The 121,998-nt window shown below is 31.7% G+C and overlaps 1 protein-coding gene across 4 annotated transcripts; it reads right to left on the minus strand.

Annotated features, from left to right (window-relative positions):
• Positions 1-5,075: 5,075 nt before the first annotated feature.
• Positions 5,076-86,623, minus strand: LOC145328869 (sodium- and chloride-dependent glycine transporter 1-like). 4 transcript variants are annotated; one of them, XR_013882665.1, is made up of 29 exons: positions 86,518-86,623; positions 74,179-74,281; positions 59,479-59,527; positions 53,357-53,409; positions 52,827-52,858; positions 51,491-51,552; positions 48,514-48,597; positions 47,747-47,811; positions 44,875-44,972; positions 44,241-44,305; positions 32,412-32,466; positions 31,866-31,957; positions 30,866-30,987; positions 30,268-30,402; positions 29,506-29,588; positions 29,145-29,216; positions 27,767-27,825; positions 27,287-27,366; positions 26,051-26,197; positions 24,832-24,898; positions 23,041-23,111; positions 17,816-17,860; positions 17,608-17,652; positions 17,148-17,240; positions 13,261-13,323; positions 12,131-12,232; positions 11,015-11,069; positions 6,455-7,893; positions 5,076-5,452 (listed from the first exon to the last, which is right to left on the minus strand). XR_013882665.1 is itself a non-coding variant. In XM_080172790.1 (28 exons), the coding sequence occupies exons 2-28, from the start codon at positions 74,218-74,220 to the stop codon at positions 7,835-7,837; spliced, it is 1,995 nt and encodes a 664-aa protein (XP_080028916.1). In that variant the 5' UTR covers positions 74,221-74,281; positions 86,518-86,623; the 3' UTR covers positions 5,076-7,834. The 4 variants fall into 4 exon arrangements, 2 of the variants coding, with proteins under 2 accessions (XP_080028916.1, XP_080028917.1); XR_013882666.1 differs by having other exon boundaries at positions 5,076-7,893; positions 12,111-12,232; XM_080172790.1 differs by having other exon boundaries at positions 5,076-7,893.
• Positions 86,624-121,998: the final 35,375 nt, after the last annotated feature.

The following is a 121,998-nucleotide window of genomic DNA, read 5'->3' on the forward strand; positions in this document are numbered from 1 at the left end:
CATACAATCTTCCACTAACATCAAAATAAAATTCAAAATTAATACCAGTTTCAATCTTGTAATTTTTCATTTTAATATCCGTAAAAGCTGTATATAATACAATGCAATAAATAACTACTAATATCTCAGCATAAGATGTACATTCTAGATAGGAACATCATGTCAATAAAATGTCAGCAAGGACCACTTAATATTTAATTTTCACATAAACTTTTTGGATTGTACGTTGATCCAATGTGAATGAACTCAAATACCTACTCTAATATACATGTCAGCTGTTTATTAGGTAAGTGAAATCACATTTGGGTGGAATTATATGTACACCACATTGGTAGTAGAAAAAAACACTATGGTTTCTACACACTAAAGCTGAGTAATGTAAAAAACTAGTTACCAAGAAGATATTATAGCCGAAAGTACAACCATCTCTGTTAGGGATTTTGTACTCTAACTTAAACATTTAGCCTTATTTAAAGCTGTAGATTGGGTATTATTTGTAGAAGAAATTTTTTTTATTAATACTAATTCAAATTATTGTTCTAAATAAAATAAAGTAATCATATAAAAAAAGTTTAAACCCGTTTTTGTAAAAAAAAAATGCTGAATCAAGAAAGTCTAATTTTTAGGGCAAATGGGGTTGGAAAGGGGTAATTCAACTTTGGTGGTGTAAAATTCACATAAGTTTTTACCTGCTTAGCACTGTGTGAACCACCCCCCCCCCCGCAACCCTAAAGGGTCCGACTTTTAAAGGTCAATCCCAGGTACCACCATACCCCCTTTAACGCTTTTTATTGAAATGATCAAATATATTATTCTTTTTAATTACTTAGTACACTCGAACAGACAAAAAGAGTAACTAATAATAGTTTTAAGTCCCATTCTTTGCATTATTACTCCTAATTAACCCTTCCTATGCGTGCGCAAAGATTTAAGAAGGAAAGGGGAGGAGACGGGACCGGAGGGCCAGGATATGACTTTTAGGGCTTGGGGGATATCATTTCTGGGGAAAGGGTTAAATAATATAATAACACCATCAACTCTCCTTAGTTATAAGCTTTCATAAAACAAAAATAATCATTGTTTTTTAATTCTTTTATTGATAAGTCAACGACCGAAATATATTTAATTAGTTACATTAATTGTTGAACAATCAGCAACTCATTTTTTTTAAGTACATCATAATTGTGCAATTCTTAAGAAATTGATTAGATAAACGCTATAAATTTTGCACGTATGGGTGTGGAGTTAGTTTTGAGGAAAGCTATGCTATTGCTCAACTAACAGAGTTCTGCCTTTATCTGTAAAGAAAAGAAACAGGATGTCATTGTCTATATGTCTATATGTTTGCGAAGGGTCTCGCTAACCGCTGAACTGATACTGTTCTCATTAAGAATGAGGTTTCACAAATGTCCAGGGAAAGTTGATGCATATTTTTGGGGAAGGGTAAATCCCTCCTTCCCTCAAGTGTAATTAGAGACCTCAAGAGGTGTCGTGGCTAGTTAAATATAATAATTAATATAATATATCAAATTGAACGTTTAGAACACGGCTGCTTAGTTTAAGCTTGTTTGAAGCTTCAGCATCGCTGAATGGTGGCTGTAGAATGACATTAGAAATTATAAGCATATACTATGAGTGCAAACGGTAGACTGTATGTCTGTCTGTCTGTCGGTCTGTCTATACTGGGAGATAAGGCTAAACGACGGACCGAAGGAAAAGTCAACCCCACCATCCCTAAGGAAGGTGCTCCGGATCCCCCCCCCCTTAAAAAAAGTTTATTCTAAACAATACGGGAAAGGCTAGAGGAAACTCTATCGCGATTTTGTAATGGGTCTTTTACATCTGCTTATAGCGTCGGAAAAAACACAGCCGAGTCCCTACAAAAGAACAGAAAGTAATTTACAGGCAGACGAAAAGGGTCTCTACCCCTTGGGGCAGTAAGTTGTCTGGAATATACTTATATATTTATTAGTATAGTTATAATTCATTAACGCATATAAAGATAATTCTGTATGCAAAAAAACACAAATTTACATAGTACATGTTTTTAATTTAAATTTATAATATGGGCCACAGATGTAAAATTTAAGTTTTTCATCTGTGTAATTAAGTTGTTTTCCTCCCAAATAAATTATACAAAAGAGAAAAGCTTTTCTATCTCTAGTATATGTTTAAAGTGGCGGTTCGCCCCTTCAGGCTTCTGGAGGCAACTTATGTTGCCATCCTTCTTTTACCCAACCTAAAATTTCTAAAAGTGTTTTTAGAAAAGCGGCTTCTGTAATAGCTGGCGTCATCCTTGTTTTTTTTATCAAACAAGGATAACAACATCCATAAAAGCGAAGCACTGAAACGGTAGGACAAACGGACATTAACACTTATATAGTGTCAGAACTGAATAATCAGAATATAAATGTATAAGAGTTGATGCAAAGTCTTAAGTAAATTTGTAGAAAAACTGCTATATACAGGATAATGTTTAAGGGCATACTTACATTTTTAGGACTTGATTATAGAGTTGTTTTGATTATAACATCATACTTTGTTGTCCCAGGAATCAATATACTAAAAATCAGATCAATCGGATGATTAGATCACATAAAAATTTGTTGTTAAAAAAGTAAAAAATCTACATGTTTAAAATGGACGTACGGACATTTTGGTAATTATTATAGAGTTCCTACGCTTTCTAAATCTTACCTAACTACTTTAGGAATCACCATGCAAAATTTGAAATCGATAGGACAATTCCAACATGCCCAAATTAACGAAAAAAGCTATCCGTTACGGACGGACGGACCGACCCTAATTATAGAAAAGCTTCGCTTTTAAAAATCTCTGAAATAATCCCAACATACTTCTATCTATAGAAAAACCTTATGAGAAATTGAGTTTAATTTAACAAAACTATGACTATCTTTTTATCAAACTTGTATAAAAATGCAAGTTTAATGTTTGAGATTAATCAATAACCTTTTTAAAGCACAAATTTTAGCACGCACAAAAAAACGCGCATATTAACAACTACAAAGACAAACATCAACTGAAGCCTAAAAACAACTATTTCTGCAAGGTTTTTCCTCAATATTTTCTGCTTTAACAATAATCTGCCCTTACGTAAAAATTCTCCTCCCCGTGTTGAAAGACGGTGGAAAATTTTGGAGCTTTATCATGTTCTATGTACGTGACTACTGGGCGAAAAAAAGTGGGCCGGGTAAGAAAAGATCAACGCGAGTGTCTTTTTTAGTGTTCGATAACTGTGCCTGAAAAAATCTAGTTATTTTAGTAATATAAACATCTTGTATTTCTTTCTATGAAAGCACTACATTTCAAACAACGATAACTAAAATTACAAAATAAACGTTAGTTATAGGTATACCCATATTTTAACCGAATAATTGAAAATAATTCATTTATTTAAATTAAAAATTTTAATGGATTTTTTTCTATTAATGTACATTTTTAATAGCTCTTCGCCCTAATAGGCAAAACTAAATTCATCGACGGAAATAAACCATTAATTTGTTACTGTTGTACTTTGCAAAAAAATGGCATTAAATTATATTAAGTTTAAACAAAAATGCCTTTATTTTCAAGAGGGGGGGGGGGGCAATGGATTGTTTATTACACTAGTCCCCATGAAGTTTTCTTATTAGTTGGCTTTACAACTTTGGTGACTTTTATATATTGTATTTTGATTGGTAAGTTTATTAAGTTGAGTGTTCATACGTTTCAACCACGAATTTCAATCTAATTGTCATTGTAATTTTAATGTGTCATTATTAATCCATCGGCCATTGTCGTATCACTTTAGATCCCTGTATATTTTCCCTATCACAATTCAAAAAAAATTTCATAATCTGTTTATACAAATGATTAAAAAAAGACATATTGAGCAGGAATAAAGTATATCCAACAAGCGAAATAAAACTAGAATAATACTAGGGGGAAGGGGGGGGGGGGCTAATCGAGGCCTCCAAAATCAATAAAAAATAAACTAAAATTACTAAATAAAATTCAGATTAATTCAGTTTTTTGTTTGAAAATCAAAGAAAAAATACTTGGCAAGGTTTCGTTGTAAAAAAGATGTAATTTATGTGAGACTATATTCTATAAAATTATACTTTAATGTATGGATTTAATAATACTTGGATCTTGCACCAGATTTTCAAGTACTGTAATAAAATGAAACTTGTAGCTGGCGATTCCCTAATCCAATCCCCTCCTACTTGATGAACGAACTGGCCAATAAATGATTTTCATGTTAGCAACCTAAATCGATGACAATTTTCCCCTGTCTTAATATCCACGTATATTATATTTCCATTAATGTTACATAAAATTGAGATATTATTAGGGGGTGTGTCAGAAAGTACACTTTATATTCGTAGATTTATTTTACAAAGCCAGACAATTCTGTACGTTTATCAATCAACAGGAGTTACGGAAAATTTTACTGGCTAAAAATGAATTCCAGTTTACTGTATATATGTGTGTCTGTATAAAGTGAGTCTACTACTTGTCTCGAGTTATTTTTTTGTTTTGCTAGCATAGCATCTATATAATAGGGTGACTAAAGATTCAAGAAAATCTTTAAATTTTATGGGATACAAAATAGCTGATAATTGATTTACATTCCCAATTATTATATTAAAAATTATTCCATTAAAAATTACGTTTCGATACTCATTTTTATGAAACACCCTATCAAAATCAAGTCCTCAAAGTTGTAGAGCCAACGAATAAGAAAACTTCTTTAAAAACTTTGGGGACTAGTGTATTATACATGAACCAATGCTTTCTTCATCACTGTGAATTTAAAAAAAAATAGTTCCATTAGGATACCTCATAAATGCTGTCCAGTGTCCATGGCACTCAAACGCCAGATCCAACAACCTAAGATGATTAAGTGGAGCAAAATGTCTTCTTTTCCTTCCAAAAAAAACCGGGGTATGATAATTCCTAACTGTGCGTGGTATGGAGTTGCGCCTGTGTTGGGCCAAGGCATTCCCCCTACTATGAATGTAGTGCATCTGATAATGTAGCAGTACGAACCCTTTTCAACGTTTTTAGTTTAGCCTGTCATAAAATCCACGTATATTCTACATCCAATATCATACAGAACAACTGTACACTTAGCAAGTATTTTATGAACCCTGCAATAAAACTACTTCATTTTAAAGTACATAATATTATATCCAGCTTTTGAAATTAATCAATTAAAACCTTATACGTGAATATTTACAAATTTATATTTATTTTACAAAATTGTTGTAATATTTATAGAAAACATTTTCATTAATTAGTCAAGGTACAAATATCAAATATTAATCATTACAACTACAAAGTTTTTATTTCAAAATTAAAATTTTGATCTGATAATTCTTTAAAAAGAATACAGTGCTTCATTTATCATTTATTTCTGATTATCACCATTAAATTTATTATAGTAATACTGTTAAATTTTTTAAGAAGTTGTATTAACTTTTATTTTTATAGCTAGCCGGTGCTTTTAATAAGTAGTAGATGTAAAATTTTACATAGAATTCAGATATGCAATCGTTTTTTTTTGTAGACCTCTTATTTTTTAAGTAATTTAAGTTTTTTTAAAAATTAAGTCGATTTTAAGGTACTAAAACGCAACAAAAAAGGAAGAAAATGGCCATTATGAACAAAAATAGTAAGATCTTTAATTTGACACCTTACTTTTAGAATTCTGTCAGGTAATTATTGAAAAAATCGATTTTTAAAACCCACGAGAATAAAAACTTTGAACCTAATTATATCATTACACAGGCATAAAAATATGGGTTCATATATACCTTTAGAATCAGAAAAATAATACGAATCCATTGCATTGTAAGCAAAATTGAAAAAATTTAAAAATAAGAAAATGGCCTAACATATTATTTTGTACAGGCAACATTTTCTTCATCCCCTCTTTACCCCCTCATTACCACCTTAAATTTTTATTCTCAAAACAAGAAATAAGATGGTTGCCTGTATAATATAATATAATATTTTCATATAATTCCTTTTAATGTAGTTTATTTACTATTTTGTAAACTTTTTATTTCAATTTTGCTTAGAATGGATTTGTAATATTTTTCTCATTCTAAAAGTATATATAACGCCTATTTCTTATGCCTGGGTAATACAAAGTTTTTATTCTAGTGGGTTTAAAAAAATCGATTTTTACAATAATTACCTGACAGAATTCTAAAAATAAGGTGTCAAATTATAGATCTTACTAATTTTGTTCATAATGTCCATTTTATTTCTTTTTTTGTTGCATTTTAGTACCTTAAAATCAACTTAATTTTTTTTAAAACTTAGAATACTTCAAAAATAAGAGGTCTACAAAAAAAACCAATTGCATATCTGAATTCCATGGAAAAATTTACATCTAAAACTTACTAAAAGCACCGGCTAGCTATAAAATTAAAAGTTAATACACCTTCTTTTCAATCATTATGAAATAAAAATTGAAAAGAATTGAAATCATTATAATTAATTTTTCAGTATGGCTTTGAAACCGATGAATATCCAGTGGATAAGAACCGGTTCTCAGTCAAAATGAAAAATCATGTATCGTATTATATTCAGTTTTCTATAAATATAAAAATGTACAATCATAATATTAAAACCAGTTTTGTTAAATTGTGCTTAAAGCCCTTGGGCACTAACAAAACTGGTTTTAATTTTTTAATATCTTCGGTAAGCTGTCTATAATACGATGCAATAAATAACTATTCATTAACTGGAGATCCTCTTAAAGAACAGTGGTTTTTACAAGGTGGGTTTTATATGTCAAAACATAAAATAACAAATTTATTAACATAGAATAAAAGTCTTTTAAGCATTATATTAGTATGAACTTTACACAATAATTTTGTCAAATATGATAAAAAGAGGGTAATAATAAGAAGCAGAAAATAGTGCCTATTTAAATTGACGTCGAACAATACAAATGACCAATGATAGGCCAGTATACATTGTAATTGGCCAATGGTAGAATATATATTGGCCTGTCATATGTCATTTGTATTTTACCATTTTATATTAGGCTCTATTTGCTGCTTCTAATAATAACATAAAGGTAGATATGCTCATTGATTAACCAAAGTGGTTTATAAGTTTAAGAATTTAGGAAAAAGATTCACATTTTTAGGTCATTTCAGGCAAAAAAATCTATTTGGTAATGAAGAATATTTTTTAAAAAAATATTAATGTTGGGATCAGTGAAGTAAACTTGTTTTATTTAAGATTTAGTTTGCCCAATACATTTTACAATAAAACAGTAAAAAAAATTTATGAGATAAAAAAAGATTTAAGTATTTTAAGTAATGCCACTATGAAAGCTCCTTAACTAAACATAAAGAATAATAATAACAAATGGTTTTGAAAAAACAGGATATCAATTTGGACATGTCATATTTGATACAGAAAAATTCTATATTACCATACATTGACTTCTACCTGTATATACTCCTTAGCTAAAAATATATTATAATTGCAAAACAGATATAAAATTACAAAATATTTGTATCAAATATTTTTCCATATTTTCGTGTGGGTATTTTATTTTGTAAATAAATGAATTAAAAATTTTATAACAATGTTGAAATATTTTATTTTTCTTATTATTTGTATTGCAAATTTGATAATAATGATTAATGTACTATTAATTAAATGATCTCTTTTTTCTATTAAGCAATATGATTATTAATGAGTTTTTAATCACAATTTTTAAATCACTTTTATACTTATATTTTTATTTGCTTGTTTAATAACTTTTTTTTGATAGAATTTTGTACTAAATTTGTCCTCATTTTTTCTAATCATTTTCATCATAAGCATTAATAGTTTGCGGCTCTTGATATGCCTCTCTGTAACCTGAAATAATTAGTTAATTCAGCATGTTATTAATTTATCTACAGTATGATCAAATATTTTTTCTTGTTTGAGAATACCTTTGAAAAATGATTAACTATAGTTGGTTTAGTATAGAATTCAGTGCTTTCACAGAAAGATACTTTTAAGCATTGATCCCCTCCCACCATAATTTTAAAATAAATTGAAAATAAGAGTAGGGCACTAACATTATCCAGCAACTAAAATAACCCAGGGAATAAGGGAGGGGACAATTGGCAATTAATTCAATATAAGAGTTTTCGATGAAAAGCAATGAAAACCAGATTTATCCAGAAAATTTGACCAAAATTGTAAAGGGATCATGGTAATATAATTTAGAACAAAATTAGTTCTAAGAAAAAAATCATTTACTTGAAAATTAAATTACCAGTACCTCACAATGTATTAATATTCTGTAATTTATCGCTAGAAAAATCGTGTTTAGAACTTTGTCAACCCTTCTTTTATATTTTTAAATGCCACCTAAATTCAAGGGGTTTTTAGATTGTTTAACACATAAATATCACAGTAGAGTTTCTATACATGAAGTGACATTTTCTTGGGAAAAATATTTGTTAAAACCAGCCATTTAATAATAAATGTCTGCTATATTCAAAACTAACTCAGCTTGTTAACGGGGCATTGATGCGCTAGTACCCAAAGTCAGGCATAATCTGCTGAATTCTTGCACATTCCCTTTAAGCCAGTACCCAAAGTCTGAGACTCTTAAAAATTGAATATTTGATCCATTGTCCCTTCCCTTACTCCCTGAAAATAACCTAACCTACAGTAAAAACAAGAAACTAACCCACATTGTTTTCTATTTATTTTAAATATACGGTTGGGAGGGGGTTTAGGGAGGTTATCAAGACACAATAATCCAAATCATAATAATTATCAAAAATTCATTAATATAAAAGTATGGAATTTTCAAAGTTTTTTTTACATGCTTACCTTTTTATGATAAATATGAGGGGGGGGGGGGAAGGGAGAGGGATGGATGGATTTCTAAATATCACACAAAAGAACTGTTTAAATGTATCTTTTTTTAAAATTTGATCATACTGTAGTTTGTTTTTCCCGATTTGCTTCTAGATATCCTATAATAATCAAAATTAAAACTATTACAAAAAACTGTAATTCATAAATTTTTAGTTTAATTTAGAATGCAAATGCTCTGTAAAAAAATTGTTAGGCTGTCCAAGATAGACATTTTTTATTTGTTTTATATTTGTTTTTAACAAATAATGTTTTTTATTATTTCCCATATTTAAAGAAAAATTAAGATCCTAAAATACAATAAATTTTAACAAATAATGAATTGTTGGCGGATTTTTTGCTAACAAATATTTTACTATTTCTTATTTCTGTTTTGTGATGAAAAAGCATTTTATATTGAACATAGGGTTAGCATTATTTTCTATTTTAGTATTTTTTAAAAAATGATATGTGAAATAAAACTTATTAATAAAATTTGGAACATTTATTGAAGGTTGGATGGGTAAAAGCCTCAATAAGAAACCTCATGCACACTTCCAAATTTTAAAAATGATATAATGATCCTAGTTTTTAAAAATCAGGTAAATGTTTAACGCCATTCCCCAAGAGTGAATTAAACCCTTCCAAAAAATAAAAAGCTTGAACGTCCTTGAAACCAATTTAGGATATAATATTCTGACAAACAATTTTAAAAGAAAATTTCCCCACAACCCCCTTCCCTTTTCCTCCTCTTTTTACCCACCACTCTTCAGTCATATGAAAAAACAAGATATTCCCCCAGCTAACTTCCAAAGGTTTCGTGATTTTTTGTAGAATTGATTGTTACAATAGCTAGGCCTGACTTATAATATTTGTTTGAAGAGCAAAGGAATAAAGATACTTTCTACAAGTAGAAAATTATTGCTAGAAAATGCCTATTTCAATTAAATGCTATATTCTATCCACTATGGAACTCAAACTTAAAATCCAGACGATGTAGCCATTTGAGAATAATATTAAAAAAATATTTTCCAGTATGGCTTCGAAACCGATTAATATCCGCTGAATTAGAACTGGTTCTCAGCCATACTGAATAGTACGTATAGCATTGTATTACAATTTTCCACGAATATTAATATATAAAACTTGTTAATAATGTTAATGTCGTGTGGGTGAGTTGCACCTGGACTGAACAGTCAACTTGTCAACTCGAGGCCAGACTCTTGGTCCTTCACCTCATACCCGTAGTACAGTACATTACAGACAACCAACCCTTTGATTGCACGATCTTTGTCTGGAGATCCTAACTGTGCATGGTAATGAGTTGCGCCTGTTTGGGGCCAAGGCATTCCCCCTACTCTGCATTTTTTATGTTCTGTGCCGAACAATGCAGGTAGGTACCATTATTAACGTCTTTGGTATGACGCGGATTCGAGTTGCATCCTTCCCAACAGTTTCCTTGACACTTTAATTAGAACCTGTGGGTAATTTACACGTCAAACTTAAGGGTGGAGAGTTAAGGTTTCGTGATTTTTTGGTCACGGTGTTATTGCGACAATTAATGCAACCAAAGCATGAACATGACGCTGTATCAGCAATGACTGAAGCCACATCAAATCCTAAGGACTTTTCAATGCAACCTAGGATCTAACATGACTCCTAGTCGTTGAACTAACAAACGCCACTAATACACTAGTGAGCTACTACACAATGCTAGTCCACAAGGACTTTTCAATCAACCTATGACCTTACAGCGTTTTTTGATCATTAGTGCACCATGCCAAGGACCACCCATGCATACCTGATTTAGGGCTAAGGCTTCCCCCCTACTCTTACTCCAATCTCTAACGCCTGAAAGAGCAGCAGTAGGTACTAATTTTACATCTTTAGTATTGATGCGGTCTGGGGACTCGAACCCAACACCTCCCCAACAGATAGGCGGACGTTAAACCACTGAGCCATATCTGCGGGTTAATATATAAAACTTAAGATTAATACCAATTTTTAGGCCTAATAAAACTGGTTCTAATCTAAGCTGTCTAAACTATTATAATTAAGTTTCTCTAAACGCAAGTACTTTTCCAGTGATCAAATTCATTATCCGTGATTGAGTGTGAACTGATACCTGAATGAGGTCGGGTGTGGATTCCAGCCTCTTCTTCCAAAACTGATCTACGGACCTGCCAATAAATCCATGTTAAAATTGATTTTTTTCTTTTTAATTTCTAAACAAAAGTATAATGATGTCTGCTTGTCCATCCTGTTAGAAGAAATCAAATTTTCAAAGAAATAAAACAAACTTATTGCTGTAATAATGGTTATTTCTCGCATCGTTTTATAAACAGCTTTCCGCGGATATAGAATGTACAATTATAAGATTAAAACCAGTTTTTTAGCCCGTGCCTTCGGCATGATTGTCCATTTTTATATTCGTAGAAAGCTGGATATAATATGATGCTAGACAAAGTTTTTTCGTATGGGTGAGAACCGGTTCTTATCCACCGGATTCGAATGAATACGAGAAAATAACTTTATTGGTATCAATTTCTGCAATGACCTAAATCATGTTTTTAGGTAGGGAGAAGGAGGGATACAATTTTCAAAAGTATATTTCTGGGAGGTAAAACCCGCATTAAAATAAAATTTTCACCTGGCATATATATACTATGTTTTTTGAACTATGGTGTTTTTTGTGAGTAATCCCTCCCCAAAAAATTCTTGGAGAAAACAATTTATATATTTTTTTCTCAGCGTTATGGAGCCGTAGCCGGGAGCCGTGGAGCCGCCATATTTTGCTGGAGCCGGAGCTGGAGCCGTAATTTTCGTTAAAAAAATGGTTCCGGCTCCGGGTTAGCTAAATAAAGTGATTTTTTATTAATTATAATTTGGTAACTCTGTTTTGTCATGTGCAAATGCCCCTTTTAAGTTTTTCAAGTCCATTTTTATAAAAAATTTAACTTTTAAAACCTTTAAAAGTCAAAAATAGACCTGAAGAAAAAATATGTTGAGTTTTTCTTGATTTTAGATCTGAGCCGGAGCCAAATCAGGAGCCAGGGCCGCACCAAAATCAAACGGCTCCGCAACGCTGATTTTTTTGATGTTGGAAAGAATAATATTACTCCCAATAATCTCCTCCCCCTTCGCATTGGACATCTTGAAATTAGATTAACATCCAACAATGCTATACTTAAAATGAAAGAAAAAATAGGATCTTAAACTACCTTTAATATTAATAGGGTACCTTAGGATCTCCAGGTCCCCAGGATGTTGTGGGGTGCACTGCTCCCAACATTTTACGCTTACAACAGTAGGCCAGTATCATTATAACAGCCCACAGGGGTACCTAAAATATTTTCCACAATCAAACATTGTTAATAACAAAAAAATTCTATTATCAGGGTAGGTCCGTCTGTATGTATTACGAAGCCCAATCTTTACCACTTTTGCATTACTTTTGATTCATGTGACGTCATATTCTACATATCTTTTTTAAGGGGTTTTCTTTCCCACTTTTCCCCCTTTTCATGACGTCACAGGAATTAAAAGTGGTGCAAAAGTTGTACAGATTGAGCTTCGTCGTATGCATCGTATAGATGTTATCGTTAATTTGTGATGTTATCCTATGACATAATCATTTCTAGAATGTTTGTACGTCCTCTTAAAACATGCTTATTTTTAACTATTTGACTACAATTGCTAGTAAGATATAATATTATATTCATTTGAGCGATTGGGCACTGAAAACGGATTTCTTTCAGTTGGGCAAGAATTATTTGGGTACTGGTGGATAGCCACGCAGGGCTAAGGCCTAGCAGATATAGGTCCCACAGGGTTAATGTATAGAATGGAAAATCTAACCCCTCCCCCTTATTTTCAATAATCTCAAAAATAATATTTACTAGTTCTGATTTTCCTTCATATCTAAAGAAGCTAATGTTGTAAACCAGGGATCTAAAGGAATAAGACAATGGCCGATAAATTGATGTACAACCTAATTGATGATACACAAAATTACTCCTTCTGTAGATAGGAATTAGTTGTTGAAACGTTTGAACCCTCAACTTATTATACCAACCAATAAAATTATTTCCCAAAATTGTTAATTCAACAAATAACAAAACATTATTACAAAACTTTTGAGGGGCGTCGTAGCTCAGTGGTAACGCACTGAGTTTCTGGTAAGAGAGTTCGAGCTCTAGTCCCCATTTGGCAACTCGATTTTCTCAGTGTCTCGTCTTCCTCCATGACTACTTAGGTCCAGACACTAAGAAACAATGGCTACACAAACAAACAAATAAAACTTTAGGGGCTAGTGTAATCAAAAGGCCATTGTCCCTCTCTTTCTGGTTGTAAACAGCTGTAAAACATTACCTGAGCAGCTGATATTGCAGCCAGAACGTAGCCAATCCAATGTCCCCACTCTTCATATTCAACCTAAGCAAACATAAACATTAAGATGGTTCAATGTATTTATTTTTACTTGGACCTTACACCAGTTGATCGCGAACTCTAATAATGTTAAATTTGTAGCTGGCTAAAATAACAAATCCCCCATTCCACCCGCTTTAACCCACCATTTTTCCTCCTGTTTGATAAACAAACTGACCAATAAAAAATGTCCATGTTAGCTACCCAATGATGGTAAATTGCTGTTTTTTTTATACATACCTTAATATTTTTTGTAGTTTTGTAAAAGTAGTTTATCTATAACTATAATAGATTAATTTTTATTCAAGCCACGGCCCGGGTAGGTTTTTAACTATTTTATTTTCAAAACTTAAACCTCAGAGGCTACAGTCACAGTCTTTAATGGATTAGAAAACAGAGAAATTAACAGTGTGAATGATTTTCGGATACAATATTTGTAGACACTAAGTGGGTGTAGAATATCTACTCAGAGATGGGTTCTCTAAAAAGAATGCCGCGTTTTTTAGACATTGATTGATTGAACAAAAACGATATCGTTATGCAGAGTATACAACTTAAGAATTCAAAATTTTAAAATTATTATTTTAGCCATTTGTATAATGTCTAATACAGCTCTAAAAAGATGGATTAATTAATATGCAGCAAAAATGGATTGAAGATAATTTTTTTTTCTATGAAGGCCGTACCAACAAAAGCGAATTATACAAATGGCTAAAATAATAATTTTAAAATTTTGAATTCTTAAGTTGTTACTCTGTATAACGATATCGTCTTCGTTCAATAAATCAATGTCGAAAAAACGTGGCATTCTTTTTTGAGAACCCATCTCTGAAACAAATAATTCGTTTAAAGTGTACAATTACTTTGTCAGCGAAGCCACTCTAAAAGTTACAAGTGTCGTACTGTATATAAGTCAGTCTGTTCGTCTGTAAGGACCTTACGTTTTAAGGAGTTTTTTTTCGCCTTTTTTTTAAAATTCATTATTGTATACCTCATTACTTATTACCCTTCCAATATCCGACCAAATAGTATAAAAATTAAAAGGCTAGCCTAACAATTATGGCTTACATAGATATAAAGAAAATATCTTTTTAAAAGCGAAGCTTTTCTATAATTAGGGTCGGTCCGTCCGTCCGTCCGTACGTCCGTCCGTCCGTCCGTCCGTCCGAGATAGTTAGCTTTTATTCGTTAATTTAGGCATGTTAGAATTGTCCTATCGATTTCAAACTTTGCATGGTGATTCCTGTAGTAGTTAGGTACGACTTAGAAAGCGTAGCAACTCTATAATCGTTACCAGAATGTCCGTACGTCCATTTTAAACATGTTCATTTTTGTACTTTTTTAATAACAATTTTTATGTGATAAAATCATCCGATCGATCTGATTTTTTGATTACTGATTCATATTATAATAAGGTACAATATTATGAGCGAAGCATCTCTATAATCAAGTATTAAAAATGTCAGTATGTCCTTAAACAGAATTCTGTATTTAAGAAGTTTTGCAACAAAATTTACGTATAATTTTGTCAAATCTTTTAATTTCATATTTTGTATATTCAGTTCTGACACTCAACAAAAGTTAATGTTCGTCTGTCATATCGTTTCAGAGCTTCGCTTTTATGGATGTTGTCATCCTTGTTTCTATAACTTTATTTTAAAACTTTTTAAAAAAATTTTTATGTTATTTCTATATTTTAACCCTTAGACTTATAAAAGGTCGGAAATTCATTATCAAATAAGGGACTTGCACAAAAAAATTTAGCCCTCTAGCTCTAATAGGAACTGAGATAATAAGGGGGGGGGGGGCGTTGAACCCCCACCCCGACCAATTAAGGTGCGGCAAGGGGCCCGACTGTAAAGGGTTAATATGTTAAGAATAAGATGGTTTATTATTAATTCTAAATGCTTTAACATAAAGTTTGGAATATTTTATATTTGTAAAATACGTACTTTTTTACACAGAGTGTTTCCAGGATATATACATTGTATTTTTGTTATGGAATCACAATTAAACTCATTTAGTAATTAAGCCGGTTCAATTACAAATTTCTATCTAATCAATTAGTAGATAACAGTATGTACAAAATGCATGCGTAATTTTTTACCCGAATTGCGTATAAATGTTTAAATTTTTATGCAAACAAAATAAAATTTCTTTTCTTCCTTTTAGTTCATTATGTAAATAATAATAGTAAAAGTATTGTATATGTATTACGTAGTCATAACTAAACACAATAATGATAAAATATAACTTATGATAGAGTCGTGCTGAAGGGGGAAGTATCCCCAGGAAAAATCAAAAGGATTGGATACATTCATTTAGATGTCAACTCCCCAGGTGTCCACCACCCACACCCCTATACCCCTACCCTTTGACAAGGTAAACACCCCAAAAACCAGTTAATGTAGGTGTCCAACCTATTACAATTTAATATCAACCCTCGTGGTGTTTGAATTACACCCCTGCAAACGATTTTGATCCAAGGAGGGTGTTCAAAATCGTAAGGGGAGTGTCGAAATTCCGGTTGCACTTAGCACACCCCTGGCCAAACCTTGTGCACGCAACTGATTAATTTTATTTAAAAAATTATATCTTATTAATAAGTACATTAGAACGGACAATAAACATCTTAATATATGTTCAATTTGAATTAATGCGAAGTTTTTCTAAACTTCTAACCTTTTAGTATAAACATTAATGTAGGCCACTTTCAAACAGTAGAAACTAAGGAAGATATCAAGATAGTCAGTAGGGTGGCAGGAGCTATGAAGATAGATAGATACCTGATTATATTTAGGCCACTTCCAAACAGTAGGAACTAAGGAAGATATCAAGATAGTCAGTAGGATAGCTAGAGCTATAAAGATAGATAGATACCTGATTATATGTAGGCCACTTCCAAACAGTAGGAACTAAGGAAGATATCAAGATAGTCAGTAGGATAGCTAGAGCTATGAAGATAGAGATAGATACCTGATTATATGTAGGCCACTTCCAAACAGTAGAAACTAAGGAAGATATCAAGATAGTCAGTAGGGTGGCAGGAGCTATGAAGATAGATAGATACCTGATTATATTTAGGCCACTTCCAAACAGTAGGAACTAAGGAAGATATCAAGATAGTCAGTAGGATAGCTAGAGCTATAAAGATAGATAGATACCTGATTATATGTAGGCCACTTCCAAACAGTAGGAACTAAGGAAGATATCAAGATAGTCAGTAGGATAGCTAGAGCTATGAAGATAGAGATAGATACCTGATTATATGTAGGCCACTTCCAAACAGTAGGAACTAAGGAAGATATCAAGATAGTCAGTAGGATAGCTAGAGCTATGAAGATAGAGATAGATACCTGATTATATGTAGGCCACTTCCAAACAGTAGAAACTAAGGAAGATATCAAGATAGTCAGTAGGATAGCTAGAGCTATGAAGATAGAGATAGATACCTGATTATATGTAGGCCACTTCCAAACAGTAGAAACTAAGGAAGATATCAAGATAGTCAGTAGGATAGCTAGAGCTATGAAGATAGAGATAGATACCTGATTATATGTAGGCCACTTCCAAACAGTAGGAACTAAGGAAGATATCAAGATAGTCAGTAGGGTGGCAGGAGCTATGAAGATAGATAGATACCTGATTATATGTAGGCCACTTCCAAACAGTAGGAACTAAGGAAGATATCAAGATAGTCAGTAGGATAGCTAGAGCTATAAAGATAGATAGATACCTGATTATATGTAGGCCACTTCCAAACAGTAGGAACTAAGGAAGATATCAAGATAGTCAGTAGGATAGCTAGAGCTATAAAGATAGATAGATACCTGATTATATGTAGGCCACTTCCAAACAGTAGGAACTAAGGAAGATATCAAGATAGTCAGTAGGGTGGCAGGAGCTATGAAGATCCAACAAATCTAAAAATAAAAACATTTTAAGATTCAATTATTTAAAAATGTTTCAAAAAATTATAATTAAAAATATACTTATTTTTAAATAGAATTAGGTATCCCCCACAAAAAAAATATCTTTAATGGGAGGTAGTTGTTTATTCCCTCGTCTTGAGAAGCAGCAGACACGCAACTGCAAAGATAAGTCAAGAAAGTTACCCTCCAGCATAAAGTTATTGAACTTCTCTAGACCAATAAGATGCTTTACTGCAAAGGACAACCATTAAGATCCAGCGGTTAGCAAGATTCTTCGAAACAGACGAGTAGACAGACAATCATCCTGTTAATTTTACATAAAAGGATTGGATTAACCAAATGAACAATTAATGTTTACCTTCCAAAACCAATTGGGTTCAGAGCCAACCATAAGTGAGATATCCTTAAAAATATTAGGATAAGAATCATAAAATTTATACCAGTTTTGTTAGACCAGGTTTTGACCCCTCGGGGCTAAAACGGTTTTGATCTTATGATTTTTATTTTAATAAAGCTTATATAAACTGTCTATAATACGATGCTATAAATAACATTTAAAAAATAACCTCTGAGAAGTTTCTATAACCATAAATCCACATGACAGAAACAACCTAAATAGAAATCATGATGAAAATTGTGAATTTTTTTTTTACTTTTTTTGCAGATTTATGAAATGATAATCCTGGCTAAGCTTGTTTTTATCACATTGAAAATAAGCAAATTTATTTAATTAGAAAATATAATTATTTGGATTGGCTCGAATTCAGCTACTCAACATTTTCATTACAGAAAAAATCCCATAAATCTTAATGGATCAGACAAATTGACAATGAATAATATGTTTATGTATAATGTATATCCCCAATTATGATAAACAAAATTACCCCTTCAATAAGTTAAATTTGTTGGAAAAACTTGAACACTGATAGTTTGTAAATCAATGAGAAGATTTAATGAAAGTTTTTTGATCCAATCATTAAGACACTGTGTTTTACAACTTTAAGCACTAATTTATAGTGCATTAAGAAACCTAAATAAGACGTATAAACAATGGTAAAATTGTAAACATTGAAATAATAGTTATTTCTCGTATCGTATTACACAGCTATCCTCAACAGTTTAGCGGATTTATAAACAACACGCTCCAAGCGGTCAATGGATCCTAAAAATAGACATACTTGCTGAATCATACCTGGTTTTACCTAAATTATACCTGCTCCTTCTTCGGGACTATAGGCTTTTAAAGATTTTCACTTAAATTACCCTATTATTTGACTTAAAATAGCATTCGACAAGACATCCTGTCGCTGTTTAATAATAATAATAATAATGTTTATTTGGTGCTGCCAGGTACCCCCCAGCTTAGGAGATAGCACATACAATACTCTAAATTGCTGCTATCTATCGTCAATTTAGAGTTTACATTATGATGTTTAATCTCATACAAAAAAATAAAATAATATTAACTAAGAGTTTAATTATTAACGTAGTAAAAATTGGTGGAAAAGAAGGAAAATTTTCAGGATATGCACCAGGAGCTACAGGAGTACTATCTTGACCAAAATGGGGATAGTGTATTTGATTCCTGAAGCCCCTTTTTAGGAAATATGAAAAGAAATAAAAAGAATATGAAACATATTAAATGTGAAAGGGAAAATTGAAACTTTAATTTAGTTAAATTGAGTTGTAAGGATGGTAAAAAAAAAGAGAAAAAAAAACACAAATAAACATTTATATTATGTAAGAGAAATCAGTAAATAATAAGAAAGATGAAAAAAAAACAGATAAAGGAATTTAGAGAAAAACAAAATAAATCAAGTATGAAAGCAAAGAGAATAAAAAAGGAAAAATAATAAGATAGATCATTGTTGTATATAATTTTAATACCATATTTTAAATTTTAAAATATCATTGAAGATTAATAAGTAAAGGTTTTATTTAAAAAAGAAAGAAGAAAGAAAAAATAACATGAAAAGGATAAAAAAGCAATAATTCTAGTAATTGTCATTATGTTATTTTAAAAAAATAATAGATGTTTCTCATTTCAAAATAATATCTTTTTATAGAATGCAACTTTGATCTTTGCCCTATATTCAACCCTACAAAAAAGATGTTATTATTTTCTTTTAAGGCCATCCAAATGTTTTTTATTAGATTTAAATTTAACCGATATAATTGTTATTGGTTCCCTCTGCCGTTTCTATCCATATTTCATGAAATTAAAACCATGAGAAAGAGTTGACGAGAAAATAAGAAAAGTGTTGAGAGGATAAGTAAAAGCTAAGTTAATGATAGAGGTATAGTATCAAGACTAAAGTAATTTTATCTAATATAAGGTTTAACAAGGTTAACCTCAAGAAAAACGTAAATATAATGGTGGGACAAAGTTAATGATCAGTTAAGTTGTCATAATAAATAGGAAATAGAGGAATAGAAATAAAAGAAAAGAATGATAGGAGAATATATAAGAAAACCGAGAAACCCTTAAATATCAATATAAAAATGTAGCATGACCAACAGACTGACAGACAAAGTAAGTTGTATGCTGTTACTTTTTGTTAAGGGATATCTTCACAAAAATTGACTTATCTATCTGAAATAGTATTGGTTAAAATTAAATTTTACCATATTGTTATGGACTGACAGACAAGATGAATTATAAAGTAGTTCTGCTACTAACCCGCAACTATGGCTCGTCATGTAGCGCATCCGCTCTTCGTTGGGGATGTGATAGGTTCGTGGTACAATTAAAGAAGTTAAAAATTGTTCCTACTGTTACTATATTAGGTGCGCGGCATATATAGTTAGAGTAGGGAGACAGGGATCTAAAGGGACCAGACAATGACTTATAAAGTGATGTAAATCCCCAATGATGAAACACAAATTTACCCCTTATTTAGCTTATACTTAGTGGTTGAAAAGCTTGGAAACTCAACTTAAATACCAATCAATCAAAACTTAATAAAAGTCTCCAAAGTTGTAAGCCAACAAATAAGAAAACACTATTATAAAACTTTTGCTACAGCCCAATGACCCCTTTCCCTTCTCAGACAAAGTGTTGGTTGTCTGTTGAATGTTACTTAACTGAATATCCATCAGTGGGCGGTAGAGCTCCCATGACAAGCGCGCGGATTTTGAAATCGAAGGGTAAACCCACCCTAATTAGGTAATATTTTCGCTATTAAAAACTTAAAACACATAGATGTATTTATGTTAAGTATACTCAGCTAACTTAATTTGAAGTCAAATAAGCTGATCATATTTCTACCATCCACTTTCTTATATTATGCCCGGAGTAAAACTTCAATTATATAGGTTAGTACTCTAGCCTATAACTTTTCCTCAAGATAAAAATACAGTTAATCTTTTAGATGATTGTAAATTTCTTTGCTATTAATTATAGCATACTACTGAAAATCGGTATGCAAAAGATAAATTTCTTGTCAAGTTTCAAAATTATCATTTTTATCTTTTGATATGATAAAAAGTAATGCATAATTTAATTTTCTATTTTTATCATTGGTGTTGGGCGTTATATACCAAAAATATTTGATGCAGTTATCAGTAAGTATATAAACAGCAGGTCAACAGTCTTTAGATTTGTGAAATAATATTAAATATGTATTAGAAGGTAGTTCACAGCACAAAAAACGCGCGAACAGAGGTTAGTGGGTTAAACTAAGCACTACTTTTGTTCCTCAAAAAAATAAAAATCACCCTGTGATAAACATGCTGCTACTTTTGTTTTCCATAAATTGTTACATGTCTTTTATTACTATAAATAAACATATGGTTGCCCTTTAACATCCAGGGGATTTCTATTCAAAATGGAAGGAAAAGGCAGAAAAATAGCCTAAAACCATTCTGAGACCGATTTTAATTTTCCATTATTTCGAGAATTCGATCAATTCATTAGTTGTTGAAATCTTAAGCTAGCCACAAACAAAAAACCTCTTAAAACTTTAAAAAATAGAATAAGTATAAAATACATTTTACATTTGTGCCAATAAAAAAATTTGATCCTAAATTCATGTTAGTATATCATACTGTAATCTTAGGCAATATAATTATTTTTTAGGAACCGCTATTGTTGACTAGCTGGAGATTTAAACGCACACTAGATCATTTTCTGATAATATTTTTTTCTTACTGCCCTGTAATTTACTAATTACATTTCATATTTTGTTTTGATATCTATTTCAGCTTAAAACTGTAGTCATAATGTCACCAATCCTACTTTATAAAGTAATAAGTTTTTTTAGTTCATGTGAAGGAAACGAAGTTGCGGGTTTCGTCGTATTTTAACAGTAGCTTTTGAAAGATTATATTAGGTTAGGTTAGGCGATTGCCCCGTAAGGTTAGGCAATTGGCCCCGCGGGGTTAGAGCACCAGCAGGAGCTAGAAATAAGATAAAAGCTAATGTGAAAATATAACGAAAACCGCAACTTTGTTTCCTTCCTATTAGCCAGTTTTTTGTATAAAGCTTAAGATCTGAAAAGTTGTTAGGTTGTACTTTTCAAGAAAGCACAATAGATTTTTATTTTTTTTAGTTATTTTAGGCTATTTTCCTCCTCCCCCGCCTTCCCTAGAGGATCAGGTTGACCAATTAGCAATCTTATAATGTTAAGTAATTAACATTCTGATATTTGAATGGTAATTTTGTATAAAAACAAACACTGTAAATAATGGTAGAAGCAAACGCTGTTAACAATTTTATCAATATATTAAATACAAATGACTCCTTTTTTGTATTAAAACTTATAAACAGCGACAGGATGTCTTGTCGAATGCTATTTTTAAGTCAAATAATAGGGTAATTTAAGTGAAAATCTTTAAAAGCCTATAGTCCCGAAGAAGGAGCAGGTATAATTTAGGTAAAAACAGGTATGATTCAGCAAGTATGTCTATTTTTAGGATCCATTGACCGCTTGGAGCGTGTTGTTTATAAATCCGCTAAACTGTTGAGGATAGCTGTGATTATAAACGGCTTTTTTCGGATATAGAATGTACAATTATAAGATTAAAACTAGTTTTTTTACCCCCGAGGTGCCGGAGGCACCGGCTAAAAAGACTGGTTTTAATCTTATGATTGTACATTGATGAACTGAAATTAGTTTCCGAATGTGAACACATTTTCTTAGGTGTTTCCCAATCCTATCTTAATATTTGCTACTAGCTAAAAAACCTTCAAACTTAAAAAAAAAAATCAAAATTTGAATGTTTATAACGATTTATACATTATACATTCAAAGTTTTAATTTTTCAAATTTTGATTTTTTTTTTGAAAGTTTGAAGGTTTTTTAGCTAGTAGCAAATATTGAGATAGGATTGGGAAACACCTAGGAAAATGTGTTCACATTCGGAAACTAATTTCAGTTCACATGTACATTTCTATATTCGTAGAAAACTGGATATAATACGATGCTAGACATAGTTTTTTTCGTAAGGATGAGAACCGGTTCCTATCCACCGGATTCGAATGAATACGAGAATAGTTATTTCTCGCATCGTATTATAAACGGCTTTCCGCGGATATAGAAAGTACAAATATGAGATTAAAATGAGAGGTTTTTTTAGCCCCGAGGTGCCGAAGGCAAAAGCTAAAAAAACTAGTTTTAATCTTATGATTGTACATTTCTATATTCGTAGAAAACTGGATATAATACGATGCTAGACATAGTTTTTTCGTATGGATGAGAACCGGTTCCTATCCACCGGATTCGAATGAATACGAGAAAATAAATTCTCGCTTTTATAAATGTCTTCATCCTTGTTTTTAAATTGATCTAACCTGCCAAAGTCCGACCCAAATAATAGGCAACTTGATGCCGTATTCGTCCATTAAATGATGAATATATGCCCCTAAAATAAATAATTTTAAAATAGTTGGGTTGCTATATAATGTGGATGTTACCGTACATCATTCTGAGTATAGGATACATAGCCTAAAACTATTATGAGACCTATGTGAAGATTCCATAAAGTGGAAAACTCAATCGGTTCAATAGTAAACGAAAGCTCAAGGTACAATACAGACTTGTATAGTAGGATAGCTAGCGGTTACAATAATACTATATAGGGAATTAGGGACAGAAAAATAGCCTAAAACCACACCTACAATAGTCTAAAACATCCTAGCAACTATATAAATTTTGCCTTAACAAATTAAGATCCGCTCAATTAAAATTTTGTTCCTTTTGCAAATATGAATCACTATACTAATGTAAAAATATTCGGATATGACAATAAGCTAAACCAATGGTGTGCTGTAGAGTGCATAGGGGGTTGTCAACAACCCTCTTAAAATTAAAAATAAGAGAACATTTTATCTCTTTTCAACCCCCCCTCCCCATAAATTAAATTACTATGCACGCCACAGATCTAAGCTAAATAGATGTATGGCAAGTTGTGAAAGAATTGATAGACTATAATAACCTATTTATAGATTCTGTATATCTTTTTATTGAGTTAAAATATCGAAATTTTGTGTGAAATCTAATTTTTGATTCTATCAAAAAGTTTCAAACTATCTTTTTATTCTTTTATTGTTGTTGAAACTTTCTCAATATTTTAATAAATAAAATTTATTATTTGTTGTATAAATCAATACATTCCAAGAGATAGTAAAATGAATATAAAAGAAATGAGGGCTTAGATAATAATTAATTTAGCTTTATTATGCATCTTTCTAGACCTTGTAGGGATCTTTAAAACTACGAGGTACTATTCCAGCGGGGCTCTTCTAATACTTACTTAACCTAACCTAAACATCTTTTTTTTTTACTATGTGCGATATGATGGAGAGCACATACAATTTCGGTACTTTAATAAGAAAATTGTATCAGCAATATAAGTAACAGAATGATTATGATTTTTTCTATCTATCTGACTCTGTGTCTGTTTATACAGAATGATCTCTCTAACCGCTGAACTGATATGTTTCTCCTTTACAATGTAGCTTAGGTCATAAGTCCTGGAAAGTTTTTTTTACTATGTTAGGGGGGGGGGGGGAGCGGTACCACCATCCTCCCAAGAGAAATAGCCATAAGACAATAATACCACCTTCCCTATTTTGTGCTTATTTTTTAAAACTAAAGCAAAATGCAGACAGGATCGAATTCATCCTTCCCACCACCTTATAGACTAAGCTATAAAAATTGGAAAGAATTTTAATGAATATAATAGATTTGAAATCTGCATAAAATTTTAAGGATTTTTTTTATAAAATTCGTTTTTTTATATAATTCATTATTTAAAAGCGCAAATCCAATTTAAGTTAAAAAATTTTGACCAATAGGATAGGTGGATTGGAAACTACCTGCGCTCTAATTGGTTGAATGATGTACGTCACTTAAGCTTCTCCAATCAGGGCGCAGATAGTTTTCAATCCACCAATCACAGATGTCATAATTATTTAACTTAATTTGTATTTGCGCTTATAGATAAAGAATTATACAAAAAACGAATTTTATAAAGATTCCTTAAAATTTTATGCAGATTTCAAATCTATTATATTCATTACAATTCTTTCCAATTTTTATAGCTTATTATAGACGCTAGTTATAAATATTATAGTACTTACCATTAGCAGAAACCATAGGCAGGGCTAGCAGATAGATTGATATACACACACACAGACTCAGCTTACTCTAAAATAGATCAATGTGATTTACCAGGAAGTTAGACAGTTTATAACAGAAGGGTTTAGTTGCAAAAAGAGCATTTAACAAGTTAGATTGCAAGCATAAGCAACAGGAATACCATCTAACATGTATAATTTTGTATTACAATAAATAGCAATCAATTTGGCACCAACAAAATAGTCATAATGCTGTTTTTGTGAAAACACGACAGCCATTTATGTTGTATATATCCAAAAAATATTATTTTAAAGTCTTGGTATTTTTAAAACTTCCTGATAGAAAATTTAAATTCTTTGAAATATATGTCATATAAATGTAGTTTAAACTATTCAACTGACAAAAATATGCAGTTCACTAAATTTAAGTTTAAATGCACTTCGTGCAACTACCTATTTAGTAAAATTCAAGCAATGAAAAAAAGTATTTAAGTATTATATCAGATTAAAGAAAATTTTCTACAAAAAAACAAAAGAAAACTAATAATAGAATTAGTCCCTGTTTTATTTCCTACGAGGGGCCGCAGGTTTGGGTGAAAAAATAGTAACAAAAAAAGATATATATTACAATTTAAGATTAGTATATACTTTATATTCTAAGATTGCATATTTGTGGTTGTAAGACATATTTGTTGAACTTCGTTTTATGAATATTGTCATTATTGTTTTTATTATTTTTTTATGAATGTAAAAATTTTTTAATTATGAAAAAAAACCTTTTTATATATTATATATTGTTTTATTATTTGTATACAAATTGTAAAGATATTTGTCTGAATGAATAAAATCTAAAAAATTTCCAAATTAAGATTTTTATACTGCATATAAAATTTATGAAAAATCTTTAGTTCTTATTTTTCAAATTGAAAGTACGCTTTTTTATTCTAAATTATTTTTCAAATAATTGATATAGCTTATGGTCATTATAATGAATCATTACAGGGCAAGCATAAATAGCATATAACAATCTTAGGACCTAAGTGAAGCTTCCAAAACTTTGAAAACTTAATCGGTTCAGTATTGATATATTAAGCTAAAGACAAAAAACTTACTGTTTTTTTTTATAGTTGATAAAGAATTTGTAAAACTAAGTTCATAATTTTTTATAATATTTTTTTCAATGCTACAAAATAATAACAAAATATGAAAAAAAAATCTTTACCTTATGAATTCTAAGTTTAGGTAGAGAATCATATAGGGCAGTACAGATGGTCTCCACAAGGGCACTCGAAGCATTCATGGTGAGGATAAACACCATGAAGAAGTACAGGGCACACCAGATCCAAGCACGGGGTAACAGAGATAGAGACTAAAAAAAAATAATTACATTCATACAAAAAATTAATATTTAGGATGAAATCAGAGCTTAACAACCCAGGGAAATAAAGGAATAAGACAATGACCGATAAATTTATGTGCATACACGATACACAAATTATCCCACTGTAGATTACTATTAGTGGTTGAAAAATTTGAACACTCAATTTAATGAAACAACAAATAGGACTATAAATGGGCGTCTGCTAAGCCATGGTTGAAGTTTTTATATAAAAAATTTAACTAATATTTTAATAAGGATTGTAAATTTTTCATAAATAAATTTTTTAAATTTAGGAATAGGATGTAATTTTGGATATTCAATAAATCTAATAATCATATTTAAATTTCAAATACCTTGACGCTGATTAAAATTCCAATGAAAATTTGATATTAAAGGGGGGAGGCGGATGTGCCACTTTTTGAAACCAAAACTAAAAGTCAAAGGAACTCAACTAAAAAAAGAGTTACAGGTCTGAGATTTTGCATGGCAGTTGCTTTATAGGGTTACAATATGGAACAGTGAAGAAACGGCGGCGCATCCGCCGAAAACCGCCGAGAAATTGCAAAAAAAATTCGGCGGGAAACGGCGGTTTTCGGCGGTTGAGCCGCCGTTTCTTCACAGTTCCATATTGTACCTCTATAAAGCAACTGCCATGCAAAATCTCAGACCTGTAACTCTCTTTTTTAGTTGAGTTCCTTTGTTGACTTTTAGTTTTGGTTTCAAAAAGTGGCACATCCGCCTCCCCCCTTAGTATGCAGATTTTTCTGGACATTTCAGAGGCCCATGGTCCCGCGTTAATTGAGATATATTTTGTCGTCATAAATTTATTATTGAGGTAATGATATGACGTAAGCACACACAAATGCACAAAAATTTATAAATAAAATTTAGATAAAATTGAATTTAAAGGGGGGGGGGTGTAGTTTGTTTATAATTTTAGATAAGATTAGGTTTGGGTAGCCCCGCAGGGGTTTTGTAATGTAAACCCTCCCCCCTCATTTTTAATTTATTTTAAAAATAATGCGGGGAATGCAATGCTCGAAAGGCTCTAGGGAAAGCACCATTTTTGTGACTTACCTCCGCAAAAGCAATGAAGATAGAGGGAGTACTGTAGTGATAGTATTCTCCTTCATATGATAAAGAAGTCAAAGTCAAACCTAAATATAAAAACATTATAGAAAAAGCTTTACTTCAAGTAACAGGACGCCTGACAAAAGGATCTCGCTAGGATATGGTTCTCCCTTACAATTTAGCTTCTCATTGAGAGGGTTTATAATTGTTTTAGCGGAGAATACATACACCTTCTCAAAAGAAATCGCCCCTAGAAAAAAAAATTCTAGCCCGATTTTTAAAACTTTTTTTAACTAAAAGTAAAAATGAGCAAGGGTCAAATTGTACTGAACTGATTGAGTTCTCTATTTAAGGGAAGCTTCACATAGATTCTGGAATTGTTTATGGCAAATATATATTTAGTTTCAAGCATAAACTTCTTCAGAGGAAGCAAAATGTAAAAAAAATTAATCGTTTTTTTCATTATGGTTAAACGATTTATTTTACCTTCTTCCACAGAGCTTGCTTGTTCATTGATAACGCCAAGAACAGTGAAAACAACACAACTAAAAAAATAGATAAAAAAAAACTATTTTATGTTTTATTAATGGATATATTTTATAAGTGGATATTATGACAGGAGAAAAATTGTCTGCAATTTTGGCTGCTGACATGGACATAATTTATTGGCCAGTTGGTTTATCCAGCGATGGAATGGGGTGAAGGGGGTGGGTGGGGAGATTGTCATTATAGCCAGTTACAAGTTTCACTTTAAAGCGTACTTGATCATATTGTGTAATATCCAAGTAATAATAAATCTATTATTTTATGGCGTTTTCCAGATTGTCCGTCCAATCATTAGAAAATCCACCAATCCAAAAACCTGTAGAGTAGATTTTCACTGGATAATAGAATAGTACGTGATATTTTATTAATCAAATATCTATTAGCTGTAAAATATCAAATATTATAAATTGTAATTAAAGGAAAAGAATATTAAGTTAAAAAGTTTCCTTAGAAAGAACGTTTAAAAAAATAATCCTTTTCAAAAGTTAAGGATTTGAAAATTATTTTTTAAAACACAATTTTAAATTGAAGTGTACTTAATTATAAAAAACTTTAAATATCCCTACAAACATTATAAGAAACAAAAACGTTCAGATTTTCCCTGTTTTTACCTTTTTCTCTCCCAAAATAGCATAAAATCAAGGCATTATTCCTGGATATTTTTGTTAATAGGACGTTTTTGGTTGATCAGTGTAGTGAAATGTGCTTAGAAAATGTTAAGATTTGATAATCAGATGATAAATTTTTACGTTCACACTCCCTTCAATATTTTTTGCAGTATTTAAGTTACACAGGTAGAAACTAGATTGTTTTTTTCAACAATGTTTTATTTAAAAGCAAAAAATGTAAATTGTGAATAATTTTAGATAACTAAATTTCAATTTTAATTTAACAAAGAAATTCTTTACATTTTTACACCGGGATTTAATTTGATTTTAACAGTCCTATATGTCAAAAAGAACATAACTTTTTAGAGAGATTTAATAGATTGACCTACTTTTGACTTTTAATAAAATAATAATAATGATATATTTTATTAAAAATCAAAAGTAGGTCAAATATATAAAAAATAACCTGTTTTTGTTTTAAATATAATTGAAAAATAAGGTTAAAATATTTTTTTTAATTTTAAGGTATTTAACTCAGTTTTTATTAAAAAACACCCCGATCTCTCTCAAAAAGACATACTCTCCATCCTTCCGTATTAAGGATTTTAAGGACCCCCTCCTTCCGTATCAAGGATTTTAAGGACCCCCTCCTTCCGTATTAAGGATTTTAAGGATCCCCTCCCTCCGTAAATAGGGTTAAGTATACTAACCAATACAGAACTGTGGTTGCTAGATGAACAATGCTAAAAGCTACTGTATCCATGTGTACTTTGTTACCAAATCTGAAAAAAAATAATAATAATATTTTCACAGTCCTTTAGAACCCTATTAACGTTATACATTAGTTTTAAAAAGAAAAAGAAATTTTTTTGTAGTGTGTTTCTCCCAAAACAGTTTCAAACCTTCCCTGGACCTACACGAAAAGAAGAACCATGTCAGATCAGTAGTTAGCGGGCTCCATGGCTAAACACACAAACAAGTATTCTTTTACTTTTATGATAAAATCATATTTATGTATGCTTTATTTGAAAATATATGAAAATAAATATTCTGAATATAATAAAACTATACCTGTTATATGAGCCGAGAGCAATATAAGCTCCCCATGAAATACCAAGATTGTATAGCAGCTCCTCAACACTTACTTTCCAAACCTAAACAAAATTGTTTTCATTATTTGTATGTTTGATTTCAACAAAGCATTTGCTAATGGATACACAATAATTCTTGTACATATGGGAACAAAATTTCATTAATACCTTTAAAGTCAACTAATTTTAAGAAACTAGCGGCTGCACACCTAGCATCTAAAGGCTCTTTATTGTGGAGTATTAACCACCCCCAAGCCTTTAATTTGATTATAAATTAGCATAAAACCATCCCGGGACCCTTTGGAGAATTTGATTGGTTTGTTGGTTAGCGGGATACTATCAAACAAGAAAAATCTTTCTACTTTATATAATAGGATACATATCAGTTTTAAGTTATAAGATTATGAATGAAAACTTTTTCTTCTAATTTCAAACTTATAATGAAAATATGCACACAATCTTCTTACAGTGCAGTGCTCTAAAATTGACTCAAACTTTTTGAACTTAATCTCCAAATAAGAGATATCTTTTTTAAAAATATTTTGAGAGAATCCATTTTATGAAGAGGTAGACAATTTAAATACAGGTTTAATCAGAGAGAGAGAGAGAGGACAATGGGCTGTTTATTACACTAGTCCCCAAAGTCCTATCGTTGGTAAAGTTTGATTATTTGGATCATAAATTTACATCAATTTATCGGCAATTGTCTTATCCCTTTAGATTCCTGAGGTTTAATACTTACAAATGGATCCAGAAGTTTTTCCCAGTCAGGTAGGAAATAATGGTTGAGTCCCTGGATGGCACCTGGCAACGTGGCAGCTCTCACCAGGATGGCTGTCAGAACGCAGTACGGTAACAGCGTACTCACATACGCAACCTGCAAATATTGTCAAAAGTAATTTTTTTTGGTTATTATCCTTTTTAAAAGCTTAATAGCTCCTATCGTAAATTAAGGTAAGTTGAAATTATCCTATGGATTTCAAACTTGACATGGTAATTCCTGTAGTAGTTAGGTACTATTCAGAAAGCGTAGCAACTCTATAATTGTTTCCAGAAATTGCATAAGCGCATTTAAAACGTGTTTACTTTACACTTTTTATGTGATATAAAATCTCTTATTTGGGACGGTAATTCCTATTACAACAAGGTACAATATTAGTATATCTAATATCAAGTCCTAAAAATGTAAGTATGCCCTTTGAACAGTATTCTGTATTTGACAGTTATGTAACCAATTTACGTAGAATTTTGGCATCCTTGTCAAAGTATGAGCTTCCAATCCCATTGATACAAAGTAACAAAATAACCCCCCTCCCCCACTATTCATTTTAAACTTTTACCTTTCCCATAGATCTAACTCCTTTGCATATAAACAAGAATATGCAAGTCCATGCTCCAAGTAGGGCGAGGGGCAGGTAGTAGCTCCAATCTCCAACATAACCGAAGGTATCAAGACCTTTACCTAAACAAATTAAGGGAATAAAAATAGAATTAGGATTTATAATATTTATTGTCAATTAAACAAGGATTCAATATTGATCCAAAAAATCATTAAACCTCCCTCCCTCCCTGATAATTTTGTAATTCATATATACAATTGTACAATACATATAAAATAAGTATCAAATTTCTGATTTTAACATATTTAGTGTTAAATGAGAAGCTATTATTAATTATCAAATATAAAATATTCCATTACCAATTAGTGAATTAAAATATAAAGACGTCAATACATTATTTGAGTTTTGTATAACTTGTTAATTTTGATTAATTTGGACATTTATTGGAAATTCAACGCCTTAGATAATAGTTAATAACAAACAATCTTAATCAAAAATATGCAAAACTTGTTCTATAAAAACTGTGTTTCCCTTGTTCTGATAGAATGTAATCTAACACTTTATTATTGCTTGTTCCCATTGATTTCAATGGTATACTTTTTTAAAGATGTAGTTTTTAACTAATAAACCATAAATTCATAATTCACTTCGCTTTCATTTAGTTCATTTTTAGTTCAATGTTTGTATATAATGTTAAATTAACGACTTAAATTATTTAGATAAAACAAAGACAATAATATGATTATGAATTCAAACTCTCTCTGAAAATACAAAAACTGAAAATTAAGCTACATGTTCGATTATCTATCCTATTACATAAAGTAATAAGGTTAAGTTTTCTATAAATACAGAACTGATAAGGTTCTCAATAATAAAAAGGCTTCATAGAGGTCCTGTGATGGGTTTAGGATATTTTATTATCAGATTTAAGACTTGTTACCACTTTTAAGACAGAGTCCCTATATGATAGGGGCGCAATCTTAAGTAATTAATAATTTACCTAAAGTAAGTACATAAGATTTCCAGAACATATCTGTGCTGTAGGTGGATACATCTGAACAGTTTGTCCAACCCAGGCTATCTTGCGGGCATCTAATAAAAAGTTATTATAGTCTTTATCCAAAGAAAATAGGTTGTATGTCTGTCTGTGTGTATCGAAGTATCTTGCTATTTTGTGATCATCTAAAATAAAATCAATTTTAATCCTTATAGAAAAGGAATAGGTTGTCTGTATTTCTGTACCTAAGAATCTCGCTAACCGCTGAACCAATATGGTTTTCCTCTACAATGTAACTTCCCGTGGGTCCTGGGAAGTTTTATATATATTTTGAGAGAGGTTACCACAATCGCACCTAGTAATATTGACAGCTGTTATCTGAATGAAAACCCAATTTGAAGCTTTGACACAAAAGCATAAAAAATGTTAAGTTAAGTTACTCCCCAATGACAAGCGGATGAACTGTGTGATACCCAACTGTCGCGGTTTATGGATACCAGTATATTTTATAGTCCATTGACCCCTCCCTTCCGGAGGAAACTTAATTACCTTGGCAGAGAGAAATTTCTGTCTGTACACTCCTTTCCCTCCGACCACCAGGGGGCTAAAAAAATATAAATAATAATTTATTAAAGGTTTGATTATTTTTACACATCTTTTTCAATGTATATGTACCATATTTCATATTGCTTCAAAAAGTATTAGATTACTTAGAAAAAACCAAGAGGTTGTGATTCAGCAATTAAATTAAAATTGCTGAAAATTCGCATGTACTTTCGGGAAAAATAGGAAAGTAGTTATCAATTTGGAGAAAAGTATATATCGAAATAAATTTTCCCGCTTTAATTCCAAATTGTTTGATTATTTAAATTTTTTAATTAATGACAAAAAATAAAAGAGTAACAAGAATAGTTTTAATGGAAACTTAAGCATTTTAAAATCTAAAAATGCTTTCTTGTACAGCCATATAAAACGTAAAGAATGGCTGTAAAATATTTTGTATTACTTTTTGCCCCCAATAATAATGATATATATAACAGCCAACATGAGCGACATATCATACAGAAAGACAAACAGATATCCTACTTCCTCTCTTTAATTATGAAGACTATAATTAAATTCTCAGAAATATAAAGTTGCCTCTTCACAGACACACGTTTGGAGAATATTGATTTAGCTAGAGGTGCTAACATTATGCTTTTAATAGGTTGGAAAGGCTGAAAACAATATGACTGCTTTCTTCTAAAGGCATAATTATGAATAGTTTATTTCTATTTTTTTTATGAACTAATTAAGTGTCTCATGAAAAGCCACGTGGAACTACGAACCAGACTTTTTTATATTTCAGGGGAAAAAAATATTTTTTGGTTTCTTTTACCTCTAATTCAATTTTGTTTTCGATTGATAGCAGGAACCAAACAATAAAATTTAAAAGAATTCTATCTCTTAGGTTATTAAATAACATTATCACAACATCCATTATCACAACATCCGTATATCGAAGTACAAAAACACTGAAAGATGTCTAGAAAACAAACAGTATAACAAAGTGGCATTTTAAAAAAAAACCAAAAATACCAAATATATGGAGGAATATGTGAAAATATGACATCAGCTAAAAAGCCATGGATGTTTGATAGTTAACTATACTCCATAATGATAATGATAATAATATTGTGGTATGCGGCAGCTCTGGACCATGCAGAAACCAAGACATTATAGTGATGCTACGCACCTAGCTAAATCCTGTTATTCTACAATTATAAAGCCACCTGAAAATATGTCAGATAACGGTACTGATTTCATCTCTCAGTTGTCCTGCAAATGGAGGGAGGGGTGTTACCCCTCCCTCTCCCATCTTAAGCACCGGAACCTTCCCCTTCAACCACCAAGTTATCAGCACCACCTCAACCCTGAGGATAAAGGATCTAAACCTGCCCTCACCTGATAGAATCACCCCCACACAGACTGTTGTTGTCACAAGTAATCATCAAACCTTCCCTCTTTAGTACCCAGACCTACCACTCAACCCCTCTATGCTTATCTACCTATTGTGCTGCTCCATGGGCTATCCTGCCTGCCCCAGACAGGGATAGCCATCTACCTAACCATTGCAATTATCTATGTTTTACTGTATGATTTATCTTTAACTATCTTTATTCCTAACCCATATGTATTTATATTATGGTTAACTGTATTCTTAATTCCCCCCACCCTTTCCAGGGATGGGGAATCATGATTGCCCAAACTGACTATTGTATATGCATTATAATGCTTTTATGTTATGATCATTTATTCCTATCCATGTAGTTATTGTTTGTTGTATATAGCTTTAGTATCCTTTAAACCTTCAATAAAGTGACAACTGAAATAGATGTTGATTCTTGTCTAGTGAATGCTAGAGAAGCGTAGCTTCTCTATAGTAAGGTGTCCACGTCTGTTCACACTGCCGTAGTCTTTATTCGAACTCTGGTGTCTGCCATTTACCCTAAGCGGATACCACAACTTTTGGTGTCAGCTGTGAGATTACGGCGAACCACAAGTGTAGAGCAGACGCGCAGCTGAGGCTAAGGTACTCCCAGCAGTGAAACTGGCAAAACTGACACAAGCAACCTGAATTACCCACCCTGGACAGCAAGTCTAACTCTGCATCCGGCAGTTGTGGAAGTGAAACTTGACGAAGAACCGCGAGAAGCGCCGACATCTAACGGAGAATTGAGCGCTCAAAAGGCTGAAACAGGCCTGCGGACCGGCTGAAACAAGCCAAATAAGTGTAAACGGCTGAAAATAGGCCAATTTTACTGCAAGAGATAGCAGGATCCGAACCAGTGGCGCTAGCAGGACGGGACATTCCCTGCCGCCATCAGCTGGATTTGGATAAGCGGCGCTAGCAGGACGGGACATTCCCTGCCGCCGATAGGCTGAAACACGCCACATAGCTGCAAGCGGCGCTAGCAGGACGGGACATTCCCTGCCGCCAATAGGCTGAAACACGCCACATAGCTGCGAGCTGCGAGCCAACATACCAGTGTAGTGCACCAAAGCAGAGAAAACTACGTCAACTCCAAGTATCCTGAGAGGCTACAACGCAGCCACCCATCTAGAAAAAACAGATATTATATCACATTTGCAGGGATCACCACCCTGGTGTGATGGTTAAACAATAGATTTATAAGCAAAGATTGGCAAACAATTTGTTGTGTTGTGATAAAACTAAAAATAGAACAGGCTTGGATTTACTGTGTATTGTGATAACAACTAAAAATAGAACAGGGTTGGTAAACAAATCTGTTATGTAATTGTGATAAGGACAAAAATAGAAGCTAGATGTAATATAACAAATGCCCTGACACACAATCTAATTACCTCAAGCTTACAGCACAACAACAATACACCCCTTATTTCAGAGGAAAGGGAGGGGCTCACTCTCCATTGAAGAGAATACAATCAAGGTGATATAAAAATAAACCTAGGATTAAGGAGAGAGGGCAACATTACCTCATTACACAGTTGCCTCAAACCCACGGCATTCCCCCCCCTCCTCACAGGGGGAACGGACGGATTTACCCCGTCCCCTCACGCGCTTCCCCCCTCCTACCCACACTTGACTAAGTCCGCCCATGGTGTGGAGCTAGTGACCGGGATCACAGAGCGCTATTTACGGGTAGCGCAACGGAGTGCGGAATATCATAAAATTCAACGGACAGAGCGGACCAACGAGAGAGCAAGTTGAGGGATAAGTGCGCGTTTTACCTGCGTGCGCGGATTGACGGTGCGTAAGCGCGCTGCACGGAAAGGAGATTTCACGCACACACACACACACACACACACAGGAGAGGGGCCACTCTATAGCATACAACAGAGATATTTTTTTAGGAGAAAAACTTGCAAGTTCCTCCCTCCCTATCTACAGTGTGATAAGGAAAATTAAACCAGTTCCTTAAACCCGCTCAGACCCTCAACATCTTCCTAGCCCTGCCAACTCTACTTCAAAACTGAGTGGTTGGTGAAACAAATATATGCATATATATAAATACCCAAGTGACAAATAGTGTTGTTTTTTTTGTATCATGGGTGCAAGTAAGTGAATACTAACCCCACCATACAACACTGGAAACTGATATGGTAACTGAACGAAAGTACGCCCACCCTGTGGACATAGCCTGACTTGATGCCCCACACTGGGCAGTGGTGGTGTGTACCTGGACCATCGACCTCATAGTTGTGAACTTTATACAGAGGAAGTGTGATTTTTTTGGAGCAAGGAGGAAAGCTAGCTAGCTCTGGGGATATTCTTATACACGTATATATATATATGGGAGTGTAGCCATATATATATATATATAGTTAGCCTACCTATCCATATATCTACCAGCGGATACGCTCCTAGAGACATCTGTGGATACCTAACATATTCCTTTTACCTTTAAGCTAAGATCCGCTGGTTACCACAGAAATCAAGAGCTATACTGGAAAGGAGAACAACTCAGGCTCAACAGTTAAACAAGACGCTGGCACCAACAGACCAACCCCCTGCTACTTATCATGGGGACGCGCCAGCCACAGAAACTCTTGAGCCAGGAGGACCGAGCCTACGGCTACGTGGACTACCACCCTAATTACACAGCTCTAGTATTTATATTAGGGGTGAGCCGGCTCGAACCTCCTTGCGGCGCGGCTACTCTACTCTGCTCCTACATCTACAAGATAAGAACTTGGCAGCCCCTAGCCCGACGTGCGGAAATAGAAGACATTCATGATTGGGCATTAACTGTGTGCCTAGGCCTGCTGCTGACACTGTGGTGGACAGAAGTCTTCATTTGGACCAGAACCACCAACATCTGTACCCCACCACTCTCTGCTTCTCCATACACGATACTGCTTCTGTTATTACTCTGGCCTACTGTGTTGAGTACAGTGAACATCAAACACATGCCAGGTCACAGACCCCTGGTCCCTGAGATGCCCTTGCCTGGAAGGGTGACTGAATGTCCGCTGCACCGCTCCTGTTCAGTTGGTGCTCAACGCACGAGAAATAGCAATACTGGACTGGGGATTGCTGAACCTGTAGGTGTCCTCCTGGGGGTGTTGAACGATGCAACTGAGCCTAATGAGAAGGTGACAAGTTTCAGAGACTTAGTGGCCAGCCCCAAGATGGACACTACTACCAGAACTGAGACTTCAAAGGGGCCCAGCCCTAGGGCCAGTACCACCTGTTTCTGGGGTGGAAAGGTCCTCCCTGGCACTGGCCTCACCAATCTGGAGGATGGGGAGCTGTCCCAGGGAAATAGGCTCTTCACCCAGATGCCCGACGCGTACCTGGGGGTGGGGGAGCCGCCACCCAAGCCTCCCTGGGAGCCCCCAGGCATGGAACGACTGGGGACCGGCCTAAGGATGGGGACTGGTGACCTGCTGCAGTGGAAGACTTTACCCAGCACGGAGGGAGCAGGGTTGACCAGCAGCGGTGAGGCTGTTCCCCCACACTCCAAGACCAGATGCCGCTACTCTGTTGAACCACTGCACATGTCCCAGCCACGTTCCCCCATGCTGCTGAAGATGGAGGCCCACCAGGATGCAGAGCTCCAACTAGGGAAGTCAATAAGAAGGCCACCCCTTGCCAAAACCAGAACCACCGCAGGGGCTCCCCACCAGCAGCTGACGGGGCCTGGCCGGGACGCAATACCAGCTGGCAACTCTGGCCCAACTCAGGTGGCTACCAACAGTCTGCTGACAGTCCGGAATACAGTTCAGGCTACCATCAGTATGGCATCTTCTGGGCCTTGCTGGTCCACCTGTGGGTACCTGTCCACACACTGGCCACAGGTACCCCCCAGAGATCATAGCCCCCTTTCCGACTGGCACCATCAACGGCCTTTGCTACCAACCACCTGGCATACCCAGAGGCAGGATCCCTCATGTGGAGAAGCACCTGCAGAAGCTAAGGCCGAGGCTGGCCTCGCCACCCAGGGGAGGAGAGCCGCTGTTGGATGGAAGGAACCTGTGTGTATGGAGAGGAGGCTGAATGTAACCAAGGAGCCACCACAAGCAGCCCAGCACCGCCTGACCCCTAGTAGGGGAGACCCTGTTAGTCAGCTGGTGCCCCAACTGGAGGAGGAGAGACCTGGCAGGTTGATACACCCTGGGGAAGCCGGCCTGATGGGACCCAGCTGGACGAAGGGGCGCTGCCGCTTCAACGGCCACACAGCCGCCAAGTGTAGAACCGGTTGGGACCGGGCAATGAAGAAACACCAGGCCGCCCAACAACCTGCATGCAACCAGTCTGCCACCCAGGTCCACCTGGAGGGAGATGCCCAGCCGTCACCCCAACTAGCTGCCGCCGCTGGGGCCGCGGCTACCCAGGAGTCTGTGTCTCAGATTGGGACCATGGTGGCCAGGATCAACGTGCTGGGAGGAGCGGCTGAACCCAACCGGGTTGGCCTGGACCTCAGCTGCAACCACAGGGGACCGGTGTCCGTAACCCCTGTCACCCCCAGCAAGAGCCGAGGGGCGCTACCCAGCGCCACCGGGACGGTGTACGGGGAGGCCCTGGCGGCCGCCGAGTGGGAGAGGCAAGAGGCGCTAGCCAGCGAGTCTGAGTCGATGTATGGGACGCCAACCGGCGTCGCCACCTGGAAGGAACGAGAGGTGCTTCCCTGCACCACCAAGCTGATGTCTGGGGCGACAACCGTCGCCGCCACCTGTGAAGACTGGGGGGTGCTATCCAGCGCCCCACGCTGGTGCCTGGGGCGACAACCGTCGCCGCCACCGAGAGACCTGGACCCCTGTGAAGACTGGGGGGTGCTATCCAGCGCCCCCACACTGGTGCCTGGGGCGACAACCGTCGCCGCCACCGAGATACCTGGACCCCGGAATGAGCCCGCAGCCCCAGAGGAAGGGGTGACACCCGTCACCCCCAGCCAGCCAGAGCCCCCAGCCAGCAGGGAGAGTCCAGCTGTCCCTCACCCTCAACTGCATCCAGCTGTCTACCTCCCTCAACCAAGCCAGGGTAATTGTATTGCACTGGTGTACCAGGAAGTTTGGGCTGGGCCAAACTTGCCTGCGCCCCCTGCATCTGCCCCAGGAGCCAGGGTATCAGCCATTACCAGCCAAACTGAAGAAGCTTTGACCGCTGCCTGGGGAGTAACACAACTAGATGCGCCAAGTGCCGAGCCTGAAGGAGGCAACGCTCCTACAGTATGGCAACCACCACCTGCCCGCGTTGACAGAGACCCTGGAAGCCGAATGAACCTGACCAGCCCCGAGGGCGAAGAAACTGCGCCTGCATCCAGTAGCCAGCCTGCCAGCAGCAAGGTGACCAACACGATGGAGACCACCAGCCCAGTGGAGAAGCCTGAAGAGGTGTATACCAGGCGGCTGTTGGTCCAAGCCCCCTCATGTGCTGTGCCACCCCTGGAGGTTGCCAGGGTGGCCTCAGAGGTACACATCCAACGGCCAGAATATCCAACAGGACCAGCTACTCCAGCAGATATAGCCGATTCCGTTAGACCTGGGGAGGGCTGGAGTCCACCACCGTCCAGCAACTGGTATCCTGGCGGACCCATTCCACAAGGACAACAAACTGAAGGCCGCAACCACTGTCGGAAGTCTGGCGGTGCAGACAACCCCTCCAGCCTTCCAAGGGGAGAGTTGTGGTATGCGGCAGCTCTGGACCATGCAGAAACCAAGACATTATAGTGATGCTACGCACCTAGCTAAATCCTGTTATTCTACAATTATAAAGCCACCTGAAAATATGTCAGATAACGGTACTGATTTCATCTCTCAGTTGTCCTGCAAATGGAGGGAGGGGTGTTACCCCTCCCTCTCCCATCTTAAGCACCGGAACCTTCCCCTTCAACCACCAAGTTATCAGCACCACCTCAACCCTGAGGATAAAGGATCTAAACCTGCCCTCACCTGATAGAATCACCCCCACACAGACTGTTGTTGTCACAAGTAATCATCAAACCTTCCCTCTTTAGTACCCAGACCTACCACTCAACCCCTCTATGCTTATCTACCTATTGTGCTGCTCCATGGGCTATCCTGCCTGCCCCAGACAGGGATAGCCATCTACCTAACCATTGCAATTATCTATGTTTTACTGTATGATTTATCTTTAACTATCTTTATTCCTAACCCATATGTATTTATATTATGGTTAACTGTATTCTTAATTCCCCCCACCCTTTCCAGGGATGGGGAATCATGATTGCCCAAACTGACTATTGTATATGCATTATAATGCTTTTATGTTATGATCATTTATTCCTATCCATGTAGTTATTGTTTGTTGTATATAGCTTTAGTATCCTTTAAACCTTCAATAAAGTGACAACTGAAATAGATGTTGATTCTTGTCTAGTGAATGCTAGAGAAGCGTAGCTTCTCTATAGTAAGGTGTCCACGTCTGTTCACACTGCCGTAGTCTTTATTCGAACTCTGGTGTCTGCCATTTACCCTAGGCGGATACCACAATATTATTAACAAGAAGTTTTAGCCTTCTATCTTAAATAGGGGCCTAGAAAAAATCACGATTCCCCATAAACGTGTCTTTCGGACAGAAGGACGGACATTTCTAACTATAAAGTAGCTCCACTTCTACTAATGTCCATTTTAAACAATTATTTGACCTTTATTAAGAATGTCATATTTTCAAGTTTTAAATAAATAAATGTCCCGTTAGGTTTATTCAATTTAAGGCTTATTCTATTTTGATTTAATAATGAATTTAATAAAACGGATAATGCTTTTAATTTCATATTATTGATTTTATCGTGTCTTGATAGTTAATGAAAACAATACAAAGTCTCGGTGTTAAATTTAATTGTTGTAAAAAATAAAAATCTGCTAATTTAAACTAATTTCAATGTTATTTATATATTGTTTTATCTGTGCTTATAATCAGGGATATAAAGGGATAGGCCAATGATCGATAAATTTATGTACATCAAAAACTAATCAAAATTCATTGTAATACCCCAGAGTTGTTAAGCCAACGAATAAGAAAACAATATAATAAAACTTTAGTTACTAGAGTAATAAACAGTCCAATGTCTAATAACAGTGGCCAGCAAAAAAAACTTTCATCGACCTATCCACGACAAATAATGTTTCCATAATTTATACATCCATTAGTTGAGTACAATTACTAATGAAATAAGATTATATACGCAAAGATCTTAATCCCAAATCTTGAAATCAAAGTAACAGATTAAGTGGAATTAATTTGGTTAGCTGCTTCAATAGGCAACAATAAAACCTTATACAATAAAAATTGCATTAAAACTCTTTTGTAAAATGTATTTTTAGTATAATAATATAATTCATTTAACAGGCGTAATACGTATCTAAAGGCCTTAATAATAATGTAAAAAAGCAAATAAAAATAAAATCTGTAAGAAGTTATCCTATGATATAAAGTAGTAAGATTTTTAGTTTTTTGTTAACTGTCTTCTCCTTTTTAGAGAAGCGTCACATTAGCCGTGGAATGGTTTTAGGCTATTTTTACTTTTCCTTTACCCTTCGAATACAACACCCCTAGATGCTAGAGGCGAATCCGCTATTGTCAAATAAACAATTATATTTTTAATCTGCAAAATTTTAAACGTTATCTTAGATACAACTATTTAAGAGACTATGTTTGATTGGTCCATTTTTCTAGTTACATTATAACCAAATTTGTAGTATGGCTTCCAAACCGATTAATATCCGCTGGAATAGAACCAGCCATACTGAAAAATTATATATAGCATCGTATTGCGGACAATTTTCCACAAATTTTATAATAAAATAGAAATTAATACCAGTTTTGTTAGGCCGGACCTTTGGGCTAACAAAGCTGGTTTAATATTGCTTTTTTTCATTTGAATATCCGCAGAAAGATTTCTGTAATACGACGCGATAAATAACTATTATGCTTTATTTTCTAAATCTTCTTTATTTTTCAGTGCAGCAAAACTAGTCCTAATAAACTAGGAATCATAATTGTTGTTGAAAGGTGGATGCGCTCAGGGAGGGAGGGGACATTGGTCTGCGTATTGCAGTAGTCCCCAAAGTTATATAATACCGTTTTCTTATTTATAAGCTTAATAACTTCGGGTACTTTTATAGAATTTTCATTGGTTGGTTTGTTAAGTTAAGTGTCGAAACGTTTCAACCCCTAATTGTAATCTACAGATAAAATAATTTTGGATATCATAATTGGATATGAACACCAATTTATTGGCCATTGTCTTATCCCTTTAGATCCCTTGGACACTTCTGAGAAAAGGGAAAGGTAATATGGGGAAGTTGAATTTAATACAGGTATTAACCAAGACGTTCAAACATTAAAAAAATATAAAAAATAGTTTTGATTCTAAAAAATAGAGATAGTATTAAACTTTAAGATAAATAAAAGTGAAAATAAAGTTAAAACATAAAATACAGATTTCTTAGTAACTTCATCTTGATAAAATATTTCTTAGGGTTGGGTAGGAGATAGACTTCCCTTTGCTCTTACATAGATAAAGGAGATTATTTAAAATTTTTGAAACCCCTTAGCAAGCCTAACAAATTTTTTAGAATTTGGCTCATTTTCTTTTTGAAAAAGAAAATTATAGTACTGGACAATACATTACACCAAAAAATAGTATTTCATCTCGAAAGTTAATAAATTTTTTAACTGGTTTGTATCATTTAACTATTGCCAATATCTCAAAGCTTACATGGAGAAAATTTGAAGCAGCTTACAGAGACTATATAATAATGACGTCATACAGAAGAAATGACCAAAGATAGGCCAGTAGACATTTTACGATAAGTCATAACAATGTATACTGGCCTATCATAGGTCATTTGTAGTATGACGTCATTTTTTTTACAGGAACAATAAGCTGTTTCACAAAATTGATATTTAAAATATATCTAACAGTAAGGTGCGCACACCCAGTACAAACCACAAACAACTAGTATCTTGATAATTAACAGCTCTGTAATATTAAATTATTAGATATTAAACAATAATCAAATCTCCGAAGTAATAGTTTAGCAATCAAATTTGTAAAATTAATTTCCGGGATTGCGCAAAAAAAAGTATGGTATTATCCTCTCAGAATTTTTTTTTCAATATTGAAAATTTGAGTACCTCCCCCCCCCCCGCCAGCGAACTATGAACTCTGGCCGCAGCGCTCGGCTCCCTAGCCTGCCTAGCCGTAGCGCTCGGCCCCCTTGCCTGCCTAGCCGCAGCGCTCGGCTCTCTAGCCTAAAACCTAACCTACCCTAAAATAGTTGTTCGTCGGTAGTCGGGGGGGGGGGAGGGGGGGGGGCGGTTACAAAATTGAAAAAAAATTCTAAGAGGATAACGCCAAAAGTATTTGATGGAATTGATAGAAGATGCTAATTTCTGTAATTTAGGTCAGTATGTCCGTACGTAATTATACTTCAAGCACAACACTTTAATGTCGACGCTAATAGACAAAACCGATTAATGTCCGCTGAATTATTAAACTTAAAAATGGGATTCTTACATTAGATATTTTTTACACAATGAAAAACAAAAAATGGTCAAAATAAGAAGACAAGCAAGGAGCTTTACATGCTATTCTAAATAAAATGCAAGCAAATGTGTATGTGTATGTGTGTGTGTGTGTGTGTGTGTATACGTGTGTGAGTGTGCAATTCTGCATGTGCAGTAAGCATAAAGTGTGAAAATTACTTGTTGCTTATTATAAGATCATCTTATATAAACATTAACAACATAATTAAAGAATTAAATTATCTTTAATTGATTATGATATATTTAGATATTGGAAGACTAATATTTAGTATTTATTCACTTTTCATTTTTTTTAGATAATATAATCCTATGATTAACATTCAAAGCGTAATCATCTTTTTTGTTACATTGATTTAAATAAATGATAGATTTTTTTTCAAATTAACTATGTTAGCCTGTTAGGCATAGACGTCAAGGGGGTGGGGTAAAGTTGTGTATACCCCAATAAAATTTTTAAAACTCTCATTTCCTCCTCTTAAAACTTTTTAAAAATGCATTAGGATAACCCTTAAACATTTGAAACCTCTCATCTCATCACGCTCAAAAAGACTTGGACGTCCTTGGTTAAGTATCATAATAAAAATTTCTAGGACTATTAGGATTTATGTAATAAGCGTAGCGTGAATATTTCTAAGTCTTGAAATGTATTCTTATTAACCATCCTATGTGATCTTTTATTTTGGGGGATATAGTTACACTGAAATTTTGTTCAGATAGACTTATAATTTGTTTAATATAGGATGTGTAGTTATTTGATATTTGTTCATATTTGTTTGCCTGTCTGTTTTGTTGAGCTTGGATGTTGGCGTACTTGTTTAAAATAGAAATAAACTTCTTACCACAAGTCATCCAGGGCATCTTAGGTTCTGAGACTCCATAGAAACTCGTGGAAAAATATATAATACTGAAAAACAAAAATAATATTAACAATTAAAATGTATTGGGTCTTTGAACTAAACTAATAGCGTCGGAAAGTTAAGCAAAGTCTCTACAAAAGAGCAGAAACCTATTTGCTATCAGATGAAAAGGTCCTCAACCACTTGGGTCAGGTAGTTGTCTGGATTATACATCTTTATTTCTTGATTTATTATATATACTAATTACTACATTTTTTGCTAAAGGTTCACAGTACTCAATTTGCCAACATTGAATTTTGAAAAATAACGATACAAACACTGTAGTGGATTATCATATTTAAAAGTAAGTCCCATTGATTAAAGATAGTCTCTAAAAATAAAAAGTATACACTTTTCTACAAAAGGAGGGAGGGGATATTGGAATGGAAAGAACACTAGTTCCCACAGTTTAAACCAAGTTGTCTTATTCATTGGCTTTAGGTTCTTTTAATTGGTTGGTTTGTAACTAATCTAATCAAAACTAATCTGAAGAAGTGTTAATTTTGTTTATCTTCATTTGGGATGTACATTAATTATATCGTTCACAGTCTTATCCCTTAAGATCCCAGGGTCATACCTGTAGGTCATTGTCAATGACAAACTGATTGACTTCATAATTGTGACAATTATAACAGCTAACCCCACTCCACTAGACACTGGGGCACATCTCCATACCTAATTATATTATAATATTAGTTACAAATATATCCACTAGATGTCATGATAATAATAATTATATCTAACCCCACTCCACTAGACACTGGGGCACATCTCCATACCTAATTATATTATAATATTAGTTACAAATATATCCACTAGATGTCATGATAATAATAATTATATCTAACCCCACTCCACTAGATACTGGTGCACATCTCCATACCGTATCATATTATAATACTAGTTACAAATATATTCACTAGATGTCATGATAATAATAATTATATCTAACCCCACTCCAATAGATACTAGGGCACATTTCCATACCTTATCATATTATAATATTAGTTACAAATATATTCACTAGATGTCATGATAATAATAATTATATTTAACCCCACTCCAATAGATACTAGGGCACATCTCCATACCTAATTATATTATAATATTAGTTACAAATATATCCACTAGATGTCATGATAATAATAATTATATCTAACCCCACTCCACTAGATACTGGGGCACATCTCCATACCTAATTATATTATAATATTAGTTACAAATATATCCACTAGATGTCATGATAATAATAATTATATCTAATCCTACTCCACTAGATACTGGGGCACATCTCCATACCTAATTATATTATAATATTAGTTACAAATATATCCACTAGATGTCATGATAATAATAATTATATCTAATCCTACTCCACTAGATACTGGGGCACATCTCCATACCTAATTATATTATAATATTAGTTACAAATATATCCACTAGATGTCATGATAATAATAATTATATCTAACCCCATTCCACTAGACACTGGTGCACATCTCCATACCTAATTATATTATAATATTAGTTACAAATATATCCACTAGATGTCATGATAATAATAATTATATCTAACTTACTCCACTAGATACTGGAGCACATCTCCATACCTAATCATATTATAATATTAGTTACAAATATATCCACTAGATGTCATGATAATAGTTATTATATCTAACCCCACTCCACTAGAAACTGGTGCACATCTCCATACCTAATTATATTATAATATTAGTTACAAATATATCCACTAGATGTCATGATAATAATAATTATATCTAACCCCATTCCACTAGATACTGGGGCACATCTCCATACCTAATCATATTATAATATTAGTTACAAATATATCCACTAGATGTCATGATAATAATAATTATATCTAACCCCACTCCACTAGATACTGGTGCACATCTCCATACCTTATCATATTATAATACTAGTTACAAATATATTCACTAGATGTCATGATAATAATAATTATATCTAACCCCACTCCAATAGATACTAGGGCACATTTCCATACCTTATCATATTATAATATTAGTTACAAATATATTCACTAGATGTCATGATAATAATAATTATATTTAACCCCACTCCAATAGATACTAGGGCACATCTCCATACCTAATTATATTATAATATTAGTTACAAATATATCCACTAGATGTCATGATAATAATAATTATATCTAACCCCACTCAACTAGATACTGGGGCACATCTCCATACCTAATTATATTATAATATTAGTTACAAATATATCCACTAGATGTCATGATAATAATAATTATATCTAATCCTACTCCACTAGATACTGGGGCACATCTCCATACCTAATTATATTATAATATTAGTTACAAATATATCCACTAGATGTCATGATAATAATAATTATATCTAATCCTACTCCACTAGATACTGGGGCACATCTCCATACCTAATTATATTATAATATTAGTTACAAATATATCCACTAGATGTCATGATAATAATAATTATATCTAACCCCATTCCACTAGACACTGGTGCACATCTCCATACCTAATTATATTATAATATTAGTTACAAATATATCCACTAGATGTCATGATAATAATAATTATATCTAACTTACTCCACTAGATACTGGAGCACATCTCCATACCTAATCATATTATAATATTAGTTACAAATATATCCACTAGATGTCATGATAATAGTTATTATATCTAACCCCACTCCACTAGAAACTGGTGCACATCTCCATACCTAATTATATTATAATATTAGTTACAAATATATCCACTAGATGTCATGATAATAATAATTATATCTAACCCCATTCCACTAGATACTGGGGCACATCTCCATACCTAATCATATTATAATATTAGTTACAAATATATCCACTAGATGTCATGATAATAATAATTATATCTAACCCCACTCCACTTGACTCTGAGGCACATCTCCATACCTAATTATATTATAATATTAGTTACAAATATATCCACTAGATGTCATGATAATAATAATTGTATCTAACCCCACTCAACTAGATACTGGAGCACATCTCCATACCTAATTATATTATAATATTAGTTACAAATATATCCACTATATGTCATGATAATAATAATTGTATCTAACCCCACTCAACTAGATACTGGAGCACATCTCCATACCTAATTATATTATAATATTAGTTACAAATATATCCACTATATGTAATGATAATAATAATTGTATCTAACCCCACTCAACTAGATACTGGAGCACATCTCCATACCTAATCATATTATAATATTAGTTACAAATATATCCACTAGATGTCATGATAATAATAATTATATCTAACCTACTCCACTAGATACTGGGGCACATCTCCATACCTAATCATATTAGAGTATTAGTACAAATATATCCACTAGATGTCATTATAATAACTATTCTAAAATAACTTACCTTTGGATGTGAAAGTCTTGAAAACTGGCCAAGACTGGACTCCATGTAAAGTAAAGGCATTCCAACTAAAAATAAATATTTATAATTAAATAATTCTTTAGGAATTTTTAAGATTCCTAAAACCCTCTAAAAATATCACAGAGGAGAAAACAGTTTACCCAATAGGACGATTTCCTTAGAAGAGTTATAAGGGTATTTATGCAAAAAAAATCACATCCCTTGATTTTTTTACTCTCTCTAAAAATGGTAGGAGGGGAGGGGTAGAGTGTATGATTATAATCTTTATAAGAAATAAAAAAAAATAACGGATTATGTTACTTGTAGATGCAGCGCTGCACAAGTAACATGTTTAATTTTGCTAAACCTACAAGTAACATGTTAAAGGAGATAAAAATAAGGAGATAGGCAGTCAATGTTAGTTATATTCTTATTGAAAAAAAGCTTTTTAGTCATTTCTAAAGAACTTCAAAACAGAAGACTCATATCAAAGCAATGAGAGGTTGTCACAGAACATTTAATAATATTTTTGCATATATTCAAAACCATTACTAATAAATTAATCTTAATTGTTTCTATTTATAATTATATTAGTATCTCTATAGGGAATGGAGGGGGGTATTGCTGCATCTACAACTAACATGTATGAGTTTGCTGCACCTACAAGTAACATGTGTTGAGCGCTGTATCTACAAGTAACATGATCCAAAATAACTTTAAAAATTCAAAAGAACATTTTGACAAAATACTTCTAAAATGAATAAACCTACCAAACAGGAATGTAATACAGTATGGTACGAAAAAAGCGGCTCCTCCATTTTGTGCAACAAGATAGGGTATTCTTACGAGGTTTCCTGAAAAGATTATAGTGTAATTTTTTAAAATAAGAAATATTTTATTTTGGAGAGTTTTTTATCTGTTATCTGTTTGGCAAGAGGTGCTTCAAGTTCGCCAAAACTAAAATTTGTCAAATTACTTTTTTTCTTAAAATTGTTATGTTTCATAAGTCTTTTATTTTTTACAGTCTTTAAATTAAAATTTTCTCTAACATTAAGTGTAACGTCAACATATAACAAGAAAAGAATATTTTAACATTAATTAAACTTAAAACAAAAGTTTTGATATTAGTTTTTATTATTGTACGAGGCCAAGTTTTTAATGTAAAATTTATTGTTAATTTTTTAGATAAAAAAACTTATTGTTTTTTTTAAATAAAAAAACTTATTTTTTTGTTACAATTCATGATAAAATATACTAAATCTATGAATTTTAAGAAAAACTAGCTGCCAATCGGCGAAACTAAAATCTGAGCTCGCAAATCATTATGACCGGCCAAAATAATGAATATAAAAAAGCCACGGCTGTTTATTACATTAGTTTCCAAAGTTACATAAAAAAAACATTTCTTATTCGTTGGCTCAGCTACTTTGGGGGCCTTAATATTAGTTGGTTCATTAAGTTAAATGCCCAGATGTATTAATTTAAAGGGTTAGGGAAGAAATAAACTACCCCTTACATTATTTATCATTTGATTTGAAAAATACGAGGGGGGGGGGGGGCTGTGCTCACTACAAAAGAGATGAAACCAAGATTTTTGTTTTCATTTTTAAATATATGTAGAAAGTTCTAGCATTAAAAGTACTGAAATAGTTAAAGTAATAAGATACAAACTCATTCTACCAAAAAAACTCTTTTTCCTTAATTATTTTCATTAAAAAGTTTGTTAATGTATGCTACTTATTAATAGAGAAAAATATTAAAAATAAAAATAATACAAATTCAAAACATTTTAGAGCTATAGAATTTGTATTTCAATACTGCATTTTTAAAATTTTGTTGTTATATTTCTCATAGTTAATATATTTGCCTTGTATTAATTATGACCTTAAGTAATTTTTTGCATGTTTCTTATGCAAAGATAGAAAAAAAGTTTAATAAAGTGAAGTATATAAGTATTTGTGTACCTCTTGTGTTGTAGCTTTACTAAAAATATTAAGTCTATAAGATTTATTGCACTTAAAACCTAACACAATTTCTTTAGCTAAAACTTTTTCCAAGGTACAAATACAAAAAGGAGAGGGAGAGATATTACTGATTTTCATTAAATGATATTTGTCAGGGTTAGCTATTCTAACCAACAATACTACAAAAAATCACGAAACCTTATAAAGTTTCTAGTGGTATATTTTGTTTTTGTCATGTAACTGAAGATTGGTGGGAAAGAAGGGGAAGAAAAGGGGAAGGGGGTTGTGGGGAAATTTTTCATTAGAATTGTTTGTCAGAATATCATTCCCTTAGCCCTAGATATTTGTTAATTCAAGAAAGCACAAGGACGAACATGTTTAATAGAAGCTAACATATGGCTATAGAATATGTGGAATTTGTGACAAGGAAAGTATTTAGGTTGCTAATTTAGTACTAAGATATTGGTCAATACGTTACTCCATGGTCAGTGGAGGGGCTGGGGTAAAGTCATAAGGGGGTGAATGGGGGTATGGTTATATTAGCCAGCTGGGAGAAACATTTTCTTAGGGTATGCAAGAATCTCGCAAAATATCCGCGTATTCTGACACAAACGCCTAGAGAGTAGCTTTGCTAATGAATCTAGCTTAACCAATAGGGTTTAGATAACTGTATGTCCCCACCCCGTGGACCCCATGCTTACTTTCAATTAGGTCTTTAAATATCAGCCAATGGCGTCGGACATATTAACATAGCCAAGTCGTTACAAATATGCAAAAAGCAATTTGCTAGCAGAAGAAAAGGTCCCCAACACTAGATTCAGGGGATTTTATATCTATACATTTATTGCTATAAAAAACGACAACATTATATGGTTAATATCTATCCGTATATCTTAGACTTTGAGTACAACAAATATTAGTAGTCTATACCAGTACATGTTAGTAAGTTTATTTATTTATCTAAAACTTTGGAGGATTCTTATTTAGAGACATAGTACATTACATAGTATTATAGTACATTTTATTTTAATAAATAAGTAGATTAGGCAGAGCACCATAACGTTATAATTAATAGAGTATTATCCTTAAACGTCGTTGAAGGGGGAGGGGGGCTTTAAATTTAAGAAAATTGCAGTCGTTTAGAATTTCTACGCAAAAAGGTACTGAAAAACAAGGGTTGTTAATCAAAAGGTGAAGGAAGCGAAATATGACGTCGGATTACTTAAATTCTTTATCAAAAAAGGGACATGCAAAAATTGTTTTATCCCTTTAGCTCTAACAGGAGCTGAGATAATATGGGGGTGGGGGGGGGGGGAGGGCTGAGTTCAACGTGTACGAATTTTTTAATTTTTAAGTTGTATATTGTTTTTTTTGTATAGAATTTAATTAGAACCAAAAACAATCTTATTAATTATCCGGAGATAGTCCATTAAGTGGAGATAGTCTGCAGCATATTAGATGCAAAATGACATAAAATAAATGAGTTGAAATTCTTAGCTTACTTTAAAAGAAGAGCGTACGGACTTCCAATAAATATAAAGAAGATATCATAATAAACTTCAGAGAGGGATGAGAAATTGGACCATGAATTACACTGGTACCCAAAGTTTTATAGCCATGTTATCTTATTTATTGTCTCAAAAATCTTTAATACATCTGTGAAATTTTTAACCATTAATTTCAATCTGCTTGAAGGGTATTTTGTAAATCATAATTGGGGATGTATAAATAATTCATAGTCCATTGTCTTATCCCTTGAGATCCCTGTTAAAATGATAATTACCTATTCCAACAGAGAAGCCAATGATTGTGAAAATATACTCCGCTTTGTTACTCCACTTCACTCTAAATAAATAATATTTATTTCTCGTATTCATTCGAATCCGCTGGATAGGAACCGGTTTTCATCTGTACGAAAAAACTATGTCTAGCATCGTATTATATCCAGCTTTAATTCTACGAATATAAAAATGTACAATCATAAGAATAAAACCAGTTTTTTTAGCCGGTGCCTTCGGAACCTCGGGGCTAAAAAACTGGTATTAATCTCATAATTATACATTCTTTATCCGCAGAAAGCTGTTTATGATACGATGCGAGAAATACTATTATCGCATCGTATCATGAACAGTTTTCCGCGGATATAAAAATGTACAATTATAAGATTAAAACTGGTCTTAATCTTATTATTATACATTTTGATGTTTGTAGAAATCTGGATAGAATGGGATGCTATGTACATATAATTTTTTAGTATGGATAAGAACCGGTTCTAATCCACCGGATATTATTCGGTTTCGAAACGTAACTGGAAACATAAAGTTAATACCAGTTTTATTAGCCCAGGCCGGATATTAAAATTATAATTGTTTTTACAACTTTTACTTTAGCTATCCACGGAAAACAACTGACTGAACAAGAATTTGATGGTAAACAAGGATGTAATATCCATAAAAGCGAAGCGATGAAACGGTAGGACAAACGGACATTAACACTTGAATAGTGTCAAAACTGAATAATCAGAATATAAATGTATGAGAGTTGATGCAAAATTGTAAGTAAATTTGTTGAAAAACTGCTTGAAACAAAATAATGTTTATGGACATACTTACATTTTTAGGACTTAATTATAGAAATGCTTCGCTTATAATATTTTACTTTGTTGTCCCAGAAATCAGTATACAAAAAATCAGATCAATCGGATAATTAGATCATATAAAAATTTGTTGTTAAAAAAGGAAAAAAAATCAACATGTTTAAAATGGACGTACGGACATTTTGGTAATGATTATAGAGTTGCTACGCTTTCTAAATCGTACCTAACTACTGCAGGAATCACAATGCAATGTTTGAAATCGATAGGACAATTATAACATGCCTAAATTAGCGAAAAAAGCTATCCGTTACGGACGTACGGACCGACCCTAATTATAGAAAAGCTTTGCTTTTAAAAATAAGAATTAAAGAAAAGACAACATATAGTACAACACAATTGAATAATGGATTTCCTGGTTCAATATTTTTATTCGAGTTTTGTAAAAATATCATATCAAACAAAAATTCTGTGAAAATATATTTTCGGCGGCCTTCCTCTAATAAATGAATGTTAATTATTTTACCTGTCTATGTAATCTTCATCTGATAGATGTAACTGAAACAAATAAAAGCCATTCAATATGTAGGTCAGACTAAAAAATTTTACCTAATTGCATTTGTCATGTAATTGTACTATAGTCTTTAACAAAAATATACACTCTCAATGAATAACTCTTCAACTAAATACAATGAACATTAGAGTAAAACAATAGAGGGGGGGGGGTTAAATAACTGGATGTTTCCACCCCGAGGACCCTGTGGCGTCTTTTTATTGGTTCTTTGAAAAGCAACCAATTGCGTCAGGAAAATTAACACAGCCAAGTCGCTACAAAAGAGCAGAAATCAATTTATCAGCAGACGAAAAAGTAACCCAATAGAGGATCCAAGTAGTTCTCTGGTTATATCTATATTTATAGATTAGTCCAATTATAGCGTTACATTTAGGGCTAATAGGCATGATGACGTTACTTACAAATTTGGCTTTATAGCTGTCAGAATAATTTTAATAAAGATGTATCTAAGAATAGCTTATTAAATATAAATGCTTTACTACCTGTGAAATACTTTGTTGTCTTTTATGGGTCCTCGTTCTTCCATTCCTGTGACCTAAACACATTTTTGATGAGGTTAATTAGATATTCCCGCAGGGTTAGATGCTAATTAGAGTAGTTTTAATCATTACTGCATAACTACTAACTAGACCACAAATGAGTATAACACTTACAGATGAAATAAAAAATCTATAATACAAAGTAGAATGATGTCTGTCCGTCTGCCCGTCCGTCTGTAGCTTAAGATCTCGGTAACCACTAAACCTATTGGATTATACTCTTCAGGGTATTTACCTACTGGTATTGTGGTGGATTTGGCTATTTTCTTGGGGGGTGGAACTTCCTTAACCCCTGCAAAAACAAAAATTCCCCACCCCATTTTTTTTGCAGAAGATTTCCTTGGTCCTTTTTTTTAGGTTGTTGAAGATCTCCCTGGTCCTTTAACGAATTTCACCTTAATTTTTTTTATTACCTCTGGGGGCAAAGCCATTAGAGGCTAGGGGCGAAGCCGCTAGTTTATACATAAAATAATAATTAAAAGTATTGAAATAACACATGATAAAGTAATAGGATCTGTGTGTGTCTGTCTGTATGAGTGTGTTTACCAGAGGATCTCGCTAACCACTGAACCGATATGGTTCTCATTTACAATGTAGCTTCTCATGGTTCCTGGGAAGCATTGTAAGCATTTTGAGGGAGGATACCACCACCTCTCTAGAGAAATCGACACAAGAAAAATATTACCCCTCCCCTCAAAAATAGATTCTTCTTTTAGAGACTAAAATTATGAATTTGGTGGGGGGAGGAGGGATTGAGTTCTCCCACCTAAACTAAGGAGCCCCCTAGAGGCCTCTAGTGGATACAAATTGAATATTAAACAATAACTAAAAGTAGGTAAAGAATTTATTTGTACAGAATATTCTGAAATCATGATGGTCACAAATAAATAGTTTTAAAAAGATGGCATGTTGCGTGGTTTTAGGAAAAAAAAGGCTAATCTTAAAAGAACAAGATTTGCGTGTGTTAAATACATAATTATATTTACTTAAATTAAATTATTCTTTTTAAAAGTAATTACAATTTAATAAAAATAATAAAATTGAAATTTTCTAGGGAAACGATTTTATTACATTTAAATTTGCCAAATTGAAAAAATCTAATTGTTTATTAATTGATATTAATTAAAATATTTTTTTCTTTTCCCTCTTACATTATACTTGATTAATAACTTCCTACAGTGCTTTCACAAAAAGTGCCATTTGAGCAATGATGCCCCTCCCTATTTAAAAAAAAGTTGGCTGGTTTTTTTCTGATGTTGGAGTTCTTAAACCTTTAGGTGGCCATACCTGAAGTGGCCTAGTACTACGGGGCTTCCTATGGGACCCAATATGAATTAACCTGAAGTAATAAATAAAACGAAACATTACCTCACACATTTTTTTTTCAGATTTTTTAAAAATCACGGGGTTGGGGTGTTAATAGTGTAATCAACAAGGTACTGTGTTTAAAGGCCCCACATAAACTTCCACTTACAATATTCTACCTTAACTTTGGGAACTGAGACAATTTACAGCAATTTTGGAATAAAATCAATTTCCATATGCAACATAGTGGGTGTCCCATAGTGTAGTGGTTAGCGCACTACGCTGTGGTTGGGAGAAATAAAGTTCAAGTCCTCACATAGACTTTGCACTTGGTTGACCAATGCTGTCGCAATTTGTCAGATTATAATCAAGCAACCTTCCCTGAGATGCCCTAGGGTTGTAAGGAGGGAGATTTGTAGGGAGTTAGGATTCTACAAATCATGCAGCTCTAACCATGCTTTCCCTCGTCCATGCTCCTCGTATGAGAGTGCCATTAATTAGAGTGGCTTAATATGAAACACCTGCCAAAACTCTAGGCCAGGGTGGTGTAATAATTGAGTAGCTTCCACGAGAATTGCGGGTCAGCTTGTAATGTAACATATGTAGAATACAATCAGCTGTGCGCGAAGCTTACCAATCCCAAAAATATGCTATGCCTCCACTCGATCCTATTTCTTGACCACCAAAACCCTCCCACTCTTTTCCCTGTTTGGAGAAAAGCCTTATTTTTATCCCATGGGCTCTAATTTCTACGGGGTCCTAGCCCTGCATTTACTTCACCCAACCTCACCAAAAATAGGCACCATAACGTTTGAAAAGCCTGCCCCTATCCAAACTAAAACGTAATAAAATTTGATCTTACTGTACGTCCATATATAAAATTTTGCATATAGATAGCATCATCATAACATAACCTTTTTGATGTTCAACTTTTTAATAAATAATTCAAGAGGGGAATAAATGAGTTTAATTTACAGCTCATGCATACAAACACGAGTTTTCTTTTATAGAAAAAAATGAAAAGATATGCATGTTACAAATACTATTCATAACATTTACTAAGTATATTTGCGATTACTTTTATTTAATAGATTTTTCCAATTTTTAACATTTACAAAAGGGCCTGCTTTATTGCTTCAAGATCCATGTCAGATCTATATAGGAAATAAATGTCTATAAACGAGCTCAAGTTTTCCAAGGAATAAATGTTTAAAACTCATAGTGCTCCAATAATCCATAATAAACTCTCATTGCCCAGAATAATAAAACCCAATATTTTTCTTTATTAAGAATAAATTAATTTTTTTTATTTCATCTTGCTATTTACATAATATTGAAGTATTTTATTACTATTCTTAAAAAAGAAAATTTAGATTCATAATATAGTAAATTTAAGAAAACTTAGTTTTAAAATGAGTTGATTCTAGCGCCCCTCCCTAATGTGTCCAAAATTTGAAACAAAAATTAAAAACATTTTAACCCTTTCCTGACGGTTATAAAAAAATATATATTGGAAAATAAATTCCGTAATTTAAATTGCATTTTTGAAAGAATGAAAATGGCTTTATTATAAATACGTATTTGAAGATTAAATTAAGAACCAAAGAAAATGGAAGAAAAAGCAAGTTAGAGAGTTTTTTAAAAAAAAAACAAGAAAACGCTAAGGCAGAATGTTAATACGTTCATAGTATCAAAGGTTTTTATTATATAATAAATAACTAAAATCAGCCTTAGTAGTTACTTGAAGTAATCTTTATGTGTAAGTTAATATATTAATCTCTTTCTATTCTAAATGCATAAGAATATTTTAAGCTAGCGGATGTGTACCTAGCATCCAGGGGCTCTCAATTAAAAGGGGCAGAAACAGGCTAGAAAAAATAGCTCAAAACCATCTGAAAATGAAATAGCCTAATACCATCATGGGACCTATTTAAAGCCTGCCTAAAATAGAGAACCCAATTGCTTCAGTAGTTATTGAGATCTTAACCTTCATAAAAAAAGTGGAAAAACATAATTTTGCAGACAGACTGACGGGCCAATTGAGATGCAGAGTAGATGCTCATCACCCTGTAAAATTTTACCAGGGAAAATTCATCTTTCTATCAATTAAATGACAATCAGAGCATTACGGATAGACTGACAGACCAGGTAAATTATATAATGGATGCTTATTTGTAAAGGAGAACCATATCGATTCTGCGTTTATAGAGATCTTTTAGTACAGACAGACACACACACACAGAGATCCTTTTACTTTTTTTAAGGACTATAGGCTAGACTTCTATTTTCAATAGAAGAAAAGGCACATTTCCCTACAGAAATTGATGTCATCTGGAGGGTTACAGACAGACTAACCGACTAAATAAGGTAGAGAGTAGATATTCATCTATCAGGAAAATCTTCTCTAGAAAAAATCAGTCGTGATCATCTATCTAATTTAGAATTTAATAAATAAAATTTTTACATTTTAAATTAAATGCCTTGCAGGGTATTTCCGACAGGCTGATGGAATAAGTAAATCACATATTGGATGCTTAAAGGTATAGGGTATATTCTCAAAAATTAAAACCGTCTATCTTTAATAGCAGATGGTGAATTATGTTTTACCCTCAGACGGACATTTCTAATAAAAGAGGGGCTTCGCGTAAAAAATATTATATTTAATAAAAAAGCAAGGTCAGCCAAAGTGAGGATTAGGGTGCTTTCCCATATCGAGTGCATATTGAGCATTGAAAATACACTTCCATATTTTAGAAATAAATTGTAAATTAGAAGGGATAGTTTTTTTGCATAAGCCTAACTCCTGCAGGGGGCCCTAACCCACCAAGGTTTACCCTTGATGTGCCCTTACTCTTGATAAGATATTAATTATAGAACATATAGAATTTCTTAGAAATTTTAAAGCTAAACAAGGATGACATCATTTATAAGTCCTTAGTAAAGCTAATAAACATGGAAATCTTTACAATAGAATTAATATAATATCTTTGGTAATAGATGCATATCAAAGAATTCCAACAGACGGACGGACAAAGTAAGTTCATCAGTATGGGGATGTTTTTAATTCCAGCCATTGATCTTTTATAACTGAAGAGAAATTCACGTTTACTTCTTTACGGTTTCTTTCAGACAGACAGACAGACATTTCAATTAGAGTACCAAGAAACATATGATAACATCCATATACTTTGTGAAGTTAATAAAAATCTAATAAAACAGATTGACAATATGGTTAAAACATTTAGATGTCAATAGAAATATATACAGTAAACTTAAAACATAAAATACCATAAAATCTAATTACTAAAACTTTAGCATAATAATTTTTCCCAATAACTCGGACCCTAAGGTGGCCTGAGGCCGCTTCGTCATATCTTAATAATTGCATTAGTCTTCTACCTTTCCAGTACGGATATTTAATATTCTCAAGAGCATTACAGACCAGCGAACAACGTGAGCTGTAGGCTAGTACTAATATATAGTTATGTTATGTTTGTATGTCCTTACATTCAAGGTCATGCTGTTAAGTAACGATTGACTATATCAACGGATATAGAATACGTGAATATATTACCAGGTAAATTTTCTTTTATCAATTTAGGTTGCTACAATGGTCCTCATTTATTGGTCAGTTTGTTTATCCAGTAGGAAGTGAGAAGATATAGTAAAGGAGGTGGATGTGGGGTATCGTTATTTTTGCCAGTTTCGAGTATCACTTTATTAGATTACATGAAAATCTGAACATAAACATCCAATTAATAATATATCAATTTTTATATCATTGTATATGCAATGGCATTTTTAAAAGATTCTGTACACAAGGACGCAATAGATACGCATTCTAGACTCCGTAGCATATAAAATACGCATCCTAGAGCATTGCCTGTGCTAACTAGGCAAAATATTGTTCTTTTTTTGTACCTTCATGCGAAAAATGAATAATATTATTTACTTATTTTTAAGAACACTAGTGAAGCTTTATGCAACCTTTTTAAATCAAATAGTTATAAAATAATTAGATGATTAGAAAGATCTCAAAAACAGCTGAGCCAAAAGGTTATCAAAGTAAAACGTGAAAATTAACAGTTGATGAAAACAAGATTATTAAAATTACAAATTGAGGTAAAGTAAGTTATAGAGCAGCTGAACATTTTAAATCATTATTAAAATATTTATTTATCGCATCATATCATAAACAGCTGTCCGTGGATATTAAAATGAAAAATTAATAGATTTCAACCAGTTTTTTTTAAGCTCCAAGGGTCCAAAGGCCAAGGCTAAGTACTGGTATCAATCTTATGATATTTATTTTAATATTTGTGAAAAAGGGAGGGGGCGGTTGTGACACTTTTTGAAACCAAAACTAAAGTAATTCAACTTAAAAGAAGAGTTCCAGCACTGAAATTTGGAATGATAGTCGCTTTGAAGAGGTACAATATGAAACTGTGAAGAAAAGTGGGTAAAACCGCCGTTACGGCCGTTTTCTGCCAAAAACAATTCGGCGATAGTGGCGGTTCCGCCGCCGTTTCTTCACAGTTCCACATTGTACCTATTTAAAGCAACTGCCATTACAAATTTCAGCGGTGTAACACTTTTATTTAGTTGAGTTCCTTTGACTTTCAGTTTTGGTTTCAAAAAGTGTCACAACCGCCTCCCACCTTTATAATACGATGCTATACAGGTTTTTACTTTGACCGAGAACCGGCTATAATCCAGCGGATATTAATCGGTTTCAAAGCTATTCTTTAAAATATGCTTACCGTCATATGTCGGCGGTCTATCGTCTCTGTTATCCATTGTGCTGTTATACTGAAAAATAAATTTATAACTAATCAAAAATTACACATACAATATATAGACAACCAACTTTCAATATGATTTTGTATAAAACAAGGATGACAAGTTGGCAACATCCATTTAAGCGAAACTTTGAAATCGAAAATCAACATTTGTAGAGTGTCAGAACTAGTAAAGCGGATTAAAAATGTATAACGTATTAACAAAATTGTATATAAATTTGTTGAATACTTGTTGAAATAAGTGTTAATAAGGACCTTCGTTTAGAACTCTATTCTAGAGTTCTCTCGCTTATAATAATCATTTTGTTGTTCTAGGAACCATACTTTCAAAAATCAGATGAATAAAACAATTATATCTAAAAAAGTTAAAAACCAAAATGTTTTAAATGGAAGCAGTGACTTTCTGGTTAACCGGTTAGTCCTATTTTGATAAGTATATTCATGTGTATAAAAATATTTAAGAAACCACTGGTGCCAATACTTTGTCGTCAATATGGCTCCTTAATATGAACCTCATTTATTGGTCAGTTTGTTCATCCACTATGAGGAGAAATGGAAGGATAGGGATTGTCGTTATTTTAGCTATCTGTGTGCATCACTTCATCAGAGAGAAAGAAAATATGGTGCAACATCCATATAATTATATATCCATTATTACATTACCCATAACATAACCTCAAATATAAATCACATATTTAAAATGCTCCAAGCCAACGTATATATTACTCACTAAAACTTGTTTTCAAAAACTAAATTAAAACTCATGAAACAAAAAGAGGTAGAAAAAAGAATGAAAAACATTTTTATGCAATCTCCACAACATAAAATACACCTTAGTCAGCATCTTACTTAGGAAGGACTAACAATCAAAAAAATGTAAAACTTGTCATGAAATGACGTCCAAGCTTTTTTGGACAGTGATGAAATTAGAGGTTTCAATGGTTTGAGGGGGGGGGGGGGGAGGTATGTATTTTTTTAAAATTTTGAAGGAGGTAAATTTGTAAAATGAGGGGTTTTAAACTGTTTTTAACCTATTTTTAAAACGTATATAAAAAATATACTATGACACCAGTAGAATGAGACTGCAGAGCCTAAATTTGAATTAAGTCCCCAATAAACTTTTTTTGGGGGATTTAAATATTAATTTTTACATTTGCCGTGATCATTTTGATTGAAGCAAAAGGTCTTTTTTTTATTTGGGTAAAATTCGTAGCTTTTAGAGTGTTTTGCTTCATAAATATTGCATTCTGGTATAGAGTAAAATTAGGCCTTATGATTTTACTATAAAAATTCACTAAAAAGTTAATTCTTTATAATATATCAATGAATTAACATTAACATGTTTGTGTTCTCTCACTTATTTTAAAAACTATTACATTTTTACGTACTTAGTTAACTAAGATATTTTATCAACAAGGTATATTTCACTAATTTGACATTTCAAATAGAGTATATATATGGTTAAACTTTGAGTGTGTTAAAAAGACTGGCTTCTTCTACAGGTAGTTTGTGCTTCCTTCTTGTCTGGTTGTCCGCACGCGCAGTATGCATGGTTGTGGTTTATATTTTTCGGAGGTGTTACAAAAGTTGTAACATGCTCCCCCCTCTTTATGAGGCCAACGAGGCAGGAACTTACAATCATTCAGTAACCTGGATTATCTTTTGTAGATTTAGAAGTTATTTTCAAAAGTCGTCTTCAACATAGTAAATGTTTTTGTTTTCAGGTTTCGATGACAATATGATGATTCAACCAAAATTGCAAGGTAGAAGCTCGCGGAAAATATGAATAATTTGAAGGAGAACTACAACGAACAATTGTGAAGAAGTGGCGCTGCTTCGTATCATTATGATTAGTTTATTACATAGTAAGCAATATTATATATTACAAAATATTAAAAAATGTTAATCAATATCATTTTCTTAATCAAAGGGAAATATTTACTATTTGTATTTAATTGGTAATTGTCACTAAGCATAAAAAATATCAAAATTAAATCTCTTTTTAACTTTAGTTTTGTTGCAAAAAATTTGATTCAATTTTTTCATTTTAAGTTTTTCATTAAATTTCATTTATATTTAACATATATAAATATATAGTTCACATATTAATAAATGTTTAAAATTACATAAATTTTGTATCACAAATTGGCGAATTAAATTAATTTTGTATCACAATTACTGGCGAAAATGTTTGAACGATGAAAAGAAAATTAATTAATTTTGCTGTACACATGTAACATAATTAAAAAATAAGAAATTAAAGAATAAAGATAAATAAATGTCGCCAAAATTATAGCATATACTAATTGTTGATTATAATTATAATAAGAATTGAATATCATAATTATTGTTTCTTTGTTTTGCTGTTTTTTATTTGTTTTATTATAACCAAATAAAGTATGACAACTTGGTTATTAGATTGATTCGTACAAGTATTTAATTATAAATAATGGTTTATTTGTCGGTTTATAACAAATTTCCTCAATCGAATAAAGAATGGATTATTGATTGATTTACATTTCGATTATATTAGCCAATTAAAGAATGAATTAACGGCTGATATATTTTACATCAACTAGATAAAGTTTGAATTATCTTGTTGTGATTACGCAATTTTTATAAAAAGTAAATTACATTTCGATTCTATGAGCCAATTAAAGAATGAATTAACGGCAGATATACTTTACATAAACTAGATAAAGTTTGAATTATCTTGTTGTGATTACGCAATTTTTATAAAGAGTGAATTATAAAATGCTTAATTTAGGGACGCAGGTTTATAAAGAGTGAATTATAAAATGCTTAGTTTAGGGACATGTCAATAAATACCAGCTTTAATATTTTATTCCTGATTAGGATTGACTTAAGGAGATATAAACACTGGTTCTTGTGTATTAGCTGGTGTATACATTGCACTCCTTCTTGTATAACTTAGGGACATTAACCCTATAACTTTATAATTTGAGCAAACACATTTGTAAAAAATGTAATAATATGGCGCTGATAAATGTTTGAGTAGAATCACCCCCCAGAGTGAGATGGTTTAACAGAAACCAGGTTATGTCTAGGTAAAAACCTCGAGAAAGGGCAAGGTTTGTAGATATTAATCATGCAGGCTTTGTCTAAAATTTTCGTCGTCAAAGGTTGTCTTGGATACCTTAATAGGAAACAAAAATAATTTAAAACTAGAAACTTGAAAAGCAAGATCTTATTATAAAATCTTATCTGGTATCTTTAAGCCATTTTTTAAAAAAGAAAATCAAGACCATTAAAGAAGATAGGAACAGGGAAACTTAACTCCACTACTCATTTGATCTTTGAAATGAATTTAAAAATTACGTTTACTTTTATGTAATTGAAATGAAATATGTCTAATATTTATATACATGTGTATATTATGTGTATATACATGTATATATAATACATGTGTATATTATATATATGTATGTATATATGTATGTATATTTTGCGTCTCGAAAAGGGGTTGTTGTATTTCATAATGTACCTTGATATTTGGCGCTCCAATAAACGTAGTGCGCACTCGAAAAACCGGTAATTTTATACCTAAAGGGTTGGAACTTTTTGGGGTTTTTATTTCAAAAATATTATTTATGTACATTAATGTGCAATTTCTATTACTTTTTCGCGATTTTTTGGTATGTTTTTAAGCGTAAAAACGCTATTTACTTGAAAAATCAGGAAGATAGTATTTTATGAGCGCACACTGTATTGTTTGTGTGAGTATTGTAAAAACATTGACCACTTTTGAGATTTGAATTTTCTGATATTCACGAAACCCAACTAAAAACCGTTACAAATTGTTTACAAATATAAGACCATATCGATCGTTATGGTAATGTGTAGACAAATACTTTCTGAAATATTTATTCCATATCTGTGTATTGTGCAGACATAAGAAAATAAAATAATATATCTTAATGCAGATTGGTTATGTAATATATATATTTACATCTGTATTTATATAGATATATTTTTTAGATACATATTATAAATTTACGTATTTTTTAAGGGAAAAAGAAACCGGTGATGAGATCAAGTACAACAAGATGAATCTGACCTCGGATACTAGACAAGCGGTCTTCAATGCTTTATTGGGATTCAAGGTGAGTTTTACCTTATATAATTCTTCAATATTAGGTACAATCTGAGATGTTTTATAGAGGATGGTCGATCCTGAAAAATAAGAATATTTTTAGGGAGTTTTATATCCAATATATAACTTGTTATGAAAAAGTTTTTAATAGTTAATTTTTTAGGAAACTTATGGACTCGATGGACTTGCAAGAGATTTTTATATCCAATATACAACTTGTTATGAAAAAGTTTTTAATAGTTAATTTTTTAGGAAACCTATGGACTCGAAGGACGTCAGGCTTGCAAGAATGAAGTTAACGGATGGTTACTTCTGGTTGTTTTTGTACTTTCATGTTTCTTGGTAAGATAATTTACAAAACACTTTTACTGGCTTCAAAAGCAAATACTTATAATTATTATTTTACTTCATAATAAATAATTAATAAGTATTTTGTTGTGTAAATATAAAAGATGCGGTATAAGCAAATAAAAACGTTTATTTATGTATCATAAAGAATAGTAATTTGATTTAGTTTAATTGCGTAGATAAGAATCAATTCCGCAAGCAAAAAAAGAACCTTGTGAACGAAAGGGGAGAAAAATTTTTCATTCAACGGCTAGGCAAAACTGTAAGACTCAATTATCTTGCCGCAATCGCGGACGTGATTAGTTACCCTTTTTTTTATAATGTTGGTAACATAATTTCCTAACTAAATTTTATATATTATTTATGGTACATAACAAAGAATAATTTTCAAGCCTTTATTTTCTTACACACACAAAGAAGTTTGGGAACTAGTTGTTTAACAACAAAAGATAATATACTAACAATTGTTTGTAGGAAAAATAACTATTAAATGTTAATTTGATGTAAAGTTAATAATAAAATAATTGTTTTGTAATTGACGTTTTTCTTGTATGTCAATCATTAATTGTTATCTATTATAAAAATGTACAACCTATTGATATGTTATTAAAATTCATTGCACGTAATAAAATTTAAAAATAAAATAATATTGCAAATTTGTTTTTAACTTGCGGAAATAATATGTAATAATGTAATATAATATTATTTTTAAATAATATACGGCGGGCCCGCATAGCTTGCCCTGGCACAGAAACGCCTTTTTAGAAAGTGCGTACCGTACCGGATAGGTTTACCACTAAACCATTAGGCTAGCTATGGATGTACTACAAATTTTTACACATTATGTTTGATAAATATCGTTTTAGCGTATTTTAAATATATTTTAATAATTACCTTTTTATGTTTTTGTAGTTTTTTGCCTTTATACAAGATAGGTAGGACACGGGGGTATTCAGGGTTCCTATAATATTAAAAGATTAACATTAAAGATATAATTGTTCTTTTTTAAAAAGACATTTTTCAGTATGGAGAAAAGATTTTATTACAAACATGAAGATGGCTGTCTTTTAAAATATAACAATATAAAAATTGAGCGAAAATAATTTCTGTCAAATATTCACCTTTAAGTCTTTTAATAGTATAGGATGTGTGTTATTTTGATGATATAACTCGATGAGTGCGTTATCCTTCCGTCTGAAAGAAAAAGGCAATTTTATAAAAAATGTTTATGAGGTTTGATAATCTCTACAATTATTTTTTTATTAACATTCAGAATATATAAACCATAAGTCACAATTTTTGGGGAAATGGTTTAATAGATAATTCAAATTACATGCCATAATAGTCACAATTATAATCAGGGAAATGGTTTAATGAGTATGATGTATAACTGTCTATCTATATATTTATAACTTAGGATGAAAAGTTATAAGAAATAGAGACAGACATTAAATTATTATACAAAAGATAGAGTGAAGGGGAAAATAGGTAAGGCTATATTATAGCCATATTTTAGGGGACAATTTATTAAAAAGGATTTAAATTTACATTTTAAACTTTTATAACGTCTACCTATTTTTAATTTTCTGTACTTGTTTGGTATACCAAATTTAATGTTATTAAAGGGAAATAAACTCGTTACATTAAAGCTTAACACAAATAGATATAACGCAAAATTAACGTCAATTAAACTAAAGTATGTTAGCAATATGAGAAAGAATGTTGTATTAAAAATGAATTTAGTAAAACTATGTAAAGACTGATAGTTATTACTGCTATTAATTTGTTGTGTATTATTTGCAAAATTAGTACTCAAATCATTTTTTTCAAAAAGATGATGTCGATAAATTTTCTTTTCAAGATTGATTACATTAACCTTATTTGATAAAGATATATCAACAGAAAGATTTAAAAAAGGGACTGACTTACTGAACTTACTATCTGTAATGTTGATAGGGTTCTCCAAAGATACATCAACAGAATGATTTAAAACAGGGACTGACTTACTGAACTTACTATCTGTAATGTTGATAGGGTTCTCCAAAGATATATCAACAGAATGATTTAAAACAGGGACTGACTTACTGAACTTACTATCTGTAATGTTGATAGGGTTCTCCAAAGATACATCAACAGAATGATTTAAAACAGGGACTGACTTACTGAACTTACTATCTGTAATGTTGATAGGGTTCTCCAAAGATATATCAACAGAATGATTTAAAACAGGGACTGACTTACTGAACTTACTATCTGTAATGTTGATAGGGTTTTCCAACATAGTATCATTATTTACAACAGGGACTGTGTAGTATGGCACACTATTTGTACAATTAAAAGAGTAATTTTGTGCATTTTTAGGACGACGCTTTCTTACGTGTCTTTTTCTGACCTTTTTAACTTTTCTAAAAAATTGTTCTTTAGACATGCATCTACAGGGTGATCATATAAGTCTTCAGCATAAATGTCAAATTGCTCCCAGTCAACATCTACCCTTTTTATCATGTTTTTCTGTATCCTAGATTCTTTGGATATAAAACTGTCAATGGAAGCTTCGTGGGTACGCAAAAAATTTTCAAAGCCGAAAAGCGTAAGCTGGCCATTTTGCATGGCAGCGGTCGAATTAAGCAGGTGCCGAAGGTCATAGGGAATATATTTATATACCGCACTAATAATTTTTCTCTGCTTTTCCCGCTCAGAAATAATAGTGTCAGATATATTTTCAAGGTATTTTTTGTATTCCCATAAAATGGACATAACGGATTTAGAGGAAGGTTTAAATTTATAAAATTTTTCCTCTACTTCAAACATGTTTGTAATTGACCCATTAAGGACACGATTTACTTTATTTAAATATTCGCTAGTAGGGAGATCTAACGGGTTACCCCCAGCCATTTCCAATTTTTCTTTGATTTCCTTAGATATGGACATGTGAATTAACATATTATATTCACATGGGCTAAAGTCCGAAAGATCAAAACTATCCAACTGATTTAAAAAAGCTTTTAGCCCTACTGTTTCTATGGACATCAATTGACGATGGATAACTCTTTGTTTTTGGAAAAGTTTATCTGCATTGTACGTGTTTTTTCTATTTGCTAAGAAAGGGGGCTCAAGGTTGTTAAAGGTGTTACACTTTAAATGAGGGGCGTTGTAAGTATTCTCTGAGTTTTGTGCTTTAAAGATTTGTTTTATTTGTTGGCTAGTTTGATCTAATAGCAATTCTTTGTTTATTCTATCCAACCCTTTAGCCTTATTTATATGGTCCTCTATTGAAGAGAGAAGTTCCCTAGCATGAATTGTGGATAATCCCGTAGGAGATAAATCTCGTTGGTTTGACCTGTAGACGGGAATATCAGTTGTAGCGTAGCGATAATTCTGAGGGCCAAAACTAAGTATAGGGTTTAGGCTAGGAGGGGGTTGGCTGAAATCATTCCTTATTGCATTACTAGAACCAACCTGCAGGTTGGATATGTCACTTGCCATTTTGTTAAGACTACTTACAATTTCTCCCATATTATTTTTTAAAGCATTTAATTGATCTTCATTATTAGAATTGGAGTTGTGGGAATTAACTGGTGGAGTAGGGGCCGAAGGGACTAATAAAGGTGCTCTAGGTGTGTTTCTTACAAATCTTCGTCCGAAAGTTCTCCATCTATCCCTCATACCTATAGAACCTTCGTCATCGCTGACGTCATAATCTCCTCTATCCATGACTTATTAAAAGCAGTATGTAGCCTTAAATATTTATATGGATTTAGGGACGAATTCAAAACGGATATTTTTTGTTAAAAATATATATTATAATAACTGACAAAATTTAACATACAATTATAGCAGTATGACGCTATGTGTAATATGTAAAAAATCGTACAGAATTATATAAATTGAATTAGTTTAATAATAACTTTTACAAACAATTATAGCAGTGTGATGCTATAGTACAATATATAGGTTAGGTTATAAAAGGGATTTGTGACTTTAGATATGGTATATAAATTGAATTAGTTTAACAATAACTTTTACAAACAATTATAGCAGTGTGATGCTATATTATAATGTGTAAAGGTTAGGTTATAAAAGGGATTTGTGACTTTAGATATTATATATATACTAAAATGAGTCTTTTTATGAGGGACTGAGTAAGGACAGTACCCCGCGGGAAAAAAAATAAATTTTTATATAAAATGAATATATAAAAATTGAATAAAACTTACCGGTTCGAAAAAGTCGACGGTGGCTAAGCCTCCATATTACATTTAATGTACGGACAAACTTTGTGGCGGCATGGCTGGTGATGTTTCCTATTTCCTATCCTGTATTTGACTGTGAGTGGTTGTTTAGAATTGCCAATATTTATATGTTGCGATAGTTTGCCTTTCCCCTAACTTTGCCCTTTCAACTTTCCCCTAGCCTTTTAATAAAGTGCTTACCCTTTTGTAATAACCGTGATTACCCATTTTTAAAAGCGAAGCTTTTCTATAATTAGGTGAGTCTGTCCATACGTACGTCTGTCCAGAACGAATGGCTTTCGTTGATTTAGGCATGTAGTTAGGTACCACCGTCATTACTAGAATCTCCGTACGTCCATTTTAAACAAGTTTTTTAACTTTTTTAAACAGCAAGTTTTTATTATCCGATTAATCTAATTTTTTTAATACTGATTCCTATGACAACTAAGTACAATGTTATAAGCGAAACATCTTTATAATCAAGTCCTAAAAAAGTAAGTATGCCCTTAAACATTATCTTGTATTTAATCAGCTTTCAAGAAATTACTGACAATTTTGTATCGTCTTTTATACATTTATATTTTGATTATTCAGTTCTGACACTCTAGAGCTTCGCTTTTATGGATGTGGTCATACTTGTTAAATTGCAACTACGTTTTTTTAGATAAGGGTGAGAAATAGAGACGTATATATTATCATGGACTTCCTAGCAACCTTCATTTCCAAGATGGAACTTACATACATTCTCCTAAATCAAATATCTACCAATTAAAATCTCTTTCTTATTAGACGATAATAAAATTCCATTTGCAAATACGATTAAAATAAAGACTATCTTTTTAATTTATTATAAAAATAAAGAGGCGGTATTGATTGTTAGGTCATTGGGCACTTTTGATTGATGCCATTCAAATTTTGGCACGAAAGCGAAATTTAAAATAAAAGCAGTTAAATTTGTAGGTGAAGATCCCCAACCCCTTTCTCCTACCTCTTTTAAGTATGTATATAAAGTAATTACAGCTAGTTTCACAGCATTGAAGCCACTGTCCCTTTTTAAGCATTGCTTTACCCCCTAAGAAATTGTGAAAAAGGGTATGGGGTAAAAACTCCTGTAAGCCAGTAATCTTCTGTCATTGCTGGTAACCTGGAAAATGTGCAGATTGCCAGCTAACAGGATCCTGGGATTTAGGGAAATATGCGTGCTGCTGGACCCAGGATTCTTGTAATATTGCCAGTAACCAGGAAGCATTCGTTACCAGCAATATTTTACCATGAACTGCAGTAGATCCGAATGTTCTGTAAGCCACAATATTACCCGAAGTAAAAAAAGAGCTTTTGCTTCGGTCAAAATGATTACAGCAACACTAAAAATTAATTTTTAAATCCCCCAAAAAAAGTTTATTGGGGATTTAATTCAAATTTGGGCTCTGCAGTCTGATTCTATAGGTGTCCTAGTATATTTTTGACCCCCTATTCAAAAATAGGTTAAAAACAGTTTAAAGTATCAAGGAGGTAAACACCCCTCATCCCCCCATCCCCCTTTGGACGTCTATGCTTGTCATTATTCTTCCTTTCAATAGTTTTAAGATTCAAAAGTAGAATAATATTTTATCCTCCATTGCCCTAACCCATGAAAAAGGAATATGGCTCTCAATGAAAAAGAAAAAAAAACTGGTTTTCATCTTATGATTGTGCAGTTTTATATTCGTAAAAAAACTGGATATAATACGATGCTAGACATAGTTATTTCGAATGAATTGAAACTGGTTTTAATCCACCGAATATTAATCGGTTTCGAATAAATACGAGAAAATGTTTCTATGTCCCTAGCATCAAACAATTAAGAACACTCAATTATTTGATTTATATTTTTTGAAGGTGTAATTCCATAAAATTCAGGTATACCTATCTAACATTTTAAGTTAACCCATGTGTATATATATTTACTTATTAATAACGGTTCCATCAATAAAAGTTCTAATCTATTGATTTTTGTACTGTACATAAACTTTTATAAATAAAAAAATGCAAAATGTCTTTAATTAATTTTTAATTAATAATCATAATTAGATTAAGAAGAAAAAGGAAGAAATAATTCATATCTGGCAAGTTGGTCAGCAAACTAGATTTATCTAACTTTTTTTAAAAATTGAGTTTAATTTGGATAAAGATGATAATAAAATAATGCTTTAATCTGAAGCACCAACCTTTTTAGCAAGGCTTTTCCATTGCAAAAATGCTTACATTTTTATAAAAAAAGTTTGTAATAAAATGGTATATTAATTTTAATAATAGTATAAAATTTGCAAGAAATGTAAGTACGTCGCACATCTTGTTTGCCTATAATTGTAGTATAGCTTTATACTTGAATTCATAATATTAATACTTTTACACACTGTAGTACAGAATCTAGCTATTGAAAAGCTACATTTTTTATAGGATTCATTAATCACAAAATATTTTCTATTAGTCAGAATTCTTGAAAATCAATGACCAAACCAAGGAAAAATAGAGATTAATGCATAAACATAATTTTAACTGGCCGAAAAGTTTTAAGCCAAATGAGTTGTCTTTAGGTTTCAACTTTACCGAGACTTTTTGCTTTTGTCTTTCTTACTTTTTTGTTGTCAGGAATAACGTATAGCCAACAATAGTATGGGGGAGAGCGGCAATAAAAAAATTTGTTTGAAACTCATAAACCATTTTTTCGAAATTTTTTCAGGTGGTTGTTACAGCTACATTTTGTTATGGACGAAATTCAGTATATTTCTAATTACAGATTGAGTTATAGAGTAGCTTTATTCAAACACTAAATATCCTTCAAACGTCACAAAATTGTAAATTTTCAAAAAAATATTATTAAGCAAAAAAGATAAAAAAAATAAGGATTTATCTTATGGTGAAAATAAAAAAAAAACACGAAAATACAATCAATAACAGTGACTTATTATTACTGTGGTATTTTTTTTGTTAACTTTTAATGTATTCTTTGTTCGTTTTGATGCATAACAGGATTCGAGGATTTACTTTTGGATGGCGAAATAATTAATTAAGATGAGTATTACATAATTGAATGATATTTTTGGCAACAAATGAGGTTGGGTGATTATTAAGATAAAATTATGAAAGCTATTAATAGTTATTTAGCGCATCGTATTATAGACAACTTTCTGCGGATATTAAAATGAAAAATTAAAAGATAAAACCCAGTTTTTTTTAGACCCAAGGGGTCTTAGGCCCGGGATAACAAGAATGGTATTTTTTTATGATTTTTATTTTAATGTCTATGAAAGTTGTATTAATTTTTTTAGTATGGCTGAGAACTTGGTTTAATCCAGCGGGTAGTAACCAGTTTTGAAGCCATACTATTCTATTCTTACGTCTGTTTTCATTTATTTTGGCAAGTTGGAATATGACACCTGCCATACGTATGACAAATTTAGGTAGCTATGAGTTAGTTCAATAAGAAACAGAATTGCTCCTATTTGATCAATAGGATATAACTTTATAGAATAGAAGAACTTCAAATGGGAAAATTTTATAGCAACAATAACAAGAAATTAAAAGGATGACAATTCTAAAAAGAATGTTTAATTTAAAAATGAAAAAAAAATTGTGTAAGTTACCAAACCATAAAACCAAAATTATAAAGACATAAGAAATCTACGCGAGTGTACAAATATTTATTGAATGAGATAATTTTAAGGACAGGAATATTGCAACTGGATTTATTATTATCTGGATCTTACACCAGATTATCATGTACTCTAATAACGTAAAATTTGTAGCGTGCTAAAATAACAATACACCCCATCCACTTCCTTTACCCCATCCCCCCCCCCCCCTACTGGATGAACGAAATGACCAATAAATGTTAGGGGAAAAAGCAACCTAAAATAATAATGAACAAAGAAGTAGCCTAAACTTAATTGATTTACCTTAAAACTTGTCTAAAGCCAAATTTTTGGATAAAATAGTTTTCACAAACCATGTCCCTATCCCTGGGTGATAAATAGCGTTTTATTGAAGTCCTTGATATTTTTTTTTCAATTTTCAAGGTTCGAAAACGAGTACGATTATTTTCTAAATTCCCAAAACTTTTTGAGAGGAAAAAACTTAATTAGAGCAATATAAAGTCTATTTTGAGTTAGTTAAAGAAAGTGTATTTTCCATTAAATGAAGCCTGCAAGAAATACACCGATCTAACTGCTGAAAGACTGCCATAAGTAGACCCAAATATGAAGCCTTCAGCAGTCAGAGCGGTTTATATCCTGCAGGCTTCCTTTAATGGAAAATACACTTTACCTCATTTCAAAATCGAAATTTGCAATGTAGATTATTTAAAATACACATGACACTATCTCGTGAAAAATTAAATGTACCTGTTATATCCAGCTGCTAATAAAAATAAGGTTTTATCAGAATTAATTAATAGTTATTTCTTTCATCGTATCATAAACCACTTTCCGCGGATATAGAATGTACAATTATAGGATTAAAACTGGTTTTAATCTTTTAATTGTACATTTTTATATTCGTAGAAAGCTGGATATAATACGATGCTAGACATAGTTTTTTCGTTTGGATGAGAACCGGTTCCTATCCACCGGATTCGAATGAATACGAGAAATTAAAATCCCTGGATATAAACTGTTTATTTAGCAAATTGGGATCATGTAGGAAATACAATCAAGGTTTTGGATCTGGTGCAGTTCACGGTAAAATGTTCCTGGGATCGATAATCTACAAAAACAATACATTTCTATTGCTGCTAGCTGCAAAGTGGTCAAACGTACATTTTATGCTTGAACATTATTATAAGCGGCACAAATAGGTCTATATATAATCTAAAATTCAATGATGCAATTGAAGGCCTTAAATAAAGAAAAATCTAAAGTAAAATATTTTATGTTAACTGCGAGATTAATGTGTATATTGAGTTTTGACTGTGTTAGATTATTTGTAGGACTAATCTTATTGGTTACAATGATGTGCGAACATAATATATATATTGAGCCATTTAGTCGTTAGCAGCATTTAAAGTTCATAGGTTTTTGGAGAGTAATCGATCCCAATTTTCTCATTAAGATAAATAATATAATGTAAACCCTTTATGATGGTAAACGATTTGGACTCTTCTGAAGATTAAAATAATTGTTAGAAAAATTTGGACATGATTTTTTTTACCAACAAAGGACTTATAGTACACAGAGCGAGAGGGAACAACGGGCTGATTTTTACACTAGTCCTCAAAGTTTTATTATAACGTTTTCTTATTCGTTGACTTAACAACATTGGGGACTTGAAGGGATTTTGATTGAGTGTTCAAACATTTCACCACTAATTTGCATCTGCAGAAGGAGTAATTTTGTGTATCATCATTGGGGACATTAATCAATTTATCGGCCATTGTCTTATCTCTTTATCCCTGGAAATTAGACCATACATTGTGTTTCTGACCTGATCAACTAAGCACGTACTTAAATCATTCTTAAATATTCACATTTTTCACAATGAGATCAATTTTCCAGTTAATTCAAAAACAATTTGTAATTTTCACTGTAAACATTTTAATTTTGGAAATATTTGTAATGAAAATTTGTGAGAATAAATTAATGTACTAATAAACATTAATGAATATTATATGTACAATCAGTCCTCAAGTAGCACAGTTTATAATTAAAATTGAAAATTGAAAAATCTTGCAAAAAGATTTAATTTACTAAATATAAACTATCGAGCAAAAAAAGATACCAACGCTTGCTATGGATGAGCTGTAATATATGTTAGCAATGGATATTATAACAGGGGAAAAATTGTTGTCCATTTAGTTTGCTAACATGGAACTCATTTATTGGTCATTTCGTTCATCCAGTAGGAGGGGAGGGGATGAGGTAAAAGGGTTGGATTGGGTTATTATAATTATTATTAGGATAAATTTTTCGGTATCTAAAAAAGAATATTTACCTTACTAAAAGTATCTGTGCTTGTAACTTGATAGGTTGGCATTTTCAGCAGCCAGGATTATATCTCACTTACAACCAATCAATTGCATTCGTTATTTGTTCACCTAAAAAAATGTTATTTTAAAAATGTCTTGTAAAAAGTTACAGTATGTCTCTTTGTCTGTGCCGAAGGATCCCGCTAACCACTAAACCGAAATGGTTCTCCTATACAATGTAGCTTCTTACAGGCCCAGGAAAGGTTAAAAAACACCTTAGGGGACGAACAGACAAATCTTATTAAAGAGAAGCTTTGTTAATAAAAAGTTAATTATACCTATATAAAAAGTAATGTAGGAGTTGCAAGATATTTTTTTTGCACATTACTTTAAAAAACTGAATGAATTAATCCTAATCCAAGAATATAGAATTTTATTTTTAAAGATAACTTGAATGTATATTTCAAAAGTCTTGTCACTGTCTATAGTAGTTACAAATAACAATTTTAAATAATTTCAATATAAATATAATTTGTCTAAATGATGATAACTAAAGAAGATAAATAAAGAAACTAAAACAGTTTTCAAACCATTGCAGTTGAAATGTTTATGTATGTATATTTTGCATTTTAAATGGCTTACTAGAGAAAGCGCAATTTTAACCCTTTATTTGAAGTTGAATATTTGTTGTACAATAATCTACTTTTTAATCCAAACGAGGTCGATAGGAGGGTCTGGACAATGAATAGGATCTATCTATAAGACAAAGTAGACCGATGTCTGTCTGTCTATTTGTTTGTTTCAGGGATCCCTGGTTTGTTTGACTGTTTGTTTGTTTGTAGCGAAGGATCTCGCTAACCGCTGAACCGATCGGGTTCTGCTTTACCGGGAAGGTTTATAACTATTTTCTTAGGGAGTGGGACACCCTTAACCCCCCAAAAAATGAAAATAAGTACTAGTGGCTAGGGGCGAAGCCGCTAGTACTTATATAAAAGTAACATAATGCCTGTCGGTTTCTCTATGTGTCTTTTTATAAGGAAAATTTAGCTAATTACTGGACCGATATGGATTTCGTGGGTCCTGGGAAGGTTCATAACTACAAAAAAAATTTTATGTTTTGTTAGCCCTGGCCTTCGGTCACTCTAGGACTACAAAACCTGAATTTATTTATAATTTATTCTTTTACTATCCGCGGAAAATTGTCTATAATACGATGTGATTTTCCTTAAAATATATAGTTTGTTAAAATATCTGTACAAAAAAAAACTTTTTTACTTGAACTGAAAAGGGTTAAAACTAAAATTTGAAGAAGCGCACAGAAGGATTGCAATCAAAATGATAAAAAAAGTTAAAAGTTATGCAATAAAGTGCATGGGTGGAGAAAGAATGTTATACAATACATAATAATGTATATTTGCAGTTAAATTCTAGATTTTATAGCTATGGATAAATGTTTTTCCTTTTTTAAAAAAAGTATTGATTAAACTAAAAAGATCCTTTGCTAATTATGGATGCTAATTATGTATCCTTGTTTCTTGCAATTTAAAAAATAAGATTTTTATCTTACAAATTAATATCTTATTTTTTTTTTAAATAAAAAAATTTATCTGAGCTTTAATCCATGAATATTAAATCCAATATGGTTACACATACATATAATATGAACATTTCTTGTGCATTTGTTGCAATTCTCCCTAACTTTTTTTCAGAATATATTTGAAGCACAACTTTTCTATATTATATACATTATCTAATCAGTAGCTCGTCACTGGTATTTTTCAGTTTGTCTTCATCATTTAATTTTATAAAAAAAAAATTATTACTAATTTTAGGCTATAAGCGGATGTATAATATACGTAGATATCATGACAGGGGGAAATTGTCATCAAATTAGGTTGCTATATTCCCTGCCATTTAGTAGTCAATTAGTTCAAGCAGCAGACGGGGATGGGATTTGGGTATAGAGGAGAAGGGAGGGAATCGTTATTTCAGAAAGCTACAAGTTTCACTTTATTAGAGTACATGATAATCTCGTGTAAGATCCAAGCAATAATAAATCCAGAGACAGCGCTAAAAATTACTTCATATAATAAAGTTAAAAAATGAGAGGCCATTATACACTGTAATTGACCAATGGTAAAATTTATACGGATTCATCATTGGTTATTTTATCGTATGCCATAATTTTTTGGTGGCACTTTACGCTGTTATCCTTGTTTAAAACTGCATATTAAGGTGGTTAAATAGTCGATCGGCAACAAATTAGCAACACAATTTTAATTATGGTTAAAAATCCGTTGATTAGTTGTAATTAAAAATGTATATATATATTTTTTTTTTTTTTTTGCGGCTATGTTCAGAAGTAAAATTATTTTTGTTTTGTTTTAATAATGATTTCATTTTAATATGCATAAGTAACTAAGAATACAAGTCAAATATACATAATGATTTTACGAAAGGACATAGAATATACGTGGATAATATGACAGTGAAAATTTAGGTTGCTAACATGACATAAATTATTGGTAAGTTTGTTCATCCAGCAAGAAAGGAAGGGGATGGGATATAGGGAGTAGCCAGCTAGAAGTTTTACATTATCAGAGTACATAATAAACTAATTTATGATGCAAGTAATAATAAATCTATTATTTTACGAGATACGACAATGCACAAATTGATTTACACCTTTAGTTACAATAAACAAAATTACCCCCTTAGTCAATTACAATTATTGGAGCAAAATTTTGAGAGATCTTCTTATTCTTTAATTGTTATTTCAGGAATGCTAAACCTATCAAAATCTGTTCAAAATTATTTTAATTGTCAAATAAGAAACTGAGAGATGTCAAAATGGTTTGTTATTTGTAAAAAATACTTAAACTAATGTTTGTAGCCAAACTGCGTGAAACCAAGCAAAGATGAAAAGCAATTTTTCTCTATTGAAAATCCACCTACTACATAATGAGAAAACAAGGATGACAACATCCATAAAACCGAAGCTTTGAAACGGTTGGACAAATAAACATTATCACTTGTAGAGTGTCAGAACTAAAAAAAACAGAATGCAAATTTATAAGTCTAAACAATATCATAATAATATTCCTTTAAAATATTATTACCCAAAATTAAATATAACAAATTAAAACTTATATAAGTCTTGAAAACATCTTATTTTGAAATCTAGAATTACTGTTGTGAACAAGAAAAATTTATATAGAATACACGTGGATATATTGACAATGAAAAATTTGTCGTCAATCTATATTGCTTATTGAAACATAATAAATTGGAAAGTTCATTCATCAAGTAGAAGATGAGAGGATGATGTAAGGGTGGTTAATGGGCAGTATCGTTTTCTTAGCCAGTTTTGGGTATTGACCTATGAGTGTACATAAAAACCTGGTGCAACATCCAAGTAATAATATGTCAATTGCGCTTCAACAAAATCTGTAGTTAAATAATTTGGGTATAGTCCTTTTCACGACATCCCTCCATAAGGAGCGATTCTTCGTATTTTTAAAATGGCTTTTTATAGGTTATTTTAGGTTAGGTTAGGTTATATTGTGTTAGGTGATTGCCCCACAGGGTTAGGTAATTGGCCCCGCAGGGTTAGAGCCCCCCGCAGGGGCTAGAAATAGGAGAAAAGCTACTGTGAAAAATACGAAGAATCGCTCCTTATGGAGGGATGTCGTGAAAAGGACTATACCCAATAATTTAACATCTGTATGGTTTAGTCCTCTACGCTTTGTTATGCAATCATATGCTAATTTTTTGCAGTGCAGCTACTAGTTGCAAATTAGTTTTGTACGTTTCTGATATTATTGAAAGACTTGAAAGCAATGCTATTATATAATGTAAAATGTGTTTGAATTCGTCAAGATTTCGTCCCTTTCATCCCTCCCCTTCACAAAATAGAGCCCCTAGATGCTAGTATAATTAGCAAGTTTTGTGGATGTACGTTCAGATCTTGTAAACGACTTGACCTTGTAGAACGACGTAGAAGGGAGTGTGGTATTAGGGTGTTTACATCGCCCTAAAATTGAATTACCCCCCAATGAAGATTTTTTACCATCCCCATGGAAATTTTTCACTTTTTTTATTTAACCATCATAATTAAGTATTTAAGTACATGTAGTTTTACAAAAGCAAAGCTTCGCTATAATAAAAGTTATTGTTCTTGTTGTAATATAGCCGAATGATTCTGCTTTCAACGCCTACTCAATCAAATATTGCTCAATGGGCAGATCAATTACGTAAAATAATTGCCAGAAATTACAATTCTTTAAAAATCATAAATGTATATCTAAAACCAGAAATCTTTTATTACAAATTTTCTTCGTAGCTAAATAACAATAACCTAAATCCTTTCTTATGCAAATAATTCAAATTCCCATTCCATTTGCAAAAAAATTATCTTACAATGTCCTTGACTAGCGATCAACGGTTCAAGTTGTCGGACGGACAAAAATTAAGTATATATTCTAATTATAGAGTAGCTGTGCATTTCACAAAACTTAACAAAATAATCTATCCTAAAATTTAGGCATTTAAAACTTCATTCAGATATCTTTCAAAGGTTGGGATAAATTGCAACAAGTAAGGTTTTTAAGTAGTACTCCTACTCTAAAATTAAGATTGTCCTACATCAAGCCGTAAACAACCTTCGTGACATCCCACCTTAAGTGGTGATTCTTCGTATTTTTTACAGTAGGTTTTCTCCTATTTCTAGCCCCTGCGGGGGGCTCTAACCCTGCGGGGCAATCACCTAACCCAATATAACCTAACCTAAAATAACCTATAAAAAGCCATTTAAAAATACGACAAATCGCCTCATAAGGTGCGATGTTACGAAAGGGACTATCCCCGAAAATCTTTACAATATCTGGAAATACGGAAACATTGTTTTTTTGTTGGCCGCTCCTTATTAGGATCGAATAAACATTTTTCCAAAAATCCGTATACTAAAGTAACAGGATGTTTGTTTGTGTATTTGTGTGTCTGTGTGTTTGTACCGAAGGATCTCACTAACCGCTGAACCGATCGGGTTCTCCTTAACAGGGTAGATTCTCATAGGTCCTGGGAAAGTTTATAACCATTTTGGGGGAAGATACCACCACCCTCCTTAGATAAATCATTTTTTTTTAATTTCTCGATCTTAGAAAGAGAGTTCAACGCAAACATGAACGTCAAACGCAATATTTTTTTTTTAACTTTTTCTTTTAAAATCTAAAATAATATATTGGGTTATCAAATTCGACTTTCCCCTCCTCAAGTGTCCCTAGAGGCCTCGAGGGGCGTAGCCGCGAGTTATGAATATAGTGCTCTAGTTTTGTTTTCTTTGACACTTTTAAACAATGACGAGCTGAATCAGTGGCGTGCGAAGCACTTTGTCTAGGGGGGGGGGGGGGCATTTTGAAGATTTTGTAAAATTTTGCCCCCCCCCCTAAATCAAAGTGCCCCGGGGGGGCACTTTGCTTTAGGGGGGGGGGGCATTTTAATTATATATACTAATTTTAAATAAGGGCGTTTTTAGTGGTGGGATTATTTGATTATGGGCCTTCTAGTCCCTATCCCTTCTTCCCCATCCCCATTTCCCATTTATATCCCCAATCTCTTCCCCTCCATCTCTTCTCCCCCATCCCTTCTCCCCGCCCTGCATTGACCAAAGGGAAGGGAGCTAGAAAGCATCTTCGAAAAAAAAGTACAAGATAATTTAACCTTCCCCTCCTCCCCCCCCCCCCACCACAAAACATTTTTTATGGGTGGAAGGAGATGTTATAAAATCTCAGCAGGAAGGATGAATAACCCTATTAAAAAAAATTTGGGGGGGGGGGGAGATAAAAACACTCATTTTGGAAATAATTTACCAATAATTAACCTAATATGTAAAACTGATTTTAAATATTTCTTTATTGTATGACAACAAGGATGACAACATCTTTAAGTAGCAAAGCACAAAAAATCATTAATAAGAATACAGACAAGTAGATTTAAAGAGCATCTGTTGAAATAAATATATATTTTAGGTAGAAAAAGTCACAAATCCTTTTTCCTGTTTGTTGTGTGATGACAGTCAAAGTAAATTACATATTGGATGCTCGAAACAGCAAGAAATTATATTTTTTTAATATTATAATCCACAAAAAAATTTATCGTACCATAAAAACCAAAGATATAAAGAACTATGTAAAAAATAAAAAAAATTACTTGTCCTTTCATCTACAGATATAAAAATCTCTTAGAAATATGGAAAACTTTGGGGTATAGTCTCTTTTGTGGCAACGCCTCTTAGGGGGCATTTCGTTGTATTTTCATAGTAGCTTTTAATAGGTTATTCTAGGTTAAGTTAGGTCAGGTTATATTGAATTAGGTGATTTCCCCACAGGGTTAGGCAATTGGCCCCACAGGAGCTATAAATAGGGGAAAAGCGACTGTGAAAATACGACAAAATGCACCTTAAGAGGCAATGTCACAAAAGGGACTATACCCGAAATTTAAAAGATACAAAAATAACCAAGGGGGGGGGGGCGTTTTGGTCGCTAGGGGGGGGGGGGGGCGATTGCCCCAAATGCCCCCTTCGGTTCGCACGCCACTGAGCTGAATTTTTTATTGTTATGTAAGGATATACCTTTTCAGAAAAATATTGTTTTTGTAGTAAAATTTTGATATTGTTCTATTCTGTGGAAATCATTTGACATTTTTATTAAAACGTGTATAATTTTTTAATAATTTTTTTAAAGCTAAAGGTTTTATATATATCAATTTTAATAAATAAAAAATAAAGAATTATGAAATATCTTTGTTACGAATGGATACACAGTTTTACGTGGATATTATGACAGGGGAAAAATGGTCGTCAATATAGTTTGCTAACACAGAACTAATTTATTGTTCAGTTCGTTTATCCAGTAGGAGTGGAGGGGATGTGGTAAATGGTATTTTATGCCAGATTTATCAGAGTACATGATAATCTGGTGTAACATCCAAGTATTAATAAATCCATTACAACACAACTTTTAAAAATTAACAAACAACGAAAATGTATGTTATCATCTCTTAATTGAACTAAACAACAATGGAATTGTTTATAATTTTAATAATAAACCTATTGAATTAATCTTTTAGGTAATTCTATTAATCTATTATATTAATATTTTCTTAATTTAATACTGGAAAGACATAAAAAATCGATAATCCATTTCTCAAACGTATTTTGAAATATTTTTTATAAAAATTAATCTATATGATGTCAAATTCAATCGTTTATTTCTGTAAAAATTCGCCATTTGTAAAGTTGATTTTTATTAGAAGCTAGCGACTATGACCCTAGAGGCCTCTAAAGGTAATCAAAAATATTTTTAGAGGTAACCTCCACCAATCAGTTATTAATCTACCATGGATCGATACAAATCTTCATATTGAAGGAGAACCATACTGGTTCAGCAGTAAGCAAGATCTTTTGCTACAGACAGAGAGTCATCCTGATACGTATATCCAAGGATAATCAATAGAATAAATTATACAAAGCTAATTAGTAAAGCTGCCGCGCTATAAATATGAAAAAGCGTGAATTAAAACATAAAAGTTGTATTTATAGCCTATTATAACTTTTGATGGCAAGAAATTTTTAACAGATGCGCCAATATAAAATACATTATCTCAACAGTGTTTCTACTAAACAGGTAAAAGATTGACAGAAATAAAATACAATAAATTACCTAAAACTTTTTGAATTGATGAATTAAGAAGACTAAATAGCCTTTTTTTTATCAGTTCTCAGTTGGACAAATCTTAGTAATAGAATAACCAATTCTAAAATGCTAATGTTAATTTTTGCTAAATTGTAAAATACCCAATGAAACAAATATCTAACTCAATTTAGATTCGCTGAAAAAAGTAGGATAACCAAGTTAAATTCACTACTTTTAACTAACTTTATGTAGTAAATTACACTAATTTACATATTTTTACTCTCTTTAATTAAGTATATTAAAAACTTTATAAATTTTAGTAGCAAGGTTAATCTATAATTCATTTTGTCAGTTACGCTATGGGGGAAATGTGAAGCTGCTATTTGAGTTTTTCGGTGAAGATTTCCTGCACCGCAACCAGTGTATAATTTACTTTGTCTGTCGGTTTGTCGGTCATAATTGCTTTTTTTATAAAGGTTTCACCATTTTCTATAATATATCACACACTTTTGGATGTAGTTAACTTTGTTTAATAAAAGGTAAAAATTCAAATAAATAAAAGTTTCTTTTTGTTGTTATTTTGGCGGAATTTTAAAGTATACTTGTGTCAATTAAGGTGCCAATCTATAGATTAATTGCTCATTCAAACTGATCATTGTTCCCTTTAAATTAATAATTTAATTAATTTTTCTGTGTGGCTTCGAAACCGATTATTATCCACTGGATTAGAACCGGTTATGAGCCTTACTGAAAAATCATGTATCGCATTCTAAAATTTTTTTCACGATTAATTAAAAGAATTCTAAAAATAATACCATTTTTTGTGGCGTTGAGAGGATAAATCTTAATAGGGAGAGGAATTTAAGTTTAAGTGTAGAATAATGATTTTGCTTTATTCTATAAAATACTAGCGGATACCTTCTAGCACCTAGGGGCTCTATATTTGAAGAGATAGGGAGATAGGGTAGGGGAGAAAAACAGCCTAAAACCAAACCCAAATGTTTAAATCTAGATAGAAAAATAGCATAAAACCATCCAAAAACCTTTATGAAGCTACCATAAAAAGGAGAAATAAATCGGATTAGTAGTTATAAAAATCATAAGCTACAGACAAAAAACCTTACTACTTTATATAATAGGATAGTTTTAGGACAGATCCCCACAAACTGCAGACACTTTTGCCTGTCAAATGCAACTTAGTTTAACATGGGAGATAACTAGATTTAAATTGTTTTTTAATTGTGTGTTGAAAAAAAGTTTAATCGAGTCTGCAAACTTTAACAGTTAAGTATATGAAATGTTTCTTGATAGAACATAGGGAAAGATCTACTTTTTTCTTTATATGGTTTTCTTTTATTAATAGCACAAATGTTTTATATTATGAATTTTTTCGCCCACAAACGTTAATGCATCCAATTTCATCAATTTCTCCATTTGAATATATGATTTAATATATTAACTATAAAATTGTATTAAATAAAAATCATGCATGCAGATGCTGTTAAAAAAATAATAAGGTAATTTTATTACACAATATTTTGTCCCTTTAAGTCTTTTGTCTATGGGTAATTTTGACCGACAACCATGTATCTTATGTTTTTATGAGCTATTTAAAAATACTGTTTTAGTAATTTTCAAAAGTAATTAAAGTGAAAACTTATATGATATTTATCGCATCGTATTATAGACAGCTTTCCATGGATTTCAAGATTAAAACAACTAACAGAACTGGTATTTATATTATGAATTTTTAAAAAAATATTTGAAGAAAATTGTCTGTAATACGATGATTGTGCAGTATCGCTGAGAACCGGTTCAAATCTAGCAGATATTAATCGGTTTCGATGCCATACTGTAAACTAGATTATTCACTTAAATTTATCCAAAATAATTTTAAATGCCAAACTGTTTAAATTAAATGTTTACTGTTTGCACTTTCCTTAATCAATAAAGGTACTAAGAAAGAGAGGGAATGTCCGATTGAGCCAATAGGAGAATCGCATCGGTACATAGTACATACATTTAATTTCATTGGTTGAAATTTTGTACACATCTTGTTAAGAATGCATGTTTTTTTTTCATTTCACACTTAGATAAAAGTCAGCTGTAAACAGTATATTTTCTTAGTAGAAAGCTTTGCGGAATCAGAATTAATTTCTTAAGAATCAACATCAGCTTGAGTCGTAAGTAAACAATACTTTTGTCTGCTAGAAATGTTCCTTCTTAGATTTGACGAAAAAAGGGTTCAGAATATAATTCTATTCTTCTATTTCTATTCCTTAATCTAACTTTTTTTATGAGACCAAAACAGGGAAACAGTGATAGGACCATGGAGGAGAAATTAAGAATGAATAAAGAATACATGGATATTGTGAGATATTATTGCATACACAGAAAATTGTTTATTCCAGCTGGCTAATATAACGATACCTCCTATCCACCACCTTTACCCTATCCCCTCCCCTCCTAATAGAAGAACGAACTAACCAATGAATGAGGATCATTTTAGCAACCTAAATTGACGACAAAATTTTGCCTGTCGTAATATAAAACTATTCTATATCCATTCTTATGAGCAAACACCAACCTTTTCGAGTTTGTAAGTTTTAAGGTAAGGGAAGGGTGTATAATAATCTAATCTTAATGATCCTTTCTTCCCTGGAGCTGTACATCCACTTTAATGGTGGTACTTAACAACAAAAATTTCATTTAAACGATGAAAGTATTATGAGTGCAGCTTATCTATAGGACTGTCTGTCTGTTTACAGGTTGATCTGTAACAATTTTAGAGATCAAATGTCTTTCTTTCAAAGTCAGCATGTAAAAGTACCGTTAAAATTAATTTCTTCAAAGCGACTAAATTTTAAAAAATACTTTATATGTGGGTTTTATTTTAATGTTTAAAAATCCAATTGCTAAAATAGGATAATTCTATGATATATGATCTATGATAATTTGGCAGGTACTGTTTCTAAATCTATCGGGGTGAATAGCATTTTATATCATGTTTACTAACAATTTTGTTATTAGGCTAGGTTTTCAATGTATCAAATGGTGTAGATTTATCATTTAGAAGCCTATTTTTAGGAAAAAGCTCTAATCATAGAGTATATATTGTTTACCCTATACATATACGGAGGTGTTATGCGCTCTTACGAACTGAATATTATTGCAGGAGGGAAGGGGAGATTTGGCTGTTAATTACACTAGTATTATAATTACTTTTTATTGTTCGTTGGCTTAACACCTTAGTTACTTTTATGGAATTTGATTGGTAGTTTCATTTGGTTTAGTGTTCAAACGTTTCAACCACTATTTGTAATTTTGTACATCAATTGATCGGCCATTGTCTTATCCCTTTACATTCCTGGAATTATTGTGTACTATTAATTCATTGTATGCTGTATGCGATCAAAATTAAATTATTTTAAAAACACGGTGTTGTCTCTCATATGTGGTTTATCTAACAGTTAAAACTTGAAAAAAAGTGTATTCATATAATACAGCTTTTTAGTTAAATTATCAAAATTTCTTTGATTTAAGTTTAAACCATCAAGTGGAAATTAAGATGGAAAATGCGCAAATTCTAAAAGAAAATGTGAACATAAATAGAACTTGCAGAACCCCCCCCCCCACCCCACCCCCCCCCCTTTTACTTGACTACTTTAGTCTAGGTTTTATGGAGTGCTGGGTAGTCTTGCAGATATAGGGCCAGAACGGTAAGGGCTCTCCGCAGGGGATAAATTAGTATTACCCCTCCAATACCCCCCCTTCCTAATTTTTAATTTATTTAAAGGGGTCCATGGTCCAAGCGCACGTTTAGGGAAAGAAACTATTCTGGATTTAAATTATCTTATAATATTTTTCTGCTAGTAAAAATTTAAACAGTAATGCACAAACACTTTAATAAATTGTTATTAAGAGTGATTAATTGGTTATAATCAGTTCGAGTAACTTTATGTTTTGTGTTAAATTTTAATTTTATTATAACAGTATATAGAGTAGAATGGGGTAAATCAAATAATAAATGTGTGCCAGAAAAACGACAAGAATGGATAATAATAGCAAACATCTAAATAATTAGTAAAACAATAACAAACAAAATAAAACTATTGCTGGATAAAAAAATCAACTATTTTTAAAAGAATTTTTGAAAATAAGTCACTAAAATGACATTACCTTACAAGTCATTTAGTTGTATATTTTAAAAAGCGGCTAACATATAAAATATACGCAATAAAATTTAAACAAACTGACGAATATTAAAAAGCCATTTCTAAAACTACATTAATATAATCCCCTGTGACATATTTAATGACTGTTTAAAAATTTTAGAATGAAAATAAAATAACCCCATAACACCCTAATATCAATGCATTTAAATTGAATTGTTATGTAGTTTAATAAACACAATATATATATTGTCCACATTAACCCATCTAAATATAAATTTCATATACTGCTAATTAAATTTACAGTATGGCTCCGAAACCGATTGATATCCGCTAAATTAGAACCGATTCTCAGATATACATAATATCATGTATATCATCGAATTACAGACAGCTTTCCGTGGATATGGAAATAAAAACAAAAATAACAAAACCAGATTTGTTAGCCTGGACCATCAGCCACTCGAGGCTGACAAAACTGGTTTTAATCTTAAAATATTACCTGTTATTATAAATCACTCAGTATATTTTTTATTGTTATTCTTGAAAAATCACACTTTCTTAAAGTTTTGGACCGTCATTTAATAACATTCTTTATTTATAACTCTGAAATTAAAATCACAATTAATAAACTTTAAATAATGAAGAAAACATTTTTTTGGAAATTAATAAAGTACAAAGACAAACCTTGCATCACCAAAACTAAAACCAAACTGGCTAGCATTGGCGGTCAAAATGGGTTATTTCTTTTAACAAGTGTTCTAACAATGAAACAATATATTCTTATAGATTTTAAAGAAGTAATACTAATACAGATTAAATTTTCTTAAATAGTGAATTGTTCAAAACATATTTATATGAAAGATTAAACAAAAATTAAGAAGCCTACGGATTAATAATTAATTTCATACTATTTTTACATTATACTTTTTTTTCTATATCAAACCCTTGCCGGGGTCTAAACCCTGCAAAGCTTATACCTTCCATGCCCTAACTCTGCGAGGCTACCTAGTACCCAATATAATCCAAAGTAATATAAACAAAACAAGGCTGACAACATCCATAAAAGCGAGCTCTGTAACAGGAGGAAAAACGAACATTAACAATTGCTGAGTGTCAGAACTGAATAAACTGATTATTAATGCATGTCTATACAAAATTATAAGTAAATTTGTTTCAAAACTGTTTAAGGACATACTGACGTTTTTAGGACTTGATTATACAGATGCTTCGCTTATAACACTATACCTTGTTAAAAGCGAAGCTTTTCTATAATTAGGGTCGGTTCGTCCGTAACGGATAGCTTTTTTCGTTATATTAGGCATGTTAGAATTGTCCTATCGATTTCACACTTTGTATGGTGATTCCTGCAGTAATTAGGTACGATTTAGAAAGCGTAGCAACTATATAATCATTACCAAAATGTCCGTACGTCCATTTTAAACATGTTGTTTTTTTACTTTTTTAACAACAAATTTTTATATGATCTAATTATCCGATTGAACTGATTTTTTGTATGCAGATTCCTGGGACAACAAAATACATTATTATAAGCGAAGCAACTCTATAATTAAGTCCTAAAAATGTAAGTATGTTCATAAACATTATTTTATATCAAGCAGTTTTTCAACAAATTTACTTACAATTTTGATCGACTCTCCTACATTTATATTCTGATTATTCAGTTCTGACACTATACAAGTGTTAATGTACGTTTGTCCTACCGTTTCAGTTCTTCGCTTTTATGGATGTTGTCATCCTTGTTGTAATAAGAATCAGTATACCAAAAATCTGATGAATCGGATAATTTTAACATACAAAATTTTGTTGTCAAAAAAGTAAGAAATGTTTTGAATGGACGTACGGACTTTCTGGTATCGATTATAGAGTTGCTGCGCTTTCTAAGTCATACCTAACTATTATAGGAAGCATCATGCAAAGTTTGAATTCGATAGGACAATTCTAACCTGTTTAAATAGACAAAAAAAGCTAACTGTAACAGACGGACGTACGGACCTATCCTAATTATAGAAAAGCTTCACTTTTAAAAATATCCACCCACACTTCTTATTTCTGTATTTACAAAAATATGATTTGGGGTCTTTGTTCAACAATGCTTTTGAGGAAAACACCTAAATTCTCTGAATCATTTGTGATATACTACTTTTTAAAAAACCTGAAAATTGAAAACTCAATGATTTCCAAATAAAATACAATCAATTAACACTTTCTATCTATCATGGTTAAGAAAAAAACATCAATATTTTGAATTTAAGTGTTAAATTGTGTGGTCAGTTTGACCTTTCTAACATTTCGTGGGGATAATAGACAAATTAGTTTTCGACCACTTTATTTGTATTTATATTAACACAAAAAGTTTTATAAAACAAATAAAAGAGATTAATTTTTCATTATGTTATCGAGCCAAAATATATAATATTTTTGTGTGAAATCTTTTTGATTTTGATTTAAATATTTTAAAAACCGATGTTTTAAATAAATTAATTTATTTTCTAAGAAGATATAAATTGAAGGATTCAAAATATTATCATTTGGATGTTGCACCAGATTTTCTTGTACTCTATTAAGTGATACTTGCAGATGGCTAAATTAACGAAACCCCCTTTACCCAATTCCATCCCCTTTTACTAGATACACGAACTGGCCAAAAAAGGTCCATATTAGCAACCTAAACTGACGACTAATGTTCCCCTGTCAATATATCCACATATTCTATTTACATTATTGAAGGAGAGAGAGAAAGGGAGAGTCTTTGGGTGCGTATTAAAAATCTTACAAATCATCTTTTTCAGTAAATTATCAATCTATTTGCTTTTTACTTGGTAGTCATACAATCAAACATTTTTTTATGTTTTTTAGCCTTTTCTATATTTCATTTGAATTCAGACAGGGTGTAAATACAGTAAAAATTGTCAGTGCTTCCCACCAGAGTTTTTATCGAGCAATATTTTAAATAAGTGTTTTTTTTCTTCTTCAAATATCTTACCCATGCGGGACTACCTAGTGCACAATATAACCTAACCTAGCCTAACATTATAACGTCAAACTATCCCATTTTTCCATTTATTAAAAAATATAAGGGGGAAGGGGTTCTGTGTTTAACTAAGAAATTTAGGGGAAACCACCAAATAGATCATATAAAATACAGCATCATCTTCTTTGTTGACAACGATAACAGTATAGCATTGTGCAATAAGATGCATAAAAGAAATTTTAAATAATAGATTTAGAGAGCGCCAAAAAGCCAACCTTAAACTTTTTGGCTTATTTTTAATGTAACATAGTTGATTAGATTTGTTCCTGCTAAGCAGTTCAGAATGTGCTATGAAACTTAAACACTGAGGTTTTTTTATATGAACTCAAATTTGTTTAGCCTTGTAAGAGTGTCAATAAACAAAGAAAGATGAAAAGTGTTTTTTTTTATTTGCTATAGTGCATTTCCGAGGATATTTGCTTTATATAGTAAACAAGGGTGACAACATCCATAAGTAGTGAAGCACAAAAAATTTATGTATGGACTATGCCATACTGACAAAGAGAGTTATAGAGCAGGTGTTTAATTATTATACAAAGGAAAGAAACTTAGAAAGAATAGTTATTTCTCACATCGTATTTTAAACGGCCTTCCGCGGATATAAAATGTACAATTATGATATTAAAACTAGTTTTTTAGCCCCGAGGTGCCGAAAGCACAGGCTAAAAAAACTGGCTTTAATCTCATGATTGTACATTTTTATATTCGTAGAAAGCTGGATATAATACGATGCTAGACATAGTTTTTTTTCTTATAGATGAGAACCGGTTCCTATCCACCGGATTCGAATGAATACGAGAAAGACAAAACTAAGAGAAAACGATAAGAAAACTATTTTGAATTGTAAAGACTAGGTGCGCGCATGTATCATAGGAATTTCAGATGTCAATCTCCCTAACAACATTACTGACTGAAGGATTGACTTGCGGGGGCAGATAATAAAAAGTTATAGATTATATCCGCTACTAAAATATTAATTTCCATATCTATATAACTCAAAATGTCAAAATATTTTCAATTGTTTCCATATAAACAATTATCAAAATCAAGTGAAATTTCAAATTGTCACAAAAAACGTTTCATATTCAACAATTCCATATTATACTAATTCGTATATTTTAATATCTTTTAACCATTAAATATGTTATATACGTAGAGTGTGGAATAAAGCAAATTTATCGTATTGAAAATGTTAGTGATATGGGGTAATTTTAGTTACGTTTTAATTTCATGGCAAAATAATCGTTTAAATTTTAATTGGAGTGTGGAAAATTGTCAACTTTATCGTATGTCATATGTTAGTCGGTATTTACATTAGTGTCTAGTCTAAACAGATGCAAACTTTTGTTTAATTACACCTTTATTTCTTACTAGCGGCTGCGCCCTTAGAATCTAGGGACTCTGTACTCAAAAGGGTAAGAAATAGATATAAAATAGGCCAAAATCATCCCAATACTTAAATCTAAAACTAACTTTTATGCGTCTGTTTAAAAAGAATATGAATACAAATGACAAAAATTGCGGTCATACAATAAAAATATATATCATCGATTATATAACCGTAATAAATTTGATATTTAGAAATTTTATAGAAATTGATATATGGACATATTTTAATGATATCCAATTATCCAATTCTTTATAATAAAATCGTTTTACATTAATCAAATATTATATTGTGTTTAACTAACTATATTTTGTAGATTTAATATTTAATATTTATATAATTGTAATTTATATAATATTTGGGTGCGTTTTCGCAAAGTGCCGATTGAGCACTGGTAGCAAGTTAAATTGAAAATAAGGAAGGGTAGTTTGTTAAAACTCTAAATCCTGAAGGGGCTACCTAGTAACTAATAAAAATAGCCTAACCTTACCTAAAGTAAAACAAAAAATCTAAAAACCACACAACCCCCCCCCCTTCCCTTCTCCCTCTCCCTCACCTTACATTCAATTCCTTTTGAATATTTATATTAAAAAAGTTAATAGGAGATTTTTATAAAAAGTAATCTACTTGTATTGAGACTAGTTATCAATCGCATCGTATTATAGACAGCTTTCCGCTGATATTAAAATAAAAAATTGTAAGATAATTTTATGATTTTTATTTTTGTGGAAAATTGTCTGTAATACATTGCCATATATAAATTTTCAGTATAGATGAAAATTATATTGGAAACGCATATTTTATAAGTGATATACAAAGACGATAATTCAATATTCTACACTATTATGTGCATAAATTTTGCCTTTGCTAGCATGCACAAGTTTATCTTTACTCTTTCCTTCTTGAAATTTAAGTATAAAAGGATTTTAAAGATACATTCGTGGTATTCAATTAAAGATATTAATTTCATGCTTTGAAATGTGGTGAAGGCCTAAAAGTGCCTACTTCCTTTTCTTGGGTATAGAAAAACCTTTTTCATGTATAAAGCAATGAAATCTAAAAGGGTGAAATTAGCATTTTTTTGTTGGGGAAGGGGGGGGGGATACCACACACGAACAAAATTAATTTCCAGTAGTTAAGCTACCCTATAAGTAAACTTTCATTCATAATACTTTTTGTTCGTTGATTTTAAAAATACTCAAATTGGTCAAATTAAGTTATCTAATCAAAATCGTATTCAAAAGGTTCGTCCATTTCGTTTCAATCATAAAATACCTAAGACAAGGGGCGTAGCCAATTTAAATATTTAGAACAATTAATATACAATCTTAAATTCTCTAATGGGAGCACTTAATTTTACTTTTAAGGCCCTTTCTTTTAATTCTAAAAAGTGTATATAGCTGTCAATGAACAAAATGCATCTCAAAAAAGTCCAAAAAAGGATGGACCAATTGAAGGATGCACTTTTTGCAATACAACAAGGATGTCAACATTCATTTGAGCGTCGTTTTGAAAATTTGAATGTTTCATTTTTTTAAAAAGAAAACAAAGAGAAAGATATATATATATATATATATATATATAGAGAGAGAGAGAGAGAGAGAGAGTGTGGGAGAGATAGATGGAAAGAAAGAGACAAAGGGAGAAAAAGAGATAGAGAGACAGATAGAAAGACGTAGAGAGACAGAGAGAGAGAGAAAGAGAGAGAGAGAGAGAGAGAGAGAGAGAGAGAGAGAGAGAGAGAGAGAGGGAGAGAGAGAAAAAAAGGACAGACATAGACAGAAATAGAGGTATATACTAAAATATTGGGAAAGAAAGAGAGAAAGAAAAAAAACTGTAATAGATGAGGGAAAGCTTTAAAACTCCAAGAAGAATTCGCACGTTTATAGAGATGCAGCGCAACTTAAAACAATCTTAATTGGTGTCAATTCAATTAGGATCCAACTTTTAAGGTTTTGTGCATTTTTATGTAAGTAGTTTTGCCCTTTATTTTGGAAATCTCAAGGATGTAAAAATATCTAAAAGCGAAGCAATAATCTAGTGCTAATTAATCCCAAAATTAATTAAATACGGGTTAGACGTACTTAGATTTCAAGACTAAATTATAGAGAAGCATCAACTATTAGTCCTTTAATTACGTGATTAATCTGGAATGATTGTAGGCAGGGTTCGGAAGCCGCGCCTCAGCCGCGCATAAGCCTCAGCTTTAAACCTGCTTGTGAGCAGAAAAAGAAATTTCAGAAAGAAGGATTGTCTACTAAAGAGCAGTTTTATACATCCAGCTGAATTTTATAGTGATAGAATAAAGATTTCACTGAGGCTTACACGCGGCTTACGCGCGGCTTCCGAACCCTGATTGTAGGGTTCATACGTTTTTTTAAATTGTGATTAATCATACAGACCAACTCTAATTATATAATCTTTTTATGTTTATGATATTTTAAACATGTAAAAATACCATTATTATAGGGTTACTTTTTAAATTAAAACTTTAACGTAAGAATAGCCAAACTTTAATGAAACACATTAGTCATAGAAAATACTATAAATAGTTGTAAACTAAAAAATCTAAAATTTCACGGTTCGGATACTCAAGGGTTTGTATCAGGGCTTGGCAGCCGCCTGTAAGCCACATGGAAATCAACCTTTTATACAATTTTAAAAGCCGTAGGTAAGTTTAAACCTGTTCCAAATGCGGCAATCAATTTTATTTTAATGCATCCAAACGGGTTAATATTTGCGGCTTAGTCGCGGCTGAAGCGCGAATGCCGAGCCCTAGATTATACAGTTTACACATACAAAGTGTGTAGCTTGTTCAATTTCATTACATATTTTATTTAACTTAAGGATATAAAATAGCAAATAGAAAGTATGTATTCATTAAAACTTAAATCTTTTAGCACTTTTAAAAAAACTCCTTTTTGGGGGACTTCCTAGATTTGTAGGTGTATTTATATAAAAATTTTGCTTTATATCAAAGAGAAAGGTTAGTGATTTTAACGGAAGAGAGAAAGGAAGAGTTAGAAAGAATGAAGAGAGAGAGAGAGAGAGAGAGAGAGAGAGAGAGAGAGAGAGAGAGTGTGGCAAATGAAAAGAGGATTCGCTTCCACTAAAAAAAATAATTATAATTTCCATGTATTAGTAAATATACCATTTATATCCCATTTCCTAATCGTTATTCACTTTTATTGATATCTTAATGATGTAATTTTTTTAGTAGCGAAGCTACTTTGCAAACAGGGTGTTGTACGTCCGTCTGTTCAGATTTTATGATGAAAGTAACTTCCTTGTTTATTGGCAGAATATAACATTATAGAACTTCAATTGCTTAAAATTGAGTGTAAAATTTTATGACCGTTCCTACTAAATAAGTAAAAATAACTGTTTAAATGCTAAATAAAGTCATAATTCTTGTAAATTTGTATTTTATTTTCATTAAGAAAGTCTACATATATTTAAAGACAAAAATAGTTTTTAATGTTTGTATATTTTTCATCTATTTTTTTCTTCTGAATAAAAAATCTGCTAATGGACTTCTTTTTTGCTTTAAGGTTCTATCCATTTATGCGACGTAAGATTTTATCCTATTTTGAATATTTTTATATCTTTTTTTTTATAATAAATTTGAACTAAACATTTTATTTATGTTATATACAAGAATTTGTTTATTCAACATTATCAAAAATCAACGAAAACACACGTAAATAAAGTTGACCTATTTAGTAAATGTAATGTTCTTTTGATGCATGATTAAGGCTTGGTAAGATATAGCAAAGGTTGAAGATACCCGAAAGGATAGTGCTTCATAGAGATAGGTGCTAGAAACATGTTTTTTTTAAGTTAAAGATCTACCGCCTATTGTTTAAAAATTGGATTGTTATTTTAAGCTTATTGGCAAGTTTATGAATGAGAGTAAGGGTATAAAATATACTGTAATCATTACTTAAAGACTATTGGTTAGACTGCCAAACAGCTGAGTCTGCTCTAAAATGCCATATTTATAGAGTTGCTGTGTTTCTTTTCTTTAAATGATGACCTTAAGTAGCAATTAGAATCCTTTTCATAAAAATGTTTTGTCTAAAAAGTTAAAAACACAGACAAATAAAAACAGAAAAACTATAAAACATTGTTCATGCCTGTTTCATGCATCAATGAAGCAAATTTACAATTTTTCCACCCTTGCTCTTTTTAGTAACAAAGCTACTCTATAATTAACATTAACTGTCCGTCCGTCCGTCAGATCGTAACGCTACCAGGGAAATGTTATTTTTTCAGCTGTTATTCAAGATAGACGGCTGATTTTTGTGTGTGAAGATCCCCTACCTCCACGAGCTACAAAATACAAATGTTAAAAATATAAAATATGTGAGAAAGGTTTCGTAATATTATAATGGATTTCATGATTCTTTTTTACAAATGCACTTTATATTTATTTCTATAATACCAACCAAGATTTTTTTGTGCTTCGCTATTAATGTATGTTGTCATCCTTGTTCGTTCCTTTTTAAAATTACAAAATTTTGTTTTGAATTTGTGATTTATGAATAAAACAGGACAAAATCTAAATTACATTACTAGAACAGCTACTCTTAAGATAGATTAATCTACAATACAATGTAGAACGATGTCTGTTTGTCTTTCTGTTTGTAGCAAAGGATCTCGCTAACCGCTGAACCGATCGGGTTCTCCTTTACAGGGTAGCTTCTCATAGGTCACGGGAAGGTTTATAACTATTTTCTTGGGGTTTGGGACAACCCCAAACCTCCCCAAAAAATGAAAATTACCCCCCCCCCAAAAAAAAATTTCTTATTAAAACTAAATTTTTCTTTTAAATCTAAAATACGAAAAATTGGTTTGATTAAACCTCTTGGGGCAAAGCTCCTAGAGGCTAGGGGCGAAGCCGCTAGTTCGTCAATAAAGTAACAAGAAGTTAATTCAGAAATTGATTGTAAGTCTTTGTTTATTGACAGATTTTTAAACTTAACACATAATAGCTTAAAATCAAATCACAATATACCGAAATTTAGTATTTTTTAAACAAAATTTGTAAAGTAATAAAATGAAATCCATTGAAGTAAAAGGTTCCAGAAGAAAAAAATATTTAAACATGAATGAAATCAACACATGAACACATATTTGTATGTTTTACTAGGAATTGTTTGGTCAAAATTTACAGTTTATGATTTCAAATTCTAAAATATTTAAAGTTAAACTTTAAAATTATAAAAAAAACATTAAAGGTGTGGTTTACTATTAAACAAGGACAATTATGTCTAAAAGAAGGTTAATGTTTCTGAGAAATATAATAATTCTTTAAAAGTAATCCTTTTTTATCAAGTATAAAGTTTTTTTTTGTCTGCAGAATACGATTTTCTAAACTATTGAACCAATTTATTTGTCCTTTTAAGGGAAGCTTCAAATAGGTCATTGGGATGGTTTTAGGCTGTAGTTCTGCCCCATATTTACCCTTTTGAATACAAAGCCCCTAGATGATAGGGACACAGCCACTAGTACTAAATATAGATTATTAGGTATATCAACCAATTACTAAAAGAAGACATACAATTATGGAGTAGCCACACTCTCTAAAATTGCGATGATAAATATTGTTTAAACCACATCTTTTATTTCCACCTCTAAATACACATTTAATAGAAGGGGAAAAATTAGACGTAGGATATGTCGGGAAAAAATTTTGCTTAAAAAAAAGACAGGGATCCTAATGGATAAGACAATATTTGCACATCCCTAATATTGTTTAAAAAAAAATATCCCATCTTTAGATTAAAATCATTAGTCGAAGCGTTTAAACTCTACTAGTTATTGAACCAAACAATCATTATTTAATAAAAGTACCCAAAGTTTATTGGTCTACGTGATTATAAAACTTTGGGTACTAGTGTTCCCTCCCTCCCTGGAAAAATTGGGAAAACAAGGAACTTAGAAAGAAAAGAAAGATGTATAGAAAAAGGTTAAAATGTTTGTAAACTCATGTACCCATTAAGATTTCACAGATTTTACTTTGATTTAAAGAAAATAAGCTAAAAAACAATTTAAACTCTGTTGTTTTCACAATAAAATGTGTTGATTTAAACAATATAAAATCATCCTTTAAATTGACACAGAACTAAAATAAAGATTTCTATATCACTTATAGTTTAATATATTTTTTTATAAAACATAAAACCAGTATTTTTCATAACACTACCAGAAAAAATTTAAGAAAAACTCCCATGGATTTTTGACAAGAGGGAGTTTATACTTTATAATAGGAGGAAGAGAGATTTATTTTAAGTGGAGATGTTTTGTTTTATAATAAGAAAAGATCCAGTGTTTATAAGTCACAGTGAAATTTTTGTAGTATCTCAAATAAAAGATTTAGAATTATCTAATTGCATCTACCTTGAAATTACAGATGAATAGAAAGGAATAAGATAATTTATCATGGAGGGAGGAAACATTGGGCTGTTTTTTACTATACCCCAATGTCTTATAATAAAGTTTTTCAATAAAGCTTAACAACCTTGGTGACTTCTTAAATTTTGATTAGTTGGTCCATTTAGCTGAATATTTATACGTTACAGCCACTAATTGTGATATATAAAAGGGGTAATTTATCTATCATTCATGGGAATATAAATTGATTTATCGGCCTATCCCTTTAGATCCCTGATAGAAAGTACTGTCATTAAAATTTCTAGTTTTATGAGGTTTTTTCTACTGTATTGGTTGAGGAAGGCTGATGATGCAATTATTATTAGATTTTCACATGTCAGGAGTCTGTTTTCAGATAATATTGGATTTAATAACACAGGATAAAGTATTTAATAATTATTTTAAGTCATACTGTCGACGTAAATATCAGACATAACTGTATTCATTGTTAACGTTATTAAAAGCTATTGGAATACCAAAATCAGCTTAGTTAAACTGGTCTTACTTATTAATCTAAAACATTTTTAATTGTTTATATTAATCCCTTTTTATTAGATCTATTTTGATAGAAAACTATTTTACAGAAAATTATATGCATGAATGAAATAACAAATTATAATTATAACTACCATACAAAGTTTCATATTTAAACTTAAAGAATAATCGATTCATAAAGTGGAAATTGCTGCAATAACGACTAACAACATCTATATTAAGAAACTGCATACAGTAAGATGATATTTTAACATTATATTTTAAGCTTGTAAATAATTAAGGTAGATTTCAATTTTAAGAAAATGTTCTTTGGCTAATACATACAGTGCCCCAATAAAAAATATTAAACATGTTTTTTAAAAGAAGCTTTTCTAAAGTAAGGGCACGTTTGCGTTAGTCCATCAATTACAAATTATTAAATAATTAGTGCCAATGAGAAGTACGAACTATAATTATCACTAAATGCAGCGCTCCTAGCATCTAGGGGCTCTTTATTGTAAGGAGCAGATTGAGGATAGAAAAATAGCTTATAACCATCCCAAGACTTGCATTTGAAAATAAAAAGCCTTAAATCATTACAGGACCTATACTAATTTTATTTTAAATTTCCAATAAAATCCCTTACTACTTTATATAATACTAGCGGCTTCGCCCCTAGCCTCTAGGGGCTTTGATCCAAGAGGTAATTAAAAAAAAAATTAAGTACCCCCACTACTTTCTGTAAAAAAATTAAGTACTCCCACTAAGGTGCCCCCACTACTTTCTATTAAAAAAAAATGGGGGGGAATTTTTTTTGTTTTTGGGGGTTTGGGGGTGTCCCCCCCCCCAAGAAAATAGCCAAAAACCATCACAGGACCAGTAGGTATATACCGTGAAGAGTAGAATCCGATCGGTTCAGTGGTTACCGAGATATTAAGGGACGGACGAACAGACAGACAGACATCGTTCTACTTTGTATTATAGATAATGCAACTAATATAAATGATTTTTACAGAAAGTATCGCTTTTATGTATGTTATCATCCTTGTTAATAGCGGCTTAACCTGCTGCTTTATATCTGTATAAGATTATGCAATACTTTTTAAATCTGGTTTGCATTCAAGAAAATACAAATACTTTAAATTTAATGATAAGTCTATAAAATTTTATTTTCTAAATTGCTACAGTTATAACTTTTTAAAGTTGGTAGTACTTGATCTTTCTATATGGAGGAGATAATTTATTGCTATAGTTAAAGATACACTCTATGATTTTATATTTGAAAGATACATTAACATGACAAATTCTCAAACATTATTTTAGAAGTTCTCTTTTGTTCTTTAAATGCTAACTAATAAAAATAATCATTTCTTAGACAAAATGATTTTTTTTGCTGCCTGTTAGTGTTTTTTTAAATACTTAGGTAAAATTAGGTACTTTTTATTAAGGTTTTTAATTATAATGAATTGTAATGTCAATAAAAGCAATTAAGAATATGAATTTAAATTTGACAAGTAGTTCACTAAAAGAAAGAAGATAAAGAGCATCTCTTAAAGTCACAGAGTTTGATTTTGAAACCAATAAAAGTATCATACCTCTATACATATATTAAGATACCACCTGCCTTCTTTATCAAGACATGCAGGGATAGGTAAATGGGGTAATGTTTTGGATTGGTGGATTTAAAAAAAAAAAAAGGAAAAGTAAAAAAAGATATTAAATACTCTCATTTTGCCCCTTCAAAAGAAACTTGTTACGGGAATAGTCCCTTTCGTAACATCGCTTCATAAGGGGCGATTTGTCGTATTTTTAAAATGGCTTTTTATAGGTTATTTTAGGTTAGGTTAGGTTATATTGGGTTAGGTAATTGTCCCACAGGGTTAGATAATTGGCCCCGCAAAGGCTAGAATTAGGAGAAAAGCTACTGTGAAAAATACGAAGAATCGCCCCATAAGGTGCGATGTTACGAAAGGGACTTTACCCCTTGTTACTTATAGTTTAAAATTTGTTACCTGACCCTATATTTCTGAAATACATGTATATTGGTCATGCTTAGAATATCATAAGAAAGCAAACTATAATAATAATAATAGTACATGCAATTCTAGAAAGTTAGCGTTCAATTAGATTTATTAATTCTAAACAACTATAGGCATCATAAAAGTTTTAATTTTAATTTTAAAAGTAAAAATATTTTCCAGTAATGATTCGAAATGGATTAATTTCCGCTGGATTTGAACAGTTCTCTATGAATAATAATTTCAATAATTAAATGAATAACATTTTTGTTAGGCCAGGCCTTAAGCCACTCTCTATTCTATCTCCTCCCTCCCTCCCCACCTCCCACCCCAACCTCTAAACAAATTAATAATCTATTGGCTTTAAAAAAAATTGGGGGGCTTTTTAACGCTCCAATTCAACCAACTTGGAATATTCTGTGAATGAAAAAGATTATATCTTTAATGATCAAATGATCATGTAGGGTTTATATTTACATTCTCATAAATCAGAAGCCTAATATGAGTGTTGTGTGAGCTATAGAGTTATATTAGATTAACCAAAATGAAACAATTGAATAGCAAGTCGAAACTTTGCATTGATGGTTGACATGATGGGTCAATCTACCTCTAATTTAAAACTGCCTTTATAGATATTTTTCGAAATATAACAAGTAATTGGGTCTCCTCTTTCTTATCTATCTATATACCTAGCTCTATTTTATAAACCTAATATTGTAAATAAACAAAACAGGAAGTACCATTCTCATTACACTTTTTGTCAAGATTGTAATACAAAGCAACCAAAAAAAGTATATTCTAGGTATATGTCTATTAAAATCTCGAAAATTGCTGGATAGATGAATAAAAAAAACATGTATTATAAGCAAGGGTCTTGGTCATGTTTTTTTAAAGCTATTTTCAGACAACTCTTTGTAATGCATAAACACCTTTTATTGACCTTAACTTTTAGCAAATTCAACACACACAAAAAAAATCTCCTCCCAAAAACTAAAACCATGAAATCTGACAGTTTTGTAGAAGGATATATCACGTTATGAGTGCAGCTACTCATTAAGAAATCTTTGGATTGTTATTAATGAACACAACTATAAGTCTAAATTCAGCGAAAAATTTTAAAACTTCAAAAAAATTTCAAGTTTTGTTTCGAATCCGACTGTCTATCAATCAATATGATTCATCCAATTTCCAGCATGGCTTTGAAACCGGTTAATATCAAAAGGATTAGAACCGTTTCTGAGCCATACTGATAAATAATAGATCATATTGTATAATTGACCTTCAATTAATAAAATAAAAAAAAACATAATATTAATTACAGTTTTAGACCCATCAGTTAAACTGAAGTTAAAACCATTTTTTTTATTTTACTATCTGCGGAAGCTGTCCATTATACAAACGGATAAATAATTATTACACGTTTTTCGTTATTATTGAATCCAGAACATAAGATTGTCCTTGTTATTTGATTTCCTTTTTCATTCATAAATTTATGTTTTTATTTAAATAAAACATTTAATTTACCAATATTAAATTTGCCTACAAAAATTGTTGACATGTTAAAGAAAATGTTTTTAAAAATTAATATTTGGACATTTAGTTTTAAATTCATTTATAATTTTCAGTTAATAAATAGAATAAAATTCAAATTAAATTAGATCAATAAAATCAAGTTTAATCATAAATTTTTTTTTTTTGTGTAATAATACTATTATATAAAGTATTAAGGTTTTTTGTCTGTAGCTTAAGATTTCAATCACTGCTGAACTGGTTGAGTTCTCCATTAAAGGCAAGTTTCACATATGTCCCAGAAAGATTTCAGGCTTTTTTATTTTCAGGTTTAAGTCTTGAGATGGGCTTAGACTTTTTCGCCCTTTCCCAACTCTTCAAATACAGAGCCCCTTAATGCTAGGAGCGCAGTCGATAGTGTACTATAAATGATAAAAAATGAACTGCACTTTTGGGAAAACTAAACACTATATTTCACTGTCTATGTTAAACTAATACACACACGAGAGTTATTAAATTTTCACACCTTTCCCCCTGGGCCCTAGCACAACCAACTGATGACATTGTTTCAATTCTTTTCTAAGTATTAAATTATCACAGAGTTAGAGATAGATAATAATGTAAAAATACAAATTTGAAATTTGTGTTGAAATATACTTTTCTAATAGAAAAAGTCTTTTTGAACACGTTGATTCATAATAGACATGATAGTCAAGACTTTTCCTAAAAACAAATTATCAAGAGACAAGACTTTTTCTAGACTCAACAATGCAATATGCCAAGACTTATTAGATACACAACATTACATTGACAAGACCTATCCTAGACAATCACAATTTATCAACAAGACTTTTTCTAGACACGAATATAAGTTTACAAGATTTTTACCAGACAATACAAATTACCAAAAACCCTCCTAACCATTAAGATTCCTTTCACAATTAAAAGTGGTTAGTACTAAATGATAAGTAGAGTAGCGTGCAGAGGGGTTTGACACCCCCCTAAACCAAAATTAAGGGGAGTTATCCACCCTCCTGAATTTCCCAGGGGTGATGAACACCCCCCTTTCTGCACGCCTCTGGGGAAGTATTTATATGTATATCTAGAATTAAAATTTCAAACTATATCAAAATATGTATTCCTTTATTCATGCATAATATAAAGAAATAGAAATATAGGTTACATCAATATTTAATATCCCCACATAACATAACATAAACTCTTCCCTGCCATTGTAGGAATACAATTCAGCAAAATTAGTCAATATTTTAGCTATATAATATCTTTCTATTATATGATTAGTTTGTAATTATGGATACTTAATATTAATACAACAAGGATGACAACATCCTTAAAGGCTAAGCTCTGAAACTGTAGGACAAACGAACATTAACACTTAAAGAGTGTCGGAACTCAATAATCAGAAATAAATATGATATAAGTCTAAACAAAATTGTTAGTAAATTTGTTGCAGGATACTGTTAAAAGGACCTACTTACATTTTTAGAACTTTATTATAGAGATACTTCGCTTATAACATTGTACCTTGTTGTAATAGGAATCAGTATTTAAAAAATAAGATGAATAGGACGTACCGACCCTAACTACTTTTATACAAAATCAAAAACAACAGAATATTACTAAAAACAAATGCAGAAAAAAACAATACTTTTTGTCTCAGAAAAGAATTTTTCCTGCTTTGAATAAACACTGTGTTTAAAAATTGTGGCTCAGCCCTGGTTGTTGTGTTTACTTTAAAGTAACCACTTGCCAGACTGAAAGTGGAATTTATTACCAAGTTCTATGTTTTATTATCATAGAAAAATAAATATAGAATAGTAATAGATATTGTGACAGGGGAATTTTTGTTGTTAAATTATGGTGCTTATATAGTCCTCAGATATTGGTCAATACGTTCTTTCGTGGACAGAGGAAGAAAATGGGTAAAATCATAAAATGTGGGGTTGTTGATATATTAACCAGCTGAATAAATTATTTTGTTAGGGAATTCGAGAAACTATATCCACATATTCTTTATCCATTAGCATAGCATACATACTCTTCTTCAAAAATTTTGTGTTAGCTACTCTGAGCTGCAGCAAATAACTTATATAACAGTAGTTATTTTATAAGCAAAAGCTAACACTATTCTATTAGATTATTCTATGATTTCTATTATATATTAAAAAGTTATTATGTACACATAACATAACACCATACAATTACTCACGTAGTTAAGGGATTCTTATATATATTAATTGAGAAATTACCCTATCTATTTAAAACTTTGTTAATTGATCCGGTTGACGATTATTTCTATAGTAATTGTTTACAATAAAGAAATTATAAACTAATAAACATGCTTATTTTGGAAGATAAAATGTTAAAAGATAAATCACTTTTGTATCAAACTATCATTTACTCTGTTAACAACCAGAGAGATAGGGGACAATGGGTTGTTTATTACACTAGTTGCTAACGTTTGTAACGTTTTCTCATTTGTTGGCCTGAAAACTCCGGGGGCTTTCATGTATTTTGATTGGTTGATTCATTAAGTTGAGTGTTCAAACGTTTTAACCACTTATTTTAATCTACAGATGGGGTAATTTTATATTTTATCAATGGGGATGTACATCAATTTATTGGCCATTGGCTTATCCCTTTAGATCCCTGGTTTATTCGTGGAGTAGTTGACAAAAAAAATTTATGGGGGAAATTTTGTTTGATGAAAAACAAAGTTGTCAACAAGGATTTATTTATTTATTTCATGATTTGCACCACAAAGAAAGATTCTAGTCTGATGTATAAGTGTGTTAGTTTGTAATGAAATCAAACCGATTAATATCCGCTTGCTTAGAACCGGACCTCAGCTATACCGAAAAATCATGTATAGCATCGTATTACAGACAGTTTTCCACAAATTTTAGAATTTATACCAGTTTTGTTAGCCTGGACTTTATGCTCCTTGAGGCTATCAAAACTGGTTATATTCTGAAACCACAATATATACAATTTAATATGAATTTAATAGTTGATCGTTTTGATGGATAAATTCTTTAGCTACGTTTTTAAAAAAGTATTTTTCGTTCTTGGGTGATATAATTGTTTGAGGTACTTTTACAAGAACACAATAAACGAAAATATGTAATTATATCTTTTTGTGTTTTTAGCATTTACGAAATTGGTTGTACTCAGTGGCGTTCACAGAGATTTATTAAGGGGGAAGGGGGTGGGGTAAAACTGTGTGTAAATATCTGCCAATATCGTCGGAAATATTAACACAGCCAAGTCACTACAAAAAGTAGAAATTTACTAACAGACGAAAAAGGTCCCTACCACTGGATCCAGATAGTTATCTGGGTTATACATCTATACTTATACATTTATTGCTTAAACTACATACAAAGTTGGTGTTATTGAGTACTCTTCAATTTCTGTGAAACCTATTAACTTTCTTATATAATTTTAATTATATATATATCAAGTGAATAAGTATGGAAAGGTACAAAAATTTTGAATATAAATATATAACCCAGAGAACTACCTGGATCCCCCTGTTGGGGACCTTTTACAACTTTCTGCTCTTTTGTAGCGACTTGGCTGTATTAATATTCCCCTTCCACCTCTATTGTTTTAATCTAATATTATATGAACAGGCAGGCAAAACTTTAAAAAAATGAAAATTACAATTTTAAACCGATAAAAATAAAAATAGTTAGAAATAATCAATTAAAAATTAAATGAATAAACTATTCAATTTCGCAATAATTATTATTTCAAACACTCAAAACAATACAAACTAAGATAAGTAACCATAGCAAATTTTGAGTTTGAATCCTGATACACATTAATTGTCATTATGTTTCAACATCTAAAAAATTTATGAAATATAGTCAATGGAAAATTTTCCTTTTTATTAAGAAATTTAGACTCAGCATTTCTTTTGAAACATTTAGATGGATATGTTTTAAATTTTTTTTTGGTGGGGAGAATCTCTGGGATAAGACAATTCCCAATGGAAATACTTCTTTAGATTGCAATTTGTGGTTAAAAATTTTGGACACTCAACTTAATAAACCAACAAACCAAAATTCAATAAAAGTCTCCACATTTGTTAGGCCAACAAATAAGTAAAAGTTATCATAAATCTTTGGGGACTAGTGTAATTAACAGCCCAATGTCTCCTCCCTCCCTTGGAGAATCTGTAAAGAGGATGTCAGAGCAATGAAGGTTTGATGAGCAAGGTTTTTAATTTAATTTTCTTTTAAAGAATGTTCATAAAATGTTTAACATTTTTTACAACAATTTATATAAAATATTAATTTAAACGATTTAATTTAGCAAAGCTCCTCTATAATTATAAAATTAGGCATTTCATATGGCAATTTTGTATGAAGAAACACAATTTTCTCGGATCTACTGCAGTTCACAGTAAAATATTGCTGGTAAGCAATATTTCCAAAAATCTATGAATTTTAAAGGCTGCTAGCTGCCAAACGGCTGAACGTACAGATCATGCCCGCACACTGTTTTAAACGGCATAAGAAGGCCTACAAATAATCTGGAATAGCCATAAATCAATAATGCATAATTATCTCGCAGTGCAGAGAAATGCGCGATAAAGACCTATTTTACGCGTTTTTTCTTCAGTGAAGCTTTCCCTGTGCATAATTGGATCTTGGCTATTCCAGATTATTTGTAGGCCCTCTTATGCCGCTTAAAATCGTGTGCGGGTATGATCTGTACGTTCAGCCGTTTGGCAGCTGGCAGCCTTTAAAATTCATAGATTTTTTGGAAATATTGCTTACCAGCAATATTTTACCGTGAACTGCAGTAGATCCATTTTTTCTGCTGCCATTACATATGGATCACTGAAAAGTGCATTATGTTAAGTGTAATTTCTATGCTTCCATCTAAGATGAAATTGATGAAAAAGTTTGGACACTGCTAGCTTGTTCTACCCAATCAATGTATCATAAAAGCTCCCAACGATTTGTTGTAATAAACTGAAACTTTGGGTACCATCATAATTTTCAGACCAATGTTTCCTCTCCCCATGTTCCCTCACCTACTATTTATGTATATGACTAGTTGCTTCGCCCATAGCCTTTATAGAAGCCCAGTAAAATAGCCTGAAACCATCAAATATATTTCTAAAGCTTTCATTAATCAATTCAAAAATGCATTTAGGTTACCACAAAAAAATGTCACTGCTTAATATTGTAGCACAAACATATTCTAAAGATTCATATGGCTTCGTGTTTTTGTTACTTATGGATGTTAACATTCCTGTTTTATAATATTTAATTTAAATTGGGTTCATTGACATGAAAAGGTGTTGAACATTATAATATATGTAGGTAGGTAAGGAATTTTAAGTATGTAATATAACAATAATTTCTAATGACATAATTACAAATTACATACTTTAAAACATAAAAGAAACAAGGATGACAATATTCATAAATAACAAAGCACAAACACAAACAAAATAAAATAATTCATAGAGTAGTTGCTTTCAGGGATCTAAAGGGATAAGACAATGGCCGATAAATTCAAAAAATCCCCTATTATGGTAATAAAATTACACCTTCTATAGATTACAGTGAGTGGTTGAAAAGTTTGGACACTCAACTATACAAACCAATAAAAAACGAATAAGAAAAGTTCATTAAAAAACTTTGGTCTCTGATGTAATAAACAGCCAAATGTCCCCTCCCTCCCTACGTAAAATTCAGACAGACAAATATTAGGAGTTGTATATTAGCTTCTCCACTAAAAATATGTGAAATATATAATATTTTAACAGGTTATAAATTTTTAATGTAAAAATGAAATACTTTACATGTAATATTTTCTTTAACAGTTAGGGAGTTGAATCCATTTTTATAGAAGCAGAAATATAATCTATGATTATGGTTTGGACCCTCTAAAACTGTAATCTACCCTTCCACTTTCCCCTCTCTTGTTGAAGATATCTTCAACGCCGATACGATTTTTGAAATATAAGATTCCACTTTTGTCTCTCTTGTTGAAGATATCTTCACCAAGAGAGGCAAAAGTGGAATCTTAAATTTCAAAAATCGTATCGGCGTTGAAGATATCTTCACCAAGAGAGGGGAAAGTGGAATCTTACATTTCAAAAATCGTATCGGCGTTGAAGATATCTTCACCAAGAGAAGGGAAAGTAGAATCTTACATTTCAAAAATCGTATCGGCGTTGAAGATATCTTTACCAAGAGAGGGGAAAGTGGAAAGGTAGATTACAGTTTTAGAGGGTCCAAACCATAATCATAGATTATATTTCTGCTTCTTTAAAAATGGATTCAACTCCCTAACTGTTTAATGTATTTTTAATTGTAGAATTTTGGCAAAATAATTTACTTATGAAAAACAATTCAATGAGTACAAAAAAATACTTTTGAAAAATGAAAAAAGATAATGTCATATTATTTAAAAATTAAAGTTCTTCAAAATTCCATAAATTTTATTTATTTTCTCCCTCTCTATCACTTTCGTCTTTTCTATCTCCATTTCCCCCTCTATTTCATTCTTCCTTTCTATCTTTCTTTCTCTCTTTCTATCTTTCTTAAATTTTTCTACTTCTATTCATTTTGTTATTATCTACAAACCGAATTGTGTTTAAAACAATGCACAATATTTTTTTTAGTTTTTAGCTTGTTAGCCATATGATGAAACAAGCAGCGGGTAGGTTAAATGTTCATACAAAGCTGCATAAATACATTTAATTTAGCTACAATAAAAAAGAACCATTATATACTCCTTCCTAATTCCTTACTTTATGGATCTACCAATTTTGGATGATATTGGTTTAATTTCGACTATATCCTACTATAAAAAAAGACATCCGCTAGTACATTTATTGAAAAATTATCTTAATGTTATGCAGCTTCTATCAAAAGAACATCTTTGTGTGATATATTTCAAAATACCAACCTGATAATAAAAACCTATAGCTACCTTGGCCTTTTAAGCAAAGGTATTCGAATATTATTGTTTTGAATTTACAGTATTTTTGCTAAAAAAGTTTTTGTTGTCTCAAATTAAGCTATGACAGGTTGAAGGAAAGAAAATTCAGTTGTTTTCAAGTTTAATGCAAAATGAATAATGCTGTAAGTCAGATTTAATCATTACTTTTCTGCAAACAAATATACGTTTGTTCGTCAGTTAAAGCAGAAAAATCAATCTTGTTTATCTTAGTGATTTTTTCCTAACAATCCTATGACATAAACTTAACCGATTTAGTTCTCCATTTTAGGTAAGATGTCCCGCGCTGGTTTTAGGCTATTTTATTGTTAGATTTAAGAATTGAGTGGTATGGTTTTAGGCTATTTTCTTGTCCTTTCCCAACCTCCTAGCCGCTAGTATAAAATAAAGTTGTATGAATCTACATATCTCAAAAATTGTTGAGCCGAGTGTGTTCTTTTCAAAGATACTTTTAAAGTGTCTTGGGGTGGTTTTAAGCTATTTTTTTATCCTCTCTCACACTTCAATACAGGCTTGGTATGAAACAACAGGTAGTATTATAATGTAACAGCTTTATAGATATATTTCTCCGCAACTTATTGACAAAACTTTTCTTGGTAATATATATTTAATCATTGGTTTTTATATACAAAACATAGAAATTTATTTAAATATATTATTAAATATATGTTTCAGGCAGTTTTAAACAACTAATAAATTATTTAAACAATTACTTGTTTTTAAAAGAACTGTAGCTACTCTGTAATTAAAGGCTTTAAGAAAACAAACTTAAACTATGATGTTTTTTAATGGCTACAATTTGCGAGTTCTTTACTAAAGAGAGACACAGCGGGCTGAATTAACGATACCTACTCCTGGATAAATGAACTGACTAATAAATGAGGTCCATGTTAACAAGATAAATTGACGATAATTTTCCTCCTGTCATAAATCCACGTATATTCTACATCCATTAAAACAATAAGCCATGTATGTATATGATATCTGAATTTAAGATTTTATACATCAATAAAAAATATGTTTTTCTTCTCAAACTAATATTTTTCTATCAGTAGACAATTTAGTATATTACCTATGGACATTATTATTCTGGTTTTCTTATATTTATATACAATTGCGTGTTTTTGGTAAACCATAATAAGCAAAATTATTAAAAACACATAAATATAGCAGCAAAAGAAAACTATACTTTTGACAATATCTTTGATTTAGGGATATTTCCATGGAAAATAAATTATTTCCTTTTTCAATTATAAAACACTAGCGACTAAACCCCTAGCATCCAGGTCTCTGTACTCGAAGTGGCAGAGAATAGCTATAAAATAGCTAAAACCATCCAAAGAATTATATCTGAAAATAGAATATCCTAAAATCATCACAGGACCTATGTGAAGCTTACCTAAAATTGAGAACCCAAACGGTTCAATAGTTTTTAAGCTATATACAAAACCTTACTACTTTATTATAGGACTAGCGGCTTCGCCCCTAGCCTCTAGGGGCTTTGCCCCAAGAGGTGATAAAAAAAATTAGGTCAAAAATCGTAAGGACCATGGAAATCTTCAGCAAAAAAAAAAAAAAAAATGGGGGGGGAAATTTTTTGGTATTTTGGGGGGTTGGGGGTGTCCCACCCCCCAAGAAAATAGCTTAAAACCACCTCAGGACCAATAGGTAGATACCCTGAAGAGTAGAATCCGATCGGTTCAGTGGTTACCGAGATCTTAAGGGACAGACAGACGGACAGACGGATAGACAGACAGACGGACAGACAGACATCATTCTACTTTGTATTATAGATAAAAAAATTTCTGTTAGTAAACTTGACAATATTGAATGAATATTGCAATAATGCAATATCTAATTTATATACCCTCGTATTTTAAATAAAAATTTATGGTTTTTCAACAACAAAAATCAATAACCATTAATTTTATCAATACCCAATATTTTATATTATATTTATATCTATTATTAGGTTACATTAATTTTTAATCCTTTTTTATTAAGATTATTGTTATATGGTACATATATAGGCGTTGCTACAAAAGACCAACTCTACAAAAGACCAACGCCTACAAAAGACCAACTCTACAAAAGACCAACGCCTACAAAAGACCAACCCTACAAAAGACAAACGGAATTTTAAAATTCAGCCTGTGGACAAAGTTATTCAAGAAAGAAATTTCGGTTTTGAATTTTGTCCTTGTGTTTTAATCGCCATATTGGATATCATTAAAATTGGAAGATTTTTTCTTTAAAATTTAGAAGATTTTCAAGCCATTATTTGATTACATTGATACAAAAAAATAATTACAATTTTTTTCTTGTAATTGTGTCGCTTAAAATCTATTTAAAGCATACATTATATTCATTATATTTATTAATTTGATAAATACAAATATGATGCTACACCAGTTGCAGCTATAGACCTTCCAGCTCTACGATTTTTTGTAGTCGTTGGTCTTTTGTAGGGTTGGTCTTTTGTAGGCGTTGGTCTTTTGTAGAACCGACTAGTTGGTCTTTTGTAGGCGTTGGTCTTTTGTAGAATATAACACTAACCCATGAAAATCTACCACCCTCCCTTTATTTTCATAGAAGTTACGCCCGTTTAATGATTTTAGTTGTGCTTCGCTTAAAATAGTGTGCCTTGTTGTCCTAAGAATCATTGTTCCACAAATCAGATTAATAGGAAAATAATACCATTCAAAACAATAATGTAAAAAAAGTTGAAAATCAGTATGTACGTACAGTACATACTTTCTGGAAACGGTTATTAAGTGATGACGGGTAATAAAAATCTGAAAATTGAAATGACGCAAATGACGCAAATTCTGACGCAAATTCTGAACGCAATTCTCACGTTTATCTAAAAATGCAACATATAATAATAGCTATTAAAACAATTTTCAAGCATAACTTTTATCTTATTAGGATAACAATTAAATAAGAAAAATATTTTTAACATATGAAATTCGTGATCAAACACCTAATTGAAAAAAATGCAAGACATAGCTTTTATTTTAAGAAAGACTAGGGGCAACGGACGCCCCCAAGAAGCCTCTAGGTGTTCTTAAGGTGGGAGGGGGATAAGTCAACCGCCCTTCTACTTTTTAACTGAGTTTTAATAAGAAATATTCAGAAAAAAATTTGGGGGTGTGATTTTAAATTGGGAGGGTAGAGATACGCTCTCCCAAAATAGTTAAAAACCTTCCCTGTACCTAAAAAAAAGCTTAATTGCAAAGGAAAACCAAACAGATGTCATTTTTTAACAATTTTATAAAAAAAACATTGGCGCACTTGTATAAACACCTTATCGCTATCAAGTTTTCGAATAGATAATCCAGAAAAATCCAGTTCAAAGGGGAATGCATAAAGAGATGGGGCGAATCGAACCGAAAATAGTTATGATGGACATCTTCCTTCATCTATTAAGTTGCTACGTTTTCTAACCCGTGCCTTATTTTTACAGGAATCATCACCCAAAGTTTGAAATCGATAAGAACAATTCTAACGTGCCTAATAAACGAAAATAATTGTAGAGTAGCTGCTGCACAACCAAGGATATAAAATACACATGTGGTTAAAGATTGCATGATGACAGCAATGTTTTTAAAAGTTATTCACTGAGTATTTATTCAGAATTTAATTGTTATAATAACTTCTTATTATAACAACAATTAACATAATTACTTTTTAAGTAATACTAAAATGAATAAAACCTTAAAGTTAATTAAATATATGATATTCTTAGATAAGATTATCTATCTTTAAACTTGAAAATAAGAATTAATATACTTTCTTGGTTAATAAAAAACTAATAACTAATAAAAAAAACATTGAATTAAGGATAATATCCCATTTAAAATCCGCTGGATTAAAACTAGTTTTCAGCCATAGTGGAAAATCTTGTATAGCATCGTTTTACAGGCAATTTCCCATAGTTTTGTAAATAATGGCTATCGGCAATTAGGGACTAAGAAAACTGGTTTCAATCTAATAACTTTTCATTTTAACATTTAATATCCGCGAAAAGCTGTTATTATGATGCGGTAACTTAATAATAACGAAAAAACTTGAAAATAAAACACTAAACTGTAGTGAGTATTCTAGAAAACTGAAACTATTATTCCATGCGTCATATTAATATACTTGGTTTTTAAACATATTTCATAATAACAATCATAATCATGCAAAAATTACATTAACTTTCTATTTTGAAAAATATATCAATAAATACGCATTAAAATTTTAAATAATTAATTCTAATAAAAAGAGGTAGCATGTCTATTTGCCTGTCGGTTTGTCATTAGGATCTTACAAACTGCTAGATGAGGCCCCAAGCACCAAGTCTTTTTTGTAAATGGTTCAAGGTAGAAAAAAAAGGTTTTGGAATAAAAAACAAATTATACAAAACTAATAAAAACTGATCTTTTGAACTTAATATGAGCTTATTAATTGACCTAGGCATTCAATTTCACAATATAACATTTTCTCTACTACATATTACAGCTATGGATTTGGCGATTAATTTTCTATAGAAGCAAAACATTTTTAATTCACAAACAGTTACTATATCCATTCATTCAAAATTCAACCCTCTAAATTTCAATGGTACAAGCTTTAAACGACAGTGTTTTGGAAAAAACATTTTGACTCCAGTTTTTATTTTGTTTTTATTTTATGCTTTTCCCAAGCATCCTGGGTCTCTGTATAAGAAGGTTTATGGAGGCAATATCGATAAATAGCATAAAACCACCATTATAGCCTAAGTAATAATCAGCCAATACATATCAGGAGCAATGTAAAGCTTCCCTAAAGTAGAGAAAACAGTCGATTCAGAGGTTAGCGAGATCTTAGAGGTCAAAAAACAAAAACAAAATAAACTTTGATTTTTTTAAAAATTGCACATAATGATGTACCCAGTTATTTTAAAAGGCGAAAATATGGGAATCGAACACTTTTATGACTTGATTTATTATAGAGTAAATGTATATTTCATTTGAATGAGTTACCTACTTATGAAAATTGTTTTAATACACTAGAAAAAAAACGAAGAAAGCATTAAATATGCAATACTCTAGAAATAAGAATTAGGTTTATGGGAATCTATTAAAGTTATGAGCTTTTCATTTATTCGGTTGCAATTATATTCAGGTGACATATTAATTTTATTTGAGCCGTAAATATCAGGGGAATAGGTTCTAAATACCTAATATCAAAATAGACTATTAGACATAGAAATTATATTGGAATGACAAAGGAAGCTACTAAAAAATTTGATGTCTAATGAACGTACATCCTTATAAGATTAATCCATCCATATTTAATATGATTTTCTTTTTACATACTTACTGAAAGAACAATTTCAATTAACTAAAAATTAAATAAACGTACGAAATTTTTTAATCAACGTCGCATTAATATAATACATAACAATCACTAAAAATCACTTTTTTACCAAATAACCTATTCAATGAAATAAAAAATTACATAACACGTTTAACATTTAAAAATTTGATTTATTAAACACATTTTAAGTTCTATAAACCTTCTTGAAAAAAAAGCTATCAATTAACTATTTCTAAAATGATTTATAATTCTCACAAAATTCTACAGAGATGCTGCTACCATCAATTAACTTTTTTTCTGTTGAAGAAATAATATTAAAAACGGGTAAAACCACTATTAAGCTGCTACTACAGTATAAGATTGAAAGCACTACAAAACTCAACTAACAGTGCCACACCTGTTTTTTGGGCCTAGAATGAAATCTAAAAAATCTTCCAAACAAATTGCTGAACAAAAATGCACGAAATTATCTGTCGAGCTTTGTGTGCGCAGTTTTTCCAAGCATTATAATGTTGATAATAGCTGAACAAATTATTAATTCGTCTCACTTGCCAAAAATATCACTATTATTTATAATTTAACACATAAGGAGGGGGGGGGGGTGGTTTGTTGTTGTATATATGATATATCTAATTGAGCTATGTGTTTCTAAATCACTACTCTTTTAGTAACTATTTGACCATGTCGGTGTAGGTTTGTGTGCGTGTGTGTGTGTGTTTACGCGCTCTGTGTATGCACGCACATAGTAGATTTGTAGTAAGCATGACGTTCTCACAAAACAGTCATAACAACAGGAAAATTACAATAAGTTAGGAAAAAACCTAATATTTACAAGCAATATAGATAAAGTGAACTAAGTAAAAACATTTTAGACTTTACAAACATTTATTACAAATAATTTCAAAACATAGTTTTTACAAACTAGAACATATAAAATGTTTTAAGTTAAATAAAAAAACGAAAAAGGAATTAACGAATTAATTGTACCTTACAACGAATTAGAGACAGCTAAAAGTTATATATTACAACGTTATTTAAATCTCTAGAGTTGCTAAAGTCTTTATATTTTTTTCCTTTTTTTGTGTAAACACTCTGGCGAAGCTAAGCACGTAAAGAGATAGTAGTAGATTTTGTGCGTATATACAGAAAGTGTTTTTTCAAAGATACATATTAGTATTATACTGTCAGCCAAACCAGTTTTATATAAAACGAGTTAAAAGACAAACACAGAAAGTTGTTAGTTCTAAAAAAATAAATATTTTTTTAACAAATAGATGTAAGTTAATTTAGATAAATGTACACATGTAAGGAAAACAATTATTTTAGCTTGATTGTATAAACTTCGTACAGAAACCACCTGCAAAGGCCCCCACATACCTAACCATGCAATGGTAAAGCTTTATACAATCATGTAAAATAGCAAAATTTGTACTTTACGAAAAGGTTTTTTTTAGAAAATGTTTTATGTTACATCTTAATAGCAGTTTTTCACAAGTTACGTTGGATTAAATTAAAATTCAAAGGAATAAACTAAAATATTGAAATTAGAAAAAAATTCACAGTTATGGTTTCATATGTCTTATTTTGCCTTTCCCAAAATCATATCTTACTTTTATTAGACCTTTTTGGGTACAGCTGTTAGCGAGATCTTTTAGTTCAAACAGACAATCATAAATATCACGGAGATAGACACACAATTGGAAATTCTAGTATTAAATATTAAAACCATTGTAGTTTCTGTATAAATTCTCCCTTCTTTAGATGCTAAGCAGTAGAAAAATTATGAAACCAAACATTTTATTTGTGTTTTCTTTGTATTTTCGAGCACTTTTTCATTATTTTGTTGTTTCTTTACTTTAAAATAACCTAATTTTTTTTCAAAATATATATCTGATTTTACTATAAATATATGAAATATGGTTAAGTTTGTGCAGGTTGACAAGGATTAGATGTGATTTAATCGAAATATATTCCTACAAATTAAGCTGTGTGTTTTTCCTTGGATAGTCTCTTTTCAACATCGCTGCCGTGTATTATTCCATTTTATTTGTGTGGATGACATTTTACAGAAAAAAAGTACAATATTTTTAGTGGGTTAACCACGAGCTGTAGTTTTGTGCAAACCCTAAAATTTTTTTACAGGGTATAGTAACTAAAAAAGGGCGGGTTAGATGGTAGCTGCATATATACATACACACACACAAACAAACACACACGTAACAGTGAAGTGAATAAAAGACATATTGATAGATTAGAGAACCATTTGCGATTCATGATGTAGGTCGACAATGTAATATTTAACAATAATGAGCTTGGTTAACATAATTAGTCCTTTATGATAGCTTTTATTGTATGAATTGTCATTAATAACTTAAAAGTATAATGATAAAACAGAGGAAATGGGCATGGCTGGGGCATACAATAAGAAAAGGATATGGTGATCTAACCAATCAAGCCTTGACTTGGAATCCCCAAGGAAAGAGAAAACCAGGTAGACAAAAAACAACCTGGACGAGGGAACTTCTAAGTGAACTGCAAGATAAGAAAATCTCACTTTTGGGCGATGCCCCTAGATTTGCCAAAACCAAGGAAGATTGGAGAACCATTTAACTTGTGCTTTGCTCTGCAAAGAAGAGATGAACAGCTATGATGATGAAGATTTTATAAATTATATTTATAAGTATATTTGCGATAACTTTTATTTAATGAAATCTTTCAATTTTTAACATATACAAAACGGCCTGCCTAATTGCTTCAAGATCCATGTCAGATCTAAATAGGAAATAAATGTCTATAAATGAGCTCAAGTTTTCCAAGGAATATATGTTTAAAACTCATAGTGCTCCAATAATCCATAATAAACTCTCATTGGCCAGAACGATAAGACCCATTATTTTACTTTATTAAAAATAAATTCATTTTTTTTTATTTCATGTTTCTATTTACATTATATTGAAGTATTTAATTTTTAATCATAAAAAAGAAAATTTAAATTTATAATATAATAAATTTAAGAAAACTCTTTTTTAAAAGAATTCGATTGTGGCAACACTTTGTGTGTTCAAATATCAAACTAAAATTGTAATCATATTAACCCTTTGGTGATGGTAATGTAAAGAAAAAATATAATTTAAGAAATCTTTTTAAAATCATTTAAATTAATAAATATTTACTTTCTTTTAGATAGTAATGCGGGGTGAGGAAAATAGATTTATTGAGAAATAGATATGCATCAGGGATAAGGGATAGGAAACCTGGCCATAAATTAGGTCTCGGCCTGGTTTTGAAAGGGATCATGCAACTTTTACCATTTGCCTAATTTAATGACCTTACTGGCGGACGGCTCATATTGGCTACCGCTCTAAACCAATAGTGTTCTGTGATTGGTTGATACAAAACAAGCCCAAATCACAGATGGCGGAAATTTTAGAAGCAGACAATATTAAAAAAAATAATGATTTCGTCTGCTACGAAAAAATAAATATAAATGGTGTTAGATCACATTAGTTTAATTATTAAATCTGCTTAGAGTTAAACATTAAAAAAGGGCCACATAGAAAAAACAAAAATAACAGGATTATTTTTTTGGAAAGAAGGTAGCTACGAATTTTCATTTGGTAGTTTATAAATTAGATGTTGTATTTTGAATTTTAAAAATTTAGTACGGAGTTGATACAACACCTTCACCCTAATTTTTGTACAATACAACACAGTACAGATATATCATTACATTATATCCAGTATAGTATCCAAACAACTTGATAGAATGTTACCCAAGTGCATATTTATTTATTTATTTTGAATTTTAATTAGCAATGAAATTTTCAAATAAAATTTTTACTCATTAATAAAAATGCAAATAATACAAACTAAAATCTGTCTGAGGGAAACCCAACGATAGCTTTCTGACAGTTCAAATTACCAAAGTAAAAGATAAAAAATTTTGGGAGAGAAAAAACTTCATTTTAACAAAAGCCATTAATATATAGGTTTATAAAAAGTTATGTTTTTTACTTTAAACTAGCTACCTGAATTTGATTCTATACTTTATCTACACACACACACACAGCTTTTTCATTAGCATTTTATACGAACCACTGCGCTATCCCAAAACTGGTTTATTAGGCTAGAAATAGGCCTAGGCTTGAAATAGGCCTGAAATAATATTTTCCTACGTTTCCCATCCCTTATCCCTGATATGCATATAGAAAACTAGCCAATTGGGAGATAGTTATATCGAGCCAACTCTAGTCTAATATATAGAGCTCTTCTGATAATCTGTCTGCTTGTTCTTGATAAATTCAATAATTTTTAGGAAAACTTATATTGTGTTTAACAGCTTTTATGCTATTTAGTAGAGTGTTTTTTCAATACTCCCCAAAAGAAGATTCAAAGTTATACATTTCAAAAGTATTAAAAAAGATAAAATAGCCCCTCTATTATATGACTAGGACACTCATATGCTAAACTGGACAATACACATGTATACATATACTCATAGGAAGTTATAAATAAGGGCAGGCAAATACATTATTAATGCGGGCGGAAACCAAAGGGGGGTTGCAGGGATAGCTAAGCATCCCTAGGATTGCATGGTGGACTTAACAGCCCCCCCTCTAAAAATTTTCTATGCTTTAGAACTCAAAAGAACCTTACTTAACCTATTCTAACGTGTAATAAAAATAACAAGTGCTTTTTATTTTTTGGTTAAAAAGGTATAATATATTTAATCTATGTGATTTTCTTTTTCTTTCTTTCTTTTTTCCGATGGGTTGGGGTTGTATATTAGAAAATTATTTATATCACTGACCCTTTACCCTCCTCTTCCTCGAAAAAAAACTTTTGCTTAACTCGTCCAAAGGGGCGGAGGGGGGTGTCTTAGGTGCCAGGCAGGAGATTAGGAGGATATTGTCGTTTTAGGTTAAAAAAAGGTCTAATTGTTGTGCAGTTTATAAAAGGGAAAGGAAAATGGTTTTATTTACTCTTTTTAAGGAGCAGGATTGGGGGGAGGGTTAAGGGTTGGGGGAAGTTAAAATAAAAAAACCTATAATTGTTGTTCTAAATACATAGTAACAAAGACACTACAATCAAAGTAGCGCAGCAGCAAGATTAAAATATTAAAAAAATTAAGTATCATAATGTAATGATCTATAATATTGCATGGCGTATTTAATAAAATTTCTGCAAGCATGTTTTTGAATGTGTATTAGTTTTGTGGTCTGTTGAATAAAGATAACTTTATTAAGATAAAATGATCAGATGCTATATTCTTAACGATCTTTGTGGGACAGTCTAACTTGGTGTATTTTAGCTGTTATAGTAAAAATTGCTTAAATACAGGATTCTGTTTAAGGAGTTTACATTTTATTATATATATGCTACGCCTATAATGTTGTACCTTGTTGTCTAAGGAATTATTATTCCCAAAACCTGTTAAATAGGATAATTAAAACAAAAATTGGTGTAATAAAAATAAAATAAATCAACATGTTTGATAAGAACCTATTGATCAACAGGACAATTATAACATGCCTAAATAAACCATGACAACTATCCTTCATGGGTATACGGACGGACCCCAATTATAAAAAGCTTCAATTTTAAAAAGGGGTGGAGAGGGAAAATTTATGCATGACAAAGGGCGTTTTTTTAGTCTGTAGTATATTGTGTTTTAATATGTAATTTGGCGGATTTTATGAAGTTTTGTAAGCTTTTACTATTCAAAAATATTTTTAAAAAGTATAGATATTGGTATATTTTAATTAGAAAATCTACCAATGAAATTAAGATATTCGAATACTGACGTTGAATATTGAAAAATAAATCCTATTATAAAAGAAAGTTTAGTATAAAATTGTATTATATAAATATATAAAAATCCCAAATTAAAGATTATCTAAAGTAAGCTAAACTTATGATTATTTATATGGGGTACAGTCATAGAAAAAAAATACAAACAGTTGAAAATAAACTCCTCTGTCAAACTTTGCAGGAAGAAAGGGGACAATGGGCAGTCTATTAAACTCGTCCCCAAAGTTTTATATTAAGGTTTTCTTTTTCGTTGGCTTTACAACTTTGGGGACTTTTATTTATTTTTGATTTTTTGGTTCATAAAGTTAAGTGTACAAATGTTTTAACCACTAATTGTAATCTACAGATGGAGCAATGTTGTGTAACATAATAAGGAATGTACATCAATTTATCGGCAATTGACTTTAGATACCTGCAAACTTTGGCTCTAACATAATGTCAACATAAAACTATGATGAAATGTCATTATTCAATATTAAAATGGTGTAGTTAGTAGATTTAGGTATTAAGCAGTAATTTAGATGTTTTCTTGTAGAGTTTTGACGTCCTATCTATTTTTATAACCAGTATTTAAAAATCCTTGTTTTATTATACATACATAAATTAGCCCCGGGTTACTAGGCCCTATAAGCTTGTAGAACCATAATAACTATGAGTTATAGAGATGCTTTAACTATTACCAGTTCTGATTAGCCTGAGAGGCCGAAGGCTCGGGCAAACAAAACTAGTATTAATTTTAAGATTAATTTTTTAATATTCGTGGAAAGTTGTCTGTAATACGATGCTATACATGATTTTTTTAGTATAGCTGAGAACCGGTCCTAATCCAGCAGATTTTGATCCTTTTCGAAGCCATATTTAAAAAAAAATATTGTAACATTGCAAAGGAGTGGTTTTTATAGTGGTTTTAAAAATAGACATATCTGACTTATTATCGACTTTCCTTATTTCAATGTGATTTATTTTATACAAATAGTCTGTTTTTGATCAATCTACCAACCTACTCTAATGTATAAGCAAAGCATTGTAGGCATATTTTGACCTATTTAGGGTGAGGGGAAATAATGCTTCCAGCTAGACCGTGGAAACTTCAAATATGTTACACCTTTAGAATAATCAAAGACTGGTTTTGTAATTTCATTTTGGCTATAATGATAAAGAATAAAAGTAAAATAGTAAAACATAATATTAATACGATACGATACATGATTTTTTACAAACCTTGATTGGTTGATAAGTATTAGCTGATAGTATCCGTACTTTGCCACCAATAATTTCAATCACTTCAGGAGGGGTAATTTTGTTTATGATTTACTGTATTTACCCACATATTTCTGAATTTTTGCATATATCGAACCCGTCACAAAAGAATAATAAATTAAATCTAAAAATGCTCTAATAGTTTAAAAATACAACGTGGGGGAAATTTAATTTGACCAATTTTAAACATTACCATTGTTTTTCTATGATAGATTTATACACAATATTTTTGAATATTATGAATTTTTAAAAAGTTTTTTTAAGTTTTAAATTGTGTATTTAAACTTTGTTAAAAGTCATATTGATAAATCATTAATGAAATATTAACTTTCCAAGTGACAAGGATGACAACATCCATAAAAGTGAAGCTCCGAAACGGTAGGACAAATGAACATTAATACTTGTATATAAACAGAATATAAATGTATCATTTCGAAACAAATTTTGAAGTAAATTTGTTGAAAAACTAATTAAATACGGGATAATGGTTAAGGACATTCTTACATTTTTTGGACATTATTTATAGTGATGCTTCGCTTATAATAATGTAATTTGTTGTCCTAGAAATCAGTATTTCAAAAATCAGATCAATCGGATAAATTTATCACATCAAAAATTAGTTGTTAAAAAAAGTTAAAAATCAACATGTTTAAAACCCCTCCCAAGGGAAATCATGAAAAATCGAATTTAAAAAAAATAATTGAGAGACTTGAACGAAACATTGGCAGGTACAGTAGAGTCTTAAAGAGAGACTTGAACGCAACATTTGTAGAGACTGGAACAAAAAAAACATTTAAAGTGCCACTAGAGGCCTTTAGGGGCGTCCAATTTTTTTATTTTTGGGGGGGTAAAAATTTTTTAGGGGGGGGGGGTACTTCGTGTTTGGGGGGGGGGGTAAAACGGCGCGCGAAGCGCGCCGCAAATTTTTTTTACCCCCCCCAAAATTTTTACCCCGGGGGTAAAATTTGCTTGGGGGGTATAATTACCCCCCCTGAAATCTGTTGGCAGGGGTAAATTTAGTTTACCCCTCCCAAAATTTACCCCCGGGGTAAAATTTTTTTTGGGGGGGGTAATTCAAATTTTATTAAATATATAGTAATAAAAATGCGCGAAAATTTTTTTTATTAGACATTTTTTATTTTGGGGGGGGTATTTACCCCTCCTAAATGGTTGGGGGTGCCTGCCTATGGCACCCCCAGGGTAGGGGTAAATTTTGAATGGGGGGGTAAAATGAAAAAAAAATTGGGGGTGCCTAGGGCACCCCCAAAATCGTTTGGGGGGGGGGTAATCGCCCCATTAACCCCCCCCCCCCCCCTTAGACGCCTATGTAGCCGCTAGTGAATAATAAATTAACAAAATAAATACTTTCAGACAAGAAATCGTAAAAATGTGCTTTTATGGCAGTTTAATGCTAGCAGTTGGAATGCCTTGACATGAAAGCAGCTCTTCCACTCATAGCTTAAGTCGGCTTAGCAATAATCAAACTAAAATAAAGACGAATTTTTATTGATTTTGATGGCTCTAAAAATAAAATCTGAAATCGTTATAAATCTAATTAATCAAAGAAAAAGTCTTGTTGACATTTTAATTAAATTATATGTTTCAGAATTTGTCAAGTAAGTATTTGAACAGAGTTTTGCTAATAGGTTGAGTCGGCAAATTTGATATCATGTCCAGGGA

Source organism: Acartia tonsa, chromosome 9 (assembly GCF_053477335.1).
Source record: "Acartia tonsa isolate MP-2025a chromosome 9, ASM5347733v1, whole genome shotgun sequence".
NCBI lineage: Eukaryota > Metazoa > Arthropoda > Copepoda > Calanoida > Acartiidae > Acartia > Acartia tonsa.

Bases quoted from the DNA above. Each gene is read 5' to 3' on its own strand.
- LOC145328869 (XM_080172790.1), bottom strand. From the start codon at position 74,220: ATGCCAACCTATCAAGTTACAAGCACAGATACTTTTAGTAAG. The intron at 48,598-51,490 runs GTAATTATCATT...TAATCTTTTCAG, and splicing joins TGGCTTCTCTGTTGGAATAG to GAAACCTCGTAAGAATACCC. The intron at 7,894-11,014 runs GTATCAGTTCAC...TAATTATTTCAG, and splicing joins CCACACCCGACCTCATTCAG to GTTACAGAGAGGCATATCAA.